The sequence below is a fragment of the Macrobrachium rosenbergii genome, chromosome 51 (genome assembly GCF_040412425.1).
Source record: "Macrobrachium rosenbergii isolate ZJJX-2024 chromosome 51, ASM4041242v1, whole genome shotgun sequence".
Taxonomy (NCBI): Eukaryota; Metazoa; Arthropoda; class Malacostraca; order Decapoda; family Palaemonidae; genus Macrobrachium; species Macrobrachium rosenbergii.
Window position 1 is genome coordinate 7,083,129 of NC_089791.1, and position 144,179 is coordinate 7,227,307.

At 40.3% G+C, this 144,179-nt stretch overlaps 1 long non-coding RNA gene across 1 annotated transcript; it reads right to left on the reverse strand.

Moving 5' to 3' along the window:
- Window positions 1–31,682: 31,682 nt before the first annotated feature.
- On the reverse strand, window positions 31,683–117,452 carry LOC136833127 (uncharacterized). Its single transcript, XR_010851367.1, has 3 exons — window positions 116,736–117,452; window positions 83,017–83,101; window positions 31,683–31,813 (listed from the first exon to the last, which is right to left on the reverse strand). It is a non-coding gene; the product is annotated as an uncharacterized lncRNA (long non-coding RNA).
- Window positions 117,453–144,179: the final 26,727 nt, after the last annotated feature.

Sequence of the window (144,179 nt, forward strand, 5' to 3'; positions counted from 1 at the left end):
ACTGGGAGGGCTGCCCAAATAAGCAACGCCCAGCGGATGCCCCAAATCCAGACTCTCCAAGAGGCTCTGACCTCCAGCTGGGACAGGAATCTCTGTCTAAGCCCAACTCAAGCCATCCGCAAGGTATTGCACCTCCAGACCCCTCATCAGGCATGCCTGACCATCAATCTCTGCCAGTGCCACTTACGAGTTCTGAGCAGTGCCACACTCGGTCCATCTCAGATGTTGAGCCACTACAAGAATTGGACCCTGTGCCAGATCCAGATCATGAGAAGGATCCTCCGCCTAGAGATCAAATACCCATCACAGCACTACTCTTAGCAACCTGTGAGCCTCCAGCACCCAACACTTCCTCCTCACCAAATCTGTCCCCAGAGGATGAACCACTGGTGGATCAAACTGCTACACCTTCTCTGGGAGACCAGGAAGTGGCCTCCCCTGATGCAGAGGTCGAGACCACTCCTGCTCAGGTTGTCACAGCAGCTGGAGTAGGGAGCCCTCCTGTAGCCTCTGAGGTTACCCCTGACTTTGCACCCACTATCCCTTCTGGCCTTTCCCCAGAGTCGGTGCCCTCATCACCTCCTATGACTGACATAGATAGGCCGTGGAGGAACCTGAAGAAGAAGGGGCAGAAGAGAGCCAAGTAGTTGCAAGAGCCACAAGCTCATCCTGGCACTTGTGCCCTCTTGGCAGTGCCCTTTCTAACTCAGAGTGATCCTGGCTCCTGCCCAGAGGAGGTAGCCAGCGTAATCTGTCTTAGTAATAGCCTAGACCAGACTGAGTAATTAGGGACGGAAACCTTGTTATTTAAACCTTGCAATGAGCAGCAGTGACCACGTAAGTATATCTTGTGAAGCCAGTAATTGTAACTATTGTGAATAGAGCCACTGAGCTCATGACATGCATGGCATAACACCTCAGTTGAGGCAAGCCTTTTCTATGTAAATAAAAACTCATTTACAGAACTCAGATTATATCTTTGTTTTCTGCAATTGCATATTCTAGTGTAAGACATTGTATACTTGTAAGAATATTGTAACTTAGCAAGTTCATTATCCTTTACATTGGTCCTACTGCAGTGTTCTAATAGATTATGCCATAAAAATACCATTGAATGTACCAGTTGGCTTGGACTGAATATCACAATCATCAGAGGTAGCACATAAATATCTGCAAGCACCTTCAAGTAGTGTTAGGAGTCTGTAGAAAGTTAGGTAGATCCTTACCTAGTTGCATTGCAAGGGCAAAATCTGTTCAGGGGAAAAGAGTAAAGTAATCGAGGCGAACAGTTTACTTAGTACAGAACTTCACACCCGAAAGGGATTGAAGGCCTTTTTAAGGAGGGGAGCTATTATAAATATTCAGAATCGTTGTTCGACCTCCCTTCCTTGATTTAATAGAAATATAAAAAAAAAGCCTTCTCTTTGTTAAAGTAAGAGGGAATACTAGGTAGGGCATACTAGGTAGGGGGGGGGTATATATGGCAGCGTGTCTAGACTGTGAAGAAGGGTACTATGGCGAAACGGCAAATCATGTAAAGAGCAAAGCAAACAACATCTGCAGAACATAAGGCATTATAATAAGACGTCGGCAGTTGCCAAACACTGTTGGGAAAATGATCACAGAATAGACTGGGAAAATATGAGTTTTCTGTACAGGAACACCAACAAAACATCTAGACTGGTTGTAGAGAACGCCTTCATAACTTGCGCCAACACCATGATGGCAGGGAACACCGGAAACGGCTTTGAAGACAGCATATCTAGAAAAATCGTATACTCCACGGTAGCAAGGAAACGAAGGAAAAACGTAAGAGAACGCACAGAAAACGGACATCTGGAAGAAGGGATCAGAGAAAGACCAAGATCACGAGGGGGTGGGGGTCACACAGGAGGAGCTAAGCGATTATAGGATTAAAAGTACCCAGCACACAGATATAAATACAGCTGGACTACGCGTCTGCTCATTGTACAGATACTTGATAATGTGGACTGTTTGTCCAAGAAAGCTTGTAACTTTTTCCGAATAAAAAACTCTGTTAGATACCATCCAGTTTGAATGAGGTTCTTTTAGTAATTCTACTAATGCACAGAACAATTGTGTATGTGATAAAGTTAATATATATATATATATATATATATATATATATATATATATATATATATATATATATATATATATATATATATATATATATATATATATATATATATATATATATATATATATATATATATATATATATATATATATATATATATATATATATATATATATATATATATATATATATATATATATATATAAATGCCATACTAACAACCCATGCAAGACTGTATTCACTAGCCTCGTAAATGTCATAGGGCTACCCAATAAACCGAACAGCATCCGCGTAAATTCGTAGTGTCCCTTTGGTAAAGAAAAAGCAGCATACTTGCGACTCTCCTCACTAAGAGGAACTTGCAAAAACCACTGCATGAGATCAGTTGAAGAATAAATGTTCTTGCCCCCAATTTCCACAAATAAATCTGGCAAACATGCCACAGGATAGTGGTCCGGGATAGACTTATCATTCAACTTACAAAAATCCACATGCACATGTACTGAGCCATCCTTCATAGGCACTGCTAACAATGGAAAATTAAAAGGTGAAGAACTGGGCCTAATTATACCTTCCCCTTCCCACTTACTGACCTCTTGCTCTACCTGTTCCCTAATCTTAAAAGGAATCCTATATGAAGGGACAAAAATAGGCTGAGTCTCATCCTCCAAATGAATCTTGTGCTCTAACACATTAGTTAACCCCAACTTATCCACTTTAATAGCGACAATATCTGCAAACTCAACCAAAACATTTTCCACCCCTTCTATATACTCTTTATAATCAGCATTAGCTTAATGATCCATAAAAACCCGTCTCCTAACCTGTAATTCTGCCTCTCAAAACTCATTGTCGTCCCCTACAATAGCAACTGAATTATTGTCATCAACCCAATCTTCAAAATCTACCACATATGTATAGCCCCTCTGATATCTTCGAACTGAATCATTACAGTTTAGTAATTCTACCCAAGTAACCCCTGCATCACACACACCGCTTATAAAAACAGTACTCACTACCCTCTTGAGCTCTTTGCTACCCTCACTCACACAACCCTGTCTGGGCATTTTCACACCTTTCATTCGGACTTTCACTAGAGCAACCATACCTGGGACCAAAACCATGTCTTCTGATAAAATACCCTCAGAAACATATTCAGTATCAACCCGTAAATCGTTATCAACACCTGATCCCTTATCATGATCCCCTTTAATCTCATCAGTATCCTCGTACGGGACAAAAACCCCAGGTGCCCCAACAGCTATACCGCCTACCCCCGTATGAACCGAGATTATGTTTCTCCGGCATGCTTGATGACCCAATAACAATATTCTCCAAAGCAGCCCCTCGTAAAACCAAAAATGGCTATATAAAAACTTTACTTCCCAAGGACAAACAAACGTCCATGCAACCCAAAACACTCAACCTATTTGCTTGAACATCACATACTCTCTCTTTAGCAGGCCTCAAGCAGTGATCGGAAAACATCGATCGAAATAAATCATAATTCATCAGATTAACAGATGCACCAGTATCAATAAATACCGGGGCATCGACACCATGCACAGACCCTTTTACAATTGGCAACGGCTCTAAGGGCTCAGCCAGAAGACCTATGTCACAAGAAACACCCATCGCCTTTTCCCCTTTAACTGACTGGCCTCCCGAAAATTTTCGCCCATCACTAGATCCCCCTGAAAAACCCCCTTGAGGAGCTTTCTCACATAAGCTACCAAAACTCTGAAAAGCAAGTCTAACCTTATCCCGATTAAGAGAAGGTCAAGACTGCCAAGCGTGATCAAAACTCTTACAACTGCCTCAATATTTGACTCGGCAAAACCTCTTAATGTATCCCTGCATACTACAATTAAAACAACGCAAAAAAAAAAAACGAAAACTTCAAAACGAACACAAACATAAAAATATAAAAACAAGTTGAAATGTAAACAAACTACCAATCACAAAGTAAAATATTTAACGACCCAGTTGTGTACCTACTATGAAATTACACGATAGCTAGTTGAATACCAGACGAGTTGTTGTTCAATTCCGGTTTCATCTCTTTAATAAACAGCGACTCTGATATCAAAAGGTCCAGTCTGTTTACATATCACCTTATTTTCATATTTTTATGTTTGTGTTCGTTTTTAATTTTTCGTTTTTTTTTGCTTCTCACCCTTTTAGTTTGTAATTATTTTTCGTTTTATATATTTGTTTAGTATTTTTGCTGAAGATTTATTATGACAATTCATTTTAATGTAATTTCATTGATTCTCATCCTTGTCGGTTTTTCAGCCTGATGATGAGGTTTTATACCACGAAAGCTTGTGTAATAAAGAATGTTCTTCCTGGTTTTGGCAATATTATTCATCATCAAGCTAAGATTTCCAAGTAGCTGCCCAATTACCGAGACTATATATATATATATATATATATATATATATATATATATATATATATATATATATATATATATATATATATATATATATAATGGAAAGGCTAGTTATCAGGCATATTATCTTACTTTAAGACGCTGTATATCAGCAAGCTTCAAAACATCCAAGCAAGATTCCACAAGCTACAGTGATATCGTCAAAGAAATTGTGATAAAGTGGGAGGAATTTTCAGTCCTTTACTCATTTAAGAAAGATACATGATGAATGACGATAACAGTATTAGAATAATTCTATTTTGTATATAAACAGTTTTATGTCTAAAGATCATTTTAAAAAATGAACATGTTCATGTAACCGAACGTCAAGGTAATAAATAAAGGTTTTTGCAGAAGACTCGCTTTAAATAAATTTTGGAAAAAAAATTCTAAAAGATTTTTCCGAGAATGCTTTTTTATTATTTAGTGAAGAGTAATAAAAGTCTTGGGAAATTTTCGAAAGAAAAATTAACTAATTACTTTACAAGGGTACAAAATATATTAAGATACTATAAATCTTTTGCTCACTGAAACACATTTCAATTTTTTTAGATCATCCCACTCATTCACAATGGAAAATGGTTAGGGAGATTTTTCAGACTTCAACTCCCTGAAAAAAATAAAAGTTATGAAAGAACGTCTCTACTAAAGGGAAACTATCATGAAATTATTTCACAATTCACATAACCGTTGGAGAAAACAAATAAAAAAGTGGGGCTTTACCAGACTCCGTTTAACTATTCAACGGAAGCCAGAAAAGAAAACTAATTAGTATCCTTATTCTCAAACAACAAACAAACAAACAAACAATTCGGAGATAGAGAGATGAAAATCCATATCCAATAAATTATTTTCAAAAACAATAAAATAAATTATAATTAATCCCCCCAAACTATCATACAGATATCCCAAAATTTCATATTCTGTAAAAGTTTAATGCACGAATAAGAAAAAAGTTTTACAGGTCGTGAACGACGACAAATCTTGCAAGATATTCCTTAATACTCTGTTAAAATCGGTACATGTAAGATTCAATAGTAGCTAAGAACTAAAACAAAACCATTCGCTAAACTATGTCACGGCTTTAAATGGATCATCAAAATATCCCATGAACAACAGACCATATTTATATTCTGGAAAGACTTGTTATACTAAAGAAAAGAAAAATAAAACTATCTTATGTACCACACAACTTTTCAGTGCTATCTTATGTATCACAGACCTTTTCAATGCGTCATACAAACCATCTGATTTGATTGCATATTGACCTTTCATGAATCAAGGTGTCTAAGTGAAATTCAAAAATGATATATCAATATTACAAAGAGCTCCTGAATGAACTACATACGTTAGTCATTTCTTGTATCAACAAAACAATAAAATAAACCATATACACCTTATTATTCTAAAGATCAATGGTCTTACACAAATAATGAAATACCCGTTTGTGACGAAAATTAAGTGAATTTTAATGTAAAATAAATATAGAGTACTTTTGAATTTAGAATACGGTTCATTGTTCTATTCGCATTAAATTCCTCACAAGAGACTATACAATCAATCCTACAAACCTTTCAAAAATTAACAAAGAGTTCTTGACTAAATCATAAGCCTAATTAGGGAATACGTACAATACCCTAATGACCTTAAACTTTAAGTCGAGGATTAATACTCAAAAGTTGGAAGCGAATATGATCGTAACTGCTCCATCAACCAAAAAAAAAAAAAAAAAAGAAAAGTTAATGAAGAGAGAGAGAGAGAGAGAGAGAGAGAGAGAGAGAGAAATATGACATTTTGACAAAATTACTAACTATGACTGCGCTTATATACTTGTTATTCAAACTCGTATGCGTGTGCAAAGGGCTGATATAGAGGTGACAATGTTCAGGTGCTATCTGACAATAGAATAATAAAGGTTACGGTTTCAATTTCCAGTTAGGGAATTGCACTCGAGCTTCTCAAGCGATGATGAATCACTGAACTTAACTGAAGAATTTATGGGGAAGACGCAAGGAGTTGATCGAAAACCTCTGACGTTCTCAATATTTACATTAAAACTGCAACCAACGCCAGAAGGACAATTAGGGGGCACCCGAATCGGAATAATGCTAGGCAGTTTCCAAGCTTAAGTGCAAAAAGCACTGACTATTAGAGAGAGAGAGAGAGAGAGAGAGAGAGAGAGAGAGAGAGAGAGAGAGAGAGAGAGAGAGAGAGAGAGAGAGAGAGAGCATTTCCAATAATACTGGAATTGTGTTAAAGATATATATATGTAATGTAAATACACACACACACACATTATAAATTATATATATATATATATATATATATATATATATATATATATATATATATATATATATATATATATATATATATACATATATATATGTATATATATATATAATATATATACATATATATATATATATACATATATATATATATATATATATATATATATAAATATATATATATATATATATATATATATATATATATATATATATATATATATATATGTATGTATGTGTATTTACATTACATGTATTTGACACAATTCAGTATTATTGGAAACACTCTCTCCCTCTCTCTAATAGTCAGTGCTTTTTGTGCTTCAGTTTGGAAACTGCCTAGCATTATTCCGCTTCGGGTGCCCCCTAACTATCCTTCTGGCGTTGGTTGCAGTTTTAATATAAATATTGAGAACATCAGAGGTTTTCGATCAACTCCTTGCGTCTTCGACCTCTCTTCCTTGCCTCTTAGTAGAATAAAAGAAATTAAGTTTTATTAAAGTAAAGGCTGACAATGTAGGCTGCTAGCATGAGGGAGTCAAGGCTTAAAACCCAGGTGTTGTTTTCAAACTAACGACACAACCGGCCGACGAGTGGGAATTTTAGCTCAGAGGGCCATAAATCAGTGATAGGTTTTGCTAGGACAGACCTTAGAGATACTGTTCCTACAGCTTAGTCTCATTTGACCTGTGTACTGGTGAGTTTATTGTCATCTTCAGGCCAGACCCTTGGTGGGAGGAGCCTGAAGCAAGCAGCCAAAAGCCACCCAAGCATTGTGACTCTCAGATAAGACATCCTCTGAGTAGGATGTGCGTAACTCTCTCTCTCTCTCTCTCTCTCTCTCTCTCTCTCTCTCTCTCTCTCTCTCTCTCTCTCTGAGCACACTTTGTCTCTCCCCCTTTGTCCTCACCAGGTGGGAGACCAAGGAATCTTAATGCAACTGATGACTGCATTATCTCAACCAACAGTAAGTCTGATTGTGACAATTACTCCCAGTTCTCTTTCCCTTCAACTGAAACTCTCATTTTCCTAGTTCAAATTTTCATCTCTTAAACAGTCCCTGACTAAGAACTCCTAGTAAAGCATATCCCATTTATGAACTCATATATTGTTCTCTAGTGAAATCACATAACTTATCCTCCATGGTGTTAAAAGTACTATTCTTGATATAAGATTCATCCTTGTGATTAAGTAATGATGAGTGAGAGTTTCTGTAGTGCAAGATTGTTATCTGGATACGTCTTTTCCAGGAGTGTATACATCTTGAGCCTGGACATTTCCTCTTGCTTGGAGACGAACCTGCACCATCAGTGCCATGAAGCCTCATTTCAACGTTCACTGCATTCAACTGCCTTATAAAAGTGTTTGAAGAGGCATATTAAATCTGTTGCGATCATGTGGTTATGAAATAAATCTCTATTTTGTAGTACTAGTTTCAGCTGGCAACCTAATCTATTTCAATATCTGTCCTTTAGAGCTTTATTTGGCCTTAACTGACAGAATTATGTGGGTCTTAGGTAAAGCAAGGCGATATAAATCCAACTAAATAAGTATTAAGCCAATTAACTGACTGACCCATGTAACTATATGTCCACATAATTCTGTCAATTAAGGCCAAATAAAGCTCTAAAGGACAGATACTGACTAGTGAAGAAGTGAGGTCAAATTCAGGTGTCTTGGACCTCCCTTGACTTCGGAGGGCGGAGCAACTCTTCAGGTGGCTGAAAAGCAAATTAAAGGCCAGCGAAGAGGTTCAAAGAAAACAGGTCATATGGTTATAATATTTAAAGCTCAACCTAGTATGCCTACCTCCTGCCGTAACTAATTCGGCCTATTCCTTAATCTGCTTCCTCCTTACAAACAATTCCCCAGATCGTACGACAAAAGGGGTCAGGGCCCCATACTATAAACCCCACTTGGTCTGCTCCAGCCTCAAAGAAATCTAGACCCTAAGATAATAGGCTGGAGAGAGGAGAACAGCTAATTATATATATATATATATATATATATATATATAATTTATATACAGTATATATATATATATATATATATATATATATATATACAGTATATACATTATATATATATATATATATATATATATATATATATATATATATATATATATATATATGTGTGATTATATGTAAATATATAGATATATATATATATAATATATAATATATATATTCATGCATGTGAAACATGATTGTGTGTATATATATATATATATATATATATATATTATATATATATATATATATATATCTTCCGTGTGTGGATGTGTGTATGTATGTAACTCGAGCATGAATGTATAAATAATTTCTTACAGTATATATGTATATACATATATATATATATATATATATATATATATATATATATATATATATATATATATATATATAGTATATATATATATATATATATATATATATATGTATATAACATATATATATATATATATGTATATACATATATACTGTATATATATATATATATATATATATGCTCATATATATACATACACACACATACATATATATATATATATATATATATATATATATATATATATATATATATATATATATATATATATATATATATATATATATATATATATCATATATATATATATATATATATATATATATATATATATATATATATATATATATATATATATATATATATTTAGCTGTTCCCCTCTCTCCAGCCTGTTGTCTTAGGGTCTAGATTTCTTTGAGTCTGGAGCAGACCAAGTTGGGGGTATAATATGGGGTCCTGACCCCTTTTGTCGTACGATGTGGGGAATTGTTTGTAAGGAGGAAGCAGATTAAGGAATAGGCCGGATTAGCCATGGCAGGAGGTAGGCATACTAGGTTGATCTTTAAATATTCCAACCATATGACCTGTTTTCTGTGAACCTCTTCGCTGGCTTTTCAGCCACCTGAAGAGTCGCTCCCACCTCCGAAGTCAAGGGAGGTCTGAGACACCCAAATTCGACCTCACTCCTTCGCTAGTCAGTGAGGCGAACAGACGTCCCCCTTAGCACCAGCCCTTGGTGCCCTGTCTTTGATCACTGGTGAACCACGTGTTTGTCACTGTTAAGGACAGCCGACTGGATCCATCTCATCGCAATCGAGCTCAACTGCACAGATGTACAGGTATATCTGGATTTTAGCAAATTGATGCCAGTGTCTTTCTTTCACTCGAATTTCTTACATTTTCCCTTATTTCAAGATTTCAACCCTCCCAAGTCAAAGTCCATTTGTCTACAAACCTAGTATGTCGATTTTCCTTATGAACTAAGTCCAGTTCTGAATTAATATTTCTCAGTAATATAAATTAAAGCATTTCCCATTGTGTGAACCCTTGCTAATTAAATCTAGGTGATACATTTCTCCATGATGAATAATTATTTCAAGTGAGAGAATCGTTTGCATCTGTGAATGCTTATCCGGAAATCTTTTCCAGAGTCTGGTTATCTGGCCCTTCGAGTTCTGCAACCTGCACCTTGTGATGTTTGCTTAGAAGAATTCATCTTACCTTTGCCAATGGCAAGATAACTTCTGAATTTGATAGTCATTGAGAGCCGTCATTAAATATTTAACCAGCAGCAGTGTCAGGAATTTCATTCTCAAAATGTTTCTCTTGCCGTGATCTTAACAAAAATAAATAATGGCTTTACTCTTCACTGACTAAAATTTCATCGAGACGTTGACCAAGATTTCCTAAAGATATGTAAACGCCCGAGGATGCTGCAAAAGATGCTCTATCAAGGATTTCAAAATAAGTTTACGAATTGTACAAAATTAGTAGATAAATGTTAAGTACACACTTTCGCCATACAGAATTAAACGGACAACAAAAATAAGTATGATTAAATTTTAATTTAAAAAGAGTATTCTGTACAATAATGTTTGCTGGGCACAATTATAATATTTGCTCTTAAGAGGAGGGGGATGGTTGTGGACTGCATATAAATAGGTGGTGCTTCGGAACATGCGTTCCTCAATCATATTTGTAACGTACTTTTAATTTCGAGCTCGTTTCGTGTAAATCTCAAAATTATTCAGATCAAAGGCGAGAGTAAAGAATTCATTATAACTCGAACAGAATATAGTTCGTCCTTGAGTGTTAAGTTTTAAAGACATGTTTTCAGAATGAGGAACATTTCATAATTTCAAAATACAGCTCTACCTGTCACAGAGCTGAAGAGCATAAGTATTTAGTTTTATCCACCTCACTGGTATTTACTCCTGTTCACATCTTTAGATCATTGACGCAGATGACACCTACTGGCGGCTTACCTTTGAGGAGACTTGAAGGTTCAATTTGAAGTTCTTGAACGTATGAGAGAAAATTGATTAACCGAACAAACGGAACGGCAATAAGATGCAAAATAAGCCGGCAATCACATTATGGACCAGAACAGTTCAAAGGTCAACACCCAGGAGAAGCGGACTATAAAACATTTTGAAATTCAAGGCGAGAATTGTACCGTAAAAGGGCCTAACGTCAACACAAGCCTTTCAAAGTAGCAGTAACATAAAAGTTCGAGTGAATAAGAGTAAGTCGAAAGTTAAATAACAATGGTGGAGATAATTTCCGGAAGAGCTTCCGACTTTGATGATCGTCTGGTCGTATGTCTGAAGAATGTCAGCAGAAAATCGAGTGGTAGTTACTAATGAATAAATGTCAAGAACTGGAGGAAACGACCACGAGAATGGTTGCAAATGCTCCAATCCAAAAACAGAGGACTTACGAAAGTGCGACGTACGCAAATGCAAGGCTATTACTTAATGGTTATTTCATATATATGGTGTTGGTTTTCCTTAAGATTTAAAGAATACAAATAAAAAGTGGGTTTCTTCGAGTATCATATTTAAGTATTGTCAAGAAAATACGTCCGTGTTAGTTTGCAATCTGTTTAAAAGAAAAAGATACGTCGATGTTAAATACGATTTCTTACGGTCTGAAATTTACCCGTGAAAATTCAAGGTCCTCAGACGCATTTAAAATCATAATAAAGAACGTTCACATTACCATAAAAGTAATTTCACAAAGATGAATACATTAGCGTCAACAGAAAATTATACCCACTGAGAATTTGCAAAAAGAGTATATTCATATGAATATCAAAAGGAATGGCTTTTGCAGCAGAGAAACCTTCTCATGAATCAATGCAGACATTTGATAGAAAAACTTTTCATCCTTGATAAAAAAACATTCATGAAGTTCATCAGAGCAAATCTTATGACGAGGGAAACGTTTAATTTCACTCTTCAGTGATATCTGTTCGCTATTATAAAAAAAAAAAAATATACCCGAATTCCGTCTGTAAAGGGTTGGTCTTACAGCCCTTGGACAGCTTCTTCATGCAACACGTAAATAAAAGGTACATCCCTCCATCGGGTTTATAACATTAATAAAATTCGAGCCAACACAACAAGATTTATCCTAATTCATCACGGGGGTTCTTATAGTGTTTAAATCTAAATTACAGAAAGTTAGAAAACAGAAAAAATGTGTGGTAACTGGGACCCGAATTTGTAGGGTAACAATACTAGACACAGAACTGCATTTACCGGAATGTTTAAAATCAGGTGACAGAGAGGACAGAAAAAAACGTGTAAACCAGTAAGTTGTGGGAATAACCGAAGAAACAAAACTCTACAAGGAAGATACCGTTAACGATTGTGGTAATTAAAACGTGAAACAAAAACTCATGAAAACATAATGAAGCTAAGACATAAGAAGCGGCCTACCTATTTAATCTGTAAAAATTGATAAGAAAGTTTGCTGTGTCTAGTTTTTCTGTTCTTCTGAAGCTTTATTTATTATTTGTTTTACCAAAAATTTTTCTCAATTTCTGAAACTTAAAAATGACTTCTTTTTCAGAACTGCTGTTGACCCACGGCTTCACTAGAAGAGAAAGTAAAGTGCGTTCTTTGGTTGGCTGAGCCACAATTTACTGTCGCTGTCCAAAGGAGGTTTATAACCCAGTACATAAAAGAAGACAGGAATTGTATAGCCAATATAAAATGAATAATCAGTATTACTTCTTTCATTGAACTGATAACAGAAAGTAAGCCGTATAGGATAATCCTCTTCTAACAACATTTGATGCATTTGGATTCTGTACGCTTTCATTTTAAGTTTATCCGCAGAATCTTATGCACAGTAGATTCTGAAAGCCTCATCTCCAAAGATGGTCGATTTGGACTCTTTCTCGGACTTCTTTCAAAGGATTGTTCGACAGATATTACAGTTCCTTCATCAACACATGCTCTACCAGACCGTGGTGTATCAATAACAGAACCTGTTTCCCTTAATTTCTTCATCCACCTGACTACGCAATTCCTGTGCGGTGCTCCTTTATTGAACTGGGTTGTAAACCTTCTTTGGACAGCAACAGTACATTGTGGCTCAGTCAACCAAAGAACGCAGTTTACTTTCTCTCCTAGTGAAGTCATGGGTCAACAGCATTTCTCAAAAAGAAGCAATTTTTAAATTTCATAAATTGTGAAAAGTATTTTATAAAACAAATAACAAATAAAGCTTCAGAAGAACGGGGAAAACTAGACACATCAAACTTTCTTCCTTCTTACAGATTAATTCTTTTACAAATAGTTACGAAGCTATAAGGATTTTAAATTGCACCATGACTTTATGGACACCCTGTATATATATACAGTATATATATAATATATATATATGTGTGTGTATATGTATATATATATATGTATATATATATATATATATATATATATATATATATATATATATATATATATATATATATATATATATATATATATATATATATATATATATATATATATATATACCTGCAAACTTATACAGAATCACAGAAAATTCCCAACAGCTACTCTCATAGGTATTATACTGAAACTAAAAAGTCTCAAATGTTATTCACCTTGGATTATTTAAAAGACTCGCCACTTCCAAGTGCGTGCAAATTTCCCTTCACCGCTTGGGTGAGTTTATGGCAAACAATTCCCCTGATCGCCAAAGCAGGAACTTCATGCCCCAAAAACATCACTTAAACCACCCTAATAACTTTCTGACAATGAAATCAGTACATGTATGATAATAGAAATGCACACCACATACATATAAATGCAAACTTACGTACAGACTCAAAGTATGACAATACTGTTACCAGATATGTTCTCATCATGCCCTAGAATCAACTTGCGACAAAAGGTTCTGCAAAAGTGCGATGGATATTCAATTAAATTTAAGGTCCTTCAAATTTATTTTAAATTTAAATCTAAAGTTAAGACCTTTCTACTTTTCTTCTGAGAAAAACACACGACATTACTCAAGCAAATGCAAATAAAAAAGAAACTTGGTTTTTGCAGAAACAGATAGTGTCAAATGTCTAGACTCATCAATCACGAATCTTTAACGCTTCACCGAAAAGAAAATCATTTTCATCTAAGATACGTCAAAATGACATTTGACCAACAAGCAAAAACTAAAGTGAATAATGGTTATTTGGTTCCAGTTCCCTATAAGTTTATTTATATCAGAGAGAGAGAGAGAGAGAGAGAGAGAGAGAGAGAGAGAGAGAGAGAGAGAGAGAGAGAGAGAGAGAGAGATCACGATAACAGAACAGACAATCTTCTTCTTCGTTTAACGTGCTTTTTCCAATTTTTCATATGGGGTAAGCACGCTGCCTTCTTTTGAAGGGCTTTGATTTGGCGTTGGGGTAGGCCGTAGCCTCGATCGGCTGCCCTGCCTGACATCGCTTAGACCCCGGTAGTACATGTGTATATGTATCGTGCCAAATCCCCAGCTCCCTTTCTCCCAGCAGCGAGGAGACAATGGCATTTACATATAATTTTACATTCATCAACACAGAAAGGTCCGAATTCACAGGAAGTTTACCTTTATCTAGAAGGAAAACCGGGAGGGGTACCAACTCGGGTCTATCCATGAAAAGACATTACCGCCTCTTCTAAAAAGACGTGTTATACGACTCACGGGAAACAAGGGCAGGAAGAGTGTTCCACCTTCTTAGGATGGATGAATGCTGACCTTCACGGAATAGCTGTGGGATGTAAGGTATTATGCGGCCACCAAGAAGAAGAAGAATCCCTTATTCGCTCAAGACAACAGTGACCGATTAGGTCTCAGTTAAACAGTGTGCGCTGATGCCAACTTGTGGAAAGAGAGAGAGAGAGAGAGAGAGAGAGAGAGAGAGAGAGAGAGAGAGAGAGAGAGAGAGAGCAGGACCACTGATCAGACGAATTCCCTCAGATTCAATCCAGCTGAGAGGAGGAACAAAAGGCAGTCGCTCGGGTATGAGAGCAATATTCCACACGCTACAATACTATTACCAAAAGGAGCTCGGAGATGAAGGAGTTATTCCAAAGGCCGCTTGATCAATATGGAAAATGAATAAATACTATGGGGGCTACTTCAAAGGTAACGATTATTTTGGAAGGTACAATTTGTTCAAGATTATTTTGAGAATTTTATGCTCTAGATCATTTAAGGAAAATTCATCAGTTTCAAGTACTTTCATCATTCACAGAAAACAAAAAAAAGAAAAAGTTATACCCATATTTCTGACTTTTATAATTTAGGAAGCTTAAGAAGTTAACGTAAATAGTAAATGTAAACCCAACCGAACTGCAAGGCACCAATTATTCAGGTAAGTTGAAGTGATGTGATTTACGAAGGTTGGTTCTGATGACCTGACAATGGAATTATTCATTTCGCGAAAAGGCAAAATGTTCACTCTTCCAGAAGCCGCTTAGTCCCTGAGAGGAAAACATCGGAAGCTAATCCAGACTTCGCTTCATCATGTAGGAGAAACCCTTAAAGGTTAGGGTTATGGAGAGCTATAAGCGGCTTATTCTCAGGGAAAATCAAACTAACAACGAAAAGGAGATTCAGGACCAGCAATAATTATCCTATATACAGCTAGTATGAACAACTGAAATTACTCTCGGGCCCATGAGGTTATCAGGTTACTATACCAAAATGTCACTATTGAGAAATTACTGAATTGAGGAATGAAGTACTTTTCATGAGTTTTAATAACCTTAAAACTTTATAACTGAAATTACCTATTCATTAAATTCCACTTAAATGCCGTGCTCAAAACATTTTAAGGACAAAAACGAATTTTACAAATCGAGTCGGTAAAATCCATCATATAGTGAATTGGATCAAAAACTTTTTTTTTCAAGGCCATATGCATATAATACGTATGTTTCAACACACTTATATGACTCCGCTTGCATCATGAAGTCTTTTAATACACAATATAAACCTTTTACAGAAATGATCTTTTATTTAAATGCGCCAATGGCCAACTGGTTATCATAGTATTCAACCTTCTCCTGCTTTATAGAGAGATTTTTAATCTAATGCAGAAGGGTCTTTCGTAAATCATGAAATACCGTTTAATGGACCATAAATGCAATGAGATGAGTTATAAGTGCTACGCAATGATCCTTTAAAGGCCTGAGTTGGCTCGTGAAAAACTCCGTAATGAGATACATTAAGTCCCGAGTAAACAATACGACGCATCCCAGGAAAATTAAGAGTTTAAATGAAATATAGTAACGTGGATATTTTAAAGCTCTGATTAAGCTTTACAGTCCCACTCCTATTTAGTTTCTCACATCAAATCACTGAATGAATCCGACGAAAGCCTTTAGCAAATCATTTTGAGCCTTTACTGCATTAAATGAAAGTATTCTGTGAGCGCAGTTCTTGAAAAAAGTATTATGGGTAAAATCGAAATGCTGTGAATTCATCATATTAGGTAAGTCAATATTTGTAATAAAATGTTACTCGCAGGTTAATACTGAAAAATCTTAAAAACAAACATTACTCAGTTAATAATAATGGTGAATTAAATATAAAACACATACCCAGAATTAACAGTAACCAGCTACGGGTGAAATGACTTCGTAATCCAGGAGAGAGAGAGAGAGAGAGAGAGAGAGAGAGAGAGAGAGAGAGAGAGAGAGAGAGAGAGAGAGAGAGATACCATTTTAATGAGCGACAGTACATCCGACACACACAAAGTAAATACATTAACGCTCACATAGCGGAAAACAACCTTTATCAAACGCCACTCCAATCTGAGAAGAAGTAATTGAGAACAGAAACAACCACAACAAACAAATAAACAAAACATTTGCGTGAAAAAAAACCGTCGGAAAAAGACAAATCTGTCACCTCCACGACGACGACCTGATTTTTGCAATTCTTGAAATCAAACGGTAAAAGCAATCGCTCTATCCCGACATTCACTTGAAGCGAATGATGGGAGGAAGGAGGAAAAGAATGACACATGTCTGAATGCAGGTTTTTGTTTTCTAATCTATTTTGATAACGTCAATACTGCGCAGATAACATAGATATACAATGCTACGAGCAGACAACACAATGAGGCTAGGCAATTCTACCTCACTGGAATGCTGTATCTTATCAAATTATAGCGCAAATACTATTTATATTTTGTTTAACTGTTTCTTGACCTTCAGAATGCCTTGAGAGCATTTAGCAAAACTGTCAGCAGTGCATAAATGACTGAATGATTTTCGTAGCACACGAAGTTGGAAAAGAATTGCATTTTTACATAATAATCCTTCATATTCCTATAAGCCCTTGCAAATAGTCACTGGCAGATATGTAAAAAAACATCAGAAGACATAGCAAACTTAAGTCTTTGTACTACCTAAAAAAAAAAAAGTGTAGAGAACATCTACGCGACATCCCGCAATGTCGAACCCACTCACGCGACCATGAAATACACATACGAAGTTAGTTATAGAAACGGGCCGAAGAGGAACGTACGTACTACAGTCACGAAGCAAATGTGCTCAAACACGGAACAAACGCCTTCAGGAGCAGTAACGCCATAATAACCAAATGCACAACACAAATTCAGAATTTCGGAAGCATGCACACGCTTGCGAGAGCAAACAGGAAATAAAAGTTCATCTCACTTCTCTCTCTCTCTCCTTCAACAGCCACCAAAGAAATACCAACAGATTTTACCGTCGCCAAATTCTGGCCATGTAATGGAGGAGAACTCCATTTATAACAGGGAATATTCCGTCAGCGCCAGTGCCGGTAATTGAGATGTTTTTACCTGCTGCAACGCGAGGAATTTCATTTTCAAAATGTTTCTCCCGCTGTGGTCCTCTCAAAAATTAATTAGGAGTTAAATGTTTCCATAATGTAACCAAGAAAATATTATAGATATATTAAATCCCTACAAAAATGGGTTTCCAGGCTCTCAAAACATTATTATTATTATTATTATTATTATTATTATTATTATTATTATTATTATTATTATTATTATTATTATTATTATTATTATTATTATTATTGTTGTTGTTGTTGTTGTTGTTGTTGTTGTTGTTCAAAATGAGCAAATATTCGTATGGTAGAAGCCTGAAACTACATGAACTTGAGAAGCAACATTCCATAATATGGAATGAACGTAACCATATCACACCACAGTAGGAACATAATCTTACCAGAATACAGCAGGAACATGATATGTGAAAAAAAGAAAAGGAGAAAGAAGAGAGTAATAAAAGACGAGCGCATAAAAAAAAATTACGGCACAAAAGCCAGCATCAAAAGTCAGAAAAACTCCGCCAATAGTAAACAGGTGCATCATAACAATACTAATGTAGTGTACCTGTTCCGGAAGAAAATGATGGGAACGTTGCTACTGCATCGCATGTTGCTGTCATGCATTTCCAAATCAAATATTTAACAGACTACCTGCGTTACACAACGGATAAGAAACATATTTATACACACTGTATTATTTATAGTAATATTACCTCCCCTGTTAAACTCTGAGCAGTGGCACCGATAATATTCCCAGAAGAGCCATTCTGTAGTTTTCCAGTCCAGGGGACTGTATTAAGCAGTGAGTCCACGTGGTATTTCAGCCAGTCCACGAGACTGTATTAAGCAGTGAGGCCACGTGGTATTTCAGCCAGTCCACGAGACTGTATTAAGCAGTGAGGCCACGTGGTATTTCAGCCAGTCCACGAGACTGTATTAAGCAGTGAGTCCACGTGGTATTTCAGCCAGTCCACGAGACTGTATTAAGCAGTGAGGCCACGTGGTATTTCAGCCAGTCCACGAGACTGTATTAAGCAGTGAGGCCACGTGGTATTTCAGCCAGTCCACGAGACTGTATTAAGCAGTGAGTCCACGTGGTATTTCAGCCAGTCCACGAGACTGTATTAAGCAGTGAGGCCACGTGGTATTTCAGCCAGTCCACGAGACTGTATTAAGCAGTGAGTCCATGTGGTATTTCAGCCAGTCCACGAGACTGAGTCCACGTGTATTAAGCAGTGAGGCCACGTGGTATTTCAGTCAGTCCACAAGACTGTATTAAGCAGTGACGCCACGTGGTATTTCAGCCAGTCCACGAGACTGTATTAAGCAGTGAGGCCACGTGGTATTTCAGTCAGTCCACGAGACTGTATTAAGCAGTGAGGCCACGTGGTATTTCAGCCAGTCCACGAGACTGTATTAAGCAGTGAGTCCACGTGGTATTTCAGCCAGTCCATGAGACTGTATTAAGCAGTGAGGCCACGTGGTATTTCAGCCAGTCCACGAGACTGTATTAAGCAGTGAGGCCACGTGGTATTTCAGTCAGTCCACGAGACTGTATTAAGCAGTGAGGCCACGTGGTATTTCAGTCAGTCCACGAGACTGTATTAAGCAGTGAGGCCACGTGGTATTTCAGCCAGTCCACGAGACTGTATTAAGCAGTGAGTCCATGTGGTATTTCAGCCAGTCCACGAGACTGTATTAAGCAGTGAGGCCACGTGGTATTTCAGCCAGTCCACGAGACTGTATTAAGCAGTGAGGCCACGTGGTATTTCAGCCAGTCCACGAGACTGTATTAAGCAGTGAGGCCACGTGGAATTTCAGCAAGTCCACGATACTGTATTAAGCAGTGAGGCCACGTGGTATTTCAGTCAGTCCACGAGACTGTATTAAGCAGTGAGCCCACGTGGTATTTCAGCCAGTCCACGAGACTGTATTAATCAGTGAGGCCACGTGGTATTTCAGTCAGTCCACGAGACTGTATTAAGCAGTGAGGCCACGTGGTATTTCAGCCAGTCCACGAGACTGTATTAAGCAGTGAGGCCACGTGGTATTTCAGCCAGTCCACGATACTGTATTAAGCAGTGAGGCCACGTGGTATTTCAGTCAGTCCACGAGATTGTATTAAGCAGTGAGGCCACGTGGTATTTCAGCCTGTCCAGGGGACTGTATTAAGCAGTGAGACCACGTGGTATTTCAGCCAGTCCAGGTGACTATTAAGCAGAGGCCACGTGGTATTTCAGCAGAATGTGTAAGCTGAAGCGAGTAGTATGGGAAACGCAGGTAACAAAGGCAGTTAAGGCACTAATGGAATTCTAAGCGGAAATAGGATATCTTTCCGTGATAGCATCAGTCATAACGATATTGTTTTTAGGAAAAGGAAAACCAGGCCATTTTCCCAAGAAAGTAGCGATTCCAGGAAGTTGCTGATATTCGTACAAGAGAACAGTACTCCAATAATCTTAAAACGAAAGATGGAGACTGACCTACATTCATTTAGATCAGTTCTTGACAAACCCTTACCAACAGTCACCATACAATAGAATCTCCATTCACTGGGGAAAACGTTTAAAAAAATAGTTTGAAGGAATTGGACTCTACGCATCCTAGAAGTGAATTAAGGCTAAGAAGATGCAACAATATAATGAGATTTAAAAATTTGTGAAAATGACATAAATTGCGTTTTTAGTGTCAAAAGACATTTTCTAGGAAATTCTGGATTACACGCTACAAAAACTAACAAAGATTTTCAAAATATCACTGCACTTTTCACGGTAACTTCCACCTTCGTTTTCCTAATGAAGCTATCAGTCATCTTTAATACATGCATTGTCAAAACGAAGACATTCTGAGTTCATTCTGCAATGCACTGACTACTCTGCTACACTCCTGTCGTATAGTTTCAAAGAATCATTCCTACTGCATGAGAACTGCAAGGAGGCAAGCGATTTAGTACGTACAACCACGTAAACTAGGGACGCAGTTTGTGAACACTTTTCCCTCAAAACATATTTGCCCCTAAAAGAAGATGCATCCTAAGGCCTTCCGGGTCTCACCAAGCCTTTTAGGGTGAGGCTCTCAAAACTAAGCCCTTCTCCTCCCTTACTACGCCCGTTCGTGTCCCTAATTTACAGCTTAGGTCAACAGAGGCAAGAGGGATTTTGACGCAACGTACCACAAACGTTTCGGCTGGCTCGCAAATCAGTCACTAAATTATTTCCCTTGTGTGGTTAATCATCTGTTTACATACATAGTCGGATGAATTTCAATTATGTACCATAAGAATAAATTTATCTAAAGAAACTTTAAGATGAATTTTATCTTTAATAAAAATGTTTTTCTTGGTAATCTGATGGCCCACTGGAGCTCAAAGCGAATAAACAAATTATTCTGAAAATACACGCTAGTGTGCGTTCTTTTTCCCTAATGTGCCCACCTTATTGTTCAGACTGCCACTGCTGTTAAGCAAAGCCGGTTTAATGTATTACCTACCTAAATGGACTCTATCTCTTGTTACCCCTGTGGATGTTTTTCATTCGGATATTTTGTACAAACTTGTACTCATCAAATTCTTCTTGATGACTCAAAACACACATGTTTAAGTCTGACTTGGAATGAAGTATTCAGTTTTAACAAATACAAATCATGGGAAAAAATAAAAACTACTTACCATCATTATAGGTACATAAAACACATTAAATTAATGAAAAAATAGAATATTTGTTTCAAAGCACGTACATTAATAACGCGATATCATGGTATACAACCCAGCACATATTTCACTCCTCAGGTCAACTGAGGCATACTCGGGGTTCCTCGATAGGGAGGGGAGTGCTGCCACTGCACTATGAGGACCACAGAGAGAGAGAGAGAGAGAGAGAGAGAGAGAGAGAGATTCATGGGTGTCCTGATATTCCTACACACACCTGGCCGATGAAGTGCGAAGGAGATACTAACTTACCCTCGTCTGGGCATGCGAGTTTAGTAAAATACCTCGAGACCTGGTGAGCGGATTTTGATGAATCCCGGGGAACATTTTTCTTGGGGTACTCCCTCCTGATCATTAATTGTGGGTTCGTAACAATGATTATCTAACGAGTTTTAACTGTCAAACTGACACATGACTTTTTTCTTACCTTCATTTTGCTATCAATAATAATAATAATAATAATAATAATAATAATAATAATAATAATAATAATAATAATAATAATAATACAGGTCTTGTTAAACAAAATGGCAGTTTCAACAGCATTTATTTTATATAGTAAACGCTCAATTCGTCTTATCAATTGCTTTTCTTGCGCTGGAATGGTTGCAAGCAATTGACCGATATTCATTTCCTACACATCACTAAACCACCGAAAATGAATATCGGTCAATTGCTTGCAACAATTCCAGCGCAAGAAAAGCAATTGATAAGACGAACTGAGTGTTTACTATATAAAATAAATGCTGTTGAAACTGCCATTTTGTTTAACAAAACCTGTATTAAAGGTCTTTTTTCCTAATTTTACAACAATAATAATAATAATAATAATAATAATAATAATAATAATAATAATAATAATAATAATGTTTAGTTCATCTCTAAAGCAGCTGTGAGGTCACAACTAAAATATTTTTGCCCAGCATCAATGCTTAATGAATTCACTGAGTTTTACAACTATCAACCTTCTTAAAAATTGAAGGTTGGTAACTAAAACTCACAAAATGAAGTAAGAAATAAATGCAAAATGCTTTTGCTCATTTTTAGTTTGCTTTGGATAGTTATAAAAACGGAAAAAAGAAAGAGAGAGAGAGAGAGAGAGAGAGAGAGAGAGAGAGAGAGAGAGAAAACGAAAAGAGAGAGAGAGAGAACAGAAGAAACGGGACAGGATTGAGTAGGCAAAAGAGAGTCTGCAATAAAACGGAAAGAAAGATGAGCACAGATAAGGAATAAAACAGTAAAATCACTAAAAGAAGAGATTCCTGGCATTCATCGTATATGGACTTTTTGGCACGTAGGGGAAGCACGGCAAAAATTGCGCAATAGGATTATTACTCGAGAGAAAGTGGTCTTGCAAACGCTTGGAAAATCAAGGAGAGAAGCCTTCCTACAAGGCGATTAACGTCGCACCAAATGCCTTTTCAAGACGCGATTGCACCAAAGAAGCTTAAAAGAGCAGCAGACAAGTGGCAGGTTAAAAGAAGCTGCCGAGCTAATTTTCTGAAGCCCTTCGACTCACCTGAAGGGAAAGTCTTATAAATCAAAGAGTGGACGCAGTAAACAGCCTTCGTTAGTTACTGAAGGAATAAATGTAGTCAAGTAAAACAAAAAAAGTAAAAAATGCACTGAAGTTTCTTCGGCGCAATCGAGTTTTCTGTACACTTTATAATGCTGTATGAAAATTTCAGCCACAGCCCATGAAACTCTTAGCCGCGGCCCATGTAACTCAGCCACACTACGGTGGTGGCCTGTGTTGTGGGTCCCTATAGCGGTGCCAGAAGCACGATCATGGCTAGATTTAACCTCAGTGGTCTGGTTAAACTAAAATAAAAACCTCACTGAGGCTAGAGGGCTGCAATTTGGTACGTTTGATGATTGGAGGGTGGATGATCAACATACCAATTTGCAGCCCTCTAGCCTCAGTAGGTTTTAAGATCTCAGGGCGGACAAAAAGTGAGGACGGACAGACAAAGCCGTCACAGTAGTTTTCTCTATGACGCAAAGATATAGTGTAAATAATGGAAAGGATTACAGTATAACCGTAGAAATAAGCCCAAAACTGCTAGAGATAAACAGAGTTACTAAATTTCTTGAAGAAAATGTGAAGCAGCTATTAAAATAATTGTCGGTTAACTCAAAAGAAATAGTGATTTCCTCTAGCTTGACAATGCAAATGTTGAGTTTTTATAAATATTTTCACGTTCCTAAGAAAGTCTGTCTCGGAGTTTCTCAATCTTATTAATGGGAAAAATATAACAAAATTTTAAGCTAAAATGAGATAAATTTCTTAATTCTGCGAGGAAAGTGCCTGCACTAAAAGTAAGTTCACAAGGAGTATGCTCTAACCTACTTTAGTTGACGTTTTCAAATGCACAATAAGAGAGAGAGAAAAAAGAGGAGAAATATTGCTAAACAGTATGCAGGTGCGAACTTTAAATATACTGTTTTGAGAACAAAAGAATTCTACGATTCAATCAGCGCAAGTAAACTGAACAAGAAAAACCAATACCTTTCATTGTTGCTAATAATTTCTCTCATATTGGCAGAAGAATTTGAAGGTAAAAGTGCGATTTCACATTCCATTCAACAGCCTATCATATATATATATATATATATATATATATATATATATATATATATATATATATATATATATATATATATATATATATATATATATATATATATATATATATATATACACGGACTTGAGTTTCGTTGGTGCTCTTTTAATCCGCTTTGTATTGTAATTGTGTATTATTAGATGAGTATTTTTTTTGTAATTTTATTTTATTATTGTAATTTCCAGTTTGAAAAGGGGGCTGTCCCTGAAACGTCTCATTAATAAAACTACGCCAATATGAAACAGACATCTGAGTTGAAATCCTTCTCTCTCTCTCTCTCTCTCTCTCTCTCTCTCTCTCTCTCTCTCTCTCTCTCTCTCTCTCTTTATATATATATATATATATATATATATATATATATATATACAGTACATACATACATGTATGTATATATATAATATATATATATATATATATATTATATATATATAAAATAGGTGGTCATTTTTTTACCAGATGCGTGTGTATTATAACAGCCACAATACGAAGAAATGGAGATGGCATTGGTTACTACAATTACACACACACGCACACACATACACACACACACTATACATACATACATACATAATAACATTACAGCAATCCCTTTCAGCTGGAACCGCCTGTCAATTCCATACTGCGCGTTCTCATAACGTAGTGGAGTTAAGTCCAAACCAGAAGACGGCGAGAGAATGAAATTCAACGTCTGACGAATGGCAAACGTGTATTAAATCCGGAGGGGGAGAAATGCTCGTCACTGAACTGAACTGAACGTAAAATAAAAATATCAGGCGCCGATAGGGTTCGGCTAAGGGGAAACAAAGAAAGATAACACCGGTAGCAAGTAAGAGGCAGGAACAACGGAACAAGTACGGAACGTTCTGAAATTAAATCTATGAGAGTAAATCGTACATAAGCCGGCAATATTATCTAATAAGAATAACAGTATTAGTTCAGTAAAATATTACACAATAATGCACAATATCTGTGTTCCCTGAAACGAACCTTAATGACATTTTAAAAAAGAACGAAGTAAGCAATAGGTAAGGAAAGTGTTTACTAAATAAATAAATATTCGCTGACTGAAAAAAAATTCACGTTGCTCGAAGTGAATATAATTCAAAAGTTACCAAAGACGATGCATAAAAAAAACATTAACCACGGAAAACTAAATTACCAGGTAAACAGTAATAAATTATTCTGGCCAATACCTCCATCCCCCAAATTCCCCGTTAACAACAGAAGGAAACTGCTTCCTTAGCTCCCTCTTCACGGCTTGTGCAGTCTATACATCTTCCTCCGCCTAAAACTTTCGGTCCAAAGCAACTTTTCGACGCTACAGTCAGGATACACAAAGACGACTCATGTATAAATGCGTACACAAGGGAGGAAGGCAAAAAAACAAATTAAAAATGCGCTGAAGTTTCTTCGGCGTAATCGTTTTTCTGTACAGCGTATAATGCTGTATAAAACTCTCAGCCACGGTCCATGAAACTTTCAGCCGCGGCCCACGAAACTTTCACCCATGGCCCGGTGGTGGCCTGTTGCTGACACCTATAGCCATGCCACACGCGCGATAATGGCTAACTTTAACCTTAAATCAAATTACCGAGGCTAGAGGGCTGCAATTTGGTATGTTTGATGATGGGAGGATGGATGATCAACATACCAATTTGCAGCCCTCTAGCCTCAGTAATTTTTAAGATCTGTCTTTTACAGAAAACTAAAAAAAAAAAGGTTACTCGTCACGCAGGCTGTCCCCTTATCAAGGTATACACTTGCAGTGACCGTGCGTTGAATAATGAAGAAAGTCAGGTTTTAAAAATTCTTTTGTTTCGTTTGCATAATTTTGCATGACATTATTCACGGAAAGGGACCTCGGAAGCTGAATCGTGAATCATCTAGTTAATGTTAAGTACTCAGCTATATTAATCACGAATCTCTGACGTTGCACCTTCAATGAAATCGGTATGAATTTTCATTCCCATTCGAGTTTTGTCGCCATCAAACATGACATAAATTCAGATATTTGAGTGAGAGAGAGAGAGAGAGAGAGAGAGAGAGAGAGAGAGAGAGAGAGAGAGAGAGAGAGAGAGAGAAGCGTGGGGGGAAGGGGGCAATTGAAGCCCTTCATCAAGAAAGTGTTTGGTTTGGCAAACAGCACTGATCAGACCATTTTCCTTTACTCAATCCTGTCTACAATTAGCGAAGCACCCGAAGCTGTGGCAGTAATATTTCACAAAAAGAATAAGCAATTCAATATGTGTGTGTGTGTTATATAGATGTGTGTGTGTGTATATATATATATATATATATATATATATATATATATATATATATATATATATATATATATATATATATATATATATATATATATATATATATATATATATATATATATATATATATATATACATATACATATTAAGAGATACATACATATATATTTTGAACTTAAATGTATAAAGACATCAAGCAAACGTGCAAAAATTGGCACCTAGTCGAGCAAACATTTTTTTTCTCCTTCAGTTCTGACATGAAAGAGGAAAAAGCAATTTCCCGGATATCGCACTCCAAATTTTAAGAGCAGTAACGCCACCAAAATGTCAATTTAACATTCTCGCGTAAATTACCCCATCTTGATTCTGTCAGGACTGACTTCACGATACACGTCAAAGAACTATCGGCGCATTTACTGAAAAATATTTTAAGCTTTCTCCAAAAATCTAAAACATCTAAACTACAGATCCCAAAACTTCATACCCTGGGATATCTTTTTTACTCTTGTGAAAACAGTGGACCTGAGGAGAAAAAAAGAGAAGTGTTTCTTTTCAGAGAAACCTAACACTAACATGAGCTTCTCTGACGACCACTTTCCCCAACAAAATGAACAGAAAACAGGTACTCCGTAGCTATGAATTCTTCATCAGACGATGTTGTCGGACCGCACCGCTGGTCAATTCTGCCCTAAAATGGATGACTGCAGTATTTGCAAAAACACGAAACTAAGAAAAATGGTAGATACTCCCCTGCCTTACTACTGATTTGCAGATCCTGCAAATGGGACCCCCTAAAATCTCGTAGAAAGTATTGAAGAATCATTCTGAAACTGCAGTAACTTGTGCCTTATTATTGTTTCACGCGCCCTATAGGTGGCATATCTCAACTTCGAAAATTTTGCAGATACTGCAGTTTTTCATTTTAGGGCAGAATTTTTAGATAGGGTTCCGTTTTTTTTATTGATAATACATATTTGTTATCATCCAACAAATACGTATTATCAATAAAAAAAAACAACCTATTAAAAAATGACCAGCAGTGCCGTCCGACACTATCATCTGTGAGGGAATTCATAGCTACAGAATACCTGCTATCTTATCTGTTCGTTTTGTTGGTGAAAGTGGTCGTCATAGAATTTAAGCTCATTTTAGTGTTAGGTTTCTCTGATAGGTAACTATAACGTGGATACATAATGGATCTAATTTATTTACGGAATCGTTTAGAAATTTAATCGATATCATAGTCAAGACCGTAATTATCAGAACGAATAAAATGAATGAATACACAGTTATCATCCCACTCGCATTGACGTGGAAATGAGATCTCCTTTTCTTTTTACAAATGCTCATCACCTCAATGAACAAAAAGGCCGTCCAGGTATGTTCCAGTATAATTGCCAACAATAGAATTAAACACAAAAAAACTGTATGTTAAGCTATCTGGCAAAACACACACACACACACACACACACACACACACACACACACATATATATATATATATATATATATATATATATATATATATATATATAGGAGTATATGTGTGTGTGTGTCATTGTACTTGCATCTCAGTGGTTATTGACGTCCTCTAGCCAGCAAGACCAGATTTCGATTTCGTGGGGGTGGCGGTGACCGACGTTTCGGAACCAGTTTCGTGAAAAATCACAGAGATCAACGTATTTCGCGGTTAGTCGACTGCGATTGTTTGCAGGGATGGTTGACAAGGGCATGAGGCTAGCAACTTTGTACCGAAAGGTCTCCTGAGAAATTAAAGGTTAACACACTCCTTAGCTCCCCACCCCCTCTCTCTCTCTCTCTCTCTCTCTCTCTCTCTCTCTCTCTCTATATATATATATATATATATATATATATATATATATATATATATATATATATATATATATATATATATATATATATATAATGATTATTATCACTTTTTGTACGTGATTCATTTATCACACATGACACCTGTCAGGTGTGGATCTGAGGTGGGGTATGGTCTGTTTATCAGCAATGTCCCCTGAGAGTCTATTGGGATTTTTAGCCAAATGAGTTTTAAAGGCCACTCCTACCTGGACACCGGCCTGAGTGGGGATATGGAGTCTCTAACGGTTGTGTATGTTCGTCAGTACTGTTCTTGTAGTATATATATTTGTGACTCCTCACACTCTGTATCAGTCCTTCGTCAATGGCTTGGAAATAAAGTCGAAACCGGTCAGGACCTGCACCCCGTTTCTTATTTTTCACCTGTGGTAATGTGTGATATATATATATATATATATATATATATATATATATATATATATATATAGTATATATTTATATATATATATATATATATATATATATATATATATATATATATATATATATATATATATATATAACTCGTATATAAAGAGAGACTAAATATAACATTTGTATCTCAGCTTTCTAGTGACAAAGCTACCCAAAAAGCGTGAAGAAGTTAAGAGGGTATTGTGGCTATTACAACTGAATATACATATATATATATATATATATATATATATATATATATATATATATATATATATATATATATATACTTCGATATCATGATTCATATATATTCTCTAACTGATTCTCCGTATCATGATTCATATGCTTCTCTAACTATTCTATATATATATATATATATATATATATATATATATATATATATATATATATATATATATATATATATATATATATATATATATATATATATATATATATATATATATATATATATATATATATATATATATATATATATATACATATACAAATATATATATGTGTGTGTGTGTGTGTGTGTGTGTATAAAAATATATATATCAGAAGTCGTGCGAAATTTTGTAAAACTCCCATTGAAAGCAAAGATTTTTGCACAATTGGACGAACTTCTAGCCAACTGGAACTACAAATACTCGAGTCTCTGATGATAAAATAGCTTGTTCCGAAATTGAACACTCAGACTTCGGCTGTTCCTTTATACCTGTCGTAATAATAATGTTTTTGTTGTTTTGTTTCTCTTTCGAAGACCTCATTTTCTGTATTTGTGTCGTACTGACAGGTTGGCTCCATACCCTTAGTCACTTTTATTTATTTATTTATTTGTTTTCTTGAAGTGATTTTAAATTTTAGCGTTTTAAAACATATATATTTTAAATATATTTTTTTACTTGTCTTTTATATGTTCTATTTATTATAATTAATTTCTCAGTGTTTTGCCTGTTCCTCGGTGTCCTTTGTGTAAAAATTTCCCTTTTAAGTCGATTGTCATTTTTTATGTTCTGACTTTGCATTTATATATTTTTCTGTAATTTTTATTGTCAATGCTTTTTGTTTTTTTTAATTCTAGAACCCCTGATGATACAATCATGGATTATGAAACGTTGGGAATAAACATGTAATCAAATGACTATTCAAGAGTATTCCTGTCCGCCTTCCCGTTTGATGTCTGTATTCGGGCATTCCCGTCCCTTGCTGATATATGTATATATATATATAATATATATATAATATATATATATATATATATATATATATATATATATATATATATATATATATATATATATATATATATATATATATATATATATATATATATATATATATATATATATATATATATATATATATATTTATATTACCAATGAGCAAGGGACAGGAATGCCTGAATACAGACATCAAACGGGAAGGCAGACAAATACTCTTGAATAGTCATTTGATTATATTTATTCCCAACGTTTCATAATCCATGATTACATCATCAGGGTTCTAGAATTAAAAACAAAAAGCATTGACATTATATATATATATATATATATATATATATATATATATATATATATATATATATATATATATATATATATATACACTGAGCGAATGGTGCCAATATGATACGGAGAATCAGCTAAACAAGCGTATGAATCAGTTGATCTCGTCGAAATACTGATCTCTGAGATTACTTTGATTCCAGTTAGAAGATGGCCATGGCAGTAACCCGACTTGTTTTCTCCGAAGCCACCCCACTATGCAATCACTGCTTTTTGGTAAACAAACAATTTTTTGAAACCCAGTTCTCAGTAAGTTTACGGACGCGATACTAAGCATCGTGTTTCTCTACCTTGTATGCGATCCACAACAGTCAATTTCCGGGTGAAGTGCTTAAAACGATTTCCCTACCCGATATCAATCCCGGGTGTAAGTGGTTGCATCTCTGCCCAATGTTTTGTAAAAGAGCACCAGTTTTCCGGGTGTGGATTCTTTTTGGGCTTCCTCACCTGTAAATGATTTAATATGGGATCATGTATGCATACGTCTTTTACTTACACAAGCTACTATGTTCTGTCGGCGTTCGACTGATTGACAAAACCTTAAATACAAATTCTGCTCCAGCGTTACCTAAATTAAAATAATCAAAATTAAACATATACTGTTTGGTTTCTAATACTTAAAGGGTTATGCTCGTTAACCCAAATAACATTTGTCTTTTGCTTTAAAATGCGTTTATTCTGAGTATTAAAGCATTGACGGGCGTTCTGCATTGATGATCAAGTATGCACATAGTGCATTTGCATACCTTGCTTGTCAGTGCTATTATTTTTCTCTAAATGTAAGTTTACCATTTACCTCCCGACGGTCGTTATTCATCAGTTCATAGAAGCTGACTGCGTACGTACGCCTGTTTCCTACATTCATACACGGCCTGAAGTAGTATTAATATCATATTCGAATATTCCAGGTTTATACGTATATGCATCTATCTGCATTTATATCAAGCCCTGTAACTGACGTTATATCGCGTTCATATGCGAGTGTTTATGCAACGCTGTCATCAATATTCGTTTCCGCCTGCATGGTACAACATCGGTGAAACCGAATTTAGTATCCGTACATTGAGTACACATCAAAGTATGTCTTCATCAAAACTAAATTGTTGTTCAGCTTTTTTTCCTCTCCCACTGACCTTGTACAATTATTACATTTTAGTTCATTTCTGCTTCGGCTACTTCTTAGTTTCTCGCCACATCCTCATAGGCTTGCAAGATATTCTCGCTTCGTGTTTGTTGACCCAAACTTCTCTTTTGACACAGCTTGCTTTACAGCTTCTTGCCTTAATGCTTTCGACTTCCTGGCTCCCTTCTTGGTCCTAGCTGATTTTTTCTAAGTTCTCATCCTTTTTAGCAGCAATTTCCCTCCCGCCACGAAGCAATTACCAAAACTGAAACAAATGATTGACTTTTAATTTTTACTCTTTATTAAGACCTACCGGATATTTCCGAAGGCAAAATGAACGATATGGCCTAAAGTTCTTTATAGTCAATTCAAACAAATTCCTATAAAATGTTTTCCAATATTCCTATCGAAATAATCACGAGACTGCCAGAATTACAATTTTACTCTTTCAGCACCTAAATGAGATTTTCGAAAAACAATGAAAATTACCTTCAGGTAATAAGTTCTTCACAATATTTTATAAAATAGCTATGAACGAGATATTACTCTTTTAAAGTTGTAGATGTTTCAATTGCATTTTTACAACTGTTAAAATATTTTCGAGCAAAAGTGACAAACAGACGAAACGTTTTCCATTGCCAATTTGAACACAAATTACCCAAATCGTGTCGTGTAACACGGCTTCAATAAAGAAAAAAAAAGTATGAGTTACAAAAAGGCAGATATGAGTTCATACTCATGGCCAACTCCCAAATTGATCGCTCTCTGCTTAAATGACTTTGTTATGGGCTAACCGGTTTATCTTTTCTCCTTTAACCTTTCAAGCTTACAGCCTCACTCCTTGGATCTCTCTCTCTCTCTCTCTCTCTCTCTCTCTCTCTCTCTCTCTCTCTCTCTCTCTCTCTCTCTCTCTCTCACGCAAACACATTCTATTAATTTTTTCCTTGAACTGAAATGCTTTTGAATTCTCCTCCTGCTTCTGTCTCTTCTCGGCCTTACATTCTTCTACTCTTTAAGAGGCAGGTGGTCAAGGCTAAGACCTAAAATATCTTTCTCCTTTTTTCTTGTTTTCTTCGGGCCAAGTCTGCATAAGGGCATTCGACTTCCGCCTGTCTCAATCATTAGTCTCACGGTACTTTAGAAATATCGCAACAGTCTTTCTAATAGCACGGCCAAAGCCACTGAATGACTTAAAATCCTCGACCATTTGACCCACTGACAAGATCATTGACAGATAAAACATCAGCAGTTTATCCCACTGCCAAGGCACCTAACTGCCAAACAAATTCTTCGAACATTTACCCTGTTGATATGGCCACTGAATAAACTGCAAAAAAACAAAAAATCTTCGACTACCTATCCCACTAACCAAGAAAAGGAAAAACTTCGACCATTTACCACACTACCCGAGCCACTGAGTGAAAAGAAATCAATTGTTTGTCTTATTAATTAAATTACTGGCTTGTAGAAAAAACTTGGACCTTCTGTACCACTGACTAACCAAAACAGAAATCCTCGCCCATTTATCAGACTGCCAAGGTCACTGACGGACAAAATATCATTGAACTTTTATCTAACTAACCAAACCATATCAATATACATACATATACATATATATATATATATATATATATATATATATATATATATATATATATATATATATATATAATATATATATATATATATATATATATAAATAATATATATGATATATAATATATATAAAAATAATATATATGATAATATAATATATATATATATATATATATATATATATATATATGCTTGTGTATGTACTATACACAGCATTTATCCAACTGCCAGGCCACTGACTTCAAACTAAAATCCTCAACCACTTATTCTATTAGCTCACAAATTAACAGATCATTCATCCAATTGCTAAAGCCATTGACTGGAAAACTAACTTCAAATGCATAATAATAATCATCCATTTACCCTACTGGCAAGGCAACCGGAAAACAATTATACTGAAAAATAAATAATTCCCGACCAAAAAATATCCCTCTGACAAGTATACTGGGCGACAAAAAAATCCTCTACTACTTGACCCTTTATCAGAGATACTGACCACAAAAATCCTCAGTTATCCACCTCACTGAACATGGCCACTAAAAAAATCCTCGATGAACAAGACCACTAAAAAAAATCCTCGCTGAACAAGGCCACTAAAAAAATCCTCGCTGAACAAGGCCACTAAAAAAATCCTCGCTGAACAAGGCCACTAAAAAAATCCTCGCTGAACAAGGCCACTAAAAAAATCCTCGCTGAACAAGGCCACTAAAAAAACCCTCGCTGAACAAGGCCACTAAAAAAATCCTCGCTGAACAAGGCCACTAAAAAAATCCTCGCTGAACAAGGCCACTAAAAAATCCTCGCTGAACAAGGCCACTGAAAAATCCTCGCTGAACAAGGCCACTAAAAAATCCTCGCTGAACAAGGCCACTAAAAAAATCCTCGCTGAACAAGGCCACTGAAAAAATCCTCGCTGAACAAGGCCACTAAAAAAATCCTCGCTGAGCAAGGCCACTAAACAATTTCTCGCTGAACAAGGCCACTAAAAAAATCCTCGAAAATTGATCTAACTGAGAAGGCCACCTACTACAAAAGAAGAAAAACCTTCGATCATTTAACCCAACGCCATAACAACCGATGGGAAAAAATCTCCCAAGCCGACTGAATGGAAAAAAATAATTGAACATTTATCCCAAAACAAAGCTACCGGCTGCAAAAAAAATCTCATATCCGACTGCTAATGCCTCTGAATAAAAATAAAAATATCTTTGGTCACTAAGAATGCCACTGACTGGAATTATATATACAAAATCTTATTCATTTATCCTGATGTCAATGCCGATGATTAAAACGGAACCATCTTTTTCATATTTATCGTACTGCCAAAATCAATGACTCAAAATGGAAAGTTAATCCAAGACCATGCATCCCATAGATAAGGCCAAAAACTAATAATAATAATAATAATAATAAATAATAATAATAATAATAATAATAATACTAAAATTCTGGATAATTTATCCCGCTACCAAAGCCACCGACTGAAAATAATAAAGCAAATCATTGGCCATCTCCACCAATGCCAAGGTAACTGATTGAAAAATAAATATACCCTCCCACTGCCAAAGCCGTCACCAAGTAACCTGAAGAGGTTGCCAACACGAAAAGCCAGTTCTTCACTGTATTTCTTTAAATCAAAACTCGTCTAAAACCTATTAATATCAGCAACATTATAAGTATCATCATTTTTTACAGAAGATATAGTCACGACAAACATAAGGAAAAAAACCTCGGGGCCTTTAACAGAGAGTTTACATGTTACGTCTCTCACTGCCGCAAAACGTCAATTTCCGCCTAATCGCTGATACAAGACCATATCTTAACCTTCGCTTAGTATGCCAAGAGAACAATAATTGAGCACATAAATAAGAGACTTCAGGAAACTGGGATTTATTTCAAATAAATAGACATCAGATAGGGCAATGTGTCACCGTTACTCTAAATCCTTATAAGCATAAAAATCATTTCAGAAGTAATGGCGCCCATTGCTATAGACACCAACACAATAAGGCATATACTTAATATACTGCTAAGATGGATTACCATAGCATGACGCTCTTTATTGCTATCAGTCTTCTGCGTGTTTGAAGACAGTTTCTTCTCTGGATTATTTTCTTTAGTTCAAAAGTCTGTCATCATTATTAATAAGAAAACAAAGAAATTATTAGTGAACACTTGCTATTTTTCTTAGTCGCTCTCTCTCTCTCTCTTGGACGAAAAGTAACTCAAGAGATAATTCATACGGTTATTCATTCACTTTTTCAAATTAACAGGCTTGCCTCAGCCACCGCTATAAAAAGTTGATACACACTAGTTATAAAACTTTCAGAAATAAGCCAGAATCAGTTGAAGGCAATCGTCGCTATTTTCTTTCACTCAGATGAACAACTACGGTCAGTTCATCTTTTCCGTAAAATGTCAGCATTTGGACCTTATATACCGATCACCTAACTGGCAAATTCGCAAAGATTCAGAATTACAAAACGTTGTCGCAAAACGTTTACGAAAAGTGACGAGAAGGTAAAGCCGTCGTCAGAGCACCGTTTGCATGAGGCATTCCACCACAGAGGCAAGACAACATTAGCACCCGCATCCTCTGGCATCACGTTTAAGTAACCCACGGTAGGGGACAGTTGCCAGATAGCCTTCGCCTAAACGCGGTCCGACGCAAAGAATTCTTCCAGGTTTGGATTCAAGAATACTTAATGTACTTTAACTTCTATTTAGTTATGTAGTTTCCTATATTTACTAATCAACTGTGATGGAGATACGACCAAGAAGTCTAATTCAGCCGAAAATTAGTAGCATGTTCACCAAGTAAAAATATTTCACTTTTAAATAAAAAAATATTAGCATCGGCTTAAAAGCGATAATTTGCACGAAATGTTTGAAAAGCAAATGCACACAAAGGTGAAATTTCATTTGCGTTACACCGAGTTATAATAAAAAACTTAATAATAAAAGTTAATCATACATATTATTCTGTACATTAAAGATAAAATTCCCTTACTATATGCTCTTTTTACTTGAACTATGTCACTCACCTCTATTTATTGATCTTCTATTTTACAGCGTCTATAATTCTCTAAGATTAATACGCGGTCACACAAATAATATTTATATACATTCATAAACACACACACAGGTATATATATCTATATGTGTGTGTATGTGTATGTATATATGTGTATATATACATATGTATATGTGTATATATATCCATATGCATATGAGAGAGAGAGAGAGAGAGAGTTGAGCCCATTCATTTATAGGAGGAAGTGTTGATGTTCGACGCGAATGAGTGAAAAAATAAAGGCCGAGGTGAAATGTCCACTTAGCATAGGAGGGTGGGGGTGGAGGGACGGGTGAGACTTAGCATCTTAGCAAGATGGTTTAACACACTGGTTTAACACAAGTAATGGGATGGATCAGTGTGATTCGAAGTGGTTAAGTCCAGTGGGGAGAACGGATAACAATTAAGGTGAAAATCGATATAATTCATGAACGTTGAGGGAAAACAGGAGTCGGAGAAAGGTAGGCTGGTTGGTACAGTTGAAGACCTGAGCGCACACGAAGGCAAGTGCGTGCATGAACGGCGAGTGACGCAATGGAGTGGTGGGTGGGCCCGTTGTTGTTCAGCCTTCTGTGTTGGTCAAGATTTTGGCTGAATCTGGGAAATTTTTCTGAGTATGGGGTCTACCCTTCAATAAGCTGTATGAGCATGAACGTGGCAGTGACTGCGGTTTTGTTCTCCTATGGAGCCATCCTCATTATAGGCAACGGGAATTAGTTTATCAGCGAAATTCCAATGAGTATATCACATGAAAGTATACACACGCACATAGAATATATATATATATATATATATATATATATATATATATATATATAAAATAATATCAGTTAATCTTCTGTACGGTGTCAAAACTGTTAAGCGACTGCTTTCCCATTTTAATCGTTGTAATGTGAGGTGAGCATGATTAATCAATCTCGGGAATCGGAAAAAAGCAAGTTTGACATCCGATGTTAAAACCTGATTAGCCTACATAGGAACAATGTAATGGCGATTACATGAATGAAAAATTCGTGATTTTGAATCACATGAATACTATTGAATACATCATATTAATCGTTGGTGAAAAAATTGGATCTTTCCTAGACAGTGACCACCATGGGTTTTAACCCGGCATGTATCCACCTTTGCGGCGTGTTCAGTACAAGCCCGTTGGGGATTACCGTAAAAACATGAACAAAAGACTGTAAATATCATAAAGATGACCCCGAAGAAATATTAGTCCTTGATAACGACCCCCGAAAACCCTTGGGGTCACTATCTAGGAAAGATCTCAAATTTTTAATACAGTATTAACACACAAAACTTTTAACATTTAGTAAAAATACGGCCATGAGGATTTCATTACTAATTTTCAAAAACATAAACGAAGTAGGCGCTGAGCGTCAGAGCATAAAATTAACGTAAATAGGTCAATAAAAATCATGATCGTTGGAAACCTTCTCCAAGACTTTTTTACACATCATACGCAAACACCTTATTTAAAAAACCACACAGCTGACACATCCTTATCTATAAGTATTTATGTAAGGTTCAGTGTAATCGCTTACTCGATGCAAGACAGACAGAGATCGTTAAGGAAAAGGAAGTGAAATGTTCAAAAACATTTCCGTAGGTTTTCCCGCATACGCTCGAGATTTCGTGCCCCGGCCCACGTGTGAATTCCACTTTGGTCTATTTCGTTGCAACGCGGTCTGAATCACATGTTGATTAATGAGTTGTCTGCTGATTCATTCACTACTCCAGGCTTGCATATGATGTGATTCGTTAGGGACAGACCAACTATTTGTCTCTCTCTCTCTCTCTCACTCTTATATCAACCCAAGATTAAAGGTCAGTATTAGAGCATTTATATTTACATCAAATGCCTGTTGAACAATTTCTATGGCGTTGTGGCCGAAATGGAAAGACTGTTCAAACTGGATTCTTCAAGCATCCGTTGATGACAAAGCAACCCTCTTGTAAATAGGCTGTTAACATGATTTAGAATATACTGTAGGAGTCAGAGAATTCCACACTCTGGAAGTGAATAATACGGAGGATTGACAAAACTAGCCGACTCATATATCTTTGACTTCAACACTCTGTTTGTTGGACTGTGCATATTTTTAAATGAAATTCGAGCAACAGAGTCTTCTAGATCGTGGTGAAACTAGAAAGGTAAAAGGACACTTTTTCTCAAATTTCGACAGCATGGAAAATGAACAGATAATTGCACTACACTGTCAAGTATATACCCAGCTTGAGGACCTTGGTAAAATAAAGACAGGGAAAAATTAATGGAATTTATAAATTTAATATCGATGGAAAACTCGACCCAAAAAAACTACTGGCCAACATTATCGTCTAATAAAACTTGTAGCGAAACCCTTTGAATAACTTAATACTTGAATTCCTTTTCTTAAATATACTTGGGTAATTATGATATACCATACCCTCAAATGATTACCAAAAAATGGCGATTAAACAAAGCAATGAATCTAAGAATATTTTGGTTAGAAAATCCAACAAGTAAGTAAAACACTGAAAAGTTCCTAAACACTTTGACATCTTTACCGTATTTTAAAAGAAATTGGCCGTGAAAAAGAGCAAAGCTACATAGCACACATTCTATCCCCCTTTTCTAAATGCGATAAATGCATTATATATATATATATATATATATATATATATATATATATATATATATATATATATATATATATATATATATATATATATATATATATATATATATATATATATATATATATATATATATATATATATATATATATATATATATATATATATATACAGTATATATATATATATATATATATATATATATATATATATATATATATATATATATATATATATATATATATATATATATATATATCATATTACTATACACTAGGTTTCATATATATATATATATATATATATATATATATATATATATATATATATATATATCATATTACTCACACTAGGCTTCAGTAAGACAGGATAGTTTGGATTCCAGATTCTTTAACTTGCAAACTACAAGCCTCCGAAGACATACAGTCATCTTCTTCAGGTACAAATGCACTGAGGAGATAACAGCTACACACCTAAAATTTCAAACCGAACGTCACTGGGGTGCTGAATTTCTATTGGTAGGCGGGTCTCATTGCCATGGAGGTAGTCTGTGAGACAGCAAAGGTATTCCTGGTACTCCATACAACACGACCTATGCCATGGCTTGCAGCAAAGGGCGTGATTTCTGTCTCTGGAAGCAAGCAAATATTATAGGATATATATATATATATATATATATATATATATATATATATATATATATATATATATATATGTATACATGCATTGCACATGGTAACGAGGAAAATGAAACACCCGAGTGAAATAGCTAAATCTAAGACATTTCTCAAGCAACCTAGTTTGCTTGCAAATGCTTCATTTTCTGTTAAGCTATATACTCTGTATACATACATACATACATACATACATACATACATATATGATATATACATATATATATATATATATATATATATATATATATATATATATATATATATATATATATAATATATAATATATATATATATATATATATATATATATATATATATATTCCATTTACAACTCACTGGACTTGTGAGTGATGGTCTGAGAGCAAACCCACTCACAATAATCGGGAGTCCGAGCACTGTACTGGTCAGGCTTAGGCACCTACTGACCCATTCCTTGCTGATACGGACTGTGAGGCCGTATTTCAGCCTAGACTTATCAGACCTGGGCAAGGTCTGAACTCGGTACAACGCTGTGGAAATTCGCCTTCGGTACTACTAGACTATCATAAACCAATAAAATATATCTAATAAAACAAACTGAAATAATAAACACAAACTAAAAAGAATATATAAAATTAATTAATTCATAAAAGAGTCAAATTAAACATAAATATAAAAAATATTAAAAGTAATATAAACACAAATAAAATTATACTAATGACAAAAAATATATAAAATAAAAAAAATTTAATAATTTCAAATAAAAAATATATAAAAAATCATATGATAAATATATACAATTAAATAAAAATCAAGCAAATCACTCTGTAAAATAAATATAAAATTAAATAAAACTAAAAATAAAAATGAATATTATGAAAGTAAAATAAAATAAAAATAACTCAAAGTAAAAATAGGTAAAATAAGAAAATCAATGTAATGGAAAAAATATGAAAAGTAACTGAAATAAATAAAAAATAAATCAAATAGAATAGTTATATGCACTAAAATAAATAAAATTATTTCTAAAATAAATATAAAAACAAAATACAATTATACGAACAAAATAAAATATTAAATTAAATAATACTATAAAAATAAATTTATAATACTAACATAAAATAGCCAAAGTAAAAATACATTATTCAGTAACACGAGAAATCAATAAAAGTAAAATGAAATACATACAAACTAATATATATATATATATATATATATATATATATATATATATATATATATATATATATATATATATATATATATATCCAATGCAGCTCGAAGGAAAGTGCTTGAGGATATTATAAAATCCACGTCAGAAGTTGAGTGAAAACCAGGACTTTGAACAAGTACTTTCGTAGTTTATTCTACATTTTCAATTTCACACTGAATACAAAAGAAGTTGACAGAGCCTTATATACAAAAACAGAAGGAGGGCGGGGTTACAGTTTGTTAATCTGGGCAGCATATTCTTTAAACATAAAAGACAGGGACAAAGGATCAAAGGATAATCCAGGGTGGAGATTAACATTCCTGGTGGACGTACCTTCAATATACACAGTTTTGTAGCAGATTCCTTTTCCGATGGTCGCTGACCTTGTATATTACCGTTGACTTATCCCAGTTCATCGCATGGCCTGTCTCAAGCCAATGATCTGCAATGCCATTATTTGATAAGCCTCTTGAAATGGCATATTTGTGTTAGGAGCTTCTTACTTTTAGCCCTTTTGATGCTTGACCATATAAATCTTATTACATACTTTAGAAGGAATACTGTATACAATATTGTTTGAATTGGCGGGCTATTCTTAATTAGTTTATTTCTCAAAATATTATTATATTTAAATACTAAGTTAATATCAATAGTTTTTAAAATGGGCACTGCAAGAATGAAATTAGGATGAAATTGTAAACAGAGAATATTCTTAAGTTCTTTGTTAACACTGGTTGGACTGCATTATGTCTTTTTGCTTTATTTTTACAAAGTTCTAAAAAATGGAGGGTAACATAATGAATCTCCTATTTTATCAATAATTTTAAACTCCTCTTCCAAAAATTCAGAACTACAAATTCTATGAGCTCTAAGATACATACTGGAAAATTTTGACATCTTAATTTGTTTAGCATGGTTAGAGTAAAAATGAATATATGACAAATTACTTGTGGATTTCTTATATACTTTAAAACATAAATTGGTGTTATTTCTAATAGCTAAGACATCCAAAAATTGTATACAATTATTTTCTTCATATTCTATTCTGAATTTTATGGATGGTGTAAGATTATTAATTGTTTGCAAGAAATCAGGAATATTTACATTTTCTTTTACTATACAAAAACAATCATCTAAATATCTAACCTAAAACACCTTAGAGAATAGATTTCTTGGAATAAGTCTAGACTCAAAGAATTCCATGTAAATATTAGACAAAAGTGGCGAAAGAGGGTTCCTCATAGCCATACCAAATATTTGTTCATAAAAATTACCATTGAAAGAGAATTTACAATTTTTTATACAAAAGGATATCAAATTAATAATAACAGTGATAGATTAATTCTAGATTATACAAGTCCAAATGTTGTGATAAATATTGAAGTCATCAATAGAAACTTTAGTAAATAAAGATGTCACATCAAAGCTGGTTAATTTGTCAGTACTGGATAATTCAATATGGGAAAGTCTACCACAGAAATCAACAGAGTTTTGTAAATGGGAATTTGAAATAGTACCCAGAATAGGTGATAGTAATTTAACTAAATATTTAGAAAGTTTATAACTAATAGAACTGGTTGAACTGATAATGGGCTGAATTGGAAAATCTCTTTTATGGGTTTTGATTAATCCATGCATGTAAGGTAAGGATGGGCGAATTGTTGACACTTTCTCTTTTATTGAACCGAATTCCTTTAGTATAGTTTTTATTTTAGAACTGAAACTTTTCATGACATAAGCTAATGGGTCTTTCCGTAGTTTTTTGCAAGTACTAGAATCAGATAATACGTTTTCCATTTTTTCAACAGAGCTAATTTTATCCATTATTACAAAACAATTGAATTTGTCGGCTCTAGTAATGTGCAAACTTTTATCTTTTTATCGTTTCGGAACTGCATCTATAAACCTTTTAGGGAAATTTACTATTTTATTAGGTATTTGAAGTACGCCGAAGAAAAGACCCTTAACTAAATTCATTGAAGGTGATACAGTTGTGTTTTCCTTTTCCAGTTTGGATATCTCTGAGATGATGATTGTGCACGAAATGTCATCACTAATAGATATAAGCCATAGCCTAATGCATATTTAAGATTCTGGTCCAGTTCTTTGTTCGAGAGGTTTATTACACAATCATCTTTATGTTTGTTATTCCAATCACCTATCTCAATGAGACTTTAATTTATGATCCAGGTGGCGAACTAGTTTGTTTAGCTTGAATCTAAGTCTGTTATAAATTCTGGTCAGCAGCACTGTTATCCAATCTGGGGGTTTCCTATTCAAGAAATGAAATCTAACCGTTCTCAATTTCTTGAAAACATTGAATTCGAACCTTCTTGTCTTTTCTATATGTTTCTTGAGGGACATTACACACAATTCATTAAAAGGAGATTCACTGCCCAGTCGTAACCGTCTAGGTAATAATGACTTGGGGATCACTGGTTCTTGTAAACATTTTTGAAGGAATTTCCGTCGAAGCCGAATACTGTGTGCTTTCACGAATTCCGTTGTAAGTTAAGAGAACATCTGCCAGAAAAGTGAACAGGAGTAGAAAGTTTCTCGTGGCATCCATATCCAATGCAGCACAAAGGGACGCATGCTTAAGAGTACTATAAAATCCACGTCAGAAGTTCAGTGAAAACCAGGGCTTTAAACAAGTACTTTCATAGTTTATTCTACACTTTCAAGTTCACACTAAATACAAAAGAAGTTGACAGAGCCTTATATACAAAAACAGAAGGACGGCGGGGTTACAGTTTGTTAATCTGGGCAGCATATTCTTTAAACATAAAAGACAGGGACAAAAGATCAAGGATAATCCAGGGTGGAGATTAACATTCCTGGTGGACATACCTTTAATAAACACAGCTTCTAGCAGATTCCTTTTCCGATGGTCGCTGACCTTGTAGATTACCATTACTTATCCCAGTTCATTGCATGGCCTGTCTCAAGCCAATGATCCACAATGCCATTATTTGATAAGCCTCTTGAAATGGCATATTTGTGTTAGGAGCTTCTTACTTTTAGTCCTTTTGATGCTTGACCAATATAAATCTTATTACAGCCTTTGCAAGGAATACTGTATACAATATTGTTTGAATTTGGTGGGCTATTCTTAAATAGTTTATTTCTCAAAATATCATTATATTTAAATACCAAGTTAATATCAATAGTTTTTAAAATGGGCAATGACGGAATGAAATTAGGATGAAATGGTAAACAGAGAATATTCTCAGGTTCTTTGTTAACACTGGTTGGATTGTAATTTGTCTTTTTGCTTTATTTTTACAAAATATTTTTTAGAACTTTGTTAAAATAAAGCAAAAAAGACAACAGAAAACAGTTGGGCTGAAGGCCTTACTTCAACAAGGAACTGTTGTATATAAACAATTAGGGTACTTTAAATGGAATATAATTACATTAAAATACTTAAATCAGAAGAATGGGGAATGACAGGCAGGTACAACAAAGTTCTACCGAGTGATCAACTATTACAGCAATTATTCAAATCCTGAAGTTCTAGGGGTAATCCTCATGAAAGGGACACTAGATTTGCTTGCAATGGCAAGGCCACAGCAAAGAGCACAAGACAAGCAGTTGTTTCCAAAGCTAACAACACCGTCTGCAATTGGGAATTCAAGCATTTACATAGGGAAATAGAGCGATTTCGGGCAAATCGAGTGTCACACATATGGTACCAAGATAACTTGATTCTCGTGCGGGATGCTTACGTTAAATTTACATACCATACTAACTAAGTCAGGTCTTTGTGAGAGATCGCACATAAGAAAAGAAAATTAAACTCAGCAAAAGATCAAAAGGTACATGAATGTTGAAAGAACCTCGAATCAGGACTTTACCATAGATGGAGCAATGGAGGGCCTTGTCGAAATTCACCAGGAATGGGGTGATGAGTTTACAGATACTGCACTGGGATAAGCTCAAAAGGAGCAAGCAAAGGGCAAGTGTGTGAGGTCTGCTGCCAAGAGGGTTCCTGAGAACGAGGCTGATTATTTCTCCTCTCCTCAGCTCTCAGACAGCACTCGGAGTGCTGGCGTCTGCCCTCGGGGGTCAAGATGCCAGCCTAGTCACGTGTCGCGACCTCCGTTTTCTGTGTCAAGGCCTCGTGGGGGTCTTCCAATCCAGGCGACTTCTGGCAACCAAATGTTCGCTGGTTGCTATGGGAGACTCAACTTTTCTCCCAGGCTTCATCCCAAAGCTGGTTCATCCGTGAGGCAGGGTTTTGTCTCCATTTGCCTTCATCTGAAAGGAGGTCTTTCAAAGCAGCCACCATGTCTACGAAAGATTAAGAGATTTGCCAAAGGGGGAAGCATGGGGAGAATTAAGAAGGGGCTGGCTTTCCTCACGCCCTTCCTCAGTTAGTTATCAGTAAGAACAATACTATATTTTACATTATAAAATAATTTGGAGGTTGAGTTGACTTACTAAGAGGTCTCCCTCATTACAATATATATATAACAAAATTATATATATATATATATATATATATATATATATATATATATATATATATATATATATATATTATATATATATAATATAATTATATAATATATATATATATATATATATATATATATAAAATTATATGTATATATATTCATACATACATGAACTATGTATGTATATACATATATATATGTATATAACAAAAATATATATATATATATATATATATATATATATATATATATATATATATATATATATACTGTATATAGTTTATTAGCGCACAACCTATGTAAGTGTGTGCATGTGCATATGTTCATGATCTAGGGAACCCCATGTTTTCCCTAAACAAACGATTGGACATGCTTGACATCTTGCAATATGAGATGTATTTGTCACAATAAACTTACAGGACAGTCTTATCATCCTAAATGCAATTAACCATTACTTAACTCGAACTAAATTACACAAGGCTTGAACTAAACACTACTCCGGTTGCACTTAACTAGATCATTATTTCGACTGAATTAATGTAGAATATTTTTCGAGCTGAACTATAAAAACACCTGATTGCTCAACTTCTAATGAAATGCAAATTAAATCTTATGCCTTATTTTTTTCCTGTAACATGACCCACATAAAGGACATCCTCCGAAAATGACAAGCCAAACGAGAGTGGCCTTTCCAAGTATTTAGGGCATGGATGAGGTTACATTATTACATCTTAGAACCTGAAAGTGATGGATACCTGTCATATTAGCGTCAGCTTGATAAATCACTGTGCCATCACTGATGTTTTACCGTGAAAGAGAATAATGACAAAATTTCTCACAGGAACTAGATATTCTTATAAGCTAAAATTTCTTGTTAAAGCAAAGTATACATAAATTTTAAACTTGTATTTGAATTCATGTTGCTAACGTCATTAAAATAAAATCATTTTGGTTTACAACAATATATATATAATATATATATATATATATATATATATATATATATATATATATATATATATATATATATATATATATATATATATATATATATATATATATATATATATATATATATACAAAATCTAAGATTATACAAGTGATCATGACATGACGTTTTCGGTGTCCAACACTGGCCTGCAACTTTTTCAAACAGACATCTTTAGGACATCAGGGAATTTGGCTGGGAGTAATTCTCTGGAATATAGTATTCAAATTTTGTGAAGAAGCTCTGTAGTTAATTGCAGCTGGGATGTAATGGATCACAAGTTGATGGGTAACAATATAGTGTCAATTACTTCCTTATCATCACAAGAGAACTAATGTCTTCAGAGCAATGCTTGCTGCATCGACTAACATATTAACTTTGCTTTCCTAATCATTACTTGGGTCTATTGTTAGGAAGTCGAATTTCCTTCAACCAAGTGGATGGTGGTTCACTTCTTCTCTGAACGAGTCATGTTTCACAATGCTTCCACCTGTGCAGATGATTCAGTAAACAGCAATAAAAATGGTGAGCACTTAAGCTGAGAACTGTGTTAGGCTGCTGAAGACGTAACTACCAACAAAAGGGGGCTTATTATATAATAAAACATCTTATTCCTGTGGTTAAGGCTGATTTTGACACGTCATGTGGATGGGAATACAGTTAAAGGTAGGTCAGTCATGTGTACAACAGAGATTCTATGTCTGGTAGTGCCTGCAACATATAAGCATGATTGGAAGATGATCAAAATTAGCTGCTGGACCTGGCAGTTAAAACCTGGTTTCCACAGCGAAGCTCTGTGCTTACACTGTTAATCATCAACCACTCATGATCCACCACACCAGTTGTAAATAACCACAAAGACTCTTCACAAAACTGAAGTACTCCACATTCCAGGGGGCTAATCCACATGATCACCAGCCAAACTCACTGACTTAGAAAGGCATTTGTTTGAAAAAGTGACTAAAATGCCATGGCCACCTATATGACTGTAAAATAAAGCAGAGTATCTGAACAGTACCACAACAAAAAATTACCTCTACGCAGGTGACCTACGGGGAAATTTTTGCTGGACAGATGGTGTGGTAATTTGCTCTTTCAAAGAATCTGTGCAAATGTAAATGTTACAGTAGCTGGATTAAAGATTTTCTAAGCAATGCAAATCTGTTGTGTATGCCTATGTTGATGAAAAACTTAGCATTCAGAATTATCAAAAGCTTCAAACTTTATCATTCACTTCCTGAAAGACGTGCATTTTTTCAATACGATCTCAAACACTGCCTTCCAATCCTCAGCATACTTATGATCAACAAAACGTCTGAATACCAAATGGGAATGTCCATTTGCAATTAGGCTATATAAAATGATCGTCATCTTCCTTATTACAGGTTATGACTTACTGTTTCGAGCAAAAGATCCTGATAGAAACTTGAGGGCTGCAGAAAGCAATTATTATCTTTAACAGTCCTGTAATGTGTCCATCCCTTGTGAAATATTAAGGTAGATAGTAACTGTTTCTCCTTTCATCATAGTATACAGTCTGATGGGCTTCTTTCAGCTATGTAATGTTACAGAAGACGAATTTCATATAAAACACCAATAGGAATACATGAGATGCAAAAGTAAAAGCTAACAATAACGACAATGAAGCCTGGGCTACCCTTGCATCAAAGGTGGCTAACAATAAGACATGGAGAAGAATGTTGACAAGCAACAGCTCTTTACAGAGAGATATAGAGAATTTAAAATTACATTGCTACTACATTTTTCCAATTGTTCAACTTAATCACATTGTTCCAGATTGTCTTACTAAAACATGTAATATAAATTATATATCAATGATCAATGTTACCCTAGGACCTCACTACAGCACCAGCACTCTCTAGAGTTAAACATTTCTTTCAGAAAATAACATTTAAATTAACTTCTCCCGTTCTATGGAGCCATGGTCCACATCACCTGGTAGCAGGTGATATGGTGCCTCTTAGTATCATCAGGAAAAGTTTTGCCTTTTTATGTTCAATGTCATTACTGTCCACTCCACGGCTTTGAAAAGTTTTTGCTTCTTACTCTCTACGGGTCTTTGGGAGAGGTCTATAGGAAAGGCAGACTTCTCACCTCTCCTTGTTCTCCCATTACCACCGCAAAAACAAAAATTAAACCTTAACTCACAGCTTTTTGTCCCCTTTCACACAAAATATTCCTGGTGAGCCTTTTCTGATGAGGACGAGGTAGAAGCGCCAGTCCCTTGGACTCCCTGAGAGCTAAATCCAATTCAAAAGCTGACAGAAACAAAAACAAACAAAAGGACAAATCGACAGAAAATTATATTAGTATTTTGAATGCTAAGCACCTGCCATGGCATTAAGATGGAAGGCAGAAAAGCTAGTGTGTACAGAAATAAGGATGCTGAGGTGGATTTTGGGAATCTCTCTGCGTGAGGGGCAAGAAAATGAAGATTTTAGAAGTGCTTTAGTGGTAAAGATTAGTGATATGATAAGAGTCGAGACGGAAATGGTAGGAGCATGTGGTAAGGATGAGTGAGGAAGAAGGTCAAGAGGGAGGCAATGGATTAGATGGCGTGACTGAGTGAATGAGGTCTCAGAGAACTAGTGTTTAGTGGAGGAAGATGCTTCCAACAGGATTAGTTGGAAAAGACTCACCAAGCCAACTGACCCTTAGCACAGGGATAGCAGTGGGGATGACCATATTTTAAATCTAGTTTGGTTCAGAAGATTACTTCATATTTTACTTGAATTTTCCTTAAAGGCCGTCACCATTAGTTTCCCAGCCAACCTGGAAATCTCTTAGCATCCATGGCAGCCATTCTTCTTTATTTTGATGCGATCCTTCCCTCTCAACCCTTTTCCCAAATCTTAGTTCCTCTTCGGTTTCTTACATATTCTCTGGGCAAAGTACTTACTAACTGGGAAGACTATTTTAGAAATTTTGAATGATGACATTGAGGTAGATAACCTTATGAGTTATCTGAAAGAATCTGGTTATTTTAATGAGATATGGTTTCAGTATATTTAATAAAGATTTTAATCATAATTATTCTTATACTAAGTATATATTTTAATATAAAAGTTTAATATGTACTTATTTTTTGTTGGTTCTATCTAATATCATTTTCATTTTTTACGTTCATATTCTAACACTGAATTTTACTAGTATGTCATCATTCACCTATTCATTATCAATCATATCATTAATTTATATATTTCACCTTCATTAAGGCACTGAATAATCCTGATGTGCTCCGGCGCTTGGTCTTCAAGACCTAAATTTCATAATCAGTCAATCTATTAGTAGACCACCAACCTGTAAATAAGGGTCCAGTCTGATTTTCCTTCCATCCTTCCTTTCCCAGCTCTCCCCCCCTCCCCCTTCACGGCACAGCTTAATTTGTTATTTGATCCTCCAATTCACTTGACTACCCTGGAAGTTCTTATTTCAAATGGCTATAAATTCTAAGTGCCTCTCATCCAAATGGGATCCTACAAAACAAGTTTCAACCTTCACTGGCCATTAAGACCTGATGGGGCGATAAATCAAGCCACTTCACAAAATGAATATGTAAAAAGCGGAAACGAGCAATCATGCCAGAGAGCAAAGGATAAATAGGTTTGTGGATTATTTGGTAACACAGCGTGTGTAAAATTTTGCATCATTTTTCTAAAACCGACTGGAGAACGATGAATTTATCAGATATAAAGATGCCCCTCATATTCCAGAAAATAAAAAGTTACATGTCAATATTTTCCTTGGAAAAAGCAAATACATTAATCCCATAGGTAATCTTCTTCAATAGCCTTAAAAAAAATATAGGCAATCTTCTTTAAGTCTGAAAAAATGTAAAGGTATACAATTTTACACCGCTGTGGATCCTGTTCAGAGAAGTGGGTGTTACTGGTCTGCTACGATTTCCGTCACAACCGACTCATCCGTCAGTAACAGTTTGAAGTTGGCATCGTAGAATCCATCCGTGAAATTAGGTTCTCCTTCGAAGAACTCTTCCTACTGTCATTCACAAGCCTTAAAAAGAATTTTTTTCCTTCAGAATGAGGATGGAAAGTGATGAAAATATATCTTCGTAACATGGGGCTAGAAAAAATTACTATTATCCTGTGTTTCTTTCATCTTTGGAAGCTGAAGTTTGACGGTGAACCTTTTACTGATGTACAGTTAAATAAACAACCTCAATCAGTTGGATCCGATTCAATACGTACGAAAAATGTACGATTTTCAGAACTGCCTTTACAAGATGTCTTCATTATCAGAAACTGCCGTCATTACCATATCAGTTATCCCATTCTTACAAAATTCAAAAGCCGTAAAATGTAAGTTCCCCCAGCCTGTATAATGATGTTCTTCTTTACTCAGTCTGCAATATTCGGTAACCATTATCACTACTGTCAGAAGCGACAGTAATGAAAGAGAGGGTCGAGAAGAAGAGTCCTAACCCTAGAGAAGTACCTTCCGAAGCTCGCATACATGCCACTTTATTCCACATGCCCAAGTAGGGGCAATTAATGACAATGACGGCAGGACGATGTGCAAGTGTTATTACAAGTAAACATTAATTGCTACACAGGAAAAAAACATGAAAACAGAATTTTCAACAGGAGGCTTTATTATTATTTATTATTATTATTATTATTATTATTATTATTATTATTATTATTATTATTATTATTATTATATGATCCACAAGACTAGGCAACCAGAACATGAATGTCCGTATGTGATGAAATGACAAAGAAAAAGAAAGTGTGCATGCATGTATATATATATATATATATGTATATATATATATATATATATATGTATATATATATATATATGTATGTATGTATGTATGTATATATATAAATATAAATATAAATGTAAATGTATATATATATATATATATATATATATATATATATATATATATATATATATATATATATATTATCATGATGCATACCAAGTACCTAGTTATTACACAACTAATCCCAGAATTCAAAAATTTACCTCACTTCAGCCAGATACCTGAACTCTCACAACAATAAAAATTACAACTGGGTACTCTAAAGGTAACAGTGATCCCTTAACAAAGTTTATCAAAACAAGTGTGAGGTATCAACAATTAAACAAGAAATATACTAGAGCAAAAGGGCATCACTCCATCAAACAACTTTAACTGTTTCCCTGGTCTTAATTCACTGCAGCAATACTAAAGGAACAAAACATGTTTATCACTTTGCCTTATGCACACGATTAATCCTATTTACTGGTGGTCAATAAATGAAACACTGTTTTTAAAAAACTCTAAATACAAAAATTTATTTTTAAATTCAAAATTTATAATTAGAATTCACAATCTAAAAAATTTACTATTACTTGAAAACAGCACAAAATTTAATGAATTCTTTAGTTAAATTATTAAACAAAGCTAAATCACAAAACTTTAATTTATCAAGAAATTAAATTAATCAAGCAAAATTTTAACTATCAAGAATTACTCAAGATTTGAAAAAAAATCTTAGTAAATGAAAATTAAATCAAGTATGCAATGTTAAATTATCAAGGAATATTTAAAACGCTAAGTAAATAAATGTTAAATCACCAATATATAAAATGTGAAAAATCAAGAAATTGCAAACATAATAACACAAAAAAATACACAAAAGATTTACTAATAATAACTTCACTAAGGCAAAATTTCCCTAATATGCCTTGTTATACCTTGATAACAATAAGTAAAATTCACTTTACCTTACACAAGCTTGTGAAAACTTTCGCGAAATCGCAGCTGCTTGAGATTCACAAAACACACTTTTTTGTCAGGTGCAGTTACAATTTTCATATATTCAGATCTCAAAAGCTAAGATTAATACCAGTGACTACACAAATATTCTACGCTGATACTTCACTCTTTTGAAGAGAGAGAGAGAGAGAGAGAGAGAGAGAGAGAGAGAGAGAGAGAGAGAGAGAGGGAACCAACACCAATGGTCTCTGAAATCAGAATGAGCAAACTTTAGGATTCCAGTAGGAAATGAAACAATCAGATTATGTCATTAAGGCATTTTGGGAAAGAGATACGAGAGAAAGTTCTAGAAAAAGGAAGGAGACGTCACTTCCAGCAAAACGTTTTGAACGCAATCAGGACAATATATGATCAGAGCAATTCAATCTTAAACATGACGCAATTCCCATGAGCTTCAGTGCAACACTTGTTCACATTTCTCAAAAGGTACACATCTTTACAAGAAAACTGTATGGAACATATGTAACATTGCAAAATCATTAGTCTTGTTCTTGTATGAAACAAAGCTTTTACAGAAATCTTAACACGACATGATTGCTATTCCCGACCTGTCAACACATGAATGAAAAGAGAACGCTCTCTTATAACTGGTGACAACAGAAGTGAAACAAGCCTTCCTACCACACACACATGTTGCTCATATGCTACGTTACTGTTAAAATGTATTATTAATTCTAAATTATGCTGTTAAGTTATCTAAATTACTAACTCTTTTGAGATCTGACATTACACTACATACGATATTTGAACAATTATTACTATTGTATACAAATAACACATGATAAATAGAAGAGTAAATATATCAAAACCATGGGATGATATAAATATCGCAAGACAATATCATGAAATTCCTCCCCCCAGAATATCAATTATCCCAGGTTTGAATCCAATGATTCAGAACGGGATAAATAATTGGCAATTACATTGTTCTTTCCAAAAATGTTCTGTATCTCTACACAGTGTGGTTACAAAATCAATCAGGGGAGCTACTACGGCTGAGAAATTTGGACAGAATCGACGATAAAATCCAGCCTTGCCCAAAAATCTTTGTAGTTGTTTCCTCGTAGTAGGGGGGATAGCCTTATAAATACCTTCTACATTAGCGTCAACAGGAGCAAGAAGGTCTTTTCCAACTTCAAATCCCAAATAGTGAACAGCTGCCTTTCCAAACTCACTTTTTTATGAGTTGACTGTTAGTCCTGCTTCCCATAGTTTCTTGAACACTTTCCTTAAAATCTTCAGATGTTCTTCCCATGTATTAGAATAAATCACAATGTCATCAAAGTACACACCCACTCCTTCTATGGATCCTAGCAGTTGATCCATCACTCGTTGGAATGTTGCAGGTGCATTCATCAGACCAATTCGCAAAACAGTGTATTGATACAGTCCAAAAGGAGCAATGAAAGCTAACAGCAATTTAGCATCCTCATCTAAGGGAACGTGATAATATCCTTTCAATAAACCTGTCTTGGAAACAAACTTGGCTTGCCCAATATTATCAAGTAATTGATCTATAAGAGGCAAGGGGTAATTGTTAACCACACTGATGGAATTCAGTTTCCTATAATCAGTACACGTCCTAAATGAATCATCTGGTTTCTTCACTAACACATGCAATGAACTTTAATGACTTGAACTGGATTCTGCTAATCCATGCTGCAACAAATATTCAAGTTTCTTTCTTCAAAACATCTCGATGAAAAGGGGATAAGTGATATGCTCTCTGTTTAAAAGGTTTTCCATCTTCTCTAATCTTTATCTCGTGCTTTGTCAGATCGGTACACCTAAGTACATCTGCAAAAATTTCAGGGAAACTTCGAAACACCTCACTTAATTGACTACTTTGCTCAACACTCAGATGTTTTAGTTTATCCTCCAAACTTTCCAATATTGAAGAATTGTTCATCTTGCTTTCAGCTCCCAATTCGTAGCCATCATCGTCCTCTGTAGATGAAGTTGTCTGTGTTATTGACACTGTTTCAGTTTTAGTCTCTGAGAAGTAAGGTTTCAAAAGATTCATATTATCTTCCCCTGCCGTTTCCTTTTGCCTGGTGTTTCAATCACATAAGTTCGATCACTTAACTTCTCTATAATCTTATAAGGACCTTGAATCTTATTGGTGAGGGGAAATCTTTTCACTGGTAAGAACACTAGAACTTGCTGTCCTACACTAAAACTTCTTTCCATTTTCTCTTGACTTATTTTCAGATTTTCTAAAGAGAATTTTCTAATTTCTCTTAACCTTTTCCTCAAGTTCTTCACATATTCTCCTTGGATTTCCTCTTGATTTTCTTCCCAATTCTCTGCAAGAATCTTTAATGAACCTCTCACTTCTCAACCAAAAATCATTTCAATTGGTGAGCATCTCATACTTTCTTCATAAGCATTCCTAAATTCAAACATCAGGGGTAAACCAGCATCCCATTCTCTTCTGACTCATAACAATACTTCGTTAACATACCTTTCAAAGTCTGGTGGAACCTTTCCAAGGCTCCTTGAGTCTCTGGATGATAAGCAGTTGATAAATGTTGTTTCACCCTTAACAAGTTCATCACATCCTGGAACAATTTGGAAGTAAAGTTCGTTCCTCTATCACTTTGCACAATTTCTGGTATTCCAAACTTGGAGAAAAACTCCACCAACTTCTAAGCAATTACCTTTGCACTTATACTTCTTACAGGAGTCGCCTCGGGATACCTTGTCACTGGACACATTAATGTTAACAGATATTCATTTCCTTTCTTTGTTTTCAGAAGCAGCCCAACTTGCTAAAGGGTTCTCCTCTAACTTCTATGGGTTGTAGGGGGGGCGCTTTCTGAATAGTTTAATTTGGTTTTCCAACTATCTGGCATGTGTGACACTCTCGACAGAACCTGCTAACATCCTTGTGAAGTCCAGGCCAGAAAAAATACTTCATAATCTTCTCAACAGGCTTCCTGATTCCCATATGTCCAGACTCATGCGCTACTGCTACCAACTGCTTCCTCAATGGATATGGAATCAAAATTTGATGATATTCACCCCATTCAGCAAATCCTGGTATATCTGCAGGCCGATGCTTCCAAATTAGCAATCCTTCCTTTAGATAATAACAGGTATGAGTTTGTTGCATCTCTTCTTGATCAACAACTCTGAAGAACAACTCAGCCAACAATGTATCCTTCTTCTGCAGTTCCATTAGCTTCTCCCTAGTCACTTGACCAACTTCAAGGGCTGAACTCTCAATATCTGCTAACTCTGCTACTGTAGTTTCACTACTGTCTTCAGGAACACTCTGACTATATTGAGTCTCTTCAATAACAACAGGATCTTTGTCTTCTTGGGAAATCTCTTCATCACTAACACTAGGGGAAACTTCACTTCCTGGAACAGCTCTTCTAAGCTCAAAGATCCTTCACCTGATCCTTCTGGTGCAGGTAAATCCTCAGTCTCTTCACTTGCAGACATAGTTCTCTTCATACTCCTGGTAGTTACACAACTTGGAAATAGGTGGGGTTTTTTTTCTCTAAATCTACCATAGGACTAATCCTCAATGGTTTGTCTGTCACTATAGGACAAGGAACAAATGGTAAACCACCAACTTCATTACCCAACAATCCCTGTCACCAATTCACACGACAGGTGAAAGCGGCATATAGGAGTTGCCTCTTCTCCTCCTATACCCTTCAAAGTAACTGAATCTCCGGCAAGATTCTTTTCCAACTGTGGGTGAGCACCACGAACTACCACACTATGGTTACTTTCCTTGACTGGTACCTGCACACTCCCTCCTTGAGTTGCCAGGGTATCTTCATAGATATATGGCTTTAAAGCCTCCAAGCTGCTCAGCCACTCACTGCTTGAGGTTACATTTCCACTGGTTGCTAAACACTCTACTTGTTTAGTCTCAGTCTTCCCAGCTGTCTCAGTCTTCCCCACACTGCTCTTTGTGATTTGCTTCACCTGCTTACCTTTAACCACTTGACCAACTGGTTTGGTCTGCTGTTGTGTCTGATAACAATCTTGACTGTAGTGCCCCACTCTCCCACACTTGAAGCAGACAACATTAGTCTTCTGTATCTGTCTTGAGAAACTGGATGATGAGGATAAATTTAGCATTCGATTGCTGAGAGGTATTACATGGCTCTGTACTGGCATTGCCACTAAAAGGGTTCCCAGTAGTAATGATCCTGAAATTTGGATGAGACCTAAAATCTGTGCGTTGTTAGTTCTGGTACTTGACTTTATAATTACTTTTGCTACTTATAATATTATAATCTTCACTCCATGTAGCAGCTTTGTCAAGTTCCTTAACCTCTCTCTCTCTCTCTCTCTTAAATAGGCTCTTATGTGTTCAGGAATTCCTCTAAGTATTGCTCTAGGGCTACTAACTCCTCAAGTTCGTCCATAGATTTAACTTTAGCAGCCTCCAACCATCGTTTGAAACATCTTACTTTGTAGGCATAATCCAAGAAAGTCATCTTGTCATCCTTTCTCAAAGATCTGAATCTTTCATTGTAATATTCAGGGGTCATTTGGTAAACTTGTAGCACATTATGTTTGAGTACCTTGTACTCTTTATACTGATCAGCTGATAAGGCTAAATCGGCACTTCTTCCTTAACCACTGAGAACACTCTGTAACAAGACTGACCATTTATCGTCTGGGCATCCCATACCTGAAGCCACTTTTTCAAAGTGATCAAAAACTCATCTGAAGCTTCTTCTGTAACTCTGGAATTAACTTCTGCACTCTTACTAAATCAAATACAGGTTCTTGAGTACCTTGGATGGGGTTAGACGGTGTTACAGGTAATGTGGATCAAGCTATTATTAACTCCATCTCCCTTTCATGTCTAGCTCTTTCTCTTTCTTCCTCTGCTGCTTTTTCTTCTTCTCTTTCTTTTCTTTCTCTTTTCTCTCTGTCTTCTCTTTCAATTAAAAGACCTGGGTTCGATACTGATGTGAGTCACAAATTTATTTCTGTTGCACACATGATTGTGTGTTGATTATTTCTATCTTATTCACTCAGAAGGGATAATTCGAATGAAATGCTGTCAATTGGGTCATTGCTGAGTTGGAAAGTTGGGGAAAACACACTGGTATGCAAGCAGTTAGCTTGCCCAGGTAATTCCTTGGGTGCAGTTGCCCTCAGGTTCCAACTTGTATGCCCTAGTGGGCAGCGCCCTTGCCTTTCAATTGAAAGACCTGGGTTCGATCCTGATGTGAGTCAGAAATTTATGTGTGTATGTATGTATATATATGTATATATATATATATATATATATATATATATATATATATATATATATATATATATATATATATATATATATATATATATTATAAATATTTTATTATCAGCTCGACCTCCCTTCCTTGCTTTAATCAAAATATAATAGCTCTCTCTTTGTTAAAGTAAGAGGGCATACCATGTAAGCAGAAGCAAGTGAGCAGTTGTTGCTTTGACCAAATCCCAACCATCAAAAGGGGTAGGAATTTTAGTTTAGATGGATATCAGACAAGATAGGTTTTGCTAGGACCAACCTTAGCTAGACTGTACCCTAATCTCACTTTTCTATGACCAAAGTACCGGTGAGTTTTTTGTCATTTCACAGACACTACGTGAACCCACACCAAGTTAGCTTGTGGGAGGAGCCAAGACCAGTGGCGACCCAGGCCCCCAATAGCTTCAAAATGAGATGCAGAGTAACAGCCAAGGGAACCGGGAATGTTTCGGGGAGCCCACTTAACCTTTATCTCAGTCTCGAATGTGGGAAAAGACTTGCCATCCCAACGGATCACTGTATTATCTAATCCAGTGGTAAGTCTAAAGGTGACAATTACTCCCATTTCTCTTTCCCTTAAACTTAAACTCTCATTTTCGTGTTTCAAGCTTCCCTCTCTTAAATAGTCACTGACTAGGCAAATCCTAGCAAAACCATATCCCATTTACGAAGTTAAATATATTACATACAGTTATTGCTGCCTAGTGGAATTGCATAAATTATCCCCCATGGTGTTAAAGTAATATTCTTGATCTAAGATTCATCCCTCGCAGTCAATTAATGACAAGTGGTAGTTTTCTTGATACTGGAATGCTATCTGGATGCGTCTCTTTCAGAAGTGTGCATGCCTTGGACCTGGCCACCCTCTTGTTTGGAGAAGAATTAGCATCCCTGATACCAACATCCTCAATTCACACACTTGCAATTGCCTTATAAGACGTGCCACAAGAGGCTCCGCGCCATTGCATTATTCACCCCTTTATGTTGAAATATCTTGTGTCCAAAGTGGGATGAAGTTGGAGCTGTTGTTAGCTCCCGTTAGAAATCAGTTAATATTTTATTTTGTTGAAACTAGTTGTTTGAGAAATGTTGTTGATTTAGTTCATGTATTCACAATAAATTGTTATATTCAGTTATCTAGTCTCAACTGGTGACCTAATCTAGTTATGTTAAATTATCTGTCTTTTTTTAGGTAACTTTCAGCCTTAATTGATAGGATTACATGGGTCTTAGGTTACACAAGGCAATATAAATAAAAAAAGTAATAATTGACCTCATCAGCCGAATGACCCAGTAACAGTGTTGACACCTTGCTGATATTTCTCTGAATAAAAGTAGCATTCTCTAATTAATTCACAGAGATAAAGAACTTGGAATCAGATTAAATACGAATTAATTCAAAGATAAAAAGTCAGATCATATTAACTTCATGCTAAATTCTCCCAAACCATGATACAGGCCAAGGTAAGTAATATTCAGAATACCAATGTTATAATAATGGTAGGAAAGTGTGCATTAAATGAGAGGGGCTATACGTTACAATTTACAATAATAAGGAAATGTTTACCATGTTTTGAACACTGCCTGTCAGAGCAGCATACCAGTCAAGGTCATAATAAGTAACCAAGTCAAGGTTTAACATTTTGCTATTCGCCAGCCAATGATTAATCCACGATATTAAATTTTTGAACAATTTAGCTATTGCATGATAGTTTTTGGAGGGCGTGTACCTAGCGCTTCTCTCGTAAGATAGGACGGACAATTTACAAATCCATAGGATATTTCTTACAAAGCAGCAACCATGTCAGTCCTACAGAGAAGCGTCATGAAGAGAATTACTTTCCCTCATGTGAAATCATATTAAATTTCTTTTCCATTAATATTGTACATGAACTGTAACAAATTTCATAATTTGCCTTTTACATTAACATAAATCAGACCAGTAAGGATGTCCGTGTCTATTCCTTTGTATCGTGAAGGGACCATCAGTAAGCATGGCAGCCGAGGGTAAAAATTAATTACAACATCTTTGTAACGTGAAACAACTCGCATTTGTGGTATTTTAAGTTAAAACTTGCATTCCCACATAAGCTTCATTCGCTTTGTAAGAGGAATTCGAGTGCTTTCCAAATAGCCTGGAGATTTGTATTCCTCCACCAGCAGACTTCCCCCTCAACTTGCTCCCAGTAAGGGTGTTTTGTTTTGAGCCATCAGCTGTGTGTGGTCACATGACCCATCCGCCATCTTAAGAAGGGTTGCCCGCGACCTGTAGCCGCCATCTTAAATCTTTGTTGTTATTGTTTACCTGTGTGACATCACGAATAACATCTGCCTCATATGCTTGACTTAGCAAACTACTTTGTCTCGCGCATTACCATACTCGCAAATCTTATAAAAAAATATACTTTAATTAAAGGGAAAACTACGCATAGGATTTGATGCAACAGGTAAACGAAAGTTAATAATTTAGCCAGGGGATAATATATTTAGGAAATGTAACAAAAGTTCCTACACAAATATACACTTCTGCAGGGAATTATAAATAAAATGAAACTCATAATTTAACCATACTTACCAACCTAAGAATTAAAGAATTTTATCAAGAATTAATAAGAGCATGGTAGTTAGGGCACGCTAATATTGGCAAGACAACCCATTACCTAACATAAACAAAGTAAGAAGTATTTCAAAAGAAGAAACCCTGCTAGTGCATTTACAATTTTCTTGATTTACTCAGGCAGTGCAAACTTTGCTTACTGGATACTTTTCTCTCTCTCTCTCTCTCTCTCTCTCTCTCTCTCTCTCTCTCTCTCTCTCTCTCTCTCTCTCTCTCTCTCTTCCATTTCTTTTATCCATTTACGTAAGCTTTAAAGACAGCTCAGAAGTGTACATGCACCGTCTTCATTGAAAGAATGGGCCAACATAGGAATAATTAATTAAAAACAAATAAAAAGATATACCTCTTTCCCACAGATAGATGAGGATAAGTTAAGATTAACCACAGTTATTGAAAACTGTCTGCCACGAGTGGGGTCTTCTATCCAAACTCAAGCATAAGTCTTCCTCCCTCTGCATGAAAGGAAGTAGCACAGCTAGTACTAGGAACTAGTCACCCACAAGGGCCAAAACAACCACAACTGATTTTTCTTTTCCACAGTGCCACTAATCTGAGGCACTGTCACAAACTGAAGCGCTTATCTATCTGTTTCTTCTTACCTTTCCTTTTTCTCCTATTTATTGGTTACAATCTGCTTGAGCTGAGTGCATTTTCCCCTTGGTAAAATTAGTTGTACTCCCAGACAGTGTTGATTCCTAGGAACGCACTGGCACCGCACCATAGTGCTGCCCAAAGACAACAGTCCTTTGTGACTACACAAGCTACACCTGTACCTAGAGATACAGAGTGCCATCAGTGTGACCTTTGCATGGCACACTCAGCCACAGTGCCACCTTATTAAAAAGGTGTGCCACCTCACTGAAGTGTCACCCAAATCTGAGTGACACTTCCCCAATTCTAAAGTACATCCAGTCATCCCAAGTAGATGCCCTTACCTACCAGAACTATGGCAATATAACATTACAGAACCTTCATGGGTCTGAGGAAGGAGGCAGGTCTCACAGGGGCAAGAACTCGTCAAGTGGGTCAAGAAACAGCTGGATGACTTAGCCAAGCAAGAGAGGGATGAAAGAGCAGAACAGAGGCGGTATGACACAGAACAGAGGCAGCTGGAAGTGGCCAGAGAAGAGTGGAGAAGACAGCATGAATTAGCCCTAAAAGAAAAGGAGCTTGAGCTGGAGAAGGCAAGAAAAGAAAGTGCTGAAGGTATGACTTCTCAACAAGCCTCCAACCCCACACCTGCTGCACCAAATGCTCCAATCTAATGCATTAATTCCCTAGTCCCAAAGTGGACTTAGGAAGAGCCAGAAGCAAGGTTGGAGGAAATAGAGTCGCTCTTTGAAAACTACAACACCACCGAGACAGAGAGGGCCTTAGTGCTTGCCAAGCACATGGAAGGAAAAGCTTAAGGCAGCCCTCGGCTCACTGGAAGAGTCAAAGAGGCAACATGGCGTAAGTTCGTAGGGTCATAATGAAATCCTACGAAATAACCCCAGAGAAATGAAGACAGCGGTTTCAAGGTCTTGCCAAAGAAGTCGGCTGGTCCTGGACTGAATGAGCCTGTCATTCAAGGACCTATTCAATCGGACCATGCTGGAGGATCTTTTCCAATGTGTGCCTGGGCCCCTTACTGTGTATCTCAATGACAAGGAGCCCACCACACTTATGGAAGCCTCCAGCATGGCTGATTCATGGGAAACCTACAATCAGTCCCACAGCACAAAGGCGCATAGTGCCACCCGGGTACCACTCAGGCTTGATTCGCCCAAAGAACAGACTGCCTAGCAAGCCTACATGCATCCACTGTAAGAAGGTGGGGCACACTGAATCTGATTGCCGCTACAAGTTGGGCAACAATAAGCAGCCTTCTATCAGCACCCAGAACTCAACCCTCTCCACCAACAGTCACCACAGGTAACCAAGCCCCAACAAAGGGCTCTTGCCGATCCTGTGGTGCTGCCGGCCACTATGGTGCTGGACATCCGGCCTGCCCAAATCATGTCCCAGCCACCAAGTTTGTTAACTAGATAAAGCACCTCATTCTCCGCGGCTGGGCCGGCAGAAGATACTTCACCCCAGTTCATCTCGGTGGCACCCCCTTAATGGCTCTAGCCTGCCTGTGGCCCTACCAGTCACGGTAGATGCTGCAGCTGACATTAGCCTGATTGCCAGGATCTAAGAGCCAGCCAGTGCCATGGCTGATTAACAAACTTGGTGGGAGATGAAATGGGTAGAGGGCCACACCAAAAGCATTTCCACAGTCAAGCTCCAGGTCACGACACCTTGGGGCATGGTAAATCATCACCTTGGCATGGTGAGTGAATCAGGTCCGGAGTGGACTTCCTCATGGATCAGGACCTCCTCTGGGGAAGTCCTTCCCCAATGCCACTTCACAACCATGCTACCTCCTCAGCGGAGGCCCCAACTGTAGGATCACCAACTCAAAGCACAGCCACTTTGACTAGTGTGCCACCAAAAGAAGAAGAACCTCCTTCTGCCTGCTGAAGTGGTCAGCAGAAGAGGCACACACAATGCAATTCCAGGCATAGCCCTCCTTCTCCACGAAAGGACGGCCAGCAACGAGGTCCTCCCTCTCCACGAAAGGACACTCAAGGGAAGCAGTACCTCTGCAGAGCGTGCAAGGTGACAGGCCACTCCATTGATTGGGCGGGCTGCCCAAATAAGCAACGCCCAGCGGACGCCCCAAATCAAGACTCCCCAAGAGCCTCTGACCTCCAGCTCGGACAGGAATCTCTGTCTCAGCCCAACTCAAGCCATCTGTGAGGTATTGCACCTCCAGACCCCTCGTCAGGCATGCCTGACCATCAATTTCTGCCAGTGCCACTTGCAAGCTCTGAGCAGTGCCATGCTCTGTCCATCTTGGACATTGAGCTACCATAAGAATTGGACCCTGTACCAGACCCAGATCATGAGTCGCATCCTCCTCCGGAGATCCAGGACCCGTCACAGCATTAATTTTAGCAACCTGTTAGCCTCCGGCACCCAACACTTCTTCCTCACCAAATCTGTCCCCAGAGGATGAACCTCTGGTGGATCGAACTGCTACACCTTCTCTGGGAGACCAGGAACTGGCCTCCTCGGATGCAGAGGTTGAGACCGCTCTTGCTCCAGTTGTCACAGCAGCCAGAGTAGGGAGCCCTCCTGTAGCCTCTGAGGTTACCCATGACTTTGCGCCCGCTAGCCCTTCTGGCCTTTCCCCAGAGTCGGTGCCTTCATCACCTCCTAGGACTGACATAGATAGGCCGTGGAGGAACCTGAAGAAGAAGAAGGGGCGGAAGAGAGACAAGTAGTTGCAAAAGCCATGAGCTCATCCTGGCATTCATGCCCTCTTGGCACAGTGTCCTTTCCATCTAAGAGTGATCTTGGCTCCTGCCCAGAGGAGGTAGTCAGCATGATCTCTGTCTTAGTAACAGCCCAGACCAGATTGAGTAAGTAGTAATAGTAACCTTGTCATTTAAACCTTGCAATGAGCAGCAGTAACCACATAAGTATATCTTGTGAAGCCAGTAATCATAACTACTGTGAATAGAGCCACTGAGCTCATGACACGCAAGGCATAATACATCAGCTGAGGCAAGCATTTTCCATATAAAGAAAAAATCATTCAAAGAACTCAGATTATATCTTTGTTTACTGTGATTGCAAATTCTAGTGTAAGGCATTGTCTACTTGTAAGAATATTGTAACTTAGCTAGTTCATTGTCATTTATGTTGGTGCTACGGCAGTGTTCTAATAGGTTATGTCACGAAAAATACAACTAAATGTACCATTTGGATAGGACTGAATATCACGATCATCAGAGGTAGCACGTAAATATCCGTGAGCACCTTTATGTAGTGTTAGGAGTCTGTAGAAAATAAGTGATTACAGCTCATACCCCATTCTAGAGTCAGGTAGATCCTTAGCTAGTTGCATTGCAAGGGCAAAATCTGTTCAGGGGAAAAGAGTAAAGTAACTGAGGCGAACAGCTTACGTAGTACAGACCGTCATGCCCGAAAGGGAGTGAAGGTCTTTTTAAGGGGGGGGAGCTATTATAGATCTTTTATTAGCAGTTCGATCTCCCTTCCTTGCTTTAATCAAAACATAAAAGCCTTCTCTTTGTTAAAGTAAGAGGGCATACCATTTAGGCAGAAGCAAGCAAGCAGGAGTTGTTTTGACCAAATCCAAACTGTCAAAAGGGGTAGGAATTATAGTTTAGAGGGATATCAGACAGGATAGGTTTTGCTAGGACCAACCTTAGTTAGATTGTACCTTAATCTCACTTTTCTTTGACCATCGTACTGGTGAGTTTTTTGTCATTTTACAGATGCTACCTACACCAACACCAAGTTGGCTTGTGGGAGGAGCTGAGGCCAGTGGCAATCCAAGCTCCCCAAAGCTTCAAAATGAGATGCAGATTAACACCCGACAGAACCGAGAGTGTTTCAGGGAACCCACTCAACCTTTATCTCAAGTCTCGAATGTGGGAGAAGAATTGCCATCCCAACGGACCAAGGGCTTTTCATGCAATTGATCACTGCATTATCTATTCCAGTGGTAAGTCTGAAGGTGACAATTACTCCCAGTTCTCTTCCCTTAAACTCTCATTTTCGTGTTTCAAGTTTCCCTCTCTTAAACAGTCACTGACTAAGCAAATCCCAGTAAAACCATATCCTATTTATGAAGTCAAATATATTAAGTACAATTATTGCTGCCAAGTGGAATTGCATAAACTATCCCCCATGGTGTTAAAGCAATATTCTTGATCTAAGATTCATCCCTCGCAGTCAATTAATGACAAGTGGTAGTTTTCTTGATACTGGAATGTTATCTGGATACGTCTCTTCAAGAATTGTGCATGCCTTGGACCTGACCACCCTCTTGTTTGGAGAAGAATTAGCATCCTTGATACCAACATCCTCAATTCACACACTTGCAGTTGCCTTATAGACGCACCACAAAAGCTCCCAAGCCGTTGCGTTATTCACCCCTTTATGTTGACATATCTTCTGTCTGAATTGGGATGAAGTCGGAGCTGTTGTTAGCTCCCGTAAGAAATCAGTTAATATTTTACTTTGTTGAAACTAGTTGTTTGAGTAATGCTGTTGATTTATTTCATGTGTTCAGAATAAATCGCTATATTCAGTAATCTAGTGTCAACTAGCGACCTAATCTAGTTATGTTAAATTATCTGTATTTACATATTAAGTTGTACCTATATATATATATATATATATATATATATATATATATATATATATATATATATATATATATAATATATATATAAATATATATACCAGTACATATAAGCAGATATATTTATATATATATATATATATATATATATATATATATATATATATATATATATAAATCTAGTAAAAGTATATATATATATATATATATATATATATATATATATATATATATATATATATATATATATATATATATATATATATATATATATATATGTGTGTATATATATAATATATAAACATGTATAAATATGTACTGATCACTTTCAACCATATATATATTATATATATATATATATATATATATATATATATATATATATATATATATATATATATATATATATATATATATATATATATATATATATATATATATATATATATACGTTGTGAGGGTCTTGGTTGATCATGTATTATTCAATTTACGTAATTTTTACGGCCCTGCAAACCAAGATTACACGTAACCTGCCACTTGAAGCCAAAAGTTAACCTCAAAGACAGTCGTTAATTAGCCAAAGGTCCCCAGTTAAGGGTAATTAACCTTAACAAGAATATTTGAGATGAATTTGATTTTAAACGCAACGGTTCTTCCAAACATTCGGACGCGAGGCATACAAAAGCATCAAGATTTAACCTGATTTTGCTTACCCTAAATCCTAGGTATTTTACTGGAATAACGGGGTTGAAGCTAACAATATAATAATTAGGCTTAATCTAGACTTCGTAAACACATATACATTAAGTGGGGGATGAAGGAGGAAACAAAAGAAATGCGAAATACAGAAAAAGATAAAAGAATGGGCAAAGTTTTGAACAAAAAGCGACTTTACCTTAGGACGAACGTTGTGCGCACCAACACCGCCGAGAGGGGTCTTCGCAATTGCTTCTTCACTTCACTAATAGAATAATAGAAAAAGAAAGGGGACAGGGCCACCTTCCAGACGTCTGCCCGAGACGGCGGCTAGTTTCTCTCTGAAGTTCCCTGACCGGCCTAGGTCAGAACAGTCACACCAGGTGTCCACGTTCTTGTTTTCAAAACATTCGCCAAGAGACAGGTAGAAAGGAAAAAGGACCTTAGGACCACCTATTCTTAAGGCTGATAGGGAAATTTTCCTATAGGGTGGAAGGCCTAACTTACCTATCCCATTCTCCAACGGACGTTAAGGTTTGAACTGAAGACGCTCATATATAGACGTCTTTTCCCGGTCTCAGTCAGGCTGATATTTTTACAATCAAAAGTTACGAGGGCGAACAGCAGTAATATTTATAAAAGCTCCCCCCCTTAAGAGGGCCTTCACTCCCTTTTCGGGCGTGAAGGTCTGTACTAAGCAAGCTGTTCGCCTCTATTAGGTTACTCTTCTTCCCCTGAGCAGATTAGTCCTGGTTAGCCTACCTAGCTACAGAACTACCTAACCCTAGATAGGATACGAGCTATATTCACTACTTTACCTAATTCTAATAGTACTGGAAGGTGCTCACGGTTATTATAGGCTACCTCCTACAATCATGATGTTTTTTGACCTAGCCTAGTGGTACATTCTATGAGATTCCCTAGCCTAACCTATCCTAACCCGACCGTAGCACCAACATAAGAGTTAATATTCTAACTAAATTACAACATGGTTTATGTTTAATACAATTAAAATTTACTAGTTAATTCATGAGGGTTGCCTCATATGATAAATGGGTGCCTCACTGAGGTCTTAGGCCATGCGTGTCACGAGCATCGTGGCTCATTTCACAATAGTTAAGATTACTGAAATTAGTTATGCTACTTACATGATTACTGCGGCTCGGTGGTAAGTGGAAGGAACAAGGTTACTAAATTGATGTACTGTACTTTAAGGCGGCCTAGGCTAGGTACAAATAAAAGGAAGAGATCACACTGGCTACCTTCTCTGGGCAAGGGGCCAGGATCACTCTTAGATGTTAGGGCACTGTGCCGAGAGGCACTAGTGCCAGGATGAGCTTATAGCTCGCAACTACTGGGCTCTCTTCCGCCCTTCTTCTTCTTCTTCTTCGGTTTCCTCCAAGGCCTATCAGTAGCTGGCCTAGCAGGTGATGAGAGCACCGACTCGGGGACAGGCCAGAAGGGCTAGCGGGCGCGAAAATCAGGGCAACTGCAAAAGCTGCGGGAGGACTCCCTACTCCAGCTGCTGCGACAACCGAGCGAGAGCGATCTCGACTTCTGCGTCCGAGGATGCCAGTTCCTGGTCTTCCAAGGGAGGGGTACCATTTCGATCCTCCAGGGTTCATCCTGATCAAATTTTGATCAGGCTCTCCAGTCGCGATGATCAACTGGGGAATCCTAAATCTCCGGAGGAGGATTCGCCTCATGATTTAGACCCGGCATAGGGGCCTTTTCCATTGGTAGCTCAACGTCCGTGGCGGACGAGTCTGGCACTGCTCAGTGCTCGCAAGTGGCACTGGCAGCAGTTGAGGTCAGGCATGCCTGACAAGGGGTCCGGAGGTGCAATACCTCTCGGACGACTTGGGTTTGGCTGCGGCAGAGATTCCTGCCCCAGCAGGAGATCGTAGCCTCTCCTGAAGTTTTGTTCGGGGCGTCCGCTGGGCGTTGCTTGCTTGGGCAGCCCTCCCAATTTGTGGAGTGGTCTGCCCGCTTGCACGTCCTGCAGCGGTACTGCTCCTCCTGAATCTCTTTCGCGGAGGGGGAGGACCTCTTGGTGGGCCAGCCCTTCGCGATTGGAGAGGGCTAGGCCTGAAATAGGTTGGGTTTATGCCCCTTCCGCGGACCACTTTGGTGGGCGGAAGGTGGAGGTTTGTCATTGTTGGGAGTTACAACTGGGGCCTCCGTGGAGGAGGTAACGTGGCTGCGGAGTGGCGTTGGTAACGGGCTTCCGCAGAGAAGATCCCGACCCAACAAGAAGACCACTCCGGGCCGAATTCCACCTACCACGCCAAGGCGGTGGGGTAGCGTACCCCAAGGCGTCGTAACCTGGAGTTGGACCGTAGGAACGGTAATGGTGTGGCCCTCTATCCACTTCATTTCCCACCGGGTTTCTTCATCAACCATGGCACCGGCTGGCACTTGGGCCCTAGTGATCAGGCTAATGTCTGCCGCAGTGTCTACTGTGACCGGAAGGGTCACTGGCAGGCTAGTGCTCTGAAGAGGGGCCACCGAGATGAACCGGGTTTCCAGTCTCTCGGGGTAAAGGATCCGGTGCGGACCAGCAGCAGAAAATGAAGTGCTGATTAGGTTGACAAATTTGGTGGTGGGGACATGATGTGGACAGGCCGGAGATCCAGCATTGTAGTGGCTAGCAGCCCCACAGGATTTGCACGGGCCTTTTGGATGGGCTCGGTGGCCTGCAGTAACTGTTGGAGGAGAGGGCTGAGCGGATGAATCGGGAGCGGAGTTCTGGCTGGTAGGGTTAGGCTGCTTATTAGTGCCGAGTTTGTATCGGCATTCAGCTTCAGCGTGGCCCCCCTTCTTGCAATAGTTGCATATGGTCTTGCTAGGCAGTCCATTCTTCGGGCGAGTGGAGTTCGAGAGGTAGGCCGGAGGGATGATTCGCTTCTGAGAGGTGCTATGCGACTGATTGAAAGTTTCCCACGAATCAGCCATGCGACAAGCTTCCATAAGTGTGGAGGGCTGTTTATCGTTAAGATATACCGCAAGGGGCCCTGGCACACATTGGAAGAGGTCTTCTAGCATGGTCCGATTGAAGAGATCCTCAAACGTCGTGCAGGCCAAGGAGTCGAACCAGCGCATCGGACTGGGTTTTGTGACATGCCCATTCTGTCCAAGACCAGCCGACTTCCTTGGCAAGACCTCGGAACCGTTGTCTCCATTTTTCTGGGGTTATCTCGTAGGCCTTTGTAATGACTCTATGAACTTCCACCATGTTACCTCTCTGGCTCTTCTCCAGTGAGTGAAGCGCTGCCTTGGCTTTTCCTCCATATGCTTGGCTAGTATTAAGGCTCTCTCTCCGTCTCCGTGGTGCTGTAGTTATCGAAAAGAGCCTCGATCTCCTCCAGCCATGCTTCTGGCTCGTCCTCAGTCCACTTGGGGACTAGGGAATTGATGCTCGAAATTGGAGCGTTTGATGCAGCAGGTGTAGGACTGGAGGCTTGATGGCTAGCCATAGCTTCGGCATTCTCCATTTTCGCTCTCTCAAGCTCGAGCTCCTTCTCCTTTAGGGCTAACTCAGTTTCCTTGCAGGCTAACTCATGCTGTCTTCTTCTTTCTTCTCTTTCCTCTTCATACCTCCTCTGCTCGGCTTCATACTTCCTCTGCTCGAGTCTTTCTTCCTTCTCCCGCTTGGCCAAGTCGTCCACTTGCTCCTTAACCCAGGTGGTAAGTTCCGAGCCGGTGAGACCTGCCGCCGTCCCCAGCCCCAGGAAGGTTTTATAATGCTCTGCTGCCATGGTTCTGGTGGGGAAGGGCGTCTAACCGGGTCGACTGGGCGTACTTGGGCAGCGAGGAAGTGTCTCTTCAATAATGACGTGGCACCCTTTCAAAAGGTGGCACTGTAGTTTGGGTGTGCCGTGTACAGGTCACACTGGTGGCACTCAGTATCCCTAGGCACTGGTGCAGGTTAGGTTCCAGAAGAACTTTCTCTTCTGTGTTCCCTTTTGTTTTCTTTAGTGGCACTTATGGTGCCAATGTGTGCCTAGGGACCCTCTACTGGGAGGAAAGGCACTCTACACCCCCTGCAGAGTGCAACAATTGAATGAGAGAGAAAGGGAAGGTAAAAGAGAGAGAGAGAGAGAGAGAGAGAGAGAGAGAGAAGTTATTCAAGTGATGACAGTGCTGCAAATTATTGGCACTGTGGAATAAAGTGAATTTGGTTTTTTTTTTTTTTTCTTTAAAGATCCTCGTGAGTGGCTGGTCCCAGTACCGGCCCCAGTGCTGGCCCCTTCTTTTTCAGAGGGTGAAAACTACTGTTTGCTTCGGTCTGGATAGCAGGCCTCACTCGTGACCGACAGTTTATCACTGTATCGTAATTACTCTTAACTTGTCCTCATCTATTGTGGGACAGAGGTGTTTCTTTTATTTGGTTTATTGTATTCGAATTAATTAGCCTAGTGTCGGCCGTTCTTTCTTTGAAGAGGGTCACGTACACTTAGGTTAGGAATGCTTACTTGAATGACGAGAGAGAGAGAGAGAGAGAGAGAGAGAGAGAGAGAGAGAGAGAGAGAGAGAGAGAGAGAGAGAGAGAGAGATTTTCAATCAGCTAATTTCTTGCTGCTTGAGAACATGTAAAGCAAAGATCTTATAAATGCACAATGGCATGGATCTTAATAAAATCAGATAGATGCGTCGTCTTGGCTTCCTTAGGGATGGCTTTATTATCTTAATTTTCCTGGGAGCCGACGTCACAAAAGTTTATCGTAAAATTTTAAATTCTCTTTATATGATTTTTATAGCAGGTATTTGTATAGGAACTTGTTATGGTACTCCTAACTAAGGCCTATCTTTCCCTGCCTAAATTATCTTTTGGTTTTTTCTAGCTAAGATATTGCGAGGTGGGTTCACTACGAAAGGAAAAAAAAAGAAAATGACCCAAGAGTGGCTCGGGCAGAGTCTGGTCACAACAGCGGATGACAATAACAAGGTCTTAAGATGGCGGAAAATCCCGTTAGGCCTAAATTTCAAAACCTTGGGCGGCGCGACAACATCAAATGGCGGTTCTCTCACAAACAGTTCGAACAATTTCAAAACAACCGCGCGAACACAGCGGAGGAATCCAAGATGGCGGGTATTTCCTTTTAGCACCAAATTCAAAAACAACGCACTAAACAAATGCAGGTATCCAGATTTTACTTCAAATATACCAATCATGCATAGCGTTTTACGTTACGGATGGAAAACTAAATTACCAACAACTTTGTGTCTTTTGTTATCGTATTCTCACCCGGACATTAAACAAAAGAATGAAAAGAGAAATGCTAGCCTGCCTGCGTAAATTTACGTTGTTGAACGGTACCTTTATTGTAAAATTACTATTTCAGTTCGTTTGCTACTTCACTGACACGGTTTTGAAGGATTCCCGCTATATGCAAACAATAACGATCGGAATTGCCGACGCGATTTCTAAATTACTTTGTGTACATGAAACGGGCTCCGCAATTCTGCCTTTGAATTCGTTACTTGAACGACTTGACTCACGATCCGAACACGGTAAAATGCCCTTCCTTAAACGACACAAATTGTGATTGCTCTGCTCTCGAGTCGCACCCTTCCTACCTACGGCTAATTCTCACTACCTGTTATTATAACTATTCTCTTTACTGCTTATTATTATGCCTGGTTCCTTGTTTGGAAGAATGAAATGGAGTTCGATATCTGACTTTTATCTTTGGAATTAATGTAATTTTAATTTCCTTTTCTCCAGATTCTTTCTCTAAAATGTACTTTAGATTCTACGCAAGGTCGCCAATGTTACGTGTGAGGGTCTTGGTTGATCATGTATTATTCAATTTACGTAATTTTTACGGCCCTGCAAACCAAGATTACACGTAACCTGCCACTTGAAGCCAAAAGTTAACCTCAAAGACAGTCGTTAATTAGCCAAAGGTCGCCAGTTAAGGGTAATTAACCTTAACAAGAATATTTGAGATGAATTTGATTTTAAACGCAACGGTTCTTCCAAACATTCGGACGCGAGGCATACAAAAGCATCGAGATTTAACCTGATTTTGCTTACCCTAAAACCTAGGTATTTTACTGGAATAACGGGGTTGAAGCTAACAATATAATAATTAGGCTTAATCTAGACTTCGTAAACACATATACATTAAGTGGGGATGAAGGAGGAAACAAAAGAAATGTGAAATACAGAAAAAGATAAAAGAATGGGCAAAGTTTTGAACAAAAAGCGCGACTTTACCTTAGGACGAACGTTGTGCGCACCAACACCGCCGAGAGGGGTCTTCGCAATTGCTTCTTCACTTCACTAATAGAATAATAGAAAAAGAAAGGGGGGACAGGGCCACCTTCCAGACGTCTGCCCGAGACGGCGGCTAGTTTCTCTCTGAAGTTCCCTGACCGGCCTAGGTCAGAACAGTCACACCAGGTGTCCACGTTCTTGTTTTCAAAACATTCGCCAAGAGACAGGTAGAAAGGAAAGAGGACCTTAGGACCACCTATTCTTAAGGCTGATAGGGAAATTTTCCTATAGGGTGGAAGGCCTAACTTACCTATCCTGTTCTCCAACGGACGTTAAGGTTTGAACTGAAGACGCTCCTATATAGACAACGTCTTTTCCCAGTCTCAGTCAGGCTGATATTTTTACAATCAAAAGTTACGAGGCTAACAGCAGTAATATTTATAAAAAATATATATATATATATATATATATATATATATATATATATATATATATATATATATATATATATATATATATAATATATATATATATATATATATATATATATATATATATATATATATATATATATATATATATATATATATATATATATATATATATTATAAATTTGGTAAAAGTGACCAGTACATATTAAATAGATATATGTTTATATATACATGTGTATGTATGTGTGTATATATATAGATATATATATATATATATATATATATATATATATATATATATATATATATATATATATATATATATATATATATGATGCACTGGTCACTTTTACCAGATTCACATATAATTGTAAAAATCACAGTGCCCTCTTCTCCTTTTCTTTGTGCTTTTTGGATACGCTTGTCACTGAGGATCCTAATATACAACTGTCAGAATATGAAGAAATTCTGATGCTCTCCTGGGCAGATGGGTAACGTGGCCTCGCTCTGACACCAGATGTGTTCGAATCTTGCTGCGGATGTTAGAATTTCTTTATTCTTCAATATGGATCTTAGGCTTTGCAGTGACAAGCATATCCACAAAGTATAAGAAGTCGAGAGGGTAAGAGTTTTGGCGGTTAGTAAAAATGGTAGGAAAGTTGAACAGAAGAAGGATTCGATGTAAAGAGGTGGTCTCGAGGAGAAAATGAAGAACTGTGGGCTATTGAAAAGGCGCATAATTTGGGAGCTGTTTGAGGGAAAACTGACGTGCTGGTCCTTTATAAAAGAATAGGATCCGTTTCATAACTCGTGTTAATCTTGTTTTAGCAAAGATAGGATGGAATTGTACGAATGCACAGGCTGCAAGGTTATGAGTGGATGATGAAGTGTGTCTAGGTGAGTGGACGAGCTGATGAACTTTCATTGCTGACTTTATGCGACTGATTAAAGGATGCTTCCAATTGAATACCATTAAGATAGAGTTATGATAATAAAGTATGAACCTGGTAGTAACGTATGTTTTTTTCTCTCTGATGATGCCTCTGTAAAGAAAATGGTTTATTTACCACTATTACATTATTTTTGCTAATGTTAGCTTTCAAGTTTTTCTTCTTACTAACTCTTTCAAATTGTTTCTCCAAGCTCTGCACTTTTCATGTCGCTAACACTATTACCTCCAAACAACAGCAACTTCAAAATTCATCAAAGACACCTTTTCTTACATCAAAAATTTACATAGGTCATCCATCATCTGCCCTTTCGCTGACTTAACCCATCACTTTCCCCATAACATTAGTAAACAGCCATTAAGACGCATCACCCTTTCCTGGGGTTCCCTTTTACACCATACCTCAAAGTTCCCTTCTCGATTTTTTATCACGGGATTCACTTTCATAATAAAAACTTCTGGTTACTACTAACAGATTACCTTCTACATTATACTTCTGCATCATCTATCCCAGTGATTATTAAACTGGGGGTCACGTCCCCCTAGGGGGACGCCAGAAGCTTCCAAGGGGGGCACAAGCAGAGTTGCCAGATGGTGCCAATTATTTTTTTAATTTGTGATGTTACTTACAAAATTGCCAAAAACGTTATCACTGCTTCCATATATTTTCTAATCATTATCTCAAAACATGCCAAAAATTCAATATATAAGTCAATTTTAATTTCAAATCTTGTTTATGAATTGTCTTTTATTGTTATGATAAGTATAATAGCATACAAATAGACAACATATTGTTTATAGATTATAGTTGGCAAAAATTTCAGGGGTGGGGGCGTGTGGGGTCTATACATAATGCAGAGGGGGGCGCAAGGTAAAAAAGTTTAAGAACCACTGTCTATCCATTCCATCCTTAACATTCGTGGGGTCCCTCTGCGCAACTTATATCGTTACCCATTTACTGGAGAACTTTTCATCAACTTTAAAAAACTATGAATCCCTTCTCTACCCGAAATTGTTCTTCCTCTTCCAATCACTGACCTTTATTTTACTTTCTCAATAAAAAATCCGACCATGTATATGATGTCTCTATCATTATTACACTCACCCCTCATCACCCTTCCCCCATATTGTTCATATAAAGGAACCATTATTCTCCACTACAGCTCCTCTAGAGCTTTTCTTCATCCGAACAGGCCTTCAATGATATCACCAGCGGAATACCGAAACGCCTAGCTTACATTCCCATCGGTTCCTTGCTTCCTAGCATTCTTGAGTGTTGTAACTGCACTCCTTCCTTTCTTGACAGTCACAATGACAACCATTCTTCAATTTACATAGAGGCCCTTCATTTTTGCACCTTCCAGATCTCCCTCTTTCTTCACTATTTTCAACAATGTATCGAAATATTCTCTCTAGCAGCACAGAATAACATTCGCCCAAGACACCACCATTAATTCAGAGATCCGCTGGCTCATTAATATTTCTCTCTGATATTACTTCCACTGTAATTACTTTTTCTCTCTAAAATACATCCTCAAACTGCCCCATGTTTTCATTAACGCACATCTTTTGATTTTCCATTTTCCAATTCCATCAACCACTATCTAAGGCAAACCTGATTTGTAATTAGATCTTCCACTTCACTTTAATACTCTCGATGCTCTTATTTCAAATGCCTGTGAATTCTAAATGGCACTATCTGTATAAGGTAACAAGGTAACGCTTAAAATAAAAGATTCGACCTTCACTGGCAAGAACACAATCAAGGGTCAGAATACACCGTCGCTTGATATACATGAACAGCAAACTTTGCTAAAAGCTTTGTGTGTGTGTGTGTGTGTGTGTGTTTTGGGGAGGTGAAAAGTACCTTCACAATGTCAATCCATGCCCTTGAAAAGGACTCAAAGACTATCTTATACACAGGAAAAGCATGATGAATATATAACTCTTCGTAAAGAACTCTATACATATATATGAATGAATTTTATCACACCACCGTGAATCATATACAAGCATTAAGCTACAAACGTCCTTTAATACCCAATTCGCTCTACCTCGGAAATAATATATTTTCATATATGTTACCCGAAGGGGAATTTTTTCTCGTTGATAATAAGTTCATCGTCCCGCGAGCCCACGAGACGACGAACTTATTATCAACTAAAAAATTCCCCTTCAGGTAACATATATGAAAATATTTCGGAGGTAGAGCGAATTGGATATTAAAGGACGTTTGTATCTACATTAAATTCTTCGGGCCAGCGCTTCTGACGGAAGAAGAATCGCTGTTCTTCAATATTCCGACAGTAGAGTACATACAAATGAAACAGAAACGTTCTCAATTTTGAGTCGTTCTGAAACCGGTTCGGAGAAGTGAGCTTCACCTGTCAGCTACGATTGCTCTCGGTGACCGATCATCCATAGGTTTGAAGGTCTGAACTTGACATCGCATATTTCAACCGTGAAATAAGTTTCTAATCTGAAGGACTCTTACTTGCGACGTTCATAAGCCTTCAGGATTCAAATTCTTTTCAAAACAGGATGAAAAGGGCGAAGAAAACTACAGTATACTTAACAACTGAATTTCATCAGCTCTCTCATACATACTTTATAAGTTCGGTCATTCCATGTGTACATGGAACAGAAACTATTGTTTTGTAGCAAAGCAGTAGAAGAAAATTATTATCTATTTTTAAATACTTTTATTGTCAAAGATAAAAATATATCTCTCTTTGGCAGCCAGGTTTATCGGCTGCTGCAACTGTACGTCGCTATTCATCATCACTAAGTATAATGTTCATTCAGCTGCAAATATTTGATTTGTCAAGCACGTTCAGCACCTGGGATCTTTTCAGATTCCTTTGACGTAATCTGAACAATAAGGAAATTGCTGCTTTTCTCTGATTCGCATAAATAAAAATTGTGATATAAAATCATACTTCCAGCAGACATGTTCCTTTTTACCTGCCGTAATTTGAAGGGCAGGGCTCAGTTTCTGAAAGTTTGGTTATCCTAAAATTACTTAAAAAAACATCAGTTCCAGACGTGTGAAATGTCTATGGCATGTAAGCTACCGCGTTCTGGAATGTGTGATTTAGGCATAAAGCCAAGCACTGGGACCCATAGGGTCATTCAGCGCGATGATGAGAATGAATGAAAATGGAATTGATATAAATAACGAATTTATAATAGACATTCTAAAGGTCAACGCTAATAAAGGTAAACTCGAAGAGATTTAATTGGTACCGCGTTCTAGCCACACAGCCTACAAGGAAAACTGGCAACTCCCCCTGAAACTTAACGTTGCCAATTATAAACATTAACGAACTGCACTGCGCTAAGTAGTCCATAGTTAAATGCATAACAATGGCACTACCCTAAAAGGACTAAAATTAATGTCTACGGCAGAAACGACTCGACCCGTGTAACAAACATGAGCGCCTTCTGCTGCCCTAGTTGTTGCTTCACTAGACCCAAAAGTAATAGGCTGTGTGACACCGCCTTCGAAGAGAGAGAGAGAGAGAGAGAGAGAGAGAGAGAGAGAGAGAGAGAGATCTGTATCAGTTCCGATTACGAGTAACAACGGTTCGGTAGTATGATTCATAAAACATGCTTTAATCACTGATTATCTGGAAACGACGATTAACATGGTTCATAAAACATGCATTGATCACTGATTATCTGGAAACAACGATTAATATGATTCATAAAACATGCATTGATCACTGATTATCTGAAAACGACGATTATAAAATTCTTCATTGCACAATTCATCCTTTTCCATTGTGGCTAAATAACAGATATCTTTTTAATATATTAAACGGGTTTCACACTTTTCTCGGTAAGCCTACTTTGCAGTTCCTTTTATCCCCAATTAATAATGTTTTCCCTAACGATTTATCTCTTGAATCCTTCGTGGGCCAAATGAGCTTGCCTTTTCAGAGAGACGAGGCCTTCAGGCGTGCCTCTTCAGGGAGAGACGTGGCATTGAAGCGTAATTAAAGAACATGACTCTTGGAAGGTTCGTCATAGAGAGAGAGAGAGAGAGAGAGAGAGAGAGAGAGAGAGAGAGAGAGAGAGAGAGAGAGAGAGAAATTTTTTTTATTTATATGTTGCTTCCGATTAGGCTCCTCACTATTAGGACTGATGATGAGTTATACTGGAAAAAGCTAACAACACAACTTGAGTTTTTTTTTTCTTGGAGTAACATGACGCCTTTGCTCGACGGAGTCTAAAAAAAAAACAAAGTGACATGGAAGGAATACAAACGATGGAAAAGGTAAAAGACGAAACTGAAAGAAAAAATGAGAAACCAATAGAAAAATGAAAATGGGAGAGGGATAGAACAAAAAATAAGCGGGAAATGACTTACGATAATGAAGAGAAACAAAAAAATGTCTGGGAAAGGAAATACGAAAATGTACGGAAAAATGGTAAAGGAAAATTAAATTGAAAGGAGAAACGAAAATGTATGGGTAAGGAAAATGGATATGTTAAAAGTGAGGAAAATAAAGCTTTAAACATAGGGTTATTCCTATATCAGAAGGAATTTGTTGATCCGCCTCTCTGAAGCACTCATACAAACAACACAGTGTGTTTGTGGGTGGTAGGCTGCGTCCACACGACCGAGCTTTGTTCGACAAACTTTGTCCAGTGTGACGTCAGAAGCGGGTACAGTTCTGACTTTGCCCGCTGTTTCTCAGCTTCTGACGTCACATCAGACAAATTTCGTCGAACAAAGCTCGATCGTGTGGACGCAGCCTTAGTAAAGGAGTAACTGGTAGGATGAGGAAATGAGAAGTGAAGACGGCGTATAAGCATAACCAAAGGTGTGAAGGCAGCCAGGAGGGATGTGACAGAGAAACAACGTAAGATATAAAAAGCGTAGGGTGACGGTGAGCAAGTAGACTGGATATCAGACTAAATGAAGCAAATGGAGAGGCGTCCTAAATGAATGCATTCCTGGGTCGATGGAGTGAGTGTTTTGAAAATTTTCTGAACATGGAAGATTAAGTGAGGCCAGCCAGATTGATACAAAAGTAGCAAGGGTTAGCTTCAAAGGTAAGGATGCTACTGGAAATGACTGTTGAAAATATAAAAAGGGCAATAAAGAGGTTGAGAGTGTAGAGGCATCCAGAGTTAATAGGAATCACATGAGACACTGGCTAACCCAGGCACCAGTCATAGCTTGATTACGGCAATGTTCCGAAGATAGAGGTAAGAATTATAGGGGGGAATAATGTTACTTGTTATTCCAGGGAAGGTATTAAGAAGGTAAGACATCATCGATGGACAGGGAAGAACAGTTTGGTTTCGGAAAAGGGGAAGGGCGTGTGTATCAAGTGCTTGTGAAACAGTTATGGGGGAAGTCTGAAAGTACTGGGGAAAACCGTGGTATACATAGACGACAAGGAGGAAATGCGGAGGATGTTGGGAATGTATAATACAGATGATGTGCTGTTGAGAGCAATTAAGCTTTTAAAAGGAAGTGAAACGTGCATTAGATTACTTTAAGGGTTGAGTGACAAGACATCTGCAGAAGTGTGTCTGAGACATTGTGCCTCGTAGCTCTTCAATATCTTTTGGATAGAGCAATGCGAGAAATCAGTGAAGAAACACTAAATGCAGGTGGAAAGCTGTAGCATGTGGAAATAAATTATTAACTGTGTGTGGAATGGTTGATTTTTGCAAATGATACAATACTGATTGATGATGGCGAATAGTAACTGCAAACAATAGCGAAAGGGATTGAAAGTGTTCGCAGAAGGAAAACACCGAGAACAAACGTGAACAAGAGTAAGGTTATGAAGGTAAATGGAAGCCACGAAAATGGAGCAATGGGGACGGGAGAATGGAACCAACTGAATAGTGTAAGTATTTGGGAGAACGTGTGACAGTTGGTGTGAGTACAGGCGCGGCACAGAATAGTTGAAGGTACCAGGGTTGATGTAAAAGATTGGGAAGACAGGGTTGATGTAAAAGATTGGGAAGACATTTCAACTGTCGATGAGAGGCATGGTGGGAATGTCTTAAGTTTTTTTCTGAAGCAACACTCCCTAATGGAAATCAAGTGAGACTGCTGAAAGTAAATAGAAAAAAAAAGTCGAAACTGTTAAGACAAACTGCCAGCGAAGTAGGTGGAGTGAGGAGACCTATAAGTATGTGAAATGTGAGAGTAAGTAAAAGAGTGAAAATTTTGGCGTACGTGAAAGGACGAATCAATGTGTAACTTTTGAAGAGGTTTAGTCATATGAAAAGAATGGGGGACGATAGGCTGGTGAGGCAGTATCTACAACAATGGAGGAGAAAACGAAGACCTAGAAAGGGCAGGATACATATTGCAAAAAAGTATTGGAGAGGAAGGCTCTTTCTCTTCAGGAAACACAAAAGCGCGTGCAAGACAACGGTGAATTGTGCAGAGTATGTAAGGGAATCTGACATGCTGCTGATGAGACTTTTTTACATATATATAAAGTTGCTAATATAGATATATATCTATATCTGTATCTAATCTCAAACCTTAATCTTGCCTGCAAAGTTTTAATGGATAAATCGTGATTCTAAAACAGCATTATCCTGCACTGAAAAGGTTTCGTCTGAAACTAAATCGACAAAAAATCCTATTGCCGGTACGTTGAGCCTTGGATTCATATTGGAGCAACTGCTTTTTTTAGTATTCAATAGGAACGCCGAGTATAAATTTCCAATACGGACAACAAAGAGCTGTGTTTGAGTACACAATCCCAAAAATAATTACTCATCAAAAAAGTACACGTATTACCCACTACACCGTTCGCTTTTCACAATCTCTCTTTTACCAATTGTTGCGTACAGGCGAACACTGTTATTTCAGCTTCCTTTCATTTCATTTATAATCTATTTTCCCAACGAACTGTCTACCAAGTCCTGAAAAAAAGCCCACTGAATAACTCACTCGTCCTATCTAAGTGCCTAATTTTCAGCCTTATCACGAAGCCTCTGAATAAAACGCAACTTTCCTAAACGCCCGTCTTATCATATCAAATGCATTCTACCAAAAATGTCCTCAAATGCACGAGATGCCTCCAAGTTCATCATCTAGTTTAGTACCTATCATTTACCCCATTCAGAATGCATGCTAACACTCCTATACTTTCGTAACTGAAAGCATAACTTCATTTCCCAAAATAAACTTGTTCAACAAGTACCCATGAAGAATTTTATGTGAAAAGAACGATTTAAATTTCCATAATGCTCATGGAGAATTTTATGTAAATAACACCGTTGTTAATTTATATGACTACATCCTTACGGAAAGTTTCTCTCAAAATGCTAAAATTTTTGAGCTTCCACTATTGTAAGCCCTTTTGAAAGTCACAAAAAATAAAATGATAGGAATTCTGCCAACACAGTCTAAAACGGAAAATCTTACAAATGCCTGATAGCACACTACATACAGAGATACACACACAAACACCCACACACACAGATGGAGAATGTCAACTTTCTTATGAAATTCTAAAATTCCAGTACACTTTGTGCGAAGTCAAAATAGTTCCTAAAGTAAGACCCAGCTCAGCTTTCTTTTTCCAAGCACTGAAATCCACAACGGTATTTCCTTACTGAGAGAGAGAGAGAGAGAGAGAGAGAGAGAGAGAGAGAGAGAGAGAGAGAGAGAGAGAGAGAGAGAGAGAGATTGTTACATAAATATTCTAACTGGTTTTTCTCTATTCAGCATACTCTCTCAGAGCTTATATTTAAAATTTTACGACGTCCCTTTAAACCTGTCAGTATAATACCCCTAAGACTTTTTCATCATCAAAAAGGTCATAACCTCACTACCAAAATCTTACACAATCAACATTTTAAAACTATGTGTACATTACTGCTCTTGTATATTTACCAACTAAAGATCAGATGCGATACAGTTCAAATGACAAATAACAGATTAATATTGTGTACACAAACTTATTTTACCATGCTAATCGTATTTATATTTCAAATTAAATATATTTATCTTCACCTTCTTGAAATATCCATATCATTAAAAATCCAATTCATTTAAGTCATATACCAAAGGATTTTTAAAGAGCTCTCTTCCATAAAGAAGCGTTATTTTATTTTCACTGCCATTCAGAAAAAGACTCCTTGCCTTAAAGATAGACTGCTCGAACAATCTAGATACTATAACTTCACAAATTCTGAGCAAAACTGGTACAGTTCTTGACACAACATCAAATGCATAATCATACATTATATTATACACATATATATATACATATATATATATATATATATATATATATATATATATATATATATATATATATATATATATATATATATATATATTATTTAGAAGCTTCGTGATAAGGCTGAAAATTAGGCACTTAGATAGGAAGGGTGAGTTATTCAATGGGCTCTTTTTTTTCAGGACTTGATAGACAGTTCGTTGGGAAAATAGATTACAGATGGAATGAAAGGAAGAGCTGAAATAACACTGTTCACCTGCACGCAACAACTGGCAAAGAGGGATTATGAAGAGCGAACGGTGTAGTGGGCAATATGTGTACTTTTTTGATGAGTAATTAATTTTGGATTATGTGTATTCACACACAGCTCTTTGTTGTCCGTATTGGAAATTTATACGCGGCGTTCCTATTGAATACTAAAAAAAGCAGTTGCTCCAATACGAATCCAAGGCTCAACTTACCAGCAATAGGATTTTTTGTCGATTTAGTTTCAGAGGAAACCTTTTCAATGAACGATAATGCTGTTTTAGAATTAGGATCTATCTATTAAAACAGATTAAGGTTTGAGATTAGATACAGACATAGATCTAAATCAATATCTTTCACAACATTAGCAGCTTTTTATATATATATATATATATATATATATATATATATATATATATATATATATATATATATATATATATATATATATATATATATATATATAAAGAAGCTGCTGATGTTGTGAAAGATATAGATTTAGATCTGTCTGTATCTAATCTCAAACCTTAATCTTGCCTGCAAAGTTTTAATAGATAGATCCTGATCCTAAAACAGCATTATATATAAAATATATATATATATATATATATATATATATATATATATATATATATATATATATATACATACATATATATATATATATATGCAGTGTAAAAACAATAAAAACTCATGAAAATGCCGTTAATGCGGCAGAGACAATGTAAATTATTTGAAACCAAATGGAAATGACTATACAAATCAGTTCTTGGTCCAACCCTCATGATTATCAATTACACTCTGAAGCCTTTTGGGCCCAGATGCAACATGGTTGTAAACCATTTCAGGCCTCCATCGCAGAACTCCCCATTCTGCTTCAGCATGTTGCATAAGCTGCAATGGTGTCTGCTGCTCTTGTGGATCCCAGACATTCTCAATGTATGCCCACATGTTTTCCATTGGGTGAAGGTCACAAGCCTTACTGGGCCATGGCAGGACGTTGATATCTCTGTTCTTAAAACCACCAATTACAGCATTGCTTTGGTGAACAGTACATTTGTCATGCATATATACAAGCGCTCTGGGTATAAGAGGGCATATGGACATTGTTGGAAGCATCACCTCCTCCAGTATTTCTAAATATTTCTTGCTAGTGAACCTGCTGTCTATCATAGTTACTTACCTGTACCATGAGGTGAATCCATGCCCAAGAGTTACACGTAACACGACCGCTCCTCGACTCCATGTAGATGTTTTGCTCACTGTATCTGGTGACGAAATAGAACGTATGATTAAGCGATTGTTACCAAGGTGAGATTATTACAAAATATTACCAACTTGCTGTAACATGTAAGCAAAACATTTAATTCAAATTAACATGACCAGTTAAATTATTTTAAATTTTACTATTACTGTGACTATTATGAAATATTAATTTAATGTTATATTTTAAATATTTCTATCAGTCAGGTGCTGCTATACGTTTTATTCTTTTATATATAACCCAGCAGATTATTCACGAAAATGGCTAAATCGCTCATTAATAAGGATTTCGAGCTGCTCATTCACAGCAAACTAAAAGTGCTGGTCCCACACATTTGAAGAACTTAGGGAATCTCATTTTCACAGGACAAAATGGCATTTTAACTTAGTCTGCCATATTTCGTTACCAACTTTTAACCACAACAGAATAATAATAATAATAATAATAATAATAATAATAATAATAATAATAATGTCCTTTATTGCAGCTCAGGGTCATATACATGGGATATACAAATACAATATACACAATCTAGATACATAAAATAACATGATAAAAATAATAATCGGCAGGATCCACACAGTTGCTGAAGAAGTAAAAAAAAATAGAATTCATAATAATGGTAATGACAGTAATTATATGGAAAATAATAGTAAAAAATATTAAAATTATAACAATCAAAAATACAGTTTGCAGACGATTAATTTCCAGCTGGGGACCTTAGGTGGTTACAGAAGTCAGGTCCAGAAGGCTAAATATGAAAATTGAAAATTGCAAAAACTCTACAATGATATTAATCACAGTAATATCAAAAAGTAAAAATACCAATAATAACAAGAAACGGAGAAATAATAATAATAATAATAATAATAATAATAATAATAATAATAATAATAATAATAATAATAATAATAATAATAATGACAGATTCTGGAGATGACACTTCATAATTGTAAAAATAGAGAATAAGTCGTTCATGGAACAGACGCCTCATTATTCCATCTTCCCCACAATTTAGATCTTCTTGCCTCACTGCTTAGGATGCTCTGTATGAGCGAATTGCTGCTGTTTCTCAGACGGGTGATCAGACTGGACATTGTTCGCCTCACAATGATTTTCAAATTATCCAGGCGGTTTTCTATGAACATCTATCTGCGTGCCTGAGTGATAGCGAGGAGTGTTTATAAGTCGTCTCAGAATGTCATTGTGAACAACAGTGATACGTCTCATGGTCTCTCGGGTATAGTTCGTCCAAAGGGAACACCCATATATACTGTAGCAGTATGAGTAGAAGAGCAGCAGTTTCGTTTCTGGCGACAGAAGGAAAACCTCCTTGCAAACATGTTGCAAGTTGCATATAGTTTACGACGCCTCTGTTCTATGTCTGCCGTATCTTTTAGGTCGTCCGTGATAATGTGTCCCAAATACAGAAATTCATGCACGAATTCCAGACGATGATTTCCGAGGAAAATTAGTGGTTCTGCAATATGCTTAAGCGATCTCGGGAGCAGCGACATACATTGGGTCTTGGTTTCGTTGTATAGGATATCAATTTCCTCTAAATACTGGCGGCAGGTGTCGATAAGTCGCTGGAGTCCTTGCACTGGTGGGGAAATCAGAACCATTTCATCAGCGTAACAGAGGTTGTTTATTGTTGTTTTGTTGACAGTGCATCCGTTTGGGAGTGAGTTCAGTTTGACATTCAGGGCATCTGAGTACGTGTTAAACAGGTATGGAGACAGAATGTCCCCTTGCCAGAGCCCGTTTAGGGAGCCGAAGGTGTACGACAGTACGTTACCCAATTTGACACAGAGTTGCTGTTTGGAGAACCAACAACATAAAATGCCAATCAGATATAGAGGTGTGCCTCGTTGGTGCAGCTTCAGGAAGAGCTTCAGGTAGTTTACTCTGTCAAATGCTTTTCTCACATCTAAAAAACGTAGGAAAACAGGAGAGGCTGATGATAGGTAATAGTTCAGCAATTCTTTCAGGATGTTAATGCAGGTGTCGGTTGAGTGGTTTGCTTTAAAGCCGAATTAGTTGTCTGGTTGTCAGTAGTGTATAGAAAGGGGAGAAGTCTCACTAGAAGAACCGATTCAAGTATCTTCTATGCAATTGTAGTAATTGCAATCGGGCGATAATTGCCAGGGTCAGCTGCATCCTTTAGCTTGTTTTTTTATTAATGGTATTGAGTGAACTAAGAGTAGGGAGTCTGGGAGAAACTGGTGAATTATGCACGCATTGAACAGAGCAGCTAGCAAAATGTAAAATATCGGATGGCAGAATTTGAAAGCTTCAGCAGGCAGACCACCTACCTATGAGGTAGGTTGTTTATGGCATCTTTGATGTTACCTGGCGTAATACGACCGGCGAAATGAAACCGAATATTATCAGTAAGGAGGTTATTTACATCCCTTCGGGAGTCTTGATCGTTTATGCAATTCAGGATAGTAGTGAAATGATCGCCCCACATTCTTGCGATAGCCTCGTCACCAACGGTTTCTCGTACTCTCTGTGATAGCTTTTTAGTTTTGGGATTTAGGGATTGAATGTCCTTCCAAAGACGGCGGAATTCACCAGATTCTAATTTTCTAGACACTGCATCAGCTCTTAGTTGCTTTTCATTCAGTCTGCAATGCTTAAGGGCAAGTTTGAACTGTGCTCTCGCCTGCCTCATTAGCAGTGCAAAGTGTCCTTCCCTCGGGCTACCATTTTGCCTCCACAGTAGAAACATTTCTCGTGAATGTGTTTAAAGATCTTTAACCAAGTCATTCCATCCAGGTACAATACGAGAGTTGCCTTGACGAGATCTAAAGGCATCCCTGCCGGAGGCGAGTGTAGCGGAAATTATATTTGAATAGAGTTCTTGCAGATCTCTCCTGTGATGATCGTTTCTACATTTTGGGTTAGTAGTGCACAGTAAGGCATCTGCCGGTTGGGCTATTGACCGCAGCCTGGCTTCTGTGGTTTCCCTAAAGGATCTGGTTTTCTGTTGGTTTTTAAAATCCCAGTTAACAGGAGGTGGGTGATCAGTTAGGGGGTTCACAGTAGGGAGGGATGGGGTACTGAATGACACCTGTAAGGGGATGTGATCATAGCCCATTGCAAGATCGTAGCAAATGTTGCAGGTCACAACAGAATCATGAAGTTGAGGGGATGTGACGTAGTGGTCCAGCCAGGAGGTTGTAACTGTGTCCGTTCTGTTCTGTACATAGGTATAGGAGGAGGGAGGGAGGAGCATTACATCGCTAATTCGGAGAGGGTGATTTTGACAGAGGCGAGTAAGTTCATTATAGAACTGTTTTGTGGGATGAGAATTAAGGTCCCCAATTATACAAATATGATCAGCAGTAGAATCGTGAATAATGCTGGGTAACTCAGCAAGGATCATGCAGTATTGATCAAAATTATCGTTCTTTTCCCAGGGCATATAAACATTAATTATTAGGATCTTAGAGTCCCCTACTGTCACTTGAAGCCCCACCAATCTATCACTCATATAGGTCAACACATTCACCATATTGTCTAGTGATTTGTGCCACAGGAAAGAAAGGCCCCATTTCAGGCAACCAGCTACGATGTGATCTGTAACTTGCATCGATGAGGTCGAGAAAGCTCTGAAGTATTCATGCACTGAATCGCAGATGGCAAGGTCGTGAGGCCAGAGGAGCATTTCTTGCAATGCAATGATGCCTTTGAAGTTTTTGCAGAACATGTTTAAGGGAGGAATGTTCCGCTTGAGGCCAAAAATATTCCAAGAGATTATATCTAGTGTATCCATGGCAGCTCATAAAGATGGGAAATGAAGGAGTTGATCATTTGGGTGGATGGGGGATTGGCCAGCTGGGGTGGGCATTCACTCGGCTTGGAAGGATGGCTGGCACTTGTGGTAGAAGGCGAGCCTGCGCCTGAACCCCTACTTCGGGTGTCGGTACGTTCCCCTGGGGGAGGTTGGTCCCGGATTAGGTTGTATCTTGAGACTTTTATGTTAGGACCGAAATTCTCGCCTTTAAGAACATCGAGGTGGTGAAATAGGCAGGTACTCCTTTAGGCCAGTTTATGTTTAATTTTGCATGGGAGTTCGTGGGAGATAAGAAGGTCGGAGCCCGTGAGAAACTTGACTGTCTCTACTATGGCGTCTAGCTTCACCGATGACCGTAAATTGTGAATCACATGACATCTCGTCTCAGGTTTCGGGCGAGGTGATTCACAAATGCTGGGCTTTGGTTCAGCGGACACTTGAGACATTCTTTTCTTTTTTCTACTTGTCTGTGTCTGCCAGCCCCCAGTCCCCTCATGATCAATCACATCCTCATCCATGACAGGAGGTTGGGGGGGAGAGATAGGGTCAGAAGACTCATGAGGGCTGGTGATCGTAGCTGAAGATCTATCTTCCACAAGCGGCACTGGGAAGGGAGGGGAGGTTGGGGGTTCGTCAGTCCTCTCTGATAGGTCTACAGGTGATGTGGGCACTTCATCCGAGGGGGAGAGGGCAGTTCCCTCATGGGAGGGTATGGCCATCTCGACTTCGCGTCACACCCTCACTTCTCTCATGTTTTTGGGAGGCGAGGAAATAATGGATGCCTCATTCAAAGGAGTCTGGTGGCTTGCTGTGCGATTGTCTAATGATTCCTGCACTTCTCTGATTGCATCCCAGATCCGTGAAAGATTATTATTTGTTTCCACAGTTTTAAGACTGTCGAGTGATTCCTGTAATCCTTTGATCACATCCCAGATATGTCAAAATTTGTCTTGTGCTTCCTCAATTTTTTTCTGAAGTTTTGTCAATTTTTTTTGAGAGGGATTTTTTTTTAGGCATTTTCTGCCGTATGGTACACTACAGGTAGGCTTAGATCAGCAGGCCCCTTTGGAGGCAGATTGTAAGGGTCATCAGCATAGATTTCCACCGAGCAGGTCCTTAGCCACTTAGTGGTATATGATACTTTCTTGAGGGAGGATAGGCTTTTTGTGGGTCACTCCTGGAGAATGGTATCTGGCATCAGGTCTTGGCATTTTGTATATGCAGAGTCAATTTCCTCGTCGGAGATTGCTGCACTAACAGACTGTATAGTAGAATTGACATCAGAATGGTTCGATTGGTATTGGATAAAGTAAAGACAATTGTTCACAAGTACAGAGCTTGTGTGTGGGGCACAGGTATCGTTAGTGCCAGGGTCACTGGCACGATGGTTGGAGGTTGGTTAGATGACATTTTTGTGGTAAAGGGAAGGCCAAGCACTAACACATACATAGCACTCTATTACCCATTTCCCAGGGCCAACAGGCTTCAAGAAGTTGAAACTTGAAAAATTCTGGAGGCACTGATTGGGGCAGAACATAAGATTAATATATCTGCAATTACACAACACTAACCAGCTTCCGCGCCAGGTATTACGTAGAGACTCTATTAATACATTGCCTTCTATGTGAGGTATAATCACCAAGAGTGAAAAATCCTTCTTTTTGGTAAAAAGCTCAAGAGAGACCTCTAACACGCCCGCCCCCGACACACTCCATACCCCTAAACAAATGAAGTTAAGTAGAACAGGACTTACATATTTTTACATTATACCCTTATTTGCTATGGAGAAAAGATCAGCAAGGAAATATACTGCTAAATGTGAGCTGCAAACTGTAGCTGAAGCTGAGAAAACAATGTTCAAGCCGCTACTGACTAAAAATTATTGTGCATCAGCAACATGCCATTCTCGTAAACTTCGATATGCCATCAAACTCGACTGTAAATAAAATTTGAAAAAATATTTTAATCAAAATTACTGGGCATGAATGGAGGGATGAGTTTAAATGGGAATGAGCAGGTAATGTGAGTGGCTGGTCGAAAGGTGACCACATGGTGGGGTCAGCTCAATAAGGAGCATAAAAGGGGATGTGTGTCGGTCTGCTACTGGCAGGGTTCTGAAGCCAAGGTCCGCTGCCTTTCACCTTATATGACCTCGGGGGCTTATTTTCTTGTTCCTTCCAGAGGTCACTGCAATCGCAAGATGGCAGTTCAGTCACCTAGTTTTCTATGCTGGAATCTTCCAAATCCTGGTGACTTCTGGCAACTCATGTTCACCAGTTTTTATTGAGGACTCAACCTTTTTGGAAGATTTTCAGCAGGCTTTCGTCTCCATTCGTCTTTTGTCTAAAAAGAGGTAATTCAAGCAGTCATCAGGTCTTTAAAAAAGATAAACAGATGCACCAAAAGGGGGAACATGGTGAGAAATTTACATAGAGGCTGAGTTTCTCACGCCCTTCCCCAGTTAGTTCTCAATACAAAAATTACTTTTTTTAGTTTGCAAGGCAGTTTGGAGATTTGGGTTTGCTTAGTGTACGATATGTTCCTGTAATGCACTGCCGAGCATGGACCGGCAACATGTTTCCGAGTCAGTCGGCTCTCTGGTCTCTCACAATAAACTTGTCACCAAGATGTCGTCTCATTACAAACCCAACATGGCGCAGTGAGTAGGATAAGAACCATGTCATGCCCCTGATACGTCGACCACCCCAGGCCACGCCGAGGCATGCCTCTCCTGCAATGCCAAGGGCCTTGTCACGGGCCATGACGCAAGCACAGATGATAATTGCAGACCAGCAACGCACCATCCGTTCCCTTCAGGATGCCCTTCCCAGTTCTGGATCACATGCCGGCAAAGTCCCTGTTTCTGTGATGTCGTGATGTCCTCAGCAGCGTTCAGGTCCTGGAGACGTTCGATGACATGTTGGATCCACCTCAACAAGTTCCCGCTGCAGAATGTTGTCCTGCACATTAGACTCAACTGTGTGCCGGCGCTGCAACGTGCACTGGACGCTCGGTACTCAGATGCCAAATGGAATGCCCTTACTCCAGACACGGCTCTGGATGCCGTCAGGAATATAAGTGTTAGGGTCGTCAAATCAGGCAGTGCAATGGTCTGAATTCTCTGCCCTCGCACAAGGGTGCGAAGAGTCAGTGAGTGAATATTTCTCAAGGTGTACCCAAAGGCCACCGACTGTGATTTTCAGTGTCCCAAATGCAGGGAATGCTTGGCTGAATATATGCTATTACGGAAAATAATGGTAGGTCTCAGTGATCCTGTATTGACAAGGCATGTGTTTCAGGCATGTGATACGTTTAAAAGTGTCGATGCCCTTCAGGCTTTGTGTTGTACTTTTGAAGCTGCTCGCCAAGACGTTGAAAGCGTCCCACGCGGTGCGAGGGAGTCAGCTGGTGCATCGAGTGATGATGTCACAGGCAGTGATTTTGTAGAGCCAGACGTCACGGTGTTGCGCGGTAACTCGAGTGCAAAGCATTGCGGGAACTGCGGGGGACGTCATTCGCCTGGTCGAGCATCGTGCCCAGCAAAAGGTATGACGTGCCACGGGTGCCAAAAGGTAGGGCACTTCCAGAAATGTTGCAGGAGCCGCTCACCTCGAGTTCAGTGATTGATGCAGACACACACCTTTCCTCCCACCCTACAGTCAAGGTTTGTGTTTCCCATGGGAACGGGAGGTCGGTGTCTACACTCGTTGTAGCAGATACAGGAGCACAGATCTGCGTTGCCGGACCCACAATTCTTTCAAGCCTGCACGTAAAACCCCTGGAGTTGTAACCCCAAACAGGTCTGAGGGACGTAGCTAATCTCCAAGTGAGATGCCTCGGATCAACGGCATGCACCATTGAAAATAGGTGGGAGACGCACGAAGCAGGAGGTTTACTTTGTGCCGACAGCCAAGAACTTCTACATATCGCTGAATGCCTGTAAGGAGCTGGGAATAGTACCTCCTGGTTTCCCTCACCCTTCCCCTCTCATTGCATCAGCTGATGTTATTAGTGAGGTAGTCTCGCAACCTACTCCCCTCAGACAACGAAGCCAGACCTTTAACACAACCAGGGAACCTTTACCTGTGATGACGGGCAAGCAGCACCACATACACTTGGGACTGTGGTAGCACGACAAAGATGGACTAGGAAAGGGGAGGGTGGTCGAGAGAGCGACCTGTAAGGATTCTGCTTCTGAGTCTGGCTGGTTACGAACTAACTCGCCTAATCCTTGACCTCTCCCTTATACAGCCTTCATTGCCCAACTTTCCAGCCTTGGTTCAGGCTTGGGCAAAGTTCATTACTTGCCAGCTTTTTTGTCCCCCATCTTGTTGATCTACAAATATAGGTGCTGGAATATGGAGATGAACAACAGTACCCTGGGGAAATTACAGTCAGAAAATAGCGAGACATTGAGGTAGAGAGAATGGCGGAGAGTTCTTCAGTGAGACTGCAAGGGTTTTAGCGGACGCTAGTTTACAGGAATGTTCAAGACTCCCTGCTCCTCTAATGGGTGGTCTGCCTCAACTCACCGTATTTTACTTGGTTTTAAAGTCTACTTAGTTTTAAATTCATGGAACTTTCATGTGCACTTGTAAATAACAATTGCACATTACAATACATACACACACACACACACACACACACACACACACACACACACACACACATACATATATATATATATATATATAATATATATATATATATATATATATATATATATATATATATATATATATATATATATATATATATATATATATATATATATATATATATATATATATATATATACATATATATATATATATATAGGATATATATATATATATATATATTTGATTATATATTATATATTCCTATATTCATCAAATGGGAAGGCAGACATAAATCTCGTAATAGTCATTTGATTACATGTTCATTCCTGTTTTCATAATCCATGATGTCTGTATTCGGGCATTCTTGTCCCTTGCTCATTATAAATGTTTGTATATATATTATATATATATTATATTTATATATATATATATATATATATATATATATATATATATATATATATATATATATATAATATACAATAGAAGTAGAAAGTTCGTACAGGGTGACGAGACATGCACGAACTTACCGCTATTTCTTAAAGATCCCCTCCCATTGTTTTCAAAGGAAAACATTGATTTTTTTATTCGTATTTCTGTGAAAATGCCTTCCTATCTATAATGTTTCGAATACTCAATATTGGCTTAACCTTGGCACGAAAGCTGCGATATTTGCCAAATGATCGCTTGTGCACCTCACAGAGACATCCTGGAGATCGTCTGGATACTCTTCTTTCACTTTGCGAGCTTTAAGGGAGGGCTCTTTTTCCAATACACGCTCTGTTTTGCGAGAAACTCTCTCAGAAATTTTCCTGGAACGCCCAAACCTAGGGAGAACTGTTGGAATACACGACTCCCCATTTTCACGATATCTCGCCAACCACCTCTGAACTACTCTTTGCTTTCTATCTAAGTTTTCGGCTATGAGCCCAGATCTTAGCCCCTCTTTGTAAAGGGTTATGATAGCAACAATCGTATCTCTTTCCAGTTGTTTGCCTGGAGCCATGGGACTCGAGAAAAATAGCACTGAATGTCAGAAAATCACACTCGAAGGCGTCGGAATTTGTAAACAAAAGGTCGCTTACTGAAGCCCGTCAGTTTTACCGGAGTCATTTTGTCTCAGGAAATACCAGTTAAGGTGTCAAGCAGTCAAAAAATCAATTTTTTCCCTTTGAAAACAATGGGAGGGTATCTGATATATATATATATATATATATATATATATATATATATATATATATATATATATATATATAAAATATATATATATATATATAATGTATATGTGTATACACACACACACACACACACACACATATATACACACACACACACACACACATATATATATATATATATATATATATATATATATATATATATATATATATATATATATATATATATATATATATATATATATATATATATATATATATATATATATATATATATATATATATATATATATATATATATATATATATATATATATGTATATATGTATGTACACACACACACACACACACACACACACACACACACACACATATATATATATATATATATATATATATATATATATATATATATATATATATATATATATATATATATATATATATATATATATATATATATATATATATATATATATATATGTATACATATGTGTGTATATATACATATATATTATGTATACATATATTTATATATTTTATATATATATATTATAAAGTGCTTGTAAAGATTAGCAAAGCAAACTATGCTATAAAAGCGCCCGCCTTTCTGCTTTGCTTGGCCGATAGATAGGCCTTTGTCTATTTGAACCTGCGAGTAGTGAATTCTCGTTCGGGTTAGTTCGAAGCAGTACATTCGGGAGTTCTGAGAGACGCTCAAAAGAAATAATCCTTTGCCTAGGGCAGTAACTGGCTGGCGCCTTTTTCTTTGGTACAGAAGCGTGACCCGGTCAGGCCATCGCCCCCCTACACCCATCCAGAAGGAATAAAAGGCCATCGCGCCAGGAGCTCGCCCTCACACAGCCCAGTAGTGGAAGGTAGGAGGTCACGAGTGCAGACCTCGCTCCCCCCTTTCCCTCGGCGCCACATGGAGTAGCTGCCCTTTGCTTAGTACCCCAACCACGTGGCCAGCATCCAGTGCAAGTGGGGATTTGCAAATCCCAAAGCGAGCGGAAACTCAACTGCAGCCTTTCATCATCACAAGGGCGCCCTTTTCCTCACCCGACCTACAACTTGAAAGCAGTTCCTTGGTGAGGGAGGCCTTTGTCGACGCACACACGTGAACCCTGGCAGAAGACGACGCTGGATGCCGACGTCAGCCTTATGCCCCTACGATTTGGTCAAGTACCTAGAAAGAGTTGCTTAGTCACGTTATGTTCGCCCTTGTGCATTTATTAAACTTCTGAGCCTATAACTTGGTATTCCCTGAGCTTCTTGGTTCTATCCCGGCCCTTTTGTTCACTGCCTTCTTGCTCAAGTCACTAAACAAGCCTCGGGGATGTCCTTGGCGCCCTCAGCACACACCCGAGTAATTCATTCCCCAAATTCCAGCCTTAGATTGTAACCTAGGTCCTCATATCATTTCAGAAAGACGATTGTAGCAGAATTCTCCTTGGTCCGTGTTCCTGGCATTCCCAAGCTTCCCCCCCCCCCTTTCGGGAGGACTTCTGCAGCAACAATTTAACATGTTTCAGTTCAATTTCCCTTTTGATCTTGTTTGTCATGTAAATATACCTATTTTTGTATCCACGTGTCTCACGCACTTCCCTTTGAGAACAAGCCCTCAGCTCCTGTATAACTCCTTTTATTTTCTTGTTTTATATGTTCCTGGTTATCTTTCAAGGCCATTGTAGAGTAAAATACTGAATATGGAGACTTAAGAATTACCTGCACCAGGAAACATATAATAATGGCGACCTTGGCCAGTGATTCTCGTAATGATTGCATCCCCCCTCTCCCCCATTGTTGTTTGTGTTGCAATTTGTGAAATCAGCAATTAGCTCAGCTAAGCTGGATACGAGACAGATTACGAACCTTTGAAAAGCCAGCGCAACAGGCCAAGGAAATTCTGTAAGTAAACTGTTTATTTAGCGTAGTACACTTTAGCAAACATGACTAAACCTAGGAATTTTTTTTATAGTAGGGTGCATGTCAGAGGAAAACGAGAGAGAGGATCGCCAAAATTTAGCTTTTGAAAGCCTTTGCATGCGGCTTGCATGCCATTCAAGTAGGCTATTTAGGTGCTAACCCATTAAACGAATAGTGCGCGTATTCCTCCTGTGAAAACCTGTGATTTCGAAATCGAATCCTTAAATAGGCACAAGAAATCGACTGCAAACACGTGTTCGAAAGTCAGACTAGCATCGCTGACTCATTTTACTCTCTCTCTCTCGTTTAGAAATAGGGCGAAATCATATATTATGCTAGGCTAACGCGAAGGACTTAAAAGGTCAACAACCGTTGTCTCGTTCCCTCAGTTCGGGGAAGTCCCGGGTCTGTTTACCAACATTAACTTCATTCATTCATTCGTCGCAGACAACTATCCCAGTGGCCTATGAGATAAACAGAACGGGAAGGAAAACGACCTTGACCGGCATTCGTAGCCCAGTTAGGAATGTGTAAAAATTTGTTTGTTTGATTTTCTTCACTCTCCCTCGGCTCGTCCCACCAAATTGTTTTGCATTATTGGGGTCTGACATTATATGTTCTGTATTGTTCTGTTTTTTTTTGTGTTTTGTTTGTGCTTTTACTACAGCTGTGTGTGTTGCCTATCTGTTATGAATTTGGGATTGCCACCCACCTAATTGCCCTTGAGAATAACACTTCTCCCATAAGTTAGTAAAACTAGCGCTCTCACTAATCAGACCTTGTCTGTGCGGGAATTCTAGGGAGCCTATATATTCCATTCTAGTCCCCAATAAACCCGCTTCGTCGGTAATTTGGTGAGACCAATTCATTTTCAATATCGTCCCCAATAAACCCGTTTTGTCGGTAATTCGGGAGACCTATATATTCCAGTCTTGTCCCAAATTCAGCCCGTTTGTCGGCACCTTGGGAGACCCATCATTTGCTCCTTACCGTCCCCAAATCAACCCGCGTCGTCAGTAACTTGGGAGACCAAAACATTCGTTCATTATAGTTCCCAAATAAGCCCGTCTTGTCGGTAATTTGGGAGACCCATATATTCCAAACTAGTCCCCAAATAAGCCCGCCTTGTCGGTAATTGGGGAGACCTATATATTCCAATCTAGTCCCCAAATAAGCCCGCCTTGTCGGTAATTCGGGAGACCTATACATTCCAGTCTTGTCCCCCTTGGGAGACCACATATTCACCCATTATCGTCCCCAATAAACCCGTTTCGTCGGTAATTCGGGAGACCTATACATTCCAGTCTTGTCCCCAAGTCAGCCTGTTTGTCGGTACCTTGGGAGACCAAATATTCGCTCATTATCATCCCCAATAAGCCCATTTTGTCGGTAACTTAGGAGACCGGAGAATTCCCATTTCTAATTCCCCACTGTAGCCCGCTGTGCCAGGGCGGGAGATCATTCATACGTCCTTTGGGGAAAATTCCAAATTCCCACAGCTCTGGAAAATTAATTCTGTGTGTTACTTGCGTCCTCTCCCACCTGCAAAATGTCGACACGATCTCAGCATAGCGAGGATTTCAAGTTCTTCATGTCCTCCGGGAAGGAACTCAGCCTTTCCGGGAGAGAACTAAGAGACTGGGTACAGGAGAGGATGGACGCAATACAGGCAGAGAGGCAGGCTCAGGAGAGACGAGAAGAAGCAGAGAGACAGGCTCAAGAGAGACGAGAAGAAGCAGAGAGACAGGAACGAGAAGCAGAGAGACAGGAATGAGAAGCAGCGAGACAGGAATGAGAAGCAGAGAGACAGGCTCAAGAGAAACAAGAAGCGGAAAGGGAAGAAAGGGACAAGCAGCGGGCCCATGAACTCGCGCTGCTGCAACGGCGTGGCCCTTCGCCTTCCCCTGCCACCCTGGGGATGAGCGCCTTCAGCCAGACTCTCGCCTGCATGCCAAAATGGACGGAGGCCGAGCCCGAGGTGTGGCTCGACAGCGCCGAGACAGTCTTAAAGGCCTGCCCCCTGAGTGCAGCCGAACTCTCCCTGGTGTTGGGCAAGTTCCTTGGAGGGAAGGCCCTTATTGCCTACAAAGCTCTCCCGCCGGAGGAGCAGGAAAATTGGGATGTCGTCTGCCAGACTATCGCCAAGGCGTACGAAATAACCCCTGAACGCTGGAGGAGGCACTGGCGAGGGCAAGTTAAGGAAGCCCATCAGACCTGGGCAGACTGGGCCTACCAGTCCGAGCGTGTCCGTGCCAAATGGTTCGAGTCCGTGGGGGTTATGACCCTCAACGAGGCAATCGAACGGATAAAAATAGAGCACTTCCTACTCTACGCACCTCCGGCCCTCGCCATGCACGTCGCCAAGAAGGAGCCTACGACGTTGGTGGAATGCTGTCGCATCGCCAACTCCTGGGATACTCATCACCCCCAGGAGAGCTCCCTGCAGCACAAAATTACTCCACCCGCCTTCCTTTCGGGTGCCCCTCCGCTGAAGAATGGGCAATCACAGAAACCCGTTGTGTGCGGGTTCTGTAAAAAGATCGGGCATTCCAAAGAGCAATGCCAAAGTAAACCACCAGAGCCTCTTTCTCCTGGACAACCCACTAATAAGTCGCCTTCGCCCTCTGCAGGGGCAATGTGAAGAGATTTCAGCCAAACCTTTTGCACGGCGTGCAAGGTTTATGGCCACTCTTCCTCATGGGCAAAATGCCATAGAAATAATAAGTCCGGTAATCCTGCCGTCGCCCTGGCAGTAACGAATCCCGAGTGCTTAGGCCCTCCTGCCGAGGGTCCCATATATGTGGCACCTCCTCGAGGTAGATACTCAGCACGCCAGGTCAAGGCATTTGACAACTCTGGCGCGCAAATTTCCCTCATAAGGAAAGACAAAGTTCCCTATGGAGCTATCATAGACTGACGCAAACTTGTCACAATTGAGGGCATCAACGAATTTAAGATGATCCTCCCTACGGTCCAACTGAGGGTCACCCGGACCCACAGAGCCAGGACCCTTTGTCTCGCCGTAGCGAAACACATTCCAGGAGGCTATGACGTCCTCCTGGGCCAGGACTTAACGTCCCCCTCCAAACCACGACAATTCCGGAGTCCAAATTCCCCAACTAATCCTCCAAATCCGAGTCCAGTGCCCGGCACGGCATCAGTGCCAGTGCCGAGGCCTCAGCCAGATCTCCCTTTAGGGGAATCTCGGCTATCAACTCCTCTGCCAGTGCCACTTGGGCGCACTGAGCAGTGCCAATCTCCGTCCGTCCAGACAGACGAGACCACTACCACGTCGCTGCCAGTGTCAGTGCCAGAGCATGCCCCTGATCCCCCTCCAAGGGATCCAACTCCAAACACCCTCCCCTTGCCGCTGCCAGTGTCGGTAACAAGAGAGACGGGTTCTCCTGACCTCAGCGGAGGCTCAACCAAAGGCACGGATTCGCAACACGGGCCTGAGCTGGTCACCACTGCATGCGAGTCAACCCCGCCCCTCTGGCCGTCCCCTCTCTCTCGCCGCCAGCCGCAGATTCCTTCGCGAGTCATGATTCTGCCATGCCTCCCTGGGCCAATGAATTCTGCGAGCTGCGCCGATTAATGTCCAAGCTGGCGAACAAAATTCCTGTGTCAGTTGTCGCAGCAGCTGACCCAGATGGCACCCCTTGCCGCCCTTCGGCCTCGGGCCCTCCGATTCCCCGGCCAAGGACAACGGTCCAAGGAGGAGAGGTTCGCGGCGGAATTACCACGGGTGTGGGCGTTCGCAGGTAGTCCACAACGAGCTCCCGAGCTCTTCTGGCACCTGTGCAAACTTGGCATAGGGCCACCTCTTCATCTTTTGAACGTCTTGGCACCTTTCATCCAGAAGAGGATGTCAAGGCCTTCCGCTATCTTCTTCCTTTCCATTGGAATTTCTATCCCTCATCCTTCTCTGTCAATCTTCCTTTATACTTTCCCTTAATTACCACCGCAAGAGGCAGTTAACATATGGGATATCATCCCCTTTAAAATGCATTCCTATTTTAACTTTGAAGCAGTAAGAGAGACAGAGTGGGAAGTGGCACGCCCTTACGCCCATACCTTGGCACAAGGCGGGCATGTCAGCTCTTCCTAAAGGGGTCGTGCCCTTTGGGTTTCCTTTTCCAGTCCTTGGGCTGAGAGTTAGTTCTGACCGTCGTCTATTAATACATAAACAATAAATACCTCACTCTGTTATCCTTCGTTTTCTGCATATATCATTTACATTTTCATTTAATCTTTTTTTCTTCTATTTGTTAACAAATCTCGAGTCACAAGACTCCTGCCCTTGTGAGTTTTAACGTTACCCTTTTAATAACAGTGGCGTGTCCCGCCCCTCAGTAAGAGGTCACATCCTTCACTTGTCATTTTGTTTAGTTTTCTTTTTTTTTATTTTATTGAGTTATTTTGTGGAGAATTCTATCCCTGTCCAGTTCCCCTGCATTTGTTTATTTTTCCCATTCATACTTCGAGCAAGTATCTATTTATAACTTACACCCGAGTTGTAGGCCATGGAAGTAAAAATTTAGCGTTGTTTAAGTTTAGCGAATTAAAGCTCGCGAATAATCTCTTTGCCTCGCTCACTCAGTGAGCTGTCAGACTCATCACTCAATTTTAATGTTCTCGCTGGAGGTATTAGTTACTCATCGAGTTTGTACACAATCATTGTCCACCGATTGGTAAGAGGCATTGAATTTTGTTATTACAATTTCTAGTGAAGGGGATATCATTTAAAACCAATGGTGTATTGCCATTTATTCCAGCATAGCAGTTAGCAGTTGGTTGTTTTAAATTTGTTTTCATTTTACATCCTGCCTTGTATGTTTTTATTTTTTTTTGTTATTTTGTGACTTTGAAGTGTTCTTTGTTTAATTTTTTTGAGTGCCTTATCACCCTCAGTAAAGCGAGTAAAGAGTGTGTAGAATCAGCACTTATGAAGTATTTCCGCAATAAATAATTTGCAAGTAAGGGTACTTTCTTATTGTATGTTCTAAATTGCACTCTGCACCTAAAGTAAACCTTCAGTTTGTTATTGATCAGTATTGCAGCAGAGTTTTGTAAATAAAGTAAAATAACAGTTGTAGCAAAGCAGAAGATAGAGTAAAGTCGAACGTTTTCTTCGCTCATTTTTGCTGTTATCGACATTTGCACCCGCTTGAAGGTGTGAATGTTATCTTGCAGGGGGAGCTGTAAAGATTAGTGCCAAAATACCCTATAAAAGCACCCGCCTTTCTGCTTTGCTTGGCCGATAGATAGGCCTTTGTCTATTTGAACCTGCGAGTAGTGAATTCTCGTTCGGTTTAGTTCGAAGCAGTACATTCGGGGATTCTGAGAGACGCTCGAAAGAAATAATCCTTTGCCTAGGGCAGTAACTGACTGGCGCCTTTTTCTTTGGTACAGAAGCGTGACCCGGTCAGGCCATCGCCCCCCCTACACCCATCCAGAAGGAATAAAAGGCCATCGCGCCAGGAGCTCGCCCTCACACACAGCCCAGTAGTGGAAGGAAGGAGGTCACGAGTGCAGACCTCAGCTCCCCCCCTCTTTCCTTCGACGCCACGTGGAGTAGCTGCCCTTTGCTTAGTACCCCAACCACGTGGCCAGCATCCAGTGCAAGTGGGGATTTGCAAATCCCAAAGCGAGCGGAAACTCAACTGCAGCCTTTCATCAACACAAGGGCGCCCTTTTCCTCACCCGACCTACGACTTGAAAGCAGTTCCTTGGTGAGGGAGGCCTTTGTCGACGCACACACGTGAACCCTGGCAGAAGACGACGCTGGACGCCGACGTCAGCCTTATGCCCCTATGATTTGGTAAAGTACCTAGAAAGAGTTGCTTAGTCATGTTATGTTCGCCCTTGTGCATTTATTAAACTTCTGGGCCTATAACTTGGTATTCCCTGAGCTTCTTGGTTCTATCCCGGCCCACGTGTTCACTGCCTTCTTGCTCAAGTCACTAGACAAGCCTCGGGGATGTCCTTGGCGCCCTCAGCGCACGCCCGAGTAATTCATTCCCCAAATTCCAGCCTTAGATTGTAACCTAGGTCCTCATATCATTTCAGAAGGACGATCGTAGCTGAATTCTCCTTGGTCCGTGTTCCTGGCATTCCCAAGCTTCCCCCCACCCCTTTCAGGAGGACTTCTGCAGCAGCAATTTAACGTGTTTCAGTTCAATTTCCCTTTAGATCTTGTTTGTCATGTAAATATACCTATTTTTGTATCCACGTGTCTCACGCACTTCCCTTTGAGAACAAGCCCTCAGCTCCTGTATAACTCCTTTTATTTTCTTGTTTTATATGTTCCTGGTTATCTTTCAAGGCCATTGTAGAGTAAAATACTGAATATGGAGACTTAAGAATTACCTGCACCAGGAAACATATAACAATATATATATATATATATATATATATAATTTATTTATATATATATATACATATATATATGTGTATATATATACACATATAATATATATATACATATATATACACATATATAAATATATGTATACATACATACATATATATGTGTGTACATATACAGTCCATATATATTATGTATACATTTATATATTTATATATATATATATATATATATATATATATATATATATATATATATATATATATATATATAATATATAATAGGAGGATCAAAACTTGGAAACTTGGAAGCTGAAGGGGGAGAAGGCAAGAGAGTTCAGAAGTGGAAAGGGCCAGAGAAGATAGATACGTAAATGTAATGTTAGAATCCCCTGAAGAGATACAGGATGATATGACAGAGATTGTGGCTCCAGCAGCAGCAGAGCTGTGTGGGAGGGCAAGTGGTAAGCAGCAACATGAAAAAGAAACATGGTGGTGGAATCAAGAGGTTGAAACAGCTGTGAAGGAAAAGAGTATAGCCAGAAGAGGATGGGAAGAACATATCAGCTACCAAACGAGAGAGGACTATAGACGGACAAAGGGAAACAAAGAGAATGGTAGCGATTGCTAAGGGAGAAGCCAAGAGAGAGTGGTATGAGGTGATGGGAACACCAGAGGGAGAAAAGATAATCTACAGAATTGTAGAAGCAAGAAAAAAGACAGGCAGGATGTAGGAGAGGTAGGAATTATTAAAGATGAAAATGGAAATATCTTCACTGAGGAAGAAGAGGTCAGAAGATGGAAAGAATATTTTTCACAACTATTAAACACTGAGAATGATGTGAAGAACTGGAAAATGTTCCTCCAGTACAAGGACCAATAGCAAACATCAGAGAGAGTGAAGTCGAGAATGCCATAAAGAAAGGAAAAGTAAATAAAGCTGCAGGAAAGTCAGAGGTAACAACAGAAATGATTAAAGCATTGGGAAACCTAGGCAAAGAGTGGCTGCACACGCTTGGAAAAGATCTGGGATGTAGAGGAAATGCCAAGGGACTGGAATGATAGTTGGATGATTAATATGTATAAACAAAAAGATGTGTTAAACTGTGGGAACTACAGAGGAATAAAGTTTTTGGAGACTGTATTCAAGATACTAGAAAGAAGAGTAGAAGGAAGGTTGAGAGAGTTGATAGCTATACATGAGCAGCAATTTGGGTTTATGAAAGGAAATAGCACATTGGCTGCTATTTTTATAGCAAGGCAAGTCCAAGAGAATTATTTAGAAGGAAACAGGAAAGTTTACATGTGTTTTGTGGATCTTGAAAAGGCATATGACAGGGTACCAAGTAGAGTGGTTTACTGGTATTTGAGAAAGAGTTGGTAAGGTTAGTGACGATGATGTATGAGGGGGCAAGAAGCACTGGACAAAATATGGGAAGACTGAAGGATTCCCTGTGGAAGTTGGCCTCCATCAGGGATCAGCTCTGGGTCCATTCTTGTTCCTCATCATTATAGACACTTTGACATCAGAATTAAGGCACAATGAAGAACTACAGGAACTGATGGGCTAAAACGAGCCCTAGAAAAGAAAGGATTGAAAGTGAACATTGGAAAGACAGAACTAATGATTAGTAGTAAAGAAGGACATAAAGAAATAAACATTAAACTGGAAGATGGTACAGTGCTAAAATGGAACAATGAGTTTAACTACTTGGGATCAACAATAACAGAGGAGGGAGGTACTGAGAAAGCAGTGAGACAGAGAGTGAAAGAAGAGTGGCAAAAATGGAGAGAAGTAACTGGAGTTGTTTTAGACAAGAAAATGCCATTAAGCTCAAAATGAAGATTTATAAGACAGTTATCAGTTATGGGGCAGAAACTTAGGCACTTAAGAGGAAAGAGGAGGGACTGTTGGAAAGAAGAGAGATGAGGATGGTGAGATGGATTGCTGAAATATCACTACTGGAAAGAAGGGAAGGTTAAGATATAAGAATAATGTGTGGTATATCTAAAGGAGAAGGCTTGTGAAGCTCGTCTGAGGTACTATGGCCATGTAATAAGGAGAGAGGAGGTGGAAGCAATCAAGAGAGCTAAGAACATGCCAGTGATGGGAAGGAGTGTGGGACATCAGCGGATCGGATGGATGGATGTGGTGAGGAGGGATATGGGTGAGGTGGGACTGGGGGAAGAAGTTGCAAAAAAGAGAGATAGATGGAAAAAGCTGACTCAATCGGCCGATCCTGCTATACAGTAGGACTTATTTAATAAGGTCAAAAGAAGAATATTTATACACACACACACACACACACACACACACACACATATATATATATATATATATATATATATATATATATATATATATATAGACTATATATATATATATATGCTATATATATATAATATATATATATATATATATATATATATTACAGACTGCAGGAGTTTATGGAAATTGCGTTTTACGACTTCCTAAGTGAAGATGGGTCCCCAGACTGTAAACAGAAAGGATGATGGTTGCACTTACCTGGGATATTTTATATGACTTTACTGCTTAGAAGGTTGTAAAATTGGAATCAGGAATCTCTTTTACATTAACAGAGGCTTATTTACAGAAACAAGGGGTAAGAAAATAGTGTACAAGGCAAAAAATCCCCTCACAACAATGCTAATATGATATGCTCCCTAATAACAGTTACAAATTCCTTCTCAAGGTAACGGAATAAAAGCCAGGCAGTTAGCAATGATACAGTTGGGCTGATCATCGGTGCAGTGTAAGGGGTTTGGCTATCTGACGAAAAATCCAAGTTTAGCTTGGGCAATGCAAGGCAGCCATGCACAGTTTATCTTGGCATAGACAGATGCTGGGCCAGAATGGGATTCTGGAATACAGTTCCAGGTTAACACACACACACAAATAATGCAAAAAGGAAAATCCCCCATAAAAGTATTACACAAATGCACATTCTTAAATTCTAAACATTACGTAGCCCAGATTATAAATATGAGAAATCACTCAATCACAGTCTTGGAATATGAGTGGATTGAGCTTTTAAAATAAGGAACACGTGCTCACCGTCACACAAAGGGGGAAGCTTTGGAGAGGAAGGGTTTAAGCTTGAAATTAAATGAGAGAAATGGAAGGAAGTCATTGTAGAGAGACAGGTGACTGGCGCCAAATTCACTCTCGGCTAACCTATTTCAGACGAATATTTGAGCTCCAAAATACCACATCTTGGGCTTACGAACATGAAGTATGAGCCGCCACCTGAGACAGGAGATGTGGCCGGACTGGTGGCTGGACAGAGTCTCCTTGATTGTTTTCTGGAGCGGTGGGATTGGGCATCAGAGCAATGAGCCTCACCTGAAAGCAAATTCCTTGCCAGTAAAAAGATCAAAGGAATAGGGGTCTTAATGATAATGAGCCTAAGGTTTAAGGTGCTAGCTCCCCCCGAGTGGTTTACGCTCTAACGTCTATTTCCTCCCTGAGCCTACTTTGAAAACATTACCCCAAAAGGGGAGGAAATCTAGGTGTGTGCTGGTAGCAGGGGGGGTTGACAGAGGGGGATCTATTGTGTAGTAGGGCCAGGCATTTCCTGAAGGCTACGATGGCATGCATCCTGGGTTCAATATAAGTGGAAAACATCTTTGTTCTGCCATATTGGCTTGATTATAGGTTAACTGAGATTATGGATTTTCACTAGAAATTAACTAGATGGCGATTAACTAGGAGGGAGGAATGTAAATCTTTGACAATATATATATATATATATATATATATATATATATATATATATATATATATATATATATATATATATATATATATATATATATATATATATATATATATATATATATATACATACATATATATATATATATATATATATATATATATATATATATATATATATATATATATATATATATATATATATATATATATATATATATATATATATATATATATATATATATATATATATATATATATATATATATATATATATATATATATATATATATATATATATATATATATATATATATATATATATATATATATATATATATATATATATATATATATATATATATATATATATATATATATATATATATATATATATATATATATATATATATATATATATACAGTAACCTATACTTCATTCGACTATCACGGATTCACGACTTTCATGATTTTCCATATACGTATGTATATTATAAGAGGAAATATATAGCGGATTTTATAATTTTCAAAAATAGTCGCGCATTATGAAGACCAAATATTTCATTAATTCCATTAATAATTATTAATATCTGCTAGTACTGTTGGTTCATTGCATTATGACATATAATTCAGTACAAAATGAAATTAAACAAAAGATGCTTCACTGCATTGCGGATTTTTCAGAAATATTCATTGAAAAATTAAAATGAAAAATACCGCCATATATAGCCATATTGCGGAAAACAGCGATGTTTCATCATGTTACGTGAGAAGAACGGCTTTGCAATATAGACCGATATATACTGGAAGCTTCATATATACCCACAGGCACTCGGACAAGGCACGTGAGTGGTACATAAGAGAATATCTTATCACTGTTGATGTTTCATCTTAAATCACTGTAAAAATAATTAAAATCCGAATTTCATACGTAAGCAACTCAAGGATACTGTATGCAGTCTCGTCCCCAAGCTACTGTGCTGTACAGTACACACCATTTCTCTCTCTCTCTCTCTCTCTCTCTCTCTCTCTCTCTCTCTCTCTCTCTCTCTCTCTCAATAAATAATTACTGTACCATAAACTTTTATGTACAGAATTAAAAATAATTTCATTGATAAATTTGTTTCTTTTAGCAACTAAAAATTATTTTCCTAATTCTTTCGTTAGTAGTGAGCAGCTTCAGTCAGCTGATTCTCAGAACGTAAACATTACAAATATGGGACGACCTTTTTTTATGCATATTACTGTGATAGGAGATCAAAATAGTAATACAGTGTTTAAGTGCATAGGAAGTGTTTATAACAGTGTGGGAAAGGCTATACAGTAAAGCCTTTAAATATATACCATGTATATACAGTATATGCCTCACTAGGGAGGGGCCAATGCTATAATTTCACTTATCATTTTCTGGCCCCCATTATTATGCATGATAATTACTATATCACTGTATATATATATATATATATATATATATATATATATATATATATATATATATATATATATATATATACATACACTGTATATATATCTTCTTTTGACCTTACTAAATAAGTCCTACTGTATAGCAGGGTTGGCCGAGTCAACTTTTTCCATCTGTTTCTTCCTTGCATCTTCTTCCCCCAGTCCCACCTCACCCATATCCCTCCTCACCACATCCATCCATCTGATCTACTGATGCCCCACACTCCTCCCCATCACTGGCATGTTCTTAGCTCTCTTGATTGCTTCCAACTCCTCTCTTCTTATTACATGGCCATAGTGAACACTGGAAAGACAGAGCTAATGATTAGTAGTAAAGAAGGACATGAAGTAAACATTGAGCTGGAAGACGGTACAGTGCTAAAACAGAACAATGAGTTTAACTAGTTGAGGTCAATAATAACAGAGGAGGGAGGTACTGAGAAAGCAGTGAGAGTGAAAGAAGTATGGCAAAAATGGAGAGAAGTAACTAGAGTTGTTTTAGACAAGAAAAAACCATTAAGGCCCAAAATGATGATTTATAAGACAGTTATCAGGACTGTACTACTATATGAGGCAGAAACTTAGGCACTTAAGAGGAAAGAGGAGGGACTGTTAGAAAAAAATTGAGATGGGGATGGTGAGATGGATTGCTGGAATATCACTACTGGAAAGAAGGGAGATTTAAGATGTAAGAAGAAGAATGTGGTATATGTAATCTAAAAGAGGGCTTGGACATTTGAGATAGGGGAGACATGGTTCGGACATTTTTTTAATTGCTCTCTAGAAGTCAGAGTTTAAGGAGCAGTGATATCCTTGGCATGTCAAATGTAGCCTCATCATCCTACATTTACTGGTAAATGTAAAGTCGTATTTTTTACTATACTTGAAGCTATTTATCTTCAAGTACAAGTTTCAAAATGTCCGAATCATCCCTACCCATGGTGATGATTCGGACAAATAATTTGGGATGATTCGGACAATTATTATAATTGACATTTACCTTCAAGTCAGAAACAGAAATACCAAACGAAAATGTTTTATTGAAATAATCATAATCACCTTAAAAGATTATTCTCTCCCTTAGTGAATGGCAGACAGAAAATCTAATGTTTGCTGAGAATAAATGTTATAGTAGTCTTAAAGAATATTGAAACCTTCAAAACAAAAACTAAACTTGAAATATCCTTGCCACCAAATTCTTAAATGACCAAAATTTACTTGAAATTATTCTCTCTGAGTAAAAACCAAACATAAATCGTAACTCAAATACTTGAAATTTGTTGTGCCTAAATATTAAAGTTGGCCTAACGAATATTGTATCCTTTTAAAAGAAAAACAAAATTTGAAATACCTGCTTTCTTTTCATACTTGCTGAACTGTTTGGAAAACTCCAGTTATTGCCTCTTTACCAATAGAATTCATCCTCAATTTAAAATTTAAAACTATTAGCAGCAAATTTCTGTGATTATCTTAAATAAGAAACCAGGCCACCCTCGTCTAAATTGTTGATTCATTTGCTCTACATAATAGACTTTGCTACCTTTTACTGGATCTATCCCAACAAGAACAAAATCTCCCTCCTCTGGGACTTTATCAATAAAAACCACTTCTTTGTCTTCTATCTGCTCTGAGATATCAGAAGAATTATTGTTAAGATCGGCTGTCAAGATGATGAAGGTCTTCATCACTTGTCTGGGCCTCTGTATCTAACTTTTTGTATTTTTCTTTGCTTTTAATGTTCTTGAGGTATTTCATGTTAGGTGGTTGTGCAACAAGGTGGTGTAGTTGGCTTTGGCCTAACAGTCACAAAAGCCCTGGCAAAGTGACTTTCTTGAAAAACATCAGTGTAATATAGGTGAATGCCAATGGAATGGAATCTTTGATATTCACATTTTAATTTGTAATTTGGGGGTTCTATGATGGGTTTATGAAGTGCTTTATACGGGTAATGAGGGGCTAATAAATGCATATACAAAAATATAACTTAAAGTTAGTGAGAATCTGTTGTTTCTTTGTTGCAATTCTAATTAGTAAAGGTTTGCTAGGAGGGATGATCACACGTCAATCATCCCAACCCTAGAGTGTCCAATCATCCCCACAAATCATAACCATTTGATGACACCCTCAACTTCAAACCCCATTACTGGCATGTTCTTAGCTCTTCTTCATCAAGTTCCAATTCACTCTCTTCTTATAATCATGGCCATATCATACACTGGACCAATGACAAACGCTAAAAATTAGTAAAAAACAAAATTACCCTCAATCCTAAAGTAAACCCTTGAGCTGGAAAGTCCATGTGTACAGTGCTAAAACAAACAATGAGTTTAACTCAGTTGAGGTCAATTTTCAGGAAGGTACTGTACTGACCATCCCACTGTCCGAATCAAAGACCGTAAAATAAAAATGGAGATGTAACTAGAAGAGGAGGTGGAACCAATCAAGAAAAAAGCCATGCCAGTGACGGGGAGGCCAGCAGATCAGATGGATGGAATGGTGAGGAGGGATCAGGGTGGGACTAAATATGCAGGAAACAGATGGAAAAAGTTGACTCACTTAAGAGGAAAGAGGAGGACTTATTTAATAAGAAAAAATTGAGATATATGGTGAGATGGATTGCTGGAATATCACTACTGGAAAGGGAGATTTAAGATGTAAGAAGAAGAATCCCATATATATAATCAAAGGAGAGGGCTTGGGAAGCTCATCTGAGATACTATGGTCATGTAATAAGAAGAGGAGGTGGAACCAATCAAGAGAGCTAAGAGCATGCCAGTGACGGGGAGGAGGAGTGCGGGGTGTCAGCAGATCAGATGGATGGATATGGTGAGGAGGGATAGGGGTGAGGTGGGACTGGGGGAAGAAGATGCAAGGAAGAAACAGATGGAAAAAGTTGACTCGATCGGCCAACCCTGCTATACAGCAGGACTTATTTAATAAGGTCAAAAGAAGAAGTATATATGTACATCTCTCTCTCTCTCTCTCTCTCTCTCTCTCTCTCTCTCTATATATATATATATATATATATATATATATATATATATATATATATATATATATATATATATATATATATCTCTCTCTCTCTCTCTCTCTCTCTCTCTCTCTCTATATATATATATATATATATATATATATATATATATATATATATATATATATATATATATATATATATATATATATATATATATATATATATATATATATATATATATATATATATATATATATATATATATATATATATATATATATATATATATATATATATATATATATATATATATATATATATATATATATATATATATATATATATATATATATATATATATATATATATATATATATATATATATATATATATATATATATATATATATATATATATATATTATATATATATATATATATATATATATATTTTATAGATTACGAGGTGACTGAGTTTTTACTTTACTAATCTTAGCCTTCCAAAACCCCTCATAAGACCACAAACAGAATAAGTGAAAGAACAATTAATAACTGGAAAGTCACCATGTGAGAATATGTTTCTTAACACTTGATTTATTTTACACACACAACATGGAAAATTTAACAGTGGGAATGATGGACAAACCTCACTAAATTAACAGATGGAAAAAGGGCAAAACAGTAATTTACTGAGTTTATAGTTAGTGCATCAATTCACCCAACAGGGTGTCTGTAAATAGCCACTTGCAAGTGGTCAGGAAGACAATTGGCAATGCAATGACATCAGCCTCGGTACAGGCAATCGGGAACACAGAGGAACGGCTCTTAAGATCGCCAACAGGGCCCTAGTAGACTTCCCACCCCAGCTAACATTTCTATTCTCCGAAATTTTGGCTCCTTCCTGGGCATGTGCTTAATGGTTCAGATTGCAATAGGATTATTAGAATTATTTTTAGCGACACATTACACAGCAAATGAAGACCTAGCATTTTCAAGAGTAGTCCACATTTTTCGAGATGTAAACTACAAATGATAACACTCCTGGAAGTAAAATTATTCCAGATAAAACTACTAATGAAGTACTATCTCTCTAGAAGTGAGTAATGCACAAAATGGAGGGTACTGCCTTACTATACTCACTTCTTGGCAAGGGGCATGAGTTACTTTATGCACTGTTCAGAGAATTACACTGGATATAACAAGTTCGCTGTTTAAGTCTAAGGGACAAAGAATTTACTCGAGTGGTGAAATGCGAGTGAGAGATGATAAAAACAAGTCAGAGAAAAAGTACACTGGCTAACCATTTCCCTTCCAGGGACATACCGTGTTTGTTCCCTGATACTGCTTGTACACACAACCCTAAGTTGACGAGATCAAAGCTTCTCTTGGGCAGTGTCCACTAATGGAGTCACGATAGATCCAATATCAGTGAAAATGAGTTCCCGCCTGCCAGCAGTTTGATACTCGGACAAGTAGAACTTTGCCGTAGTAACAAGCAGACTAACTGCCAATGTAGGGCACTGGGCCTTATAAGGCTTCCAATGCTGTTTGGGGCTTGGCTCCAGGCGATGTTGCTAGCAATGACCTGCAGATCAGAGAAATGGTCTTAAACCAATAAACTGAGGAAAAAGTAGCAGGAGTTGCATTAAATTTTAGGATCTAGACAGAGGAAACAGCGACCTTCTCCAGGTGTTTTCCCTGGAGAGGCATTACAGGCCCAACCCTTGAAAAGGACTGCTTGGCCACTCCTCAACTCTACCCTGTCACTCCCACCCTTGTGAATCTATGGTACCTATACCCCTATTGTCTTGATATTTTCTCCTTAAACTCTATGAGTTAACAATCCAGCGGCATAGAAAACTGTAAAAGCTCCCCCTTTAAGCAGACATTCCATTCCCTTTCGGGCTTGAAGGTCTGCATTAGTGAGCCGCTCGTATCAGTTCCATTAAGTGCTTCCCCCTAACAGGTCTTTGCCCATGCAAATGGAAATTTCTAAGAGGATATAACCTTAACCTAACTCCAGAGGAGGAGTGAGTTTACTAGCTTATTTAACTTAATGTCCCTAACACTTACTCAGGGGTATCTGCAGATTTTTAACTGGGCTGTCTTTGACCACAGTCAAAATGTGATCTTAGCATAATTTAGGATTCAAGTTGCAAATATACAGATTCAAGCTACCGCAGCACCATATCAAGTGACAACGAGCTAAATACAGGTAATAATATTGAGAAACACAGGATCTAAGTACTCTATAATACATGCTAACAAAATACAATAATTTAAAATGCAACAAGATGTAACATAAAATGCAACAGAAATGCTACGATGGCTAGGACATTCTCTTCAACTTGTTGTGGCTGAAGAACAGCTCTAATGCATTATAATTAATTTTTATACAACCTACATGTGAGATAATCTGGGCAAATTTCCCTGGTTAAGGTGCCAGGAATACTCTGTTTATATGGACACTGTGCCAAGAGTGCCATGGGAGCTTTGTAGCTCTTGTATATGTGAGAAGTGGGCTAATTTACTTTGCAGGTTGCAAAGAATATGTAAAAGGTGCCATGAGAGCTCGGTGGCTCTAGTAAAGACCAAAATGGAATGAGTTAGTGTATAACCCACTTGGGTTCAAGCTGCCTAACACGAGCTACTGAATGGGGCTGAGGTGGGTCCTCAGGTTGTGAGGCTGTTGAACCACCGAGGCTAACTTACTGACTAAGGCTATGAATAATATATACATGGCACTGTGCTTTGGCACCAGTGCTGAGAAAGCCCTATGCTCGGTTGGGTTCGTTTTCAGTTCTTCGCTGGGTGAGCAGGTTCCGTTCGACTACCACTCTGATGGTCGCAAGTTCGATTCTCCGTTTGGTGATAGAAATTCATTTCTCGCTATAATGTTTCGGATTCCACAATAAGCTGTAGGTCCCGTTGCTAGGTAACCAATTGGTTCTTAGCCACGTAAAAATAAATCAAATCCTTCGGGCCAGCCCTGGGGCTGTTAATCAGCTCAGTGGTCTGGTTAAACTAAGATATACTCACTCTCACTTTAAGCGTTTGACCTTCCAGCTGTAGCCCTGGGGACTTAGCCCCTTGAAGCAGGCTGCCTTCCAGTTTCTTCTCCCAGGAAGCGCTGGGGTGGTAGTCGCTGAGTCGAGACGACGTTTCCTCAAAGGACTGGTGTGCTCCATCTCTGTCTTATGTTACTCAGTAACCTGAGTAAGCTTTCCCACTGTAGCTGTCACAGAACTGAGGGCAGCCTGCAGAAGTTGAGAGAGGGCATCAACTGCAAACACTCTTGGATTTACCATGGCGATATGCTATGCTGCATGGGTTCCAAGCCCAGCTCTCAACCACTGGCTGGGACTTGGTTGGATGCCTTATTGGGGATAGGTTGGCACTAATGGGTGCCACCCTTCCACTGGTTGCGATAGGCATAAGCTCGCCTGCTAGAGGTACCGCAGGGACAGTTATTATCTGTGGAGTGAATCCTGGGTCTAATGATGGCTCTGCCTCTTCTAATGTTGCTTCAGGCTGGGATATCCTAAAGAAAACCAGTGAAATGGCTGCCTCATCACTTAAATGTCCATGCATTATATCTACACAGCCCTTCATCACCAACTTGCAATAAAATATGTGATACCTGGTCTTCCTTTTTTGTTTTCTTCACATCAAAATATAAACAATTTGAAAGAGTCAGCCTGGTTATTGGACATCCAGTCCATTGTTGGGATATTTTCGGAAGACATTTTTTTGTACGGTACACAGGATACTATCCTTAACCTTTTTATATGAAAACAGCGAAAATTCTTACCACTGAGGTATTACTTGTAAATCTTCAACTAGGCTCATATGTTAGCTATACAAAAGACTTAAGATTCTGGACACTGGTACTTGAAGAATATAGGCTACACTGTACAGCAGACAATATCAGAAATGTTGCCTTCAAGTGTTAAGTAAAAAAGTGCATCTTTTAATATTTTCACTTTTGTTCATCATTACTGTCGATTTTGGTGGGCTGAAGAACATCACAGTCCACATGCAGGTTGGGGAACACAGTTGAAATCCACGTGCACGATTCTGATTGGGGTATCCTGGGATCATCATTTATCTTCTGACATGCCAGTGTAGAGCTGCCACCATGTCGAAATATGTTGTTGTTTGAATATCAGCCTTGATGATTGTAGCAGACTTATATTTGTTATGCAGAGAAGGCTACGTAAATGTTCGTGGCCATGCTATGGATAGTAGGTTTCAAGTCTGAATATCCCATTCAAGATAATAAAATGTCATTGGTATTATTTTACAATAGTTCCAACTCATTCTATAATAATTATAGTATTATAGATGCATTTTGCATAAAAAATAATTAAACTTTGTCTCTGAACACTTTTTGGGGAAATTCACCATATCCGAGATATGAATGTTTATAGAATCTCTATCCTCGAAAAATTTCTAAGTGTTTTGTTTACTTTAACACAGACACAGTTTGTGCTCTGATGCGAATTTGTTTTTGTTTAGAACTGCATTGTAGTTCTGATGTGAATTTTTTCCCCCTTAAAATTGCATTGTGGGTAGTTACGTGTTATGTCTAGGAGTCACGTGACCTGGTGAAAATCTTACAGGTGTCAGACATTTTCCCTTGTCATTTGGTTGAAGTCCGCCTTAGAGTGAAGCTATGTCCAGTCTGTGTTCGTCTTGCAATTTTGATTATTTTCGCCTAATTCACGAGTTTTATGAAAATGAAACGCGATGCATTGATTTTTTAAGAGAACATGGAGTGTTACCTGCATCAGTACAGTGTTTGAAGTGTAATAAGCCGTGTAAATTGAGAAAGGATAAAAATGTTTGGCGCTGTACCGGTTATGTTTCAGACAAGACATAAAAAGAGAAAATATTGTAATTTTACCATAAGTGACCGGAAATGCACATTTTTAGATAAAGTTAAATTGCCGGTATGGAAACTGCTGATTTTTCTTTGCCAGTTTTTGAGTGAATTTTGGAAACATCGCCCTATTGTTAAGTATTTGAATATTTCATCAAAGACCAGTGTTGATTGGAGAAGTTTCTGTAGTGAGGTGACTCAGTTTTGGCACAATAATCAGGAGCCCATCGGTGGTGTTGATGTTGAAGTGGAAATTGATGAAACTCTAATTAGGCTACTCATAGTAAATACCATAAAGGTCGCCCTCTTACCCAGTGTTGGTTGTTTGGTGGTATAGAGAGAACATCAAAAAAATTCTTTGTTGAGGCATTAATTGATCCTGGTGCTGACAATCGCAAAGGTGATACTTTAATTCCTTTATTTAATCATTATATTAAACCAGGCTCTATTATTTATAGTGATTCATGGCATGGTTATAGTAAAATCAGTGAGAGTGGATACACTCATTTTCAAGTTAACCACACAAAAAATTTTGTTGATCCCAATAATCCTAACATTCACACAAAATATTGAACGTTTGTGGTGAGATATTAAGGAGTGGATTAGAAGGCCTGGTATTAAAAAAAGGGTATTTGAAACAATATCTTGCTAGGTATTTATTTATTAAGCACTACCAAGATTCAGTTTTACACCAATTTTTACTTGAAGCTGCTAAACTGTATCCACCTCTAAGTGACACTCAGCCACCATCACCACCTAGGGAGTCATTTTCTGATGATGAGCCACAACCATCGTGTTCTGGATATAACCCATCAAAACATTTGTGTCCATCCAATTAAGGTAAATTTATAATTGTTATTAAAATAGTATTGTAGCATGATTTACCTTCTGTAACCCCTGTGGCTAGCGCGCGCAGCGCAACATTACCTCTTGCCAGTATATACGTGCCTGCCAAGAATCATTATAAATGTGGATAAGGCGCGAAGCGCTGTTCCGCCACCCCCTTACGGTTAAGGGATGTTAGGCTACATTGCACTAGCCTACGTTGCCTGACTATGGCTTGCTAGGTATGCTATGGTTTACCTCATTTTATTCATTAATTCAAATGCTGTTTTGTGTCCATGGTGATTTACCCCACCCAGAACCCCCCATTCCCAAAGGGTCCCTAACCTTGTTGGATGTAGTAGGGGTGTATAGGCTAGTAACTCAAAAACAACTCATTTCCCCGATGTATTACTATCATAACCATTCAGAAAACATTAAAACACACATGAAAATACATAATTACTTTAGAAAAATGGAGTTGGAACTGTTGTAAAAATTTACCATGTCATTACTTACCACCTAAGTTAGAAGTCTTGATACCCCATTCAAGATAAAACTTAATTGTATTTTTATTTACAAAATGCCACTAAGTTAAGCCTTTTGATCCCAGAGGTTTTTTTTTTTTCTTGCACAACTCTGGCGAAGGTGGAGAGTAGCTGGGGGCTGCAACTCCACATTATCACCGTCACCTAAGTTACAAAGCTAACCTAACTTCCTTTTAGTGTCCCAAACCCACTACGCAACCAGCCTGGTCTGCGATTAAATACAACTATATGGCAAAAAAAATTGTTTTTTTTTTATAGTATACCAACACGCTTGTTATCAGCAACCATTTTATTCCATGTCTGTATATTTGGTATTATTACAGTTTCGGTCAAATTCGGATATCTAATATTTTTTTACTTGCTATCATATATTTTTGTCATGATTCATACGAAATACTTACTTAATCTTCCGCAAATTAAGAGTTACGGAGATATTTGCCGATGAATATTGTGCCTTGTTGTTATCGCAAGGATGCGTTTATGCTGCCATGTCAGTTTTTCTGCTGATGCGTTTTTGTTTTTTGTCAATGTATTGTGGGTAAAAATGCCTAATCGTCTTTTGTTTTTCGTTATGAATTATAAGTACGGTACAAATGCTGAAACCTGATTGGTTGCTTTGTTTCAAGAATATCCAATTAACTGCGATTTTGGAATAAGCCGACTTTCTACAAAAAGTGCGCTTCAGTTGACTGCCATGGATTCCGTCGTGCGTCTGCAGTGGGTGTTCTCTGTCTTACTTTGAGGCTATTGGTCATTTCCATGGACATTACAATGGAACTCCACAGGTTGTGAATACCTTTCTTCGTGAACATTCAGTACTACCGACAAGTGTTCAGTGTCCGAAGTGTGAATCGCCTTTGAAAAGGGTAACATTGCAGTTTCGGCCATGAATTTCACCGAAACTGTAACTAGACGTTAGGGGTAAAATTTCGTTCACTGTAACCCATGGCAAGCGTGCGCAGCGCAATATTACCGCTTGCCAGAACATACGAGCTTGCAACAATCTTTTTAAAATGTGCATAAGCCGCGTTATGCAGTTTGGTAACACCCGGAACTGAGAGCGTACCCATGGCGGCCATGTATCTCTAAATCTAATCATTTGCGGTAGAAATAAAGGTCAGATTCGTTGAAAGTACACTATTTAAGCTAGGGAAAATGTAATTTTATATCGGAAATGTGAATTTGACCGAAACTGTAAATTTACCGTATATTTAAGTAAACACTACAATTTGGTGACTAAAAATATTTGCAAGACAAAATTTTTCAAGCCTAGGCTACAAAATCTATGGAAGTGTTAAATTACACGGCATATATGCAAAAGCTGCTAATCATACCTTGAAGGAATCAACAACGGGTCATCCACATTAAAGCCTGGTGGTCTATACTTGAATATTATAACACAAGCAAATCCTTTTTCGAAAATCCTTCCATCCTTTGATTTTAGGCCTAGTCCTACGACTAGACCTGACTCGCTTCTTTTAAGTTAATTCGGGGCTTCGTTGCTGTTATTCATGGTTTGATATATACTGTAATTAAGGGGAACATATATTGTGCGGTTTCGTAACGAAATGGAGCTCGTTGATATCGGCACTATTATGCTCATCCTCGTCCAGATCCATTTAAGCCTGCTGAGGCAGGCTAACCTCGAGCGCATTCAATTTACAGTTTCCTAAAACAACTGTTTAGTTTCACTTTGAAATGACATTCATCAAATAAACACAGCTTTATGCAAGACGTATTAGGAGCCGCAGTACTTGATCTTCCCAGATAATAAAAGTCTTACTTGTCGAGGGTGATGAGCATCCTTTGAAAAGGAGAGATAGGTATTTTTTTAGAACCTCCAGTTCAGTCTTTTCAGCCACTTTGCACCAACACTGGTTCAATTTCAAGCCACTTTGCATCAACATTGGCCCAATTTCACTCTATAAATGGGCAATCACTTAACAAAAAGCGTGAAAAACCCACCCCCACTATTTGCACTATCGAATGAAGACAGCGTAGAGGAGGGACGTTAATGTATAACTTCTCAGGTGTCCGGTTACACTGTGACTAATGTCCCGCCCCCCGAAATGTTTCTTAACTTTAAAATACTTCTCCTTTAGACAGAATTATGGTTTCATTATGTATGATTCTGCAACTAAATACGGAGCAGATACGACGTGCTAATTCCTCCAGTCCACTAAAAACATTTTTGAAGTTTCTACACGTGACACGTCTCTTATTATGAAGTGCGACTTCACTGACATGGTTCCATGATTCCATCGTATCTGTCTCGTAAGGTTCACCATATTTGTCATCAGTGCGTCGTGACAACAAACGCTCAGTTAACCATCGTTGTCCAGTGCTGCACTTTCGTGACGGAATTTTACGTACAGAGGAAAATATCAGGTCATTTATTTTCCCCATTTATTTCTCTTCGAGGTAAGTTATTCAATTTGTTCTCCTCCTCCAGAATATTAATTATCGGTACGGATATCGATGATCATTACTACTACAATAAATGTCAATGTTATTATCGAAACCGACCTTATGTTTTGTGTTATCTAATTCGTAGTCATAGCACGCAACATTTTGGTCAGTGTCATCATATCTTAAACCATTGCCATCGTCGTTATTATCGCTATATTATCTTATTCAAGGATTAGGATTGTCATTTTCGTCATCACTGCTGTCATCATCCTCACAGTTGATCTTATCCTCATCATTGATAGTGTTTCCAGCATCAATGTGGCAACATCATTTGTTATTCTTAGCCTCATCAAGCTAACATTTTTATCATCACTGATGTTTCTTCTGTTAGCCTGTTATGTAGCTTCAGCTTTCTGTGTTGAACTATACAACCTGCTAACCTTAATCATTCCAGTGAAGCTTCACTTCCTGGTCAATTTAGTCACAGAGGGCCCATTCCTCGAAAGAAAAGATGCAGTTATGGATACATTAGGTTGCCAGTAGAGGAACACAAGTCTGTCCCGCCAGGAGCTACAGTGGCCCCGCTCTGCCTTTCCTGATTTATCTTGCCGCAGAAGGACGTGTTTTCTCTCCTATTTAGGGTGGAGGGAAGCGGGGAAGGGATGGGGCAGGCTAAGTAGCTCATGGCAACTAGGCTACCAGTCTCCTTGGCCTCAGAGTAATGCCCACTGTCTTGGTAAGGGGTCAATAATACCATTTAGTCTTGCTGAGGCAACGAAGTTGTATGCGAACCATGAGGTTAGTTTTCGATGGGAATGTGTTATCAACGTTGCCATTTTCACCAACACTTCCATTGCCACAGTCATTTTCATGTCGTAATTTTCATTATTATCTTTGCCATCATTATTATCACTGATATTATCATTATAGTTCTCCTCGATAACAATTATCATTGTCATTTTCATCAGTGTTGTTGCTACCATCATCAACAGCCACAGTAGTTGGCAGTTAGAAAATCCCAGCCACCTGGAGTACACAAAAACCCAGACTTTGGCCTTCTATAACTCTGGAAATATTCAGCCAACTGGGATGACACTCTGGCTCTAGAGATTTCCCACTAAGGTCTCTAACTGTGCCAAATTCATTGAAATCATTTCAGCCGGTCCTGAGATCCAGATATTGATTTTTTTGGCGTTCAGGGGCATGGTAGGGGTAGGTGGGTGGGTGAGGGACCTAACATATCTGTGGAGCAATAATGGTAAAAGATACAGCCGTGATATTTAATTTTTTTTATAAGCTCGTATTCTGGGGCGAGGTACCTTTCAGAGTTTGTTTTTTGAAATAATGAAATTTTAAAATTAACAGCGGGCCATTCAGATTAGCCACCAAAATTCAAATTTCCTGATGCTCAGGTACGGACTGCTCACAGCATTAGAAGAGGCGCCGTTTTCTTAGTGTGTGTGAATAGCAAGTGGTGTTAGGAGAAGCTGGCTGACTTTGTGAGAGGTGTGAAATAATATGCAGGGAGACAAGTACTGCTGATTTATTGATAAAAAATAGCTGCTTATGAAGCAGGATGTGGACGTCTGCGTAGTGTGCAGACCGCTGGTACAAAGATTTACAGGTAACCTGAGGTCAAACTAGTTCCTTAAAAAACAGGACAGGTTCATACAGAGAACATAGTGATTAACAATGTCTGACATATGAGATGAATAACTTGTTATGTGTACATAATAAATGATTGCTTGGAATGACAACGTATACATAGTTTATAATTGTGATGATAAATATATATTCCGCTCGGCCTTAGGTCGCGGAAAGGCACGGCAGAAAACGGGATGTTCTCCACTGAGAACGTGTTGAGCGGGGACTTTACAATACACCCCCCCCCCCCAAAGACGGAGGTAACGTCTGATTAAACCAGGTATCTTCTGGTGTGACAAAGGGGGCCTCTCTTGATGTCAACTGGAGAGGGTGGTCGCCTTCCCTGATGTCCTCTGCAGTGGTTTGTTGTGGTGCATTTTCGTCAGGTTTCTGGGCTTTCCAGGGACTCCCTTGCCTCCTTCCTGAGACCAGGCTTGTTTGAGGGGCTGCCGTATCCTGCAGGAGATCTTGGGGTCCGCCTCCGTTCCCTCCCTCCAGGAATGCATGTTTGAGACAATCTATTGACACCCAGTCTTCCCGCCCGTGGATGGATATTCGGAATGCCTTCTTGTTCCTTTCCAGGGCTAGGAAAGGTCCTCTGTAGGGTCTAGTCAAGGGTGGGTGTACGCCGTCATCCCTGACGAAGACGTGGGTGGAGGAGGACATCTCAGGGGGCATGAAGGGGAACGTCCTGTCGGTGAATGTCTTCTGGCAGGGGGCGAACTTTCCAACCCTGTCTCGGAGCCTCTGTATTCCTATGTCATCCCTGTTCTCTGTGACAAGTTCCCCTGGGATTACCAGAACCTCCCCGTAGACTTTTTCTGCTGAGGAGGGGTCGCCGTTGGTTCTGGGGGCGTTCCTCAACCCGAGGAGGACCTAGGGTAGCTGGTACTTCCAGTTTTCAGAAGAGCAATGAGCCATGAGGGACGCCTTCAGAGACCTGTGGAACCTTTCCACCATTCCGTTGGCTGCAGGGTTGAAGGCGGTGGTGCTTTGGTGAGTGTGTAAGAGGTGCAAAAGAAATGAGCAGGTAAAAGTTACTGCTGCTTTATTACAGATTCAGGCAGTTTATATAGCGGCCGACTGGTGCCAAACCGCAGAAGACAATGACATTGAGCGTGACCTGAGGTCAAAAACAATTAACAATAATATACGGCGAACAAGTACAATTTACAATACAAAAACATACAGAACTCCAATATGGATACAGTCTTGATGCCTGCGAATAAAGAAACATACGATACATAATTTGTGACAGTTGGACAAATACATATAAAGTTGAAAATGGTAGAAAATGCGTGACCTGGCACGTTAGGGCGTGACGCAATTGAGTGCGAAGAAAGTGGGAAGTCACCAAAGAAAACTTGCTCAGCGGAGACTTAATTAATGACGCCTTGAAGCACATCGCTGACGTTGATGTGGTGACTTTACAAATACTCCCCCCCCCAAGACGTGGGACACGTCTGACTAATCTGTGTATCTGCTGGGACGCTGAAGGGTACCACGGCTTCTTGAGGACAACGGAGGGGCCTCCTGTGCGTGAGGGTGCTGGGCTGCTGGTGTGGGCGGGCCCTTCCTGCGACGGCCGCACGCCCGCCGTTTGCGGGGGCCTGGGCATGGCGAAGGGCGGCTGGGCGGGGAAGGTGCTGCGGTGACGTCGGTGCTCTCCTCCAGGAAGGCGGGCTTTAACCAGTCTATTGAAACCCAGTCGTTCCTCCCGGCAGTGCCAGATGGAGCGAACGCTTGCTGCTGTTCCGCTCCAGCACGCGGAAGGGGCCCTGTAGGGCCTGGTCAGTGGCGGGGCGGACGGCATCGACCCTGGCGAAGACGTGGGTGGCGGATGACAGTTCTGGCGTTGTGAAGGTGGCCGGCCTGCCAGTGTACGTGCGCTTGCAAGGGGCAAACTTGCCGGCCACGTCACGGAGCCTCTGCAGTGATGGGATGTGGCGATCTTCTGTCACAAGTTCGCCCGGGACCACGAGGGGCTCTCCGTAGGTTTTTTCGGCTGTGGATGGGGTGCCGTCGGCTCTGGGGGCGGTTCTCAAACCGAGGAGGACCCACGGCAGCTGATGTTTCCAGTCCTCGGTGGTGCAGTGGGCCATGAGGGATGCCTTCAGGGATCTGTGGAACCGCTCGACCAGGCCGTTGGCCGCCGGGTTGTACGCCGTGGTGGTGTGATGCGTGGTCCCCAGCAGCTGATCCAGGGCGGTTGTGATGTGGTCCGGGACGCCGAAGCAGCTAACCCAACTGGAAAGCAGGGCCTCAGCACACGCGCTGGCAGTGGCTTCTTGCATAGGTGTGGCTTCGGGCCACCTTGTCGAGCGGTCTACCACCGTCAGGAGGTATCTGGACTCATCTGATGGGGGAAGGGGCCCGACGACGTCAACATGAATGTGGCTGAAGCGGCGCTCTGGCTGCAGGAACTCGCCTACCCCGGACTGCGTGTGACGTCCCACCTTGCTGGTTTGGCACTGCAGGCACTGTTTCGCCCAGGACGTGGCGTCCTTCTGCACCCCGTGCCAGACGAACTTTTTTGAGAGCAGCTTGGCCGTAGTTCTGCCAGAGGGATGTGAGAGGCCGTGAATTATGTCGAATACCTGGCGGCGGTGTGAGGCTGGAACCAAGGGGCGGGGCTGACCCGTACTGATGTCGCAGAGGAGACTTGGGCCTCCGGGGGCGAGGGTCACGTCCCGCCGCTTAAGGGACGTGATGGCGGTGCGGTAGGCTGGGGTTTCTGGTTCAGCGGCCTGTTCTCTGGCGAGGTCTTGGTAGTTTACTCCGAGCTGCACTGCATTCAACTCAACTCTGGAGAGGGCGTCTGCTACAGGATTTTTCCTGCCGGGGAGGTACCTGACGGAGCAGATGAATTCGGCTATGGCTGAGAGGTGGCGCTGCTGCCTGGAAGACCATGCGTCCCCTGCTTAGTGAAGGCGTGAACCAATGGCTGGTGGTCCGTGAAGATTGTAAAGGGTGTCCTCCAGGAGGAACTTGAAGTGCCGGATTGCTTAGTACATCGCACAGAGTTCCCTGTCGAAGGTGCTGTAGCGGGTCTCTGCGGGATTGAATTTCTTGCTGAAGAAGGCGATGGGCTGGGGACGCCATTGATGACCTGCTCCAGGACAGCACCACAGGCGATGTTACTGGCATCCATTGTTAGCTGGAGAGGGGCCTTGGGATCCTGGTGTGCCAAGGAGGTTGCTTCGGCGAGGGCGGCCTTCGTCAGGGAGAAGGCCTGCTGCTGGCTGGGTCGCCAAGACAGGGACTTTGGTTGGCCTTTGAGAACTTCCGTCAGGGGGCCCGTGGTGTGTGCGATCCCGGGGATGAACCACCTGTAGAAGTTCACCATCCCGAGGAACTCCTGGACGGCCTTGACGGAGGTGGGGGTTGGGAACCTGGTTACGGCTGCTACTTTTGATGTGAGTGGGCGGACGCCTGCCGGGGATACCTTGTGGCCCAGGAAGTCGGCTTTCTGGACGCTGAAGGTGCACTTGTCAAAACGGACGACGAGGCCATTCTCTTGGAGGCGCCGCAGGACTGCCCGGATGTCCTGTTGGTGTTCACCGTGAGACCTGGAAAATATGAGGATGTCATCAACGTAGCAGACGCAGAATTTCAGGTCCCCGAGGATGCTGTCCATGAGCTGCTGGAAGGTCGCCCCGGCATTCCTCAATCCGAAGGTGGAGAAGGCAAACACGTAGGACCCAAACAGTGTGATGATGGCGGTCTTTGGTATATCCTCTGGTGCGACAGGTACCTGAAAGTATGATTTAAGAAGGTCCAATTTAGTGAATACCTTGGCTCCGTGAAAAGAGGCCGTGAGGTCCTGCATGTTGGGGGTAGTGGTCGGGCTCCGTTGCAATGTTGAGACGTCTGTAGTCGCCGCAAGGTCTCCAGGAGCCGTCCGGTTTCTGCACCATGTGGAGGGGGGAGGCCCACGGGCTGGAGGCCTTTCTGCAGATTCCCATCCGCTCCATCTCTGCGAATGCCTTCTTCGCCTCCTGAAGGCGCTGTGGGGGAAGCTTTCGGAACTTCGCATGTGTCGGGGGTCCTTTAGTTGTTATGTGGTGGTATATGCCATGTTTGGCTGGGGCCCCGGGACTTGTCGAAGTTCGGGCTTGAACACTTCGGGAACTCCGTCAGCAGGTGTGCGTACTGGTGGGGCGACGGAGCTGATGGTGGGTGCCTTGGGTCCCGCTGTTAATGGGAGAGACCGGCAGGAGTCAGTATCGAGGAGGCGCGCTTACGCCCACATCGACTAGCAGGCCGAAGTGCGCCAGGAAGTCCGCCCCAGGAGCCCAGGGTTCCTACGTCCGCGACGATGAAGTCTTAGGAGTAATTCTGGCCAAGGATGGAGATCGACAGGGGCCAGGTCTGGTTTCTGGTTGCGGTCCTCCCTGGATGCTGGGAAGATCGATCTAAAGGCCCCTGTGTCGACTAGCATCATCCTGCCGGAGACGGTGTCGCGGACGTAGAATCCTACTGGCTCTGGGCCCCTGGGTTTTTCGGTTGCCATGGCGGTTTGTCCTGCGGGCTGCCGCCACCCCCATTTTTTTGAACGGGTGAACGAGCAGGGCGGCAGGCAGTTTTGGGCGTCTTTGCCGAACCACTTATGGTAGCGACAGAGGCTCGGGGAACTCCATTTGTTGTGGGGCGGTGGACGCCTCCTGGCGACGCCGTTGACGCCCTGCTCCGTTTCTTCTTCTGGTTGGACGGTGCTGACCGACTGTGTGGGCGCTTTTAGCCGCTGTGTGGCCTTCACGCAGTCCGTGAAGTGCTGCGCCGTTTCTATGAGGTCGTTGACAGGCATGGTGTAGGGGTGAGGAATCTGGGTGCGGACCTCCGGGAGGAGCTGGCGAAGGTAGATCTCCCGCGACAGGCTTATTTCCTGCCGCTTTTTCGTGCCATCGAAATCTGGTAGTGAAAGAAGGTCCTCGACCATGCTCCATGCGTCTCTTGCATTGAGGTCATGCTGTGGGTTGACGGCGAGGTCGATAGCACGGGCGGCCCGCTCGGCGATAGGTAGGAAGCACGTTTTGAGGAGGATCTTCTTCGCGACGTTGTATGTGAGGGGGTGTGTGTCGGGCACCTGCAAGACGAGTTTTCTGTATACCTCCTCTGGGAGGGCGTTAAGGACCGTGTCAGCCTCCAGGATTTCGTCCGTCAGGTGCACCACCCTGAAGTGGCTCTCGACCCTACGCAGCCACATCGTTGGGTTCCCCTGTATAAAAGGTGGCAACTTTATGGTCAGGGCGGCCCACGACTGTGTTGCCGGGCCATGGAGTGTTCGGGGTGCTGGCATGGGTGAGGAGGGGCGGGAGGGCCTCGGTGTGGGGACGGGCGCGGGTGAGATGGGAGGAAGGTAGACCTCCGAGTCCACGAGGTCCACGGTTAACTGCACGAAGGAGGGGATGCCTGCGTCCATGCTCGCTCTCTGCCCTCTTACTGGAGTGGGGTACTCGCGTCAGAACGCACTTTTGTGTGCCGTGTGGGTCCGTTAGTGACGCTGGTGGGTTTGCCGACGAGAGTTAGCACGCTCAAACGCTGGTTACAGCGCTGTGTTTAGGCCGCTAAGAGCGTTGGAGAGTTCCCGGAGCCAAGACTGAGTCGCCGTGTCGGTCCGCTAATGGCTCCGGGACGGGATACTCCGGGGGGTCACCACTGTAAGAGGTGCAAAAGAAACAAGCAGGTAAAAGTTACTGCTGCTTTATTACAGATTCAGGCAGTTTATATAGCGGCCGACTGGCACCAAACCGCGGAAGACAATGACATTGAGCGTGACCTGAGGTCAAAAACAATTAATAATAATATACGGCGAACAAGTACAATTAACAATACAAAAACATACAGAACTCCAATATGGATACAGTCTTGATGCCTGCGAATAAAGAAACATACGATACATAATTTGTGACAGTTGGACAAATACATATAAAGTTGAAAATGGTAGAAAATGCGTGACCTGGCACGTTAGGCATGATGAATTGAGTGCGAAGAAAGTGGGAAGTCACCAAAGAAAACTTGCTCAGCGGAGACTTAATTAATGACGCCTTCAAAGCACTCCGCTGACGTCGATATGGTGACTTTACAAGTGGTCCCCATTAGACGTGCCAGGGCGGTCCACAGCTCGGACAGGAAAGCGGGTTCCCTGTCTGTCGTTATGTCATCTGGGACACCGAACCAGCTGATCCAGCTGGAGAGGAGGGCTTCCGCGCATGCACTGGAGGTGGCTTCTTCCATGGGCGTAGCTTCGGGCCATCTGGTGCAGTGGTCGACAATTGTCAGTAGGTATCTGGCTCCTCCTGATGGGGGAAGAGGTCCTACTACGTCGACGTGGATGTGCCCAAAACATCTCTTTGGCTGGGGGAATTCGCCCACCCCTGATTCAGTGTGCCACCCCGCTTTACTTCTCTGACACTGCATACATTGTCTTGCCCAGGCCGTTGCGTCTTTCCGTATGCTGTGCCAGACAAACTTCTCCATCAGCAGTCTGGCTATTGTCCTTCCGGAGGGGTGGGATAGGCCGTGGATGATGTCGAAAACCAACCGATGTCTGGAGGCAGGTACCAGGGGGTGGAGGCGTCCAGTACTACTATCGCTCAGTAATGTTGATCCTTCTGAGCCGAAGGGCACATCCTTCCACTTCAGCAATGTGACGGCTGTACGGTAGGCTGGGGTTTCAGGGTCAGCAGCTTGTTCGCGGGCGAGTTCCTCGTAATCAATCCCGAGCTGTATGGAATTGATCTCGATCCTTGAGAGGGCGTCGGCTACCGGGTTCTTCCTGTCGGGGAGGTACCTGATGGTGCAGGTGAACTCTGCCATAGCTGCGAGGTGCTGCTGCTGCCTAGAGAACCATGCGTCGCCCAGCTTCGTGAAGGCATGGACCAGCGGCTGGTGGTCGGTCCATATTGTGAAGGGCGTCCCCTCCAGGAGGAACTTGAGTGCCGTACCGCCTGGTATGCTGCGAGGAGTTCTTGGTCGAAGGTGCTGTAGCGGGACTAGGCGGAGTTTAGCCTCCTACTGAAGAAGGCAATGGGCTGAGGGGTCCCTCTGATGATCTGTTCCAGAACTGCCCCACAGGCGACGTTGCTGGCGTCCGTCGACAGCTAGAGGGGAGCGCTGGGATCCTGGTGGGCCAAAGATGTTGCTTTGGCAAGGGAGGCCATCATCAGGAGGAAAGCCTTCTGCTCGTCAGGTCCCCAAACTAAGGTCTTTGGACGTCCCTTCAGGACCTCTGTCAGGGGGGCCATGGTGTGAGCAATCCCCGGGATGAATCTTCTGTAGTAGTTGACCGTCCCAAGGAATTCTTGTACAGCCCTGATGGAGGTAGGGGTGGGGAGCTTCTCGACGGCTTCAACCTTCGACGACATTGGGCGGACGCCCTCCAGGGACATCTCGTGGCCCAGGAACTCCACCTTCTTGATGCCAAAGGTGCATTTGTCAAACCTGACGACGAGGCCACTCTCCTGCATGCGCTGCAGGACCTTCCGGATGTGTTGCAGGTGTTCCTCCCGGGACCTGGAAAAAATTAGGATATCGTCGATGTAGCAGACACAGAAGTCCAGGTCCCCCAGGATGCTGTCCAGCAACCTCTGGAAGGTCACGCCCGCATTCCTCAGGCCGAAGGTGGAGAAGGCGAAGACGTAGGACCCAAAGGGCGTGATGATGGCGGTCTTGGGGATGCCCTCCGGAGCTACTGGGATCTGAAAATAAGATTTTAGTAGGTCCATTTTGGAGAATATCCTGGCCCCGTGGAAAGAGGCTGTCAGGTCCTGCATGTTCGGCAGGAGGTAGTGGTCCGGTTCTGTTGCCAAGTTCAGCTGCCTGTAGTCGCCGCAGGGCCTCCAGGTATCGTCTGCTTTCTGCACCATGTGAAGAGGGGAAGCCCACGGACTGGGAGCCTTTTTGCATATGCCCATCCTTTCCATTTCTGCGAAGGCCTTTTTGACCTCCTGAAGGCACTGTGGGGGAAGCCGTTGGAACTTTGCGTGCATCGGGGGCCCCTTCGTCTTAATATGGTGGTATATCCCATGTTTGGCAGGAGTCCCGGGCATCTGGCGGAGCTCAGGTTTGAAGACTTCCGGGAACTCCTTCAGGAGGGAACCATACTGGTGGGGCACAATGGAACAGATGGTGGGCTCCCTGGGGCCTGGCGGCAAGGGCAGGGACTGGCAGGACTGGGTGTCTAGCAGGCGTTTGTAGCCAACGTCAACTGCCAGACTAAAGTGGGCAAGGAAGTCCGCCCCTAGGAGTGGAGTCCTGACATCAGCGATGATGAACTCCCAGTTGTACCCCGTCAGGCAGGTAGTTGGGTCTAGTGGACATCTGCGGTCCTCTCCTGAAGGTGGAAACAACGAATGCATGGTTCCAGTGATGACCAACATCATCCTGCTGGAGATCGCGTCACGGACATAGAAGCCTACTGGCAAGGGGCCCCTGAGTATTTTTGTTGTTGCTGCCATGGCGGCCTTTGGGGTTTTCCGCTGCCGCCTCCATTTTTTTGAAGGGAAGAAAGGGCAAGGGGCTTCGCACTTCCGGGCAGCTCTCCCAAACCTCCAGTGGAAGTTACATAGCCCAGGCCCTTCCCTCTTCTGCTGGTGGGACGACCTTTTGTGCTCAATGGAGTTGACAGGCTCCATGGTTGGGGTCCTCCGGCAGGAGGCAGTTGGCGGAGTGTGCGGGCGTTTTCGCCTGCTTGGCCGCCTTTGTGGAATCCGTCAGCTGCTGCGCCAACGTGATTAGGTCCTCAACCAGCAAGATGTATGCATCCGTGATTTGCCTTCCTTGCGCCTGCCGCTGCTGTCAGTCTCAGGGAGGAGGAGGAGGAGGTCCTGGAAGCCATGCCACACTTCTAAGAGGTTTCTCTCCCGCCGGGGGTTGAGGGCGAGGTCGAGGGCGTGGGCAGCTCTCTCAGATCATCAGGGAGCAGGTCTTGAAGAGAGTGGATTTCAGTTCTTGGAAGGTGTCGGAGACCGTCGTCATCATCAACCATGGGGCAATCTTCTTATAAATCTTCTCCGGGAGGGCGTTAATGGCAATGTCCTCCTTCAACACCTTGTCAGTCAAGCCTGCTATTCTGAATTGCTCCTCGACCCTGTAGAACCAAGACACTGCGTTCTCCCTGGTGAATGGCGGCAGCCCTATGTTAAGGGCCGTCTTTGCTTGGTTGGGAGCCATCACGTGAGACGGTACTGGTGTGGTGGTGTGCGCAGGAGAGGGTTGCGAGAGGGAGGTGTCTGCTTCTGAGAGGTTCACGGTAATTCGTACGTGGTTGGGAATGTCTCTGTCCATGCTCTCTTCATGCTCTCACTTGGAGTGTGGGGAACATTCACACCAATACACGCTGGGGAGCGTGCCGTGTGGGTCCGCTAATGACATTGGCGCCCTGCCGACGAGGGTCAGTTAACACCCAAATGCTTTGTTAGAGCGCTGTAGTTAGTCCATTAGGGGCTTGGATTAGGTTCATTGGGCCAAGACTTAGTCGCTGTTTGGGTCCGTTAATGGCTTCCGAGAACCACTCCGGGGGTCACCACTTGGGAGAGGTGCAAAATAATGAGCAGGGAGACAAGTACTGCTGATTTATTGATAAAAATAGCTGCTTATGAAGGGGATGCTGATGTCTGCGTGAGTGCGCAGAGACCACTGGTACAAAGATTTACAGGTGACCTGAGGTCAAACTAGTTCCTTAAAAACAGGACAGGTTCATACAGAGAACATAGTGATAAACAATGTCTGACATATGAAATAAATAACTTGTTACACGCACATAATAAATGATTGCTTGGGAAGACAACATATACATAGTTTATAATTGTGATGATAAATATATATTCCGCTCAACCTTAGGTCACGGAAAGGCACCGCAGAAAACTGGATGTTCTCCACAGAGAGCGCATTGAGCAGGGACTTTACAACTTACTGTCAATTATCTTAATTAAAGATTATGACACATGTTGAATTTACCTACGCAGTTTTGGTACCCTAAATAAAGAGCTTCAATAGTTAGAATGTTTTCACACATGCATATATATATATATATATATATATATATATATATATATATATATATATATATATATATATATATATATATATAATATAACCATCCTACAAATATGATATGTGTCTCTGTGAAGTTTTTTATGTTTTGCTTACAGATTCATCATTTGTTGTGAAATATGATGATATAATTTTCAGCTATTTCATATGCTTTGAGGTGACTTTGTAATGTATAATCATTCATGTTTGTAACACACTGTGTTTGTGGAAGTTTAAATGCTGTAGAGAAAGCGAGAGATATTTTGAACCATTATCAGATCACCACATCCTGAATTGACACAAGTGTTTGGGGTGAAGGCAGAAAGGCAAGGGCCACTTTGCTGATCTTGATGAGTTGACAGGCCTCGGCCATAATGCTTTATTGTATGTTTATCATGTGTGTCTGTTCCATAGTTATTAAATTTATCTATGCCTATTATGTTTTCATAATCTGAGTAGAAAAGAATGAGGAAGTGAGAGAGATGAAGTTGACACGCTGAAAGCCGAGCCAGTTTGGTCTCAAAGTACATTTTCTATTTACCCAGCTGCTTAACCCAGAACAGGAAATGTCAATTTTGAGATAAGGAGCTTGAAGCTCCAGTCCTGTATGTATACCACACATGTATACCTGTATGTGTAATGTATGTATACTTTATGTATCATGTATACTGAGAGGTGGCAGGAGAAATCCGCTATTCAAAGACTGAAGAGACTAGTTAGTAACCCTTAAGGACCCACCATATATATTCAAAGGGAAATCAGAGAGACCCAGGAGAAGTTGCCTTGGGGAATTCAAAGATAGCAGTTCTCTCTCTCTCTTTCTCTCTCTGGTACAATACTGTTTCTGAAGGGTATATATATACATAAAGTTGGTTATCCTCCTTCCACAAAAGCATAAGTTTTGTCAAATTCACCCACGAAGTGTATGCATTTTGTAAGAAGGATCTAAGGTGTTTATATTGTGCAAGCATTGTGAAAATGTGTTTTGTTCATGACACTTACCTGACAGATATATATATAGCTGTATTCTCCGAAAGGGACCGACAGAAATTCAAAAACTTACGGCACACGCAGATGGGCCAGGTGGTTAGTACCCATTCCCGCCGCTGGGAGGCGGGTATCAGGAACCATTCCCATTTTCTATTCAGATTTTCTCTGTCGCCGGTATTGTCAACACCTGTTGCCAATACCTCCGCCGTTGGATTTCGTAAACTTTTTCCACTAAGTATTCTGATTGTCTTTTTGGTATTTGGACTTTGGCTTTGTGGATAGGCATACGCTTCTTTGGACTGTTTTGATTTTGGTTTTGGCTTTTCCTTGAACGAGATGTCTGGATCTAGTTCTGCTAGTTTCAGGGTGTGTGTTGTTCAGGAGTGTAAGGTGAGGCTACCAAAAAGCTTCGGTAGACCCTCACACAGTATGCATGAGATGTAGAGGGCATGTCTGTATGTTGGATGATCGCTGCAAGGAGTGTGAATCGTTGCCTGATTCTGATTGGAAGGCGTACGATTCTTACGTTCGCAAGCTAGAGCGTGATCGTGTAAGAGGTCTTCCTCCAGGAGTGTGTCGGTAGGTGGGGAGTCAGGGTATTAATTTATCTCCTGTTAACCCTACTAATGCTTCTCCTTTCCCTGTAGAGTCGCCTTCTAACCCTGTGATTGCGTCTGCGGAAGGTAATGCCCTTGCGCAGATTTTGAACTCCATTCGTACCTTGGAGTCTAAGGTGTTGGCGATCGAAAGTGCAGTGAAGTGTAGTGATCCCCCCAGTGTTGTGGAGGGGGCCAGATCGGCCCTATAATGCCTCTAGGTCTCAGACCTCTGCCGAACTCCCAGGACTTAGGGAATGGGCATGTCGAAAGTCGCAAGAGGGTTACGGGGACCCCACCGATCTGGCGTCCCTTCGGCAGGCCTTGTTGACGTCTCCAGGCTGCCAAGGATCGTGCTCGCGCACGATCCTTAAGGATTGTTTTTCGTCCTCCGAGGCGTCCTCTCCACTTAAGGGGTCACGTTCTCGGTTGACTCTCGTCCTTTCAAGAGGAGCCGCGTTGAAGAGGACGCTTCTTCTCCTCTTTCTCGTGCCTTGGACTCTTCTCCCCTGACTGGCTGCGAGATTTGCCGCCGCAGAAGAGGACCAGGATTTCTTCGGAGGAGGACGTTGCTGAACGCCCCAGCCGCACCAAGAAGAGAGCCCTGTCGCTCTTGGTAGAAGGAGGAGGACGTCTCCTTCCCCCTCTTCTTCTCATAAGAGCAGCCCTTCTCCTGAGAGGGCTTCCTCTCCTTCGAAGCGTCTTATCCTAGATATGCAGCGGCAGTTAGCTTCCCTTCTCGCTGCTAAGGAGAAGCAACCTCGTGGGCGCCGCGCAGGATTTGTCGCTGCCAGTTAAAAGATCTAAGAGGTCTCCCCTCTCCTTCTCTTCGTTTGTCTCTCCCCCTGCGGCTTCGTAGTCACCCTCATCGTTCTGCGGATCATCAGCTCTCCTTGCCCCGTCGTGACTCGCTGGTTGATCAGGACGCCCTCTTGCAGCTCGGCTTGCTGCTAGTAAGAGTTCGCGCCAAGACGCTCTTCTTGCCTCTCTCCTGCTTCTCGCTCTCGTTTGACGCTCGCAGGACGCCCACCAGGACGCTTCTCGTTTTTCCCGATCCCTGCATGATGCTCTCCAGGACTCGCCAAGAAGCTCGGCGGCTCGCTCGTCGGGACTTTCGTCAGACGCTCGGCAGCTTGTAAGACAGGACGCTCTTCAGGACGCCGGCTGCTTTCGAAGCAGGACGCTCGTCAGGACGCTCATCAGGACGCTCGTCAGGACGCTCCTCAGGACGCTCATCAGGACGCTCCTGTACGAGTTGTTCCTGAATTTTCTGCTGCTTCTTCCCACGAGAAGAGGTCTCTGGGACGTATTGGACCCAAAGGTCTTTGTTTCTCTCTAGCCCCGAAGACTCTCCTGTCGCTCCTGTCGAAGAGGCGGATTTGTCTCAGGAGTCGGACTCTGCTGAACAAGAGCCCCTCTTTCGTCTTTCTCCGATTACAGGATTTTGGCTAGTATGCTCAAGGAGCTTTTTCCTGATAAGTTTCAGCCTTCTGCTCCGCTTTCCCTCCTTCGCAGTTAGCTTCTTCGAAGGTGAGGAAATCGCCCGGCTTCCTACAAATGAAGACTTCGTTGGCTACAAGAAAAGCTCTCAAGAGGGTCAATGCATGGATGGAAGATAGGAAGTCTCAAGGGAAATCTTCCTTCGCTCTCCCCCCGTCTAGATTGTGCGGGAAAGCGGGTATGTGGTATGAGACGGGAGAGGAAATTGGCTCTAGAGTTCCTTCTTCCTCTCAAGGTGATTTTGCGAGCCTCGTGGATGCGTCAAGGAGGTCTCTTCTTTCTTCAGCTAAGGTGTCTTGGACTCTTTCTGAAACCGACCACCATCTGAAAGGCCTCTTCAAGTCGATGGAGGTTTTTAACTTTCTGGACTGGTGCTTGGGGGCCTTGGACTTAAGGACTCGTAGTCCGACTCTATTTCTCTGGGGAGCTGTCCAGTGTACTGTCGTGCATGGACAAGGCCAGTCAGGGATGGCGCTGATGAACTGGCTTCTCATTTTGGTACAACCCTCCTAAAGAAGAGGGCTTTGTACTGCAATTTCGCTGCCAAGTCAGTTTCTCCTGTTCAGAGGGCTGAGTTACTTTTTGCCCTCTTTCTAGCCATCTCTTCCCCCAGCCGCTTGTCAAGGATCTCGCCTCCAGCCTTAAGGAGAAGGCTACTCAGGATCTCCTTGCTCAATCTTCCAGGCGTCCTAGTGTCCCTTCTACGTCTTCGCAAGGACTTCCCCCGAAGAGACAGAAGCCCTTTCGTGGGAGATCTTCCTCCTCTAGACCTTTTTCGCGAGGAAGAGGTCTCTCCAGAGGCGGAGCCCCTTCTTCCCAAAGGGGCAAGAAGTGATTTTTCTCACCTCCAGACACCAGTAGGAGCCAGGCTTCTCCTGTTTTCGGAAGCCTGGAAGGTAAGAGGGGCGGATTCCTGGTCCCTCAATGTGATCAAAAAGGTTACAGGATCCCGTTCCTCTCGAAAACCCCCTGTCCTCTACTCCCAGAGATCTGTCGCCTTCTTACCGACTGGAAAAGCAACAGATCCTTTTAGATCTGCTGGAAGATATGATTCAGAAGAGAGCAATAGAGCGAGTCCTGGATCTGGAGTCTCCAGGTTTTTACAACCGTCTCTTCCTGGTTCCAAAACAGTCAGGGGTGGAGACCAGTCCTGGACGTCAGCAGACTGAACAACTTTGTCGTCAAGGAGAAGTTCAAAATGGAGACGCCTCAGTCGGTTATCAATGCACTGCGACCAGGCGATTGGATGGTCTCTCTCGACCTTCAGGACGCGTATTTTCATGTCCCCATTCATCCTCAATCGAGAAAGTTTTTGAGGTTTGTCCTGAAGGGAAGAGTGTACCAATTCAGAGCTCTCTGTTTCGGTCTGTGTACAGCTCCTATGGTTTTCACAGTCCTGATGAGGAACGTTGCCCGGTGGCTTCATCTTGCCGGAGTAAGGATATCGCTCTATCTAGACGACTGGCTCATCAGAGCCACGTCGAAACAAAGGTGTCTGGAGGACTTGCATTCGACTTTGGAACTGACGAAGTCCCTGGGACTTCTTGTGAATTTAGAGAAGTCTCATCTGATCCCCTCTCAGTCCATTCTTTATCTGGGGATTCGGATGGATTCAGCGGGTTTTCGAGCCTTTCCATCCCAGGACCGTCAGCAGCACTGCTTAGTAAAAGTTTCTGCCTTCCTGGGGAAAGAAACATGCTCGGTGAGGGAATGGATGAGTCTGCTGGGGACCATTTCATCACTGGAGAAGTTTGTTTCCCTGGGGAGGTTGCATCTCAGACCCCTACAGTTCTTTCTTGCAGACAACTGGAAGAACAAGGAGGACTTAGACGAGTCTCTCAGGATCTCTCTCTCCGTCAAGGACCATCTTCGGTGGTGGCTCGATCCTGTAAAGTTGGCAGGAGGGGTCTCTCTCTATCTTCAGAGCCCCGACCTAGTGTTGTTTTCCGACGCGTCCATGTCGGGATGGGGAGCAACACTAGGGGGGGAGGAAGTGTCAGGCACCTGGGAAGGGGGAACAGGTGTCCTGGCACATAAATCTCAAAGAACTGAAAGCGATTTTCCTGGCTCTTCAGTTCTTCCAGGATCAAGTTGCAGGTCGGGTGATTCAAGTCAACTCCGACAACACCACGGCCCTGGCGTACCTCAAGAAACAGGGAGGTACTCATTCCCGGTCCCTGTTCCTGATCGCCAAGGAGATCCTGCTTTGGGCACATTCTCACCAGGTGACGCTTCTCACTCGTTTTGTTGCAGGGGTCGAGAATGTTCGTGCCGACCTTCTCAGTCGACAACATCAGCTGCTGCCTACAGAATGGACTCTGAACGCAGAAGTGTGTCAGGATCTTTGGAAACTTTGGGGACGTCCCTAGTGGACGTTTTCGCGACTTCAAGGACCACAAGGCTGCCCCTTTACTGCTCTCCTGTTCTCGACCCGGGCCCTTGCAATAGACGCCTTTCTCTGGGACTGAAAGGTCTAGATCTGTACGCCTTTCCCCATTCAAGATTCTGGGGAAGTCGTCAGAAAGTTTGTAGCCTCAGAAGGGACGAGAATGACTTTAATCGCTCCTTTTGGCCCTTCAGCAGAATGGTTCCCAGAGGTCATGTCTCTCGTGGTAGACTATCCAAGAACGCTTCCTTTGAGAACAGATCTTCTCAAACAACCCCACTTCGAGAGGTACCACAAAAACCTTCCCGCTCTGAGTCTAACTGCATACAGACTATCGAGAAGTTGCTCAGAGCGAGAGGTTTTTCTAGACCAGTGGCTAAGGCGATCGCTAACGCCAGGAGAGCCTCTTCCAGTGCAGTGTACCAGTCCAAGTGGATCATTTTCAGGAGGTGGTGTAAACTTAAGGGAATTTCCTCCACCACGACCTCTCTTTCCCAGATAGCAGACTTCCTTTATATCTGAGAAAGGATTTGAACCTGGCAGTCCTGACCATCAAAGGCTATAGGAGTATGCTGTCAACGGTCTTCAGGCATAGAGGCCTGAACTTATCGGACAATAAAGACCTTCATGATCTTCTTAGGTCTTTTGAGACGTCTAAGGTAGCCTCCCTGTTACCTTCATGGAATTTAGATATAGTTCTAAAATTCCTGATGTCGAAGAGGTTTGAACCTTTAAATTCTGCTTCCTTCAGAGATGTAACAAAGAAAGCTATTTTCCTAACTGCTCTGGCGACGGCGAAGAGAGTTAGTGAACTTCAAGCGTTCAGCAAGATTATAGGTTTCAGAGGCCCTGATGCTGTCTGTTCTCTGAGCCCTATTTTTCTTGCTAAGAATGAGAACCCGTCTACCCCTTGGCCCAGGTCCTTCGAAATTAAGGGCTTGACGGACATCACTGGACAAGAACCTGAGAGAACCCTATGTCCTGTCAGGGCTCTAAAATTTTATTTGCAGAGGACCCAGAATTGTAGAGGTCCTTCTAGCAATCTCTGGTGCTCCGTTAAGAGGCCTGAGTTGCCTCTCTCGAAAAATGCCCTGGCGTTCTTTCTACTTAAGCACCATCATAGACGCCCATTCCAGTGTGCTAGACGAAGACTTGAGAACTTTGAAGGTTAAGGCTCACGAAGTGAGAGCCATTGCTACCTCAGTGGCCTTCCAGAAACCAGTCTCTCAATGACATTCTGGTGCCACTTTTGGCGAAGCAATTCGGTCTTTGCTTCTCATTATCTCACAGAAGTGAAGACGTCCTATGAGAATTGCTGTGCGCTGGGGCCTTACGTTTCCGCAAAAATACGATCTTGGGAACAGAAAGCGACTCTCATCCTCTCCTTTAGTTTTGTTTTTGGTGTGTTTTTAATATTTTTTGTGTTGTTTTTTATGGTCGTTGGGTCTCCACCAGTGGTGGTCGCCCAGTCCTTAGTTTATGTTAATCTTTTAACGTAACTAGGCTTGGTCAGGTGGTTGTTAGTTTGTCGCTTACCCTCATAGTAAGGTCATATGGTCTAGTCACATTGTGGTCTCGCCCTGTTGACAGATCATCTAGATTCCACCAGCTCTATAGGTCTCTACCTCGCTGGAGTTTTCTAGTAAAGCAGAAGCAGGCTTGGGTGACAGTAATCACGAAGTCAGCAATGCTAACAGGTAAGGAACCAAGGCGTCAATCGCCTACATAGTTTTGTTTCCTAAATCCTATTCTGTCTCTTCCCACCTCCAATGGTGGGATTCAGCTATATATATATCTGTCAGGTAAGTGTCATGAACAAAATGATATTTTTATGATAAAATAAAGTTTGTTCATACTTACCTGGCAGATATATATAATCATAGTACCCGCCCTCCTCCCTCAGGAGACAGTAGTTCTAGTTTCTAGAAAATCTGAATAGAAAATGGGAATGGTTCCTGATACCGCCTCCCAGCGGCGGGAATGGGTACTAACCACCTGGCCCATCTGCGTGTGCCGTAAGTTTTTGAATTTCTGTCGGTCCCTTTCGGAGAATACAGCTATATATATATCTGCCAGGTAAGTATGAACAAACTTTATTTTATCATAAAAATATCATTTTACTATTTTCTGTAGAAGAAGAAGGTAAGATTCTTACCTTATATGTTTTGTACTGTTGTTATGATAGAGAGAGAATTATTATTTTGATAAGAGGTGGATAATATCTCTTATAGTGATTTCTAATGTGTCTTGCTGCTAACTTTATTTTACCAAGTGCATATCATTGTGACTTGGCAGTGTTGCCTTCGAGGAAGTTTTAGAAAGACGTGAGTTTAGCTTTTTTTTAAGAGTGAAGGTAATCTTTTGAAAGATTGATATAATCTGTAAACATATTTTTATCTTAATGAAATTGCCGTTGGTATATTTCCATTTTTGCATATTTCATTCTTTTATGTCTGTGTTATCATATTGCTCCAATTTTATTATTAAACAGTGTTTTCCAAAGTTTGTGTTGGTGATTACTTAGCATTTTGTTAGTGCATACTTATTATTGAGATTTCAGTGAATACCTGTATTGACTCCCATTTATTAATGTCTTAGTGGACACTTGGGCTAGTTGCAGATGCTCAGACTTATATTTAAAACTTGAGTGAGAGTTAAAGGTTCGAATTTTACTTAACCAAATTGCTTTCTTGATAAATTAAAGTTTTGTGAATTAATCTTGATTAAGAAATACTTAAATTTTACTGTACACTGTTGTCAAGTAATAGTAAATCTTTTTGAGAGTGTGAACTCTGCTATAACTTTTAAACTTAGAAATAAATTTGTCTGTTTAAAGTTTTAAAAGCACAGTGTTTCATTTTGACCACCAGTGATTAGAGAAAGTAATGAATGTCTAGTTCTCCTTTATCAAAGTGAAATAGAACCAGGGAAACCGCTATAGTGTTTGATGAAGTGGTGCCCATTTTCCACTAGTCTGTTTATAGCCTATTAGTTGTTACCTCACCCATAACTTGATAAAGTATATTGATTTTTCAAGTGATAAGCAAGTTTTAAGGGATCACTGTACCTTTAGAGTATTCAGTCATAATATTTTTTTATGAAGTGAGGTAACTTTTGGTCTTATTAATTGTGTAATAACCAGGTACTTGATCACTTCATGACAAAATATTTGGTGGCCAGACCCAGGATTGAACAGGATCGAACGAGATTGAACGGGATTACACGGGATCGAACCATAACAAAATATTTGATGGCCAGACCTGGGAGAATTAAATAAAATATTTGGTGCCCATCGTCCGGGAAGAACTAAACATAATATCACTCTGGTTTATGGTTTATACTGGTGGTGTTAGGAATATATTTTGGTAGGAGAGTAAATATATAGTTGTTTTGAAGTGTATTATAAACTATTTAGTTGAGCAAACTTAGAGAAAATGGCTCTGTTCGATGTTCAGAAATTTTTAGCAGCTCCTTCCATCCAAGAGTTATCTGAATCCAACCTGATTAAGGCACAGTGGACTGCTTTAGCAGTGGCATGTTAGAGTAATGTGTCTAGTGGTATGATTAAGGCACAAATCAAATGTATTGCAGTCCAAGCATTGATGAACTCTGGTGAAATAGATGAAGAGTTAGGAGAGGTACAAGAGTTGTTGAATGCATCTGAGGCAGAATTTATAAATAAACATGAGCAAAAGAAAGAGAAAAGTGATGCAGAAGCAGAATTTAGACGTATAGAAGCGGAAGAAAATTTGATTAGGCTGTAAGGTCTCCGCTGAGTGAGTCTTCTGTGATGAGTCCAGCCATGCCTTTCTATGTAAATTTGTACCTGTTATTAATTTATTTTGTATCTGTCTCTTTTGTACAGGCATCAGAATGTTGTCATGTCAGTCATTGTCCATTTTTCTTTCCACATGAATTGTATTTATGCATTGTAATTATTGTCAAGTGTAATTGACCTCGGGTCACCGAGGTTCCATTGTATTCCTTTGTGTGTCGTCAGTCCGCCGCTATATAAATGGCCTGCATCTCCAATAAAGTAGCAGTACCTTTCTCCTGCTCATTTCTTTTGCACCTCTTAAAGTGGTTCCCGGAGCCATTAGCGGACTCAGACGGCGACCTAGTCTTGGCTCCATGAACTACCCCACGCCCCTGGCGGACTAAATACAGCACTGTAACCAGCGTTCAGGCATGCTGACTCTTGTCAGCAAATCATTAGCGGACCCACACGGTGCGCTCCCAAGCGCATATTGACGAGAGTACCCAACTCCAATTAAGAGGGCAAAGAGTGAGCATGGACGCGGACATTCCCTCCCACGTACAGTTAACCGCGAACTTCGCGGACTTAGATATCTACCTACTGCACGTCTCGCCCTCGCCCTCCCCCGCGCCAAGAATCACTCGCTCCTCCATGCTGCTACCCGCACCACGCGCACTGCCCATCCTGCCGGAACAAACTAAAGCCGCCCTCACCATAAAATTGCCGCCCTTCACGCATGGCAACCAATTATCATGGTTATACAGGGTCAAGGGACAGTTCAGACTGGCGGGACTCATGGACAAGGTACTACAAGCCGACGCCATCATCAACGCCCTGCCAGAGGAGGTCTACAGACAGTTCATCCCGTGGGTGTCTGCTGCGCTCCCCATCACCTACTAGAATCTAAAAACCTCCCTCATCGAGACCTGCTCTCTGCCAATCTCTGAGAGGGCCGCCCGCGCCCTTGACCTTGTCACCAGCCCACAGCATGACCAAAACATCCTGGAGACTTGGGGCATGATCCAGGACCTCCTCACCCTTCCAGGCACAGACGGCACCGATAGGCGGTCAGAGACCAGCCTATCAAGGGAAATCCTCCTCTGCCAGCTCCTCCCAGAGGTCTGAACTCAGATCCTCGACCCCTACACCATGCCACTCGAGGACCTAATTAAGATGGTGCAGCTATTGACAGACTCCTCAAGGGCAGCAAAGGGGCATCCATGCCCACAAACCCCATCAGTTCCCTCCAGCCGGAGGAAAGTGCGCAGCAGGAGGAGATCAACACCGTCACCAGAAGGCGGCCACCGTACCACTGCAAGAAGAACCCACCGGGCCCTTGCTACTACCACCAGCGGTACAGCAAGGACGCCCGGAACTGCCAACTCCCCTGCTCCTTTGCCCATCCAAAAAACGGGGGAGGCGGCGGCCAACAGAACAGGCCGCCATGGCAACGAGGAACCCAGGAGCCCAAAGCAATTAGGTTTCTACGTCCGTGACACCATCTCCGGCAGGATGAAGTTGGTCAACACTGGAGCTGTCCAATCAGTGTTTCCACCGTCCAGGGAGGACCGCAAGCACCCGCCGGACCTGGCTGCCTTCCTGACGGCCGCCAACGGGTCCCCATCCTCTCCTATGGCACCAGGCTCCTGTCGATCTCCATCCTGGCCGGAGATATTCATGGAACTTCATCATCGCGACGTAAGGACCCCGCTACTGGGCGCGGATTTCCTCGCCCACTTCGGGCTGGCAGTTGACGCCGGTCGCAAAGCGTCTTCTAGACACCGACTCCTGCCAGTCCTCCTCCCCTGGCACTGGGACCCAGTGTGCCTACCATCTGCTCCGTTAAACCACACACCAGTACGCCCAGCTGCTGAAGGAGTTCCCCGACGTGTTTCGAGCCGGAGCTGCACCAGGTACCTGGAACCCCAGCAAAGCATGGAATCTACCACCACATCAAGATGAAGGGCCCCAAGTCCACGCCAAGTTCCGGAGGCTTCCCCTTTGACGCCTTCAGGAGGCCAAGGACGCCTTCGCCCAGATGGAGCAGATGGGTATATGCAAAAAGGCCTCCAGCCCGTGGGCCTCTCCCCTCCACATGGTGCAGAAACTGGATGGCTCCTGGAGACCCTGCAGAGACTACAGATGGCTCAACCTCGCAACTGAACCTGATCATTACCCATTGTCAAACATGCAAGATCTCACAGCCTCCTTTCACAGGACCAAAATATTCTCTAAATTAGATCTTTTAAAATTGTACTTCCAGGTACCAGTTGCTCCAGAGGATATCCCAAAAACCGCCATCATTACGCCCTTCGGGTCCTACATCTTTCGCCTTCTCCACCTTCAGCCTGAGGAACACAGCGACACATTCCAGAGGCTGATGGACAGCATCCTGGGGACCTGAACTTTTGCGCCTGCAATGGATGATATTCTAATTTTTTCCAGATCCCCCAAAGAGCACCTGCAGCACATCCGGGTGGTCCTGCAGCGACTGCAGGAGAACGGCCTAGTCGTCCGATTTGACAAGTGCACCTTCGGCGTCGAAAAAGCTGACTTCCTAGGCCACAAGATATCCCCGGATGGCATCCACCCGCTCGCATCAAAGGTCTCAGCCGTCACCAGGTTCCCCACCCTTACCTCCGTCAAGGCCGTCCAGGAATTCCTCAGGATGGTCAATTACTACAGAAGGTTCATCCCCGGGATCACACACACCATGGCCCCCCTGACGGAGATCCTGAAAGGCCAACCGAAGTCCTTAGTGTGGGGACCCAGCCAGCAGCAGGCCTTCTCCCTGATGAAGGCCGCCCTCACTGAGACAACCGCCTTGGCCCACCAGGACCCCAACGCCCCCCTCCTGCTGACGACAGATGCCAGCAACGTTGCCTGCGGGGCCGTCCTGGAGCAGATCGTCGCCGACGGCCCCCCAGCCCATCGCCTTCTTCAGCAAGGAGTTCAACCCCGTGGAGGCCCACTACAGCACCTTCAACAGGGAACTCTGCGCAGTGTATCGGGCAGTATGCCACTTCAAGTTCCTCCTGGACGGTACGCCCTTCACAATCTGGACGGACCACCAGCCACTGGCCCACGCCTTCACAAAGCAAGGGGACGCATGGTCTTCCAGGCAGCAGCGGCACCTCGCAGCCATCGCGGAGTTCGCCTGCTCAATCAAATACCTCCCGGCAGAAAGAATCCTGTAGCAGACGCCCTCTCCAGAATCGAGCTCAATGCGGTGCAGCTCGGAATCGACTACAAGGACCTCGCCCAGGAGCAGACTGCCGACCCAGAGACTCCAGCCTACCGCACCACCATCACGTCCCTAAATTGGAAGGACGTGACCCTCGCCCCCGGGGGACCAAAACTGTGCGACATAAGCACCGGCCAGCCTTGCCCCCTGGTGCCTGCCTCCCGCCGCCGCCTCGTATTCGATGTCTTCCACGGGCTGTCCCACCCCTCCAGCAGGACGACGGCGAAGCTCCTGACAGAGGAGTTCATCTGGCACAGGATGCAAAAGGACGCGAGGGTCTGGGCGAGACAATGCATCCGGTGCCAAACCAGCAAGACAGGTCGTCGCACTGAGTCAGGGGTAGGCGAGTTTCCCCAGCCGGGGAGGCAGTTAGGCCACATCCACATAGACGTCATAGGGCCTCTTCCCCCGTCAGACGGGGCCAGATACCTCCTGACGATCGTCGACCGCTCAACCATGTGGCCTGAGGCAATGCCCATGCAAGAAGCCACCGCCAGTGCGTGCGCCAAGGCCCTCCTCTCCAACTGGATCAGCTGGTTCGGCGTCCCGGACCACATCACCACCGGCAGGGGCCTGGTCTTCCTGTCCGAGATCTGGTCCGCCCTGGCACGCCTGCTTGGGACATCTCACCACACCACCACCGCCTACAACCCCGCAGCAACGGATTAGTGGAAGGATTCCACAGGTCCCTGAAGGCGTCCCTCATGGCCCGCTGCACCACCAAGGATTGGAAATACCAGCTGCCTTGGGTCCTCCTCGGGCTGAGAACCGCCCCCAGAGCTAACGGTGACCCATCTGCAGCAGAGAAAATCTATGGAGAGCCCCTCGTGGTCCCAGGCAAACTCGTCACGGAGGATCATCACAACCCGTCAGTCCAGAGGCTCCGCGACATAGTCAGGAAGTTTGCCCCCTGCCGGCGGACGTATGCCGACAGATCAACCGCCTTCACGCCTCCCGGCTTGTCCTCCACCACCCACGTCTTCGTCAGGGATGATGCCGTCTGCCCCCCGCTCACCAGACCCTACAGGGGGCCCTTCCACGTGCTTGAGAGGAACAGCAAAGCCTTCCGCCTCGCCCTACACAGAAAGGACGATTGGGTGTTGATCAACTGTCTCAAGCTCGCCTTCCTGGAGGAAACAGCAGACGGCACCATGCAGTGCCTCCTCACGAACCGTCGACTCCGCAGCCGGGGCGCCGCAAAAAGAGGTCGCATGGCTGCCCCCGAAAGCAACCAGCCACACCCGCAGCTAGCCACTCCCTTACACACCGCACCCCCCAAGCTGACTTTGCAGAGCCGCGGCACTCGTCAGCGCCCCAGCAGATACCTTGATTAATCAGACGTTACCCATGTTTTTTTTGGGGGGGGGAGTATTTGTAAAGTTTCCGCTGAGTGAGTCTTCTGTGATGAGCGACCCGTTTTCTTTCAATTCTGCTCCTATAGGATCGGGTCACACAAAATCAGCCATATTGAACCAGCCATGCCTTTCTATGTAAATTTGTACCTGTTATTAATTTATTTTGTATCTGTCTCTTTTGTACATATATCAGAATGTTGTCATGTCGGTCATTGTCCATTTTTCTTTTCACATGAATTGTATTTATGCATTGTAATTATTGTAAAGTGTAATTGACCTCGGGTCACTGAGGCTCCATTGTATTCCTTTGTGTGTCGTCAGTCCGCCTCTATATAAACGGCCTGCGTCTCCAATAAAGTAGCAGTACCTTTCTCCTGCTCATTTCTTTTGCACCTCTTAAAAGGCTACAGATGCAGGCTGATAAAGAAAAAGAAGATAGAGAAAGAGCAAAAGAAGAAAGAGAAAGAGCAAGAAAGCCAGAGGATTATGAAAGAGATGAAATTGATAGAAGATCGCTCCAAGTTACCTGTAACACCGTCTAACCCCATCCAAGGTAATGCAGACCCTGTGTTTGATGTAGTAAGAGTGCAGACGTTAATTCCAAAGTTTACAGAAGAAGCTCCAGATGAGTTCTGTGATCACTTTGAAAAAGTGGCTTCAGGTATGGGATGCCCAGACGATAAATGGTCAGTCTTGTTACAGTGTTCTCATTGGTAAAGGAAGAAGTGCCTATTTAGCCTTATCAGCTGATCAGTGTAGAGAGTACAAGGTACTCAAACACAATGTGCTTCAAGTTTACCAGATGACCCCTGAATATTACAATGAAAAATTGAGATCTTTGAAGAAGGATGACAAGATGACT